At 39.6% G+C, this 120990-nt stretch overlaps 5 protein-coding genes and 3 long non-coding RNA genes across 13 annotated transcripts; 1 reads left to right on the forward strand and 7 right to left on the reverse strand.

Annotated features, from left to right (window-relative positions):
* Positions 1–712: 712 nt before the first annotated feature.
* On the reverse strand, positions 713–18950 carry grb7 (growth factor receptor bound protein 7). 2 transcript variants are annotated; one of them, XM_047377408.1, is made up of 15 exons: positions 18792–18944; positions 17271–17446; positions 15919–16045; positions 10543–10699; positions 10342–10463; positions 9760–9834; positions 7600–7737; positions 7380–7490; positions 6940–7038; positions 6745–6828; positions 6540–6656; positions 5221–5278; positions 5036–5123; positions 1889–1982; positions 713–1806 (listed from the first exon to the last, which is right to left on the reverse strand). In XM_047377408.1, exons 2-15 carry the CDS (start codon positions 17435–17437, stop codon positions 1660–1662), a joined length of 1584 nt encoding a protein of 527 aa, XP_047233364.1. In that variant the 5' UTR covers positions 17438–17446; positions 18792–18944; the 3' UTR covers positions 713–1659. The 2 variants fall into 2 exon arrangements, 1 of the variants encoding a protein (XP_047233364.1); XR_007040015.1 differs by having other exon boundaries at positions 1665–1806; positions 6741–6828; positions 18792–18950.
* A 628-nt stretch (positions 18951–19578) lies between these two features.
* LOC124875515 lies at positions 19579–21244 on the reverse strand. Its single transcript, XR_007040043.1, has 2 exons — positions 21010–21244; positions 19579–20821 (listed from the first exon to the last, which is right to left on the reverse strand). It is a non-coding gene; the product is annotated as an uncharacterized LOC124875515 (long non-coding RNA).
* Positions 21245–22811: 1567 nt separating this feature from the next.
* On the reverse strand, positions 22812–31187 carry arf2b (ADP-ribosylation factor 2b). Of its 2 annotated transcripts, none has more exons than XM_047377547.1 (5): positions 31031–31187; positions 28773–28930; positions 28193–28303; positions 25036–25160; positions 22812–24633 (listed from the first exon to the last, which is right to left on the reverse strand). In XM_047377547.1, the coding sequence occupies exons 2-5, from the start codon at positions 28918–28920 to the stop codon at positions 24472–24474; spliced, it is 546 nt and encodes a 181-aa protein (XP_047233503.1). In that variant the 5' UTR covers positions 28921–28930; positions 31031–31187; the 3' UTR covers positions 22812–24471. The 2 variants fall into 2 exon arrangements, with proteins under 2 accessions (XP_047233503.1, XP_047233504.1); XM_047377548.1 differs by lacking the exon at positions 31031–31187 and adding an exon at positions 30775–30901.
* Positions 31188–37135: 5948 nt separating this feature from the next.
* On the reverse strand, positions 37136–62026 carry LOC124874891 (mitogen-activated protein kinase kinase kinase 14). Of its 3 annotated transcripts, none has more exons than XM_047376504.1 (15): positions 61904–62026; positions 55368–55643; positions 54707–54782; positions 52346–53021; positions 49748–49882; positions 49529–49658; positions 49322–49450; positions 46361–46465; positions 45007–45170; positions 44765–44915; positions 42647–43171; positions 41660–41757; positions 41446–41566; positions 39096–39196; positions 37136–38814 (listed from the first exon to the last, which is right to left on the reverse strand). In XM_047376504.1, exons 2-15 carry the CDS (start codon positions 55627–55629, stop codon positions 38650–38652), a joined length of 2838 nt encoding a protein of 945 aa, XP_047232460.1. In that variant the 5' UTR covers positions 55630–55643; positions 61904–62026; the 3' UTR covers positions 37136–38649. The 3 variants fall into 3 exon arrangements, with proteins under 3 accessions (XP_047232460.1, XP_047232459.1, XP_047232461.1); XM_047376503.1 differs by having other exon boundaries at positions 41642–41757; XM_047376505.1 differs by lacking the exon at positions 39096–39196 and having other exon boundaries at positions 41642–41757.
* Positions 62027–74560: 12534 nt separating this feature from the next.
* LOC124875521 lies at positions 74561–76434 on the reverse strand. The gene is made up of 2 exons (XR_007040046.1): positions 75534–76434; positions 74561–75405 (listed from the first exon to the last, which is right to left on the reverse strand). It is a non-coding gene; the product is annotated as an uncharacterized LOC124875521 (long non-coding RNA).
* Positions 76435–81827: 5393 nt separating this feature from the next.
* Positions 81828–101290, reverse strand: grnb (granulin b). Of its 2 annotated transcripts, none has more exons than XM_047378099.1 (16): positions 101149–101290; positions 100805–100892; positions 98861–99001; positions 98516–98656; positions 96666–96779; positions 96090–96231; positions 95824–95933; positions 89267–89396; positions 89051–89139; positions 88495–88645; positions 87026–87123; positions 86517–86750; positions 85386–85631; positions 83474–83707; positions 83119–83376; positions 81828–82468 (listed from the first exon to the last, which is right to left on the reverse strand). In XM_047378099.1, the coding sequence occupies exons 2-16, from the start codon at positions 100805–100807 to the stop codon at positions 82322–82324; spliced, it is 2238 nt and encodes a 745-aa protein (XP_047234055.1). In that variant the 5' UTR covers positions 100808–100892; positions 101149–101290; the 3' UTR covers positions 81828–82321. The 2 variants fall into 2 exon arrangements, with proteins under 2 accessions (XP_047234055.1, XP_047234054.1); XM_047378098.1 differs by having other exon boundaries at positions 89051–89142.
* Positions 101291–102126: 836 nt separating this feature from the next.
* LOC124875358 lies at positions 102127–110864 on the forward strand. The gene is made up of 3 exons (XR_007040023.1): positions 102127–102251; positions 110478–110624; positions 110733–110864. It is a non-coding gene; the product is annotated as an uncharacterized LOC124875358 (long non-coding RNA).
* Positions 102686–120636, reverse strand: LOC124875357 (protein FAM171A2). The gene is made up of 8 exons (XM_047377477.1): positions 120432–120636; positions 112511–112738; positions 111583–111675; positions 109606–109764; positions 108741–108920; positions 108435–108548; positions 106928–107054; positions 102686–106784 (listed from the first exon to the last, which is right to left on the reverse strand). The coding sequence occupies exons 1-8, from the start codon at positions 120517–120519 to the stop codon at positions 105296–105298; spliced, it is 2478 nt and encodes an 825-aa protein (XP_047233433.1). The 5' UTR covers positions 120520–120636; the 3' UTR covers positions 102686–105295.
* Positions 120637–120990: the final 354 nt, after the last annotated feature.

Raw genomic sequence — 120990 nt, forward strand, 5'->3', positions numbered from 1 at the left:
ATCTTCTATATGTCTGTTGTGGAGAGTGTGATCACTTCTGTCATAATCTGCTGCATCAGAGCCAGGGACTTAAAAAAGCTCAAAAAGCTGATAAATAATGCTGGCTCTGTTCTGGGAACTCCCCTGGAGATTATTGTATGAAGAAGGATTTTTCATAAAATAAAGAACATTATGAAGAACCCTGAGCATCCTCTTCATGAGACTGTTGTACAACAGAGTGTCTTCAGTCAGAGGCTTCTTCAGATCTGCTGTAAGACGGAGCGCTACAGGAGATCCTTCCTGCCCACAGCCATCCGCATCTACAACGGCTCTTTGAAGAAACCTTCATAATATAAGCTACAACATTTAATTTCCCTTTGGGATTAATATTCTTGAATATGAATTTTGAAATGAATGTCGATTAAAGTGTTTTGCTGTTGCTGCTTGTATGAATCTTAACTTTTCACCAAAATATATTCTCTATAAATTGGTGAGCTGCTACTTTGAAGCAAAGTTTGAGCAAATGTGTTTATGAGCAGATTTACGCCATTTTTAAAATAAAAATATTTATTCAGTGAAAAGATCTGAAATTAAAAAAAAAACACGGTTTATAAAACTGTTCACCTATACTCTATGCTCATAAAGACAAACTTCACTTATCCAGAAAAATATTACTTTCTGTACATCAGTGAAACTAAAACAAAAAACACACTGAAAAATGAATCAAATCATAAAAAAGTAAAATGCTTTATTTTACTGGCACATATATTATTTTCCCCAAAAATTACAAAGAATCTTTCAGGAATATTTATTTTATCTTAATTAAAAAGATTTATTCATAACATACTTATTTCTAACACACACTTTAAGACATTTGTGTACAAATGTCAACAATATGTAAAAAGGTTTAATTTTAGGAGTTACAGGCGTATAAAAACGAAGTTCTTCCTAAGTGTCTTTACCTGAAATAATTCATTTATCTTTCTATGCAGTTAGCAGTGAGAAATCCTAAACCTTAACATGCATTAAAGCTTTTGTGGACACTTTAGATCTGAAAATTAAAGATGTTGCAGATCCAATACAACAGAATAAAGCAGTGCAACAGTTCTTAATGTTATTTGAATTAAGTCTGATTCTGTTAAGACCCTAAGGTGCAATTCAGAAATTAATCTTTGGAGGTTACATGCTACATGACTGCTTTTCATTTGCACAACTGAGAAAACTCACTCATACTCAGAGCGCCCTCTGTTGTCCACATTTGCTCATTTCCTCTCCGTTTCTCTGATGGAGATATATTCAAAGCTGTAGGCAGCACCTCGTCATGTAAAGCTGCTCAGCTCTTTATCAGAACAACAGCATGGCACTGAACAAAAGTAAAGTTCATAGTCCATCTTCTCCAAACATTCCCCACAAAGCGCTGAAAGCCTGTCCAACATGGCTAATTAAGCTGTCTCTGTGGGGACTGCCGCTCGTTAATTAGTATAAAAACCAACCAGTGTCTCTGGCTGCACATGTTGTGGAAACATAATTTAAAAATCCAAAGTGAGGAGGAGCAGATAAAATCCTTCATCTCTGGCTCGCACTCAAGCCCACAGCCCTGACAGCTTCATCTCGCAGGGATGTTCTGTTTTCTTGACAGATACTGGTGTGATCGGAAGCGGTTCAGAGAGAAGAAGGAACTCAAAGCGCCACACAGATGCAGGGGCATTTGAGGCACACGGGCAGGGTGCCCTTGTTGATTTGGTAAAACTCTACCAGCTGCAGGAGGTCAATGAAAAGAGTCACGCCGTCATCTATGCTGTAGTACATTTTGCCATTTCTCTGCACCTGCAGATAGGGTGATATATGGAGTCAGAGGTGGGGGTCTTAAGCTTTAAAGATGCTCTGGGAAAGAGTGATGGGAACTCACCGGGACCACAATGCAGTGCTTGACCTTCAGCTCATAACATAATGACAACACGAAGCAGTTCTCATGCAGATGGCTCCTACGTACGAGGAACACCCTGAAGATTCATACACAGGTTAAAAACAAAACCTTTAATTGAAATTATAACTGTGCAAAGTACAAAAACATTCATGTAGTGGTTAAAACATTACAACATTATTTCCTCAAAGCTCAGCTTAGGAGAAAGTATTATCCAAAGTCAAGTTAAGAATATTACTGGGATTTTACGCAACAGACCATCACTAAGTAATGCATTGCGAATAAATATACAAAATGTGAAGAAAACAAAATCTTGACAGTGTGCATTTGTATTAAGCTCTCTTTAAACTGGTCTGTCAGTTTTGTTGGGTTTGCAGCTGCTCAATACTCTTTCCATTTTCAGCAGATAAATATAGCAGTGCTCCGTGAGATATCTAAAACTTTTATAACCTAACCCTGGTTTCAACTTCTCCAAAACCTTATTCCTGACATATCTTGTGTGCTATTTGGTCTTCATGATGCTGTGTATCAACAAGAGGGGACGGAGCAGACTGTATTTCCTAAGGAGACTTAAGTTAGTTCAGTGTTTGCAGATCTTCTATAACTCATCTGCTGTCATCTGTCCAGGTTGGAAGCATCTGAGCCAAGTAAAGAACACTGCCCCTGTCCTATAGATTGCTGTGGATTCTCTACAGGTCCTTCTCAAACAATTAGCCTATTGTGATAAAGTTCATTATTTTCCATAATGTCATGATGAAAATTTAACATTCATATATTTTAGATTCATTGCACACTAACTGAAATATTTCAGGTCTTTTATTGTCTTAATACGGATGATTTTGGCATACAGCTCATGAAAACCCAAAATTCCTATCTCACAAAATTAGCATATCATTAAAAGGGTCTCTAAACGAGCTATGAACCTAATCATCTGAATCAACGAGTTAACTCTAAAGACCTGCATAAGATTCCTGAGGCCTTTAAAACTCCCAGCCTGGTTCATCACTCAAAACCTCAATCATGGGTAAGACTGCCGACCTGACTGCTGTCCAGAAGGCCACTATTGACACCCTCAAGCAAGAGGGTAAGACACAGAAAGAAATTTCTGAACGAATAGGCTGTTCCCAGAGTGCTGTATCAAGGCACCTCAGTGGGAAGTCTGTGGGAAGGAAAAAGTGTGGCAGAAAACGCTGCACAATGAGAAGAGGTGACCGGACCCTGAGGAAGATTGTGGAGAAGGGCCGATTCCAGACCTTGGGGGACCTGCGGAAGCAGTGGACTGAGTCTGGAGTAGAAACATCCAGAGCCACCGTGCACAGGCGTGTGCAGGAAATGGGCTACAGGTGCCGCATTCCCCAGACCTGGGCTACAGAGAAGCAGCACTGGACTGTTGCTCAGTGGTCCAAAGTACTTTTTTCAGATGAAAGCAAATTCTGCATGTCATTCGGAAATCAAGGTGCCAGAGTCTGGAGGAAGACCTGGGAGAAGGAAATGCCAAAATGCCAGAAGTCCAGTGTCAAGTACCCACAGTCAGTGATGGTCTGGGTGCCGTGTCAGCTGCTGGTGTTGGTCCACTGTGTTTTATCAAGGGCAGGGTCAATGCAGCTAGCTATCAGGAGATTTTGGAGCACTTCATGCTTCCATCTGCTGAAAAGCTTTATGGAGATGAAGATTTCATTTTGCAGCACGACCTGGCACCTGCTCACAGTGCCAAAACCACTGGTAAATGGTTTACTGACCATGGTATCACTGTGCTCAATTGGCCTGCCAACTCTCCTGACCTGAACCCCATAGAGAATCTGTGGGATATTGTGAAGAGAACGTTGAGAGACTCAAGACCCAACACTCTGGATGAGCTAAAGGCCGCTATCGAAGCATCCTGGGCCTCCATAAGACCTCAGCAGTGCCACAGGCTAATTGCCTCCATGCCACGCCGCATTGAAGCAGTCATTTCTGCAAAAGGATTCCCGACCAAGTATTGAGTGCATAACTGTACATGATTATTTGAAGGTTGACGTTTTTTGTATTAAAAACACTTTTCTTTTATTGGTCGGATGAAATATGCTAATTTTGTGAGATAGGAATTTTGGGTTTTCATGAGCTGTATGCCAAAATTATCCGTATTAAGACAATAAAAGACCTGAAATATTTCAGTTAGTGTGCAATGAATCTAAAATATATTAATGTTAAATTTTCATCATTACATTATAGAAAATAATTAACTTTATCACAATATGCTAATTTTTTGAGAAGGACCTGTAGAGCTGACTGTGCAAAGAGGGAAGCCTCATCAAATTAAAAAAGAAAAATATTGCCACACCTACACATCCTTTTCACAACACAAAAAACAGCATCTTCTGTCAAAGGCTTTTTAAGATTTGCTGCAACACAGAACACTAGAAGAGAACCTACTTACCCAAAGCTATAACGGCCTATGTAAATTTTTTGTGTATCATACTTTTAATAATAATAAAGTATTATAGAATTGAACTGAATAATTCACCAATGTTCAATAATAAATAACCCAGGCTTTTGCATAACAGCTGTATTGATACTAATATTAAATTACATGTATTTTTGCAAGTAATTGCCCTGGAATTCATTTAGGGCTATCAGTGTAAAGGGGTGCTGAATACAGATGCACTCCACACTTTTCATATTTTTATTTGTAAAAAAAAAAAACGTTTGAAACCATTTATGCTTTTTCTGTTCAGTTCACAGTTAAGCACAACTTTGTGTTGGTCTATGATCTAAAATCCCAAATGACAAAAACAAAAGTGTGAGTCTCTTCAGATTGTTGGATGTCGGGGTATGTTTAGTTATTAAAGGAACATGTTTTTGTATTTTACTAGGAACTATAGTGTTCTGACAGATTATTTATCTCCGTTATCTGTAACCCAAATGAAAAACGAAAAATGCTGTTGAGAAAGTAAATATACAGGGGTTAATACCTTATTTCTTTACATTTTTAATTCAGTAGCCAGCAACCAAATGTCCAAAGAAAAACCTTTAGAAAGCCTATCATAGATTTGAACAGATTAAAAACGTTTTTGTTGAACAAACACAACAAGATTTAAAGCACAATTTCTCACAGAAAACAAAGCAACTGAATTTCCTTCAGTTGGTCCTCACCCATCTGCCAGCCCCTGCTTCTCTATCAGCCTCTCTGCCTCTTTTCTGGACAAACCACCATGAAACCACGGGTGGGTCTTGTGAACGGCTATGAGCAAAGAAAAAGACATCACTAATTTCTTGAGTTCTTTATAAAGTGATATGAAGATTTGAACCGCTCCCCCCTTTGTCTTATGTGAACTTACAGGAAGTCCAGGGCTCTGAGTTCATGTTGGACTGGCAGCACCTGAGGGCCTCTCTCTTCTGTCAGAAAACAAGAAACAGAAAATGTCACTGAAAGTCACATTATTTATTTGCTCTTAATCACTATTTTAAGCTGATACCTTCTGGTTTATTTAGAAAAAAGACCAAAGATGGTTGTACTTTTAAAACATTTGTGAATAACAACATTCTGTTCAACATTCTAGGGTGCTATGGATAAGGACATAATAAAAACAACAGTTCTTTACCAGCTTCTAAAGTTATGAAATCTAACCTTAAATTAACAAAAACAAACAGAAGATTCAGGTTTTGCTGATTAAATGATATAACTGATACTAATCAGTGTAAGCACCTCTATAAAAGCAGACATTTGGTCAATTTGCTGCTCTGGAGCATACAGATGTGTTTAACATGATACCAAGAATGAAATACATCAGCAATAACCTTAGAGAGATAAGTGCTGCCACTCATGAATCGGGGAAGGGTTTTAAGGCTGTTTCCAAACAATATGAAATCTAGATGTGAAATATATCTAATCCTCCCAGGAGTGAATCTCCCAACAAATTTTCTCCAAGGAGAGACTTTGCAGAACTCAAGAGATATCACAGAAAGGCAGGTATTAAAGATGTTCAAGTTCATGACAGGACAAGAAGAAAAAGAGAGAAGAAGTATGGCTTGCTTAGAAATGTTGAAAGAGAAAGCCTCTTCCCCCTAAAAGTAATATGGCAGCAGAACGTTGGTTTGCAAAGTGGCATCTGAACAAATCACAAAATAAAAACAAAAACAAAAATTCAACAGATGAATGCAAATTAAAGATGCTTGGAACCAAGTGAAACAAAAATCAGACAGACTACAGCTATGGACAGTTACAGCTGTCCAATTATGGGGTGTACTTAGATTATTCCACAAACAGCCTTTGGCCAGTTTGGTTTAATAAATGACTGTTTTCCATATATTGAAGTTTTATTAAAATAACTGTGAAACCTAATAAGGTATTATGTCCTGATATGCAACACCGATACATGTACAGAAGGCTGTACTTACTTTTTAAATAACTAATCTGCTAAAAATGAATGGTAAGGGATAAATGCATAAGAAGGGTAAAAGTATTTCAGACAGGCTGCATTGGAAACAGTATCCGACATAGAGACATCCTCAGATGTGGTGGCACTGCTGCAACTGTTACTTTTATAATGCTGTTACGTTATCAATGTAATAACTACGGTGTCTTTCAGGATCAGCTGAGCAAAGACCGAGTTGAGACAGAATGTAAGACCACAGACTGAAAGTTGTTCTTTCTCACCCTCCAGGCCTGCCCTTCCTCCTGCTCTGCACTCTGCGCCTCCGTTGGGTTTTCGATGACACGTCCTCCGGCTTTCCCTGAGAAGTCCATGGCCACCAGGCTGTCCTCCGAATTTGGCTGCAAAAAGCACACGAACAGTTTAACTACACAGCATACAGAAATGGCACATTTAATCACTACGCCGCATCATGCGAGACAAACCGACTTTGCTGTCTGTGGGCTTTGAGCCTTCTGGGCTTCGTAGAGCCAACTTGGACAGCTGGAAGTTAGACTGAAGCTGCTTCTTATACTGAGTACACAAAAGCACAGACAATGTTACTATTTAGTACTGCTGTCTGTATTTTATTACCACAATGAGATGGTAAAATAGTACAGTTAAGGAAAAATGATGAATAACTACCTTGAACAATCTGATAGCGGACATCCAGAGCGTTCGAATCTGTTCAGTCTCAGCGCACAAGATCTTTAAATTCTTAACTAGGCCTTGATTCCTGTTAGGCTGAGCAAATACAAACACATACAGCTGCTCAGAGGTTTGCATCCACTCATCATGGGCATGAATGCCATGTTGATTTTGTGTTTTTATTGATTTAGTAGAACAAGGCTTTGACATCTCAGATTTCATGAGTACAAACATGTAGGCTTTGCATTATGCATGGATGCTCTTTGTATGAAAAGGAAAGCATTTTCAGCAAAAAGGGCTCTTTTCTCACATAGGGAAAAAGGGAAAGTGCTTGAGCACCACTAGGAGTCTATCTGTCCACATGCAAGGTTACAATCAAACGCTTTGTTATAAATTACAAAGATAAACTGAGCAAAACATATCTGAACATTTTCTACCTTGATACAGAAGTTGAAGTCAGTAGGAGCTCCGTACAGTTTGCAGCCATCAACCACTTTGTACACATTTGAAACATCCAGATCAGCAGTGTACTGCAGATGCCGAGGATCCTGATTCCCAAAAACAGAATACGGAACACAAGTTGGGGAGGCACTACGTGAAGATGTACAGTTTTAGCAACTCATCAGTTTTCGGAGAGAACCTGAGAAGTTCTCCAACCTTCTTTGAGACTTTGGTGGATCTGTAGAGACCGGATCGTCGGAGGGTGAAGTACACCTTCTTCCAAAACTTCTTACTGTACCCTTTTAAGTAGAGAAACCCCTGGATCTGAGGACTTGTTTCGGATGTCATCAGCTTCTGTCGAGTAAACACAATTTGGATCTACCTCACAAATTTATTGATAAAGCACAAAAACTGATCACTGTAGTGCTGAATCACATTGGATGGAATCCACAAACATTTGTTTTAATATTCAATATTGAATATAATATTGATTATGATAAGGTACCATGAAATGGTAAACAATTATTGGAATGCACCAGTTTCTAAAGCATATATCATAAAATACTTGGTCTGAATATTGCAAGAAAAATAAATAACGGAAAAAGAGAAAGCACAAGGCAGGCGAGAATGTTCTGTTTGCAATGCTAAGTTCAGCCATCAAAGCCTAAAACGACGGGCCTCCAAGACAAAAATAGTGATAGCAAAGTGTCCAATTGAAATTCAAGTTCACAATGATTTGTATGTTCCATAAGGGAGGACGATGTTGGGAGAAAGTATCTTAAAGTCCTAACAATGTGGCACTCTATGAAGGGCCTTGAAAGCCTAAATGTTTAGCCCAGTTTGGCCACCACAACCGTCCTAACAACAAAAAAGGCCTATAATAAATCAGTGAGCCATGCAGTGATTGTGCAAGTCTCAGTAAAAAAGAAAGAAAACACTTGACATTACACATCAAAAATAACTGTGCACAGTACCGCAAACATACCTGAGGAGGAACTGTTTATGACTCTGTTAGGATAGGTGGAACTAGTTTGTTTCTACCTGGATCACCACTTCTTCCGTGGACTTTCTTTTTTGGCTTTCACAAACTGATTCTGCATATTTTTCCATGTCTTACAACAAACGGACTCCTCTTTACCGACTGCAGCATTAATTAAGCATCCATGAGTTTTGAACCCTTTCATTACCTTTGAGATCCCTTATAGAGGGATGCCGGTACAGGCAAACCAGATCCGCAAGAGCACCTTTAAATTAGGTTATTTTGAATTAAGTAAATGAAGCAATCCACTCCACATTTCAAAATTTGAGAGGTGCATGACCAGGCGCCACGACAGCGCAGGGTGCCCAACCACAGGAGCCAGGACAGCGCAGTTACATTAGCGTTGGTGAGCACACCCTCTCTCCATATTCAATGGTTCAAGTATAAACCTAGCTTAAGGCTTACTTGAGAGGGTTTAACTGCATTACAGTAATTTAACTTGCAAAACGCTATTCCAAAGACGCTGTCTGTTGCGCTACTAAAACTGAAACTTGTTTGGTCCTAAATAGTCCCTTCAAAAAAATGCCAAACGTGCTGGATGGGAGGGAAGTTAAATTACTTGGGAACTTTACTTAAACATTCTCCCCTTCATTTGGCTCAGGCACTGCTTTCCCATGGAAAATGTATCTGCTGTGTCTATGAGGTTCACCAAAAAAAAAAAAAAAAAATCGTTCAAGCCACCTCTCTTTATTTATCAAGAAAACTACCCATTCTGTGCTTACCTTGATAAATCTACACATGTTAGTGTTCAAGACAACATGCCATTATCCACATAATGTTGCCCTGTTTCAATGGGCAAAAATTAAAAGGCTCCTCTGTTTTCACACTGTCTTAAAATGTAATTTTTGCTTGTCAAATCAATGTAAGGGCCAACTTTAATATAAGTTTTATACTTTCACAATCCTTAAGTTTTCAGGTTCTAAAATATCATTATATATCCTATTTAACCTTCAGCTGGTTCTGTGACACAGGTTTGTCAAGACAGCAAAATCCACCTTTTAACAGATCAGGTTCAGATGGTTGGGCTGCAGACGTTTTCTCCTCCAGTTTCAGCTATTTAATATGCATGTTTGGTCTTCAAAACATTTGATTAAAACCTTTTGCTCTTCCAATATTTATGCTGCTTTGTACAACTACACAGGTGTTTCTGCATCATTTCAGCACCTTCACCATACTGCGTTACAACATTCAATTCTGTTTAAGGAGTAAATGCAACATTTTCTTGTTAAAAAAATGCTCCTACCAGAATCCTTTTTGTTGTTTCCTGCCTTACATTTTTCTTATTAAATAAAAATCTACACAATTTTTTTTTGCACATCAAACAGTTCTTATTTTACCTGAATGAACTCTTGAGATGTCATCCTCTTCATGGTGTCTGTGCTGTCTGAGACCATTGCCTCTGGGAAGAAGCACTGCAGGACGAATCATAAGAACTTAGTTTCAATAAGAATCATTGAAACTTTGACAATTTTAGCTAAAAACATTGTGCATTGCTATTAAACATAAGCATGAGATAAACATTTGTATATTATTTCTGCGGCTTCCATAATAATACAAACAAGTTAATTAACCCTGAAGATTCCCTGACATTACAAACAAGGGTTTATAAATCTATTATTTTCCCAAATGTTTGAATGTGATATGATTGTTTAAATTAATATTTTGTTTCCTGATTGCATTCCTTAGGTTGTTTCAGAGCACACAGCCCATTAAGCTTTGTGCCTTCTGGAGACACAAAGGCAGTGTGGGCTCACTTCACAGAGCTATAGGAAACTCAATCCATTTCAATAGTTTTAGATGATGCAGCTGCACAGATGTCAGACTAGAACCAGCGTCTGAAGCTGTTAGTCAGCATGTCGACACAGAATGTAATCTGCCAATCAGGATAACTAAACATTATGAATTCAAGCTTTACATACCGTTTGCTTATTGAAGACCTCATACTTGGCATAGTTTTTGGAGAACATGAATCTTGTCTTGACCTTCGGAGACCAGGTGGCCTGAACCTCCAGCACGATCTCATGGTCCTCCACACATCTTTCTAAATAAGTCAGGATGAAGATGTAAACCAAACCTCTCTTGTTTCCCTTGGTTATTGTGCAATTAGGCCTCAGGTTTACCTAGGCCCAGGGTGGGAAAGTGTTCAAGGAGTGCCCAGTTCTCCTGATCGCTGCAGTGAGCCGACTGGACCAACAGGTGGCACACTTCTCTGGCTGTTGCTTGGCGGGAAACCAATACAGACCTGGAGGAGTTGTCCTCTCCATACACTTTAATCAGCTAAGGAAAAATTCAACGCAACCCCTTTAGTTAAAAAGAGACACTGTGGTACAATAACAAAGCTGTGAAAAAGTATTTACCCCCTTACATACTTCTTCTTTTTTGTCATACTCAAATATTTTAGATCATCGAACAACTTTGACCTAATATCAGACAAAGATAACCTGAAAAACATTGTAAAAAGCAGTTTTCAAATTATTTCATTTATCAAGGAAAAAATGCTGTTCAAACCAACCTGGCCCTATGTGAAAAAGTAAATGCCCCCTACAAGGTTGTGGTAGCCTTGGTTGCAACAGCCATCAAGTGTTTCAGATAACAGCCAATTAATCTTTCATACTCTTTTAGATCACAGTGGAGACGTTTGGCCCACTCTTTGCAGAATTATTTTAATTCAGACACAGTTGAAGGTTTTCCAGCATGAATAGCCTATATAAGGTCAAGGCACAGCACATCAATCAGATTTAAATCCAGATTTTGACTAGGCCACTCCAAAACTGTTTTAGTAGCAATTCAGAGGTGGACTTGGTGGTGTAGTTTAGATAACTGTTGTTGTGGATTTTCTTATCAAAGTGGGAGAGAAGACAACTCATTAACAAGAGAAAGACCGGACTTTGTCTTTATAAGTTTATTCAAAGGCATACAGCGTTTGAAGACCCTGTCACTGAGCTTTATCAGGGAAACAGAGCCCCGAACAAAATTTACACACAGTATTTATACCAGTATGTGGATGTTATCTCAACATAAAAGAGTTTGGAAATATAGCCCCTAGACACCACCCCGGGTCAGAGGTAACAAAGTTATTTATGAGGAGATATAACACTTCAGGGAGTGTTAACCATAAAACTCTCCTGTTAATGAATTTAGAGCCCATCTCCTCTAAGTAACAAAACACAGAGGTCATAGGTGAGAGAGGTAAAAAGAAGGTGAGAGCATTAAAAAGAATTTTCCACAACACTGTCCTGCGGCATAGCTGAAGACAGCTTAAGTTTAAGATCACAAACTCAAGGATGGCAATTTTCACTCAGTATTTTATGGTAGAGATCAGAATTCATGTTTCCAGCCCCGGACATCACACTACCTCCACTCACAGGCAAACAGACGGGGGGATCAAACCATTGTTGGCACAATGGTTTGGTCCTTTGTACCAACCAGCAAACAGACACGGCAGAGCCATCTGACAAGCAGAGGAGCTGTCTATGAAGCACTAATAACCTCCAGTAAGTAGCTGCCTCAAACAAAAAACGCGTCACACATTTTATTTACGTCCACCTCTCAATAGAATGAAACACATAAACACTGCATTTTATTCTCCTAAGTACTTGGGCTGATACTTTTTTATTCTTAAAGAAAGACACTTAATTGTTCCTCCCTCTGTAAGTAAAGGGTCATTTTTAAGGCTATACAGTGAACAATATGACAAATGTCTCATTTTGACTTATTTGTCAAACTTCTTATGTTTGAACATTTTAATATTAAATTTGAAAAACATGGAAAAATTAAAAAAATATTTTTAAACACCATGTTTAAAAAGATTAGTCCTGTAACTCCTTTCAGTTTCCTTTCATTTATGCAAGCATTGCTTCCATCTAACTTCATGGTATGTATGATTAAGCATTTATTTATTTATTTATTTATTTTTCTGCCTTGTTAGGGTGGAGATCTTCATTAGCTAAATGAAGAGAAAATTATTAGCTTGAAATCTTAATGCCTTTATGTATGAAAGAAACAAATAACTAACACTGTGAGATTAAAAAAGAAAAGAAATACACTACATGGTTAATAGCAACTGTGAACTTGACAAAAATATGTGTCTAAAATCCAGCGGTCCAGTTTCTAGGTAATTAAATTGTCTGTGAATGTTTTGCTTTTGTTCTAGTTTAAAAACTGACTCATACTGAGCATAACAATTACCAAACTTCAGCTTAAAAGTCAAATTGTGAAGCTAAGAACCTTTCAAGTCCTATAAAGGTCAAAAGCTTTGTATCCAATAAGCTTTGCGGCTCAGACAGAACCTTTAATTGGCCTCTAATTTTGGGCTGAAGCTGGCTTAGTCCTTATGACAGAAAACATCTCCCTCTCCCTGAGGTTAAAATGTTAGAACTCTCCCTGCATTTGTCTGGACCGAAACGTAGCTGTACACGTACACAAGCGATCAACTGTGCACAGGTCACTGAACCGGCTAGATTATTATCTGAGCAGGTGAAACGTCTGCATCCAACAACATGTTTTTTTGTTGTTTTTATTTTCATTTTGTGGCACTAGAGGCCTTTATTTTCAAATGAACCTATAGGAATGGGGTAAAGAGAAAGGGGGAAGACATGCATCCAGGGTCAAAAGGCTAGGATTCGAACCCGTGAATGGATGCGAGGACTAAGGTCTCCGTACATGGGTCGCGCGCTATACCCCTGCGCCACCACCGCGCCCCTCAACAACAGGTTTTAAAGCAAAAAGACGACAAACCTGCCCAACCAGGTAGCCTATTACCAAAGGAGAACAGACTGGTTGAGCGAGTGCTGGAGTTATTTAGGCAGAAATAATGACTGTGTCTACCTGAGAAAATTATGGAGGTAGAAAACATCTTTTTATGGAAACGTCTCACTGCACTCTGACTCACTTCGCCTCATCAGAACAGCTTTGGCTTCTAACAAAGCACGACAACAACAACAAACATTAGATCACAGATTCAAGAATTACTTCACATTACTACACCCAGGTTAAGATGTTTCTGATATCTTTGGTTCTTTGGTTCAAGAGTGAGTTAATACAAAGAAGGGAACATTTGTAGCCCAATTCCTAGAATAAATTGTGTGTGGTGGCTCTTGAGGCATTGACTCTAGCTGCAATCCACACCTTGTGAATCTCCCCAAGACTCTTAAATGGGCTCTACTTCACTTTACTCTCAAAGCTGTTGTTATCCCTGTTCCTGGTGAACTTTCTTTCTGCAAAACATTTTCCTTCCACTCAACTTTCCAAATAACATGCTTGGACAAAGCAATCTAAACGGCCACATTCAACCGCAATATCCTTTTGGGTCTTTCCCTCCTTCTGGAAGGTTTTAACTGTCAAGGACTACTGTCTTCCCCTATAATTGTGATCCAGAAAACCAGATTGACATCAGGCAAATTACATAGTAAAGTTAATCACCTTTTACTGTGTTTTTCAGAGTTTGTGGCATCCACTGTATTTGGGGGAATGGATACTACATTTTAGCGGCTTTGGGCTGTGAACCAGTTATAGGACTAAATGGCTTGTAGGTAAGAATACGTTCAGTAAACGGCTCAGCTGATGGACGGATTTATGTCTTTTTACAACTTAGGCAGTGGTGGGCAGTTTTCTATTGCTTTTATGCATGTACAGTCAATGGAGAGTTGGTGCCCCTTACTTGCTGCTGAGAATAAGGACAGTACATACAGGTCCTTCTCAAAATATTAGCATATTGTGATAAAGTTCATTATTTTCCATAATGTCATGATGAAAATGTAACATTCATATATTTTAGATTCATTGCACACTAACTGAAATATTTCAGGTCTTTTATTGTCTTAATACGGATGATTGTGGCATACAGCTCATGAAAACCCAAAATTCCTATCTCACAAAATTAGCATATTTCATCCGACCAATAAAAGAAAAGTGTTTTTAATACAAAAAACGTCAACCTTCAAATAATCATGTACAGTTATGCACTCAATACTTGGTCGGGAATCCTTTGGCAGAAATGACTGCTTCAATGCGGCGTGGCATGGAGGCAATCAGCCTGTGGCACTGCTGAGGTCTTATGGAGGCCCAGGATGCTTCGATAGCGGCCTTTAGCTCATCCAGAGTGTTGGGTCTTGAGTCTCTCAACGTTCTCTTCACAATATCCCACAGATTCTCTATGGGGTTCAGGTCAGGAGAGTTGGCAGGCCAATTGAGCACAGTGATACCATGGTCAGTAAACCATTTACCAGTGGTTTTGGCACTGTGAGCAGGTGCCAGGTCGTGCTGAAAAATGAAATCTTCATCTCCATAAAGCTTTTCAGCAGATGGAAGCATGAAGTGCTCCAAAATCTCCTGATAGCTAGCTGCATTGACCCTGCCCTTGATAAAACACAGTGGACCAACACCAGCAGCTGACACGGCACCCCAGACCATCACTGACTGTGGGTACTTGACACTGGACTTCTGGCATTTTGGCATTTCCTTCTCCCCAGTCTTCCTCCAGACTCTGGCACCTTGATTTCCGAATGACATGCAGAATTTGCGTTCATCTGAAAAAAGTACTTTGGACCACTGAGCAACAATCCAGTGCTGCTTCTCTGTAGCCCAGGTCAGGCGCTTCTGCCGCTGTTTCTGGTTCAAAAGTGGCTTGACCTGGGGAATGCGGCACCTGTAGCCCATTTCCTGCACACACCTGTGCACGGTGGCTCTGGATGTTTCTACTCCAGACTCAGTCCACTGCTTCCACAGGTCCAAGGTCTGGAATTGGCCCTTCTCCACAATCTTCCTCAGGGTCCGGTCACCTCTTCTCGTTGTGCAGCGTTTTCTGCCACACTTTTTCCTTCCCACAGACTTCCCACTGAGGTGCCTTGATACAGCACTCTGGGAACAGCCTATTCGTTCAGAAATTTCTTTCTGTGTCTTACCCTCTTGCTTGAGGGTGTCAATAGTGGCCTTCTGGACAGCAGTCAGGTCGGCAGTCTTACCCATGATTGGGGTTTTGAGTGATGAACCAGGCTGGGAGTTTTAAAGGCCTCAGGAATCTTTTGCAGGTGTTTAGAGTTAACTCGTTGATTCAGATGATTAGGTTCATAGCTCGTTTAGAGACCCTTTTAATGATATGCTAATTTTGTGAGATAGGAATTTTGGGTTTTCATGAGCTGTATGCCAAAATCATCCGTATTAAGACAATAAAAGACCTGAAATATTTCAGTCAGTGTGCAATGAATCTAAAATATATGAATGTTAAATTTTCATCATTACATTATGGAAAATAATGAACTTTATCACAATATGCTAATATTTTGAGAAGGACCTGTATGTGTTGTGTGAAACTGCCCTGCATTTTTATCTCAATCCAGAAATGAAGATAATTTTGGTTGGGGAGCAACAAGAGGAGGGGTTCACCCAGGACACCATTCATGCATTAGCGACTGATCTTGCTGGATTTATTCATTATTTTTCTTAAAGTGGTTATTGCACATTTATCACCGACATTGCTGTTCAGCATCAATACTCACACATTTGTCACTTGATTCTGATGGAAGCGAACTGTTGAGCAATGAAGAGTGGGGGAGACTGCACAGCTCTGGAAAAGGATTTGGTATAGGGGAAACAGAGGGAGACAAGAATTCACCTCCTTTGCTCCTAAAAAATGAAAAAGAAATTCATAGTAACATTTTAAAGAGGAGCTTTATGTGCAAAGTAATTTTACATGTGGTGGATTTCTTTTACTTTATTTAATTAGACAAAGAACTGATTTAATAAGTAATATTTGGTAACAAAAAAAAACAGAAAGGGAAATTAAGAAAGTTGCAAAACATAAGTCTCAACTGTGTAAATATATTTGACTTGTCTACTTGAGCCTTCCTTCCCAAAAATACTAAAAATTCCACCCTTTGTGCATGTGAAAGTGATTTTTACCCTATATGAAACATCTATCAGTAAATTACATGAGATATATTGCCACAGGCTTTCTAGAGTCACATGATTTGCTAAAACAAGATGTCCAATCTACATTCTAGACAAGGTCCAAAGCTTTGGACAGGACCAATGTTAAACACATAAGCCACTTAATCTGGCAGTCTGGGCAGGGAGAGGATTATTCAAAGAATCAGCCAAGAGGCCTATGGCAACTCTGGAGGAGTTGTAGAGATCCACTGCTCATCTAGGAAAATATGTAAACAGGACAAGTATTAGTCATGCACCCAAAAAAAAATGTGAGAATAAAAGCGTCAGGAAGAAAGCCTTTGCTGTAGTTTTCCATAAGCCATGTAAGAATATAGGAAACATGTGAAAGAAGGTGCTCTAGGAAACTTCAGCCCTACCTATTACACGCTATCTGTAGAAGACTCTTTTTGTTGTATATTGTTTTTGTTGCAGCCTCATTCTTTCTCCCCTTCTCCTTCATCACCGCTGTCACGGTAGTGACGATTGTCTTGTGCACGGACAGGGAACATGGTCAAAGCTGATTGGATGGAGCTAAATAAAGGACAATCCTAGAAGAGATTTACTTTTTCTGTTGCACTAATTTAAGTCTTCTGTAATGTAATTTTGAACTTCTTCAATATGGTGGGAACTGCATGAAAATAAGCCTATGTGGCTGAATCTGACACATTGACATCATGTTTATTAATGTGCATCACCCCTTCTCAAATAAAGAAAGTTTAAAAAGTTCCAAAGTCCTGCCTCAACTTGTCATCTTTAACAGCATCCTCTACCTTCTCAAGAAATGTGCTCTTCTTAAACAGCAGCTGACTTCCTGTTCAGTCAGCACACAGGACCCCTCCAGGAACCCAGTGACTCAACACCCTATTGTATGTGCTGCCTGTGAAACAGCCAGAGTGAGTGTCGCTGTTGCTGCTGGTCATACCTGTTTGAGGTGATTGAGATGGGCTGGGAGCGGCGGACAGGTGGTGACTCAGGTATCAGAGGAGTCAAGGTTAAAGTGGAGATGCCCAGCGACACCTCTTCCCCAGGTGATGAATTCTTCATTAAGGAGCCCTCAAAAGCTTTTCTCGAGGTATGTGCCACCTCCATCCTGTTGGCCTAAGAGGCAGAGGAGGAGGAAATCAGGCTGTTATGCTGGAGAGAGCAAGTGGAAATGCATATGCAAATAGTTTGTTGGGTCTTTCTTTATTCAAAGGATTTGGTGAGTGTGACAATATATATGTTTGAAAACACTGTAGGAAAATTTTTGCTCAAAATGCTTCTTTTAACTCAAATAACTTATTTTTCTTGATTTTAAAAGACAATAAACAAACAATCCATATGACACCAACATTTTCACAACCTCAACAGCCAGGTAGTTGCTGACTTTTTTGGCAGCTTCAATGAAATGTTGTGCATATATACAGTATACATAAAAGAGATCAATAGAAATATCCATCTTCCATCTCTGTATACATTAATTCATCCATCCATCCATGCCTTCCTAACTAAATTATTTCATCCTTGCATCAGTCAATCATTGCATTAATCCAACCATCCACCCATCTATCCATAAATACATCCACCCTGTCCATCTGTCCGCCCATGCATTCATCCATCCATACATTTCTCTATCCCTCCATCCCTGCAGTCCTCCATGGATCCATCCATTTATTGATTGTTGGAAACAATTGTTAGCGGTTTTAAATAAAAGTTGGTTTGAAACTTTTGCAAACCTTCACGCTTCAAAATGGGCAGAAAAGTGGTTAAAGTTTGTTATTTTTTGATAACTTTCAAAAATAACCTTATTTTCCAGACTTTTGTTTTGGCATATCTTATGTAATGAAAACAAACTGCCCCAGACATTTGTGAGACTGGTTGGCATCTTTCATGCAGTCGTTGCTGCAAATTACGTGAAACCAGAAAAATGAAAAGCGGTAAATCTCAGGCTTTAGAAAACAGAGCTGCAGGAACAACAGCACAGTTGAGTTTGTGTTTCTAGAAAACGCATGTGGCAGCAAGCCAGAAACAAATCTGGACCTATCATTTCCACAAACACGCATGACAACACCCGAAGACGTGTACACAAACTGAAGGTGTAAAAATATAAAATTATCCATAGTGTAAAACTTAGCGTCTCAGCCTTTCCAGTTTGTAAAGAGGAATTGTAAAAAGTAAGCCAGTCTGTCATTTTTTCTTAAACTAAAAACCTTCAGTGTGATGCCTTTTCATAAATCATAAACACTTAAGAACAAGTTTCATGAGTTAGTCATGTAAGGGAACCCCCCTGAAACAACCACCAACTGATATTAAGGAAAACAAGACACCTTAAACCCTGTGAATTATGAGAAATGGCAGATTACTGTAGCTTCCTGATAAGAGTTTCAACTCAAACTGGGCAAAATATGTATCCTATGTCACATTAAAGTGACATTACGGCGCTAACTTGAAGTTCAGACCTCACCTGTGTCCCACGGTGTTCCACCTGAGCTCCTACCTCCACAATGAACGCGGCATCTCTCGGTTGGTTTCTGGCATCTGAGTCTGATTTCTAAATTTAAATACTCAATGCAACGTTTCTTTTTCCAGTGCGAACAAATACCTGATGAAGAGACGTCAGATTGGGCGGGGCCTGTCCCACAGGTGCGGACTTCAAGCCGCGCCCCTTTCGGTCAGTGAGGTCACTCGTAACCACCGTGTTTCTTTTTTGACTGATCTTGTTAGTGTTTTGAAACTGTTTTAATGTTTTTTTTTCCTACAGTATAACCTGGAGAAAATGTGGGCCTTTGACATTTTAGTAAAAAAAAAAAAAAACCCTCACCATAAATAAGATTAAACAAACAATTGTTCTGGTGACAGAGCCAACCTTGGTAAAAATATGCATTACAATTTTTCTTGGTCACTTTGGTAAATTTCTCAAATCATCCTTGATGATTGCAAAACTAATTAACTTAAATTTCTTAAAACAATTTGTACAGATAGCAAAGCACCATGGATTGCTTGGAAAAGCCAGTCTCTTGCTCAAAATCCTTACTTCATCTCTCAGAAGTAAACACCCATCAGTAAACATGCCATTGCCATCAGAATAACAAGTCTTTGCATTATTGTGTACAAAAAAGACACTCAAAGTACTTAGTCATGTTGTATATAACTGTACTCTGGAGGGCTGTTCTGAAACTATGGCTAAAGCTTTGACGACAATTATTGTTATTAGTGTATGTGGGAGGTTGATTGTGAGAGACTGGACAAGATTCACATTTTACGCTTTTATTGTTTGTACTGTAATTTGTTGACAGAACATGTCATTGTGACACAGAAAGGAAAAGACAGCACTGCATGGCACAAAGAAAAAAAAAGTAGAAATGTGAACATGGGACAATCTCCTTACAAGCTGTGCTGTAGGAATTACAGTGCAGTCCTATCTGTTGGGCCACAGATTGTCACCCACTTCATAACGAATACCTTTTCTTGCGATGCAGCATGGGAAAAATCTTTTTGAGTGTCTTATCCAGCCTCTGGAGGCATCTGCTGTTATGTTCACATGCTGCATCCAAAGCACCCAGAAGGGTCAACTGTGTATGTGGCTGGCGATCATATGCTTTCCATCTCCACGCTGAAAAAACTTCCTCAGAGGGGTTAAGGAATGGAGAGTGGGGTGAGAAGAACTCCATCAGCATCCTGTTGGGAGTCACAAACCATTGCTCGATGATATTAGAGCAATGGAAACTGGCATTAGCCCAAACTATCACATACTTTAGCAAGTCAGCTCCAGTCTGACCCCTCTCTTGTTCAGGGATGTGATCCCTGTAGTGGGTGTCTAAAAAGATGACAAGACGCTCTGTATTGTATGGCCCAATATGGGGAACATATAACTACAGCATTCTCAGAGATAGCATCACCCATGGTTATGTCCCCGCCCTGTTAGCCTGGCACATTAACTGTAGCTCTGTGACAGATGATATTTCGACCATGCCTTTTGCGTTTCGTTAGGCTGAAGCCTGCCTCATCAATCTAGATGAAGCTGTGCGGTGGTTCACTTGCTTCCAGTTCCAATATATGTTATATCCAGAAGACACAAAATGAGTTTTATGGTTTACACGCATTGTCATTTTGGATATAACAATGTATACAGCACATGTGGCATCTTCTTTTTACAGCCACAGCAAATGTGTGAAGGTCACATTTTACTGCACTGTTTACTGTGAGGTACAGTTAGTGCATGCTCGTACATGTTTTACCTGTACATACAGGTAGCACAGCTTCTTCACTCTTTCACTATTTATTTCACGTGGAACAGTGTACAGCTGTTTCATATTCATTTGGGGGTTTTTCAGCACCCTGTCAATGATTGAGATGCTGACTGGATGTTTTCAAAGATATAGTCATCCTCTATAATGGCAGTCTTTATCTCCCTTAGTCTTATGGCGCTGTTTTTCTACAATCATGTTGCAAATAGCCTCCTCTTGTTCAGGTTTGAAAACGGGTCTTGCAGTCCTATGTGGAAACAAATATATAGTAATGCAAAACACACATTTAGGTAAGATAAAATGTCACTGTGTTAAGAATGCTGTAATACTGTATGATGCATTACATAAAGCAATGCAGTAATACCGTATTTTAATCCAATGTAATACAGTATGTAATAAAGTATTACAATACATTGCATTTTGTCAATTACATACCTGTTCTGCTGATTAAAAGTCTGAATGATTGACACAGTTGTTCTCCCAGCATTTGGCTGCACCCTTCGACAAGCTTCAGACTTTGAAAGACTGAGAACATGGTCAACAAGTGTTGCTCTTATCTAATCAGGAACATGCATATGTCCTCGGCCTCTTCTGCTTCTTGCTCTGTTTTGCCTCCTTCTCCTCTGCAATGCAGCCTCATTCTCTCTCTCTCCTTCTCGCCTATTGACCCCATCCAATTCCTTGTCCTTCCAATCTCAGACATTGTAACATTGTGTTGTGCTCCAGCTATATATACTTGCCAGTTGATGGTTCATGAGATGCACATTAGAGCTTTTTCAGAAAACTGATTGATCATTGGTTGATCTAATCCTTCACACATTTCCCTTCATTGGAGAAAGTCAAGATTCACCTGAGAGCAATTTTACCAGTTCAGGACAGATTTAGAAAGCAAGTCTAATGGAAATGTATAAAAATATGCTTGACATATTATGACAAGTTGTTAAACCATTTTGCATGTAAAGACTTATGTGATGAATTAATTTGACAGTTTTGCTGTCCCTTCAAAACTTAAAAATATATAAATATATATATCTCCATCCATTGTCTATAACCTGAATCCTTGCAGGATGGATGGATGGATAGACGGAAGGAATAAAGAAAAGACTGTTGCACCTTTTATACACAATACTTTATCCTTTACTTTTTTATTATTATTTTGAAAAGTGGCTACTCATGAAATATTTACCTAGAGGAACCTGACATTCATTGTGAGGCCTGTGAAAGGTAAAAGCCACATTTACACAAGGACACAAGGATCATCAGATAGCAATACATCCACCACATAAGATAAAAAATATTGGACTGACAAGAATGAAATAAAATTTTATCAGTCCCTTTAGTAAAAACAATTCACAGCTCCATTACTTCATTTCTTAAAATTTTCAGTCAATTTGAACAATTGTTGGGCTTTTTTGCCTAAATCTCTGACGAATTCCTTTTCAACAAACTACCTGAATGTTTTCTATTTGCTTTATGTATTGTTGCCAGTTTGTGTTAAACAGCTTCCAGTGGATTTAAAAATGTTAGCTTTTTTGTGCCTTCTATTTCTTTCGTAGTTGCTTTATTATCTGGTAAAGAAAAAATAACAGCTACTCTTTAAGTTAATAATAAAGTTCACGTGTTTTATTTTCCAGTTTGTTGAATTTTAAAACATCAGCAGTGTGATGACTGTTCCAAGACAATTTATAGAAAATATGCAACTTTGTCAATTTTAAACATTTGTGAAAGTAAATTCATGTTTTATTACTATAACATGTGCATTTTATCATTCAGTATTTCTGAAAGTAAGTATTAGATTCAGTGGTTATGAAAAATGTCAGGTTTTGGAGACTGATTTTCCTATAAACATGGTCCTTTGTCATCCTCAAGAGGTTGGATCTGAAAAGAAACTGGGGAGCAGCTTGTTTCTTAACCAGACGTTTGGTAAAAGGAAGATGCAAACAGGTATGTTAACTCAACTACATTTTGTTTCAAAAGAAGTTTTTTTTACAGGGTGTATTTTTAGATGTAAAAATTATATAATAGTCTGAATTTGGATAAAGATTTAATTAGTACTTGTAAAAACCCAAACAATTTAAGCAAATCATTGAAGTTTAATTTTAGCTTTGTGTAACTGTGACCTACCAAATAAAATTTAACTACAGTTCATTTATTTATGTTTTAACAAAAAAAAAAAAAAAGCAAAGATATGGACCACGTTTGGTCTTTGATATTTGATGATTAAAACCAGAGTTTTCTTTGAGTTTGGATCAAATCATGTTTATTAATGTGTTCAGGAAATCCCCACAGAAACAGTTTACAGGGGAACTTACAGATTTACAATCATTCTTGACAGAAGTGCCAGCTTTAACCCCCATGGTTCAACACTGAGGACGCCTGCCGAGTCTCACCACCAAGTAACTGCACACCTATTCCCCTCGACAGGTCTACCACCGAGTCCTTCCAGCTCGCTGCCAACAGAGGAGGAGGAAGAGGAGGAGGACTGGTGTTGTACTCCTCAATCTTAAAGTATGCAGCAATATCATTGAGGAGTATTAACCTGTCAACACCCAGACATTCCAGCCACTTTTCCTTTCTTCTTGTCTAGACCGTTCACAGTTCAAGAGCCTTCATTTTTGGTGCCAATCCTTCATCCCAACTATGAAAACTAAACAGCTGGATGCTTTCAGGTTTCAAAGAAAAACTATCAATCGTTGGCAAAGAAAGGAAAAAGAAAAATCAGCTCAGGCCCTCAGAGGTGCTCTTACTACGTCCATGCTCAGGATTTGTCACACTGCTCAAATGCATTTGGTTCAGCAGTCATTTTACAATATAAATGCTAAAACTAATGACAGAAAAACAAACATGTAACATCTCTTAAAGGAATAATGTGAAGCCCTTGTTCTCAGGCTTAAGTACAACAGAGTGGGAACACCGTCAGAATGATTTATCAGACTCAAAAATCCAATTTATTCCGGGGAATTAAAGGAGGACTACCAAGGAAGCTGAAAAGACGAGAAAATGACAGAATTTAATTTTTATTTTGTTTTGAAGATTGTTGGCTTGCCTTGTGCTTTGGGGAGAAAGTTAGTGTCCACTGGAGAGCCATCAATAAGAATAACCTGCTATATTTCCAATATAATAATAAAACAAAGAGCATGATTTTCAAATGACACTAGAATGATCGAGGATGAACTGTTGTTTTTTTTTTTTTACATTTTCCAACATTGTCTGCTTTTTTGATTTGCTGTGACCTGATACAGGTTAAGATGCAATTTACTGAATCTCTTACTGGTGGGTTTCGAAATCGAGGAGGTTAAAATGACCATTTAATGAGCATTCAATCCACACTGGGTGAGCTTTTCTAATTAACACAGATCAGACTAAAGAGAAGAGGGAGAGAGCTTACACCCTTGCTCTTTCTTTGCCATATGAAAACCATGCCTTCTCTGCAGAGTTAGGGTGGGGAGAAGGGGGCCGTGCAAGACTGAGAGTGGGGGTAGGCCGAGCGGGGAGGAGGCCGACGTCAGTGGATGGAGAAGGATCTTGAAAACCAGACTGCTGATTCCACAGGAGGTGTGTAAAAGGCACGCCAGGGTTACTCCCAATCCCAGCCGACACACACACAGAGACGCCTTCACGCCCACACACACCCGCTGAACACACACTCATTCACTCTTATACACACACCACCCACCCACACACACAGACACAAGCAGCACAGGCTCGAGCCCCTAGAGCACAGACGAAGAGGAGAAAGCAGGAAGGAAGTTCTCGAAAGAAAGAGCCGGGTCTGGGTAATGGAGAGAGATGGAGCAGAGGGGCCGGGGTCCGGTGCTGCAGCAGTGTCGAAACAGAAATTTTTTTTTAAAAATAAACCACAAACAAAAAAAGAAAAAACAAAACAGGAGGAATGGATCATTTCTGGTTTTTCAGCTGGTTGGAGAGCCAGTCCAGGCCCTCGTACAGGCCGTCGCCGCTGGTGGCGCAGGTGGCCTGGATGTACCAGCTGCGCTGACGGAGAGCGTGTAGACCCAGCTTGTCTGTGATCTCTGCAGCGTTCATGGCGTTGGGGAGATCCTGGAGGAGGGGATGCAGATAGCGATAAATACGCCTGTTTGAGACACTTTACTGGTGCCTACTGCTAGAAAACTAAAATATAAACTAAACCATTTTTAATTCTCCTGATGAATGAAAAACTATTTAGCTTCTTTTGAAGAATTGTATGACTACTTTAACAATCTATGACATCTTGGGGTTTTCTGACTCACAATTTATAGAACTAGTTTTCTATTTGAAGATGATCTAATAGTAAATCATTTAATTATTTTCTTTTTCAAGCCATTTTATGGTTTAAATTCTGCTTTGGATTCAGTATCAACTTGTGACCAACTTGAAATGCACTTTTATTTGAAAGAAAAGCACAAACCAGCACATCTGGTTGAGGTTACAGGGATCAGGGAACCAAAAATGTGACTTCACCTGTTTATTTGCAAAAACCAGCAGCACAGCGTCTCTCAGTTCGTCCTCAGCGAGCATTCTGGACAGCTCCTCCCGCGCCTCGTTCACTCTCTCCCTGTCGTTGCTATCCACCACAAAAATAAGCCCTGCAGAGACAAACAATGCTAACATTCAATCTGAGCAGATATTGCCTTTTAGAAAACACTGGCAACACATTTCCTTTGTTTTGCATTTTCTCATTTATGTCCTGAATACAGAGCGGATTCATAGACCGCTACATCGATACTTAACTCAAGTTTCTTATAGCTGCCTGACATTTAACGACCAAAATTACCTCAGGGTTATACAAATGAACATGACATGTAAACATACCTACTGTGCTGCCTAATAAAGCAGCATTTGGGAGACAAGTAACGCAAATAGAAGAATTCACACAAAGTTCAGCTTGAACCCAAACTGCTGCTTAAATATTTTTGTGAACTTCAAGATAGCAAGAAAACTGCTCTCAGATCAGTAAATGGCAAACGAACCAGATTTCTACTCCAGATTTCTGCTTGAAGGAAACAGATTTTTAGTGAATAAAAACAATTTAGTTCAACCTAAATTGTTTTTATTCACTTGCCACATCAGCAACAATAGCTACATCATGGCAGTATGGTATAAAAAAAATAGATTATATATTTAAAAATATTGCCTGATGTGACTCAAAGCAGATCAACAAAGTAAAAGATAATATAAAACTGACATGATTTTAAAAATAAGCATAGGAAAACATAAACTGACCGATACTGTTTAAACTTTGACACTTTCTAGATTTAAAAGAGAAAAACTGTGTTCCTTTCATACTATTTGTTAATTGTTATCAATAACTCTATAAAGCTCATTAGTTCACATTTAACAGATATATTGCATAATGTCAGGTATGAGATCTGAGGCAGTTATTTGACATGCAGCGTTATCAGTGAAAGAGACATTTCATACTCAGGACTTAAAAGCGGAGCATGAGAATATAATTCACCTGCCTGCTAAAACTATTATTGTCCACCTCTTGATCTTTAAGTTGCAACGGTTTCATTAATCATGGCGCCCAAGGGAATACCTGAATAAGAGCTTTGCATCTCTTCAAAAAGTAGACAATTTGATTCTGCTGACATCCCCTTGCTTGTGAAGGAGCCGACATTTGGTCTGTACCCGTACAACCAATGAGCTTATGCTAAAAGCAAAATCCCTTTAAAACAACAGTACTTTAAGCAGTCAGTTGACCACAGCAAGGACTCTAACTCAGCATACAGTACAGACCAAAAGTTTGGACACACCTTCTCATTCAAAGAGTTTTCTTTATTTTCATGACTATGAATATTGTAGCTTCACACTGAAGGCATCAAAACTATGAATTAACACGTGGAATTATATACTGAACAAAAAAGTGTGAAACAACTGAAAATATGTCTTATATTCTAGGTTCTTCAAAGTTGCCACCTTTTGCTTTGATTACTGCTCCACACACTCTTGGCATTCTGTTGATGAACTTCAAGAGGTAGTCACCTGAAATGGTTTTCCAACAGTCTTGAAGGAGTTCCCAGAGATGCTTAGCACTTGTTGACCCTTTCGCCTTCACTCTGCAGTCCAGCTCACCCCAAACCATCTCGATTGGGTTCAGGTCCAGTGACTGTGGAGGCCAGGTCATCTGGTGCAGCACCCCATCAGTCTCCTTCTTGGTCAAATAGCCCTTACACAGCCTGGAGGTGTGTTTGGGGTCATTGTCCTGTTGAAAAATAAATGATGGTCCAACTAAACGCAAACCGGATGGAATAGCATGCCGCTGCAAGATGCTGTGGTAGCCATGCTGGTTCAGTATGCCTTCAATTTTGAATAAATCCCCAACAGTGTCACCAGCAAAGCACCCCCACACCATCACACCTCCTCCTCCATGCTTCACGGTGGGAACCAGGCATGTAGAGTCCATCCGTTCACCTCTTCTGCGCCGCACAAAGACACGGTGGTTGGAACCAAAGATCTCAAACTTGGACTCATCAGACCAAAGCACAGATTTCCACTGGTCTAATGTCCATTCCTTGTGTTCTTTAATCCAAACAAGTCTCTTCTGCTTGTTGCCTGTCCTCAGCAGTGGTTTCCTAGCAGCTATTTTACCATGAAGGCCTGATTCACACAGTCTCCTCTTAACAGTTGTTCTAGAGATGTGTCTGCTGCTAGAACTCTGTGTGGCATTGACCTGTTCTCTAATCTGAGCTGCTGTTAACCTGCGATTTCTGAGGCTGGTGACTCGGATGAACTTATTGTCCGCAGCAGAGGTGACTCTTGGTCCTCCTTTCCTGGGGCGGTCCTCATGTGAGCCAGTTTCTTTATAGCGCTTGATGGTTTTTGCAACTGCACTTGGGGACACTTTCAAAGTTTTCCCAATTGTTCGGACTGACTGACCTTCATTTCTTAAAGTAATGATGGCCACTCGTTTTTCTTTACTTAGTTGTTTTTTTCTTGCCATAATACAAATTCTAACAGTCTATTCAGCAGGACTAACAGCTGTGTACTGTATACACCTCCTGCACAACACAACTGATGGTCCCAACCCCATTTATAAGGCTTGAAATCCCACTTATTAAACCTGACCGGGCACACCTGTGAAGTGAAAACCATTTCAGGTGACTACCTCTTGAAGCTCATCAACAGAATACCAAGAGTGTGCGGAGCAGTAATTAAAGCAAAAGGTGGCTACTTTGAAGAACCTAGAATATAAGACATATTTTCAGTTGTTTCACACTTTTTTGTTCAGTATATAATTCTACATGTGTTAATTCATAGTTTTGATGCCTTCAGTGTGAAGCTACAATATTCATAGTCATCAAAATAAAGACAACTCTTTGAATGAGAAGGTGTGTCCAAACTTTTGGTCTGTACTGTGTATATATGTATTATTATTATTTTTTTTTTAAATCAACACAACAAGACAGCAACTACACTCTATAGTACCATGTTTTTTACTGATGAATTAGATTTCAGGAAGGGAGGAGTCACACAATACATCCTTTGAGAATGGAACAATGGTGCATGAGTCACTGGATCACTTGCTTTAAGATCATCTTCGATACACCAACAAAGCCACCCAAGGGCGGTACTGCACACTGACCACGCCGCAGGCCAAGATGAAATCACCCCTCACCTTGAGTGTTCTGGAAGTAGTGGCGCCACAGCGGCCTGATTTTGTCCTGACCGCCCACATCCCACACTGTGAAGCTGATGTTCTTGTATTCTACCGTTTCAACGTTAAAACCTGTACAGAGGAGAAGAAAAAAGCACTGATGAGTCACTGACTGAAATTTTTTTTTTAAAAGTCATGGTCCTGAAAACTGAGCTTGTAGCACATGAACCCTGAAATCCAACCAGCATGCAGTTTAACTTTTTTGAAACTATTCAGCTAAATACAAGTTCAGCTATGCCTAATTCTGTGCATTATACAAACACTACAGAAGTCAGTAATACTATTTCTGACACAAGGACTAAAATTCTGAGACACTTCTTCATGGTCTCAAACAAGATCTTCGATTACATTCAATTATTAAAGCTGATAAAAAGTTTAAACCACATTTAAGATTTAGGTAAATAGTCTAATTTTGTTAACAATCCATAATCCTTAATGCTAGGGATCACATAAAACATGTTTGTTATCTGTACAGATACACATCGTACCAGCCAGACAAACAGTGATAACAAAACCTGTCATTTGATCAAAGAACCCATACCAATAGTAGGAATGGTGGTGACTATCTCTCCAAGCTTCAGTTTATATAGAATTGTTGTTTTTCCAGCAGCATCGAGGCCGACCATTAAAATTCTCATCTCCTTTTTGCCAAACAGGCCCTTGAATAAGCTTGCAAATACATTTCCCATGGTGGCAAAGCTGTAAAAGAAGAAAGAAAGGCTGTTAGGAGGGCAACATCTTTAGGTTCTCACTTTTTTGTGTGGCATCCATCGAGAGGAAAAAGTGATCTCCAAGAGATGGGAGCAGGGTGTTCTAACCCAAACCCTCCAACAAAATCTGTTTTCAAACATCCTAATATATAAAAGACACCTTTTCTATAAGTTCGATACCTATATTGAGAACCTTCATAAAATAACAAATTAGTTATATAAGAGATTATCAATTATTTGATTATTTATCGTAATAATCCATCAAAACTATTTAACTGCCATGAATAATAAATTAGTACACAATGGTTAAGTACAATGTCCTGTTTAGGAGTACAAAATGAAAGTACATCTGGACAAAAGTGTAACCTGGGGATAGCAAATGAAGATACCAATTGCCCAGGAACTCTAAATTATCTTTTAACCAATTTAACAGTATATTTACCCACAAGTTATACGATTTAACTCCTGAAAACGCACACTGCAATCATCTGTATTGCCAAGTCCAGCACAACGCCAAAAGCTGGCTGAAACACCAGTCACTGAAAGATGTTAACGTTTATACTAATTCTAGGAATCAGGAGAACTCATGAGAATGTAAAGACTTAAAAACTGGTGTTAAAATATACATTATGCTATGTTTTTAGCTAGCTAGATAGATCAAGCAATGTTTTAAGTTAAGTTTTATCAGAATCAGATAGAACCTACTGTCAAACCCACTTAACATTTATTGCAGCAGCATATTAAGTATGTTCTGCAGAGATTAGTAAACTGTAGAACCCCAAACATACATACTGATGAGCAAGTAAATTAGGCTGAAATCTCCATACCAAAAGATTAGATTTACATCCAAAGCACCTTTATTTTAAAGAAGGAAGGGTCTTCTCTATTTAGGAATGTTGCAATGCAGAACCTTTAAATTTAGGCCCGACAAATCACTTGAACATTCTAAAAAAATAATAATAATTAACTCAATATAGCTGAAATTAATATTTCAAGTAACTATCAAAACAAAAATTCACTCATGTCACATGTTTGTGCATGCTTTGTTCCCTTTAAATTTTAATAATTTGAACGTGATGTAAAACCAGTTTTTTACCCAGTTACATTTATTTTGTATACCCTAACATTAATAGAAGTCATTCCATATAAAATTCTGTTTTGACATAAGTATGTTAGCAAAATCTATACATCAAGTGAAGTACTGTACTACAAAAAAGTGGAATTTTATTAAAGAGTCAACATAAGATTTAAAAGGCACTTACACTCAAAGAAAACTAAACTTCTCTGTTTAACTGAGTCGGCTTTTCCCATTTTGTTGACATTATAGCCAATGAACAATTCTAAAATATTTTCCTACTCAATTGTTAAAGTCAGATTAATCTATCAGACGTTTAGACGCGTTTTTAACTAATCAGGTATCATAAATAAATAGTTACAGCGCCTTTTAAACAATAAAGACGGAATCTGGGAGAAACTAAAGTGGACGTCATAGGCCCCTACACAGATCCAGCTTTCGTTCACCCGGATAAGCTTAACAGCTAACAAGCTACTCGATGAGAAAGGCCTCTTCCAACTGGTGAACTTGGCATTAGTGGCACATATAATGCTAAAATGTTTAGTTTTAACTGATTGCCAATAGCTCGATCTCAAACCAAACAAATGTCTTCGTAAAAGAATAAACAGAGTAATTTCATAAGTAAATGGCAGGTAGCCATTAGCCGTTAGCTTATCTAAGGGCGGATGCTTCGGCTAGCTGCTAACTGGATTCGTTAATAATTTAAAACGTAGCGCTGCTTGACGCACAACAACCCATTATGAAGACTTCCAACGCACATAGTTTAACAAACGTAGTTACAACCGAAGCCAAGCTCGGTAATGGGATCCCGCTATTGCTGTTTTTTAGATCGGCCGTGACAGGAACTGCTGTAGCGCGCTAGCTGCCCTTAGCGATCTGCCGCGTCACTGCTTAGAGAACAACGTGACGTCACTACAAACGCCGCTCAAATCAATCAGTTCGAACATAAAGACAAACAACACACACAGAGCAACATTTCAGTATAAAATTAGGTTTCTTTCCGTCAGTTATTACCTTTAGAGACAGCAACCCGATCTTTGCGTTATCTTTCACTGTCACTCCAAAATGGCGTCTTGCGCAACCAGGGAGACACCGGCGTACTTCCCACTTTGAAGCCACGTCCAATCACAGCACAAATAGTGTAACTAATAACCCTCCCTGGTTATCCAACGGCCCCTATCAGGGTGGCTGCACATCCGTCTGCGCACAGTGTACAAAATGTCGAGGAAGTGATGTCTCTATGGAAAGCCAATATACTATACAATACTTACCCTGGATCTAAACGTTTAATCAAACCAGAATATAATTCGTTTAACCCAAAATCACAATTTAATACAATCTAAAACTGGGCGAGGGGAAATAGTGTAAATGTCAAATTCAGTTCACATTTTAAAAATGTATTTAAAGTGCACACTGTCCAGCCTGTTCTTGATTACACTTCTTGTTTAGGTCTGACTGATTTCCTGCTGAAATCAGGCCGAGAACATAATGGATATCAGAAAATTCACTGGGAATAAGTTTTGTTTTAGATTTGTGAAAAGGATTCATATTACACATCTTTAATACATTTCTAAATATCCAAAAGAAAAACATTTAACTGCTAGAAATGACATTATGGATGTCCAGTATTGACATTACAACTGGTTAAAAGCTATTTAAAGCTTCAGTAGTTGGAATTAAAACTAGCTAAAGGTACACAATGTTCAAAGATATTGTCTGATGTAAGTCAGTAAAAATTTCTGAAATGTTCTTACTGACCAGGAAGGGCTGCATCATATAAAATTACCTTTAACATCCAGCCTTGCTTTAAATATTAAATAAAACTCTCTTCAATTCTACTGGCCTGATGGTTATTGGAAATATCTCTTATTTAATGTTTTGAAAGTCAAGAATCTGATTTGTTACTAGGATAAAATTGATTCTTTATGTCAAAAGCAGGAAGCAGAGTTCGAAGTGTGGTTTTATTATATTTTACAACAACTTGCTACACTTGGCCTAACAAGTCATTCCAGTTTTAGGATAGGCACTCCTAAGCTTGATGATCTAATAGGTCACATTGCCAATTTGACACCTTAATTTCCTGTTGCTCGTAGTGTGTTGTTTCTCAAAAATGCTCTGAGCATCTGCAAATGCTTTTGGCATTACAAAACTATGACACAAAGTTCTGCATGCCGTGCTATTAATGCTAGGCTGTCCCTGGAGGAGAATACACCTATAAAGAGAGAGGTCATATTTACCTTAGAGCTACAGAGTTTAGGTTGAAGTCACATAATGACTGCAAATTTGATTCATAAAACAACAAATGAAGGATTGGGTGGCGGACGAAGGTGGAGACCTCAGCGGCCCGATCCCCGGATGCTTAGGATGGCTCTAGGGACGTGGAATGTCACCTCACTGAGGGGGAAGGAGCCTGAGCTTGTGCGGGAGGTAGTTTGCTTTGAAAACTGCTTTGCTTTGTATTGAAAATTCAGTTTGATTACTTTCACTTTCAGGTCTGAAATTCAATTTCAGTTCCAAAATCCAGTTTTTTGTGTCACACATCCGGGTCCTTGAAGCCACAGATTAATCAAACACAGATTTACTGATTCACGGATATCATTCACTATTGCTGTGTCCAAATTAAGGTCTGCATTCTAATTAATATTATTATTATGCTCTGCAAATAAACTGATTTAAACTTTGTCCCTAAAGTTAATATGTTAGTGTTTAAGTTGTTGAAAGCTTTACAAATAAATTAAACAAATGGTATTTGTCATCAATGTATTTTATCTAGTGTTGGATTTTTATATCTATGAACACAAAAAATATTTTCAACATTTTAAATGGCTGAACAATGAACAAGATCATAAAAGAATAACATTTTAAAACAAAACAGCATTATAAGCCATCAGCAATATGTAAAAAGGTTAACTAAAAACCGTGTAGTTATTTACAGTAGAGACAGCGTTATTAACCAGGCTCCATTTGTTTGGCTTCAAAGCTCTGCGCTTCACAACAACACGGTTTCTAGGCAACAGAAGTTACGCTGAGGTAAGGGCGGGGGAAACACAGACCGACGTAACACCGGCGGCACACTATGCTACTCTGGCATGTTTAGCTAATAGCTACAGGTAGCAAAAGTGTTGCGGTTTGACCATCATTTGTTTACATGACGCTTCTTATAGATGGCCATTTGACTTGGTGATTGACGTCCGCCAAGCTCATGTATGCTGCACTGCTGCAGCTCAACATACCGTAAAGGAAGTTTAACCTGTTGTGAAACGTAAATCGATGAATCTGTGTTTGATTAATCTGTGGCTATCCTCAAGAACCCGGATGTGTGACACAAAAATGTGAATTTTGGAGCTGAAATTGAATTACAGACCTGAAAGTGAAAGTAGTCAAACTGAATTTGTAATACAACGAAACGCATTTTAAAAGCAAGTGAATTCAGTTGCAAACCATTAAATTCAGTTTCAGTTTAGTGAAATTCATTTTCAAACCAAGGCATTTATTTCAAACTAAAACACATACAAGTTCAGTCAGAGCAATTCAAATTCAGTTTCTGATGGCACAGGTTTCTTCCCATAAGGGCCGGAGGGGGTCTGGTTTGGGGACCAGTGGATTTCATCTCTTCTTTTTGCAGATGACGTAGTCCTTCTGGCCCCCTCTAGCCAAGACCTACAGCATGCGCTGGGGCGGTTCGCAGCCGAGTGTGAAGCGGCTGGGATGAGGATCAGCTCCACCAAGTCCGAGGCCATGGTACTCGACCAGAAAAGGGTGGCTTGTCCTCTTCAGGTTGGAGGGGAGTTCCTGCCTCAAGTGGAGGAGTTCAAGTATCTCGGGGTCTTGTTCAGGAGTGAGGGAAGAATGAAGCGGGCGATTGACAGATGGATCGGTGCGGCTGCCGCAGTAATGGGGGCGCTGTGCCGGTCCGTTGTGGTGAAGAGAGAGCTGAGCCGAAAAGCGAAGCTCTCGATTTACCGGTCGGTCTACGTTCCTACCCTCACCTATGACCATGAACTTTGGGTCATGACCGAAAGAACGAGATCCCGGATACAAGCGGCTGAAATGAGCTTCCTCTGTAGGGTGGCCGGGCACTCCCTTAGAGATATGGTGAGGAGCTTGGCCATCCAGGAGGGGCTCGGAGTAGAGCCGCTGCTCCTCCACACCGAGAGGAGCCAGTTGGGGTGGCTCTGGCATCTATACCGGATGCCTCCTGGACGCCTTCCTCGGGAGGTGTTCCAGGCACGTCCCATGGGAGGAGGCCCAGGGGACAGCCCAGGATACGCTGGAGGGACTATGTCTCTCGGCTGGCCTGGGAATGCCTTGGGCTCTCCCTGGAAGAGCTGGAGGAGGTGTATGGGGAGGGACATCTGGGTGTCTCTGCTGAGTCTGCTGCCCGCGCGACCCGGTCCCGGATAAGCGGAGTACGAGTATGAGTACAAATGAAGGAAATATTAAATATTAAAAATAGCACATGCTGGAAAGTGTTGTCAGGAATTCCTCTAGAGATGCAAAAGAGCCACATAAAAAGACATCTGTTGTGTTTGAATGTCACTTAAAAAGTACGAAATGAACCCAAGAACACAAACAATGACAGCATGGACTGGAAACAACACCAAGTCAGAAAAGGTGATCACATAAAGATAAGAGAGACAAAGAAAAGGGTTAGACTTACAAAAAATTCCAGAATTATCCTTATGGTAATTATAAATAATAATGACAAAACATGAATAAAACAACAAATCATAAAGTAATTATTTATTTGATACACAAATAATCAGAAGCACATAAGAGGCAATAAGAATATGCAGACTACACTTATTTACGGTTAACAGAAGATGCAAAAAGACAATACCATAAAAGAGAGACTGGTTACTGTTAATTTGATTCTTCAGGCGTGGGTTCTAAAATACTGCACCCTACCCATTTATGTGCATGTAAAGAAACATAAAAAGCCTTGAAATAAACACATCTTTTATTGCAGCAGAATCATTTAAGAAAAATTATTTCCATTCTGAAAGGTTTATTAAAGTAAAAGTCAAAAACTTACAGGTAGGCATGAAACGAATACGGCATGGAGCATGGACAAGAACATTGGCATGAACTTAAACAAAGTCATGAGTAAAGCAGTATTACGAAGCAAGGAGCAAACAGAACAGAGGAACATTTATAGGGAGACTGATTGGCATTGTGGAGGCAGACTGAATGAAACTGAATACAAGCTGACCGTGGCAGGGAGTGGTAACAAGAACATGAATGAGCTGAACAGAGATGCGAGAAAACAATCTAACCAAATGTTGTGCCTATGAATCTGAAAATATTTTTTATTTAACATTAATAATTTAATATTTTACCAAATAATATTTCGGTCTGTTAAGGGTTGTCCTGTGAATACCAGCCTAGTAAGGCGGTGGTAATAAGACAAAATCAAAAGAGTGAGCAAAGCTCTGACATTATTGAACAGAAAAACTCTGCACACACATGAAATGAATTCACACAATTTCTTAAAATACAAGAATTTATTAACAAAAAATAAGTCAACTCAAAGTTAAACATATTTCAATCAACAAACTCTTTACTAAGCTAAAACAATCCAACTAAAGTACTAAGCAGAATTAAATAATAAGGAAGACTACTGGGCTATGTACCATATAAACAAGTTGATTAAGGATGATTGAAAATCAAGACCAAAAGAGTGATGCAACATTACCATGCAATGTTTAGTCTAAGTTAGTCTTGGAACTAACTTAAGCAGTAATCAGCATACCTTTAGACAACCATTCACAATGCAAGATCAGATAAAATATTATTTTAATAAAATAATGTTTTAAAGAATGATCTGCTGAATAAAACCAACCTTCTGGATGACCAATTCTCAAAGGTGTCTCATTAGCTGCCTCTGTTTATTAAAATAATATTTAAAGAAATATTATTAAGGAAATGGTAAAATATTTAAGGGAATATTTTGGAAAAGAGCCAAATCTTTCTGGAGAAATGGGGCTTAATAGTGTTTACTTAGCTTTAGCAGTTAAAGCTAACAAAAGAAGCTGATAGCTTAGCACCAGAATCAAACACACACCTTTAAAATACCGTTAATAAAAAGGGTTAAAATGTATAAGCGCAGACGACGCGTTATGATCAATCTTCTGTGTTAAATTCAAGTTTGTCTTAACTTTAAAAACACACAAACACAGAACACAAAACTGAGCATGTGTGCTGCAGATTGCCTGCTAGCACCAAGATAGCTGAGTTCAACATAAACAAAACTAAACTTCATAAAATGAAAAATGTTCAGATCATAAATCTTTCTCTATTACTCTGCCCAAACCCTAACCTCGTATGAACCATGCTGAGTTGTCCGGGCGACGACAAAGTTTGAAGAAACATCCATTTTGAAGCTGTTGGGGGGGTTCGGCTAGCTGTCGGGCCGACCAAGCTACACATTACCACAGTGATGTGGCTCCTGTTGTCCTCCTTTCAGACTGGGAAATTGCTTCACTCGGCTTCGTAGAGACAGCATCTCTGCAGGGAACTCTCTGGAACACAGTTTGCTTCTGCAGGCCTCAGAGAGAAAGTCAAGCCATGCTTATACCTTAATTTCCCCTTTTTATGAATGAATATCGGATAAACAAACAGTAATTCATTCGTACTTAACTTGTGCATATGATCGCGTGATCGTATGACACTCTCGGATCCAGTTGAAGACTTATGTCTGTTTGCCAGCAAAGAGACATTAGCGCGCTAGGTCTCTCTGTCCAAGTCCCTGCGTGACCCGCGTAGAAGAGAAAGATTCCTTGGAAAGGGGGTGCTTTTATACAGCCAGTGGCATCATGGGAAGTCCGCTGCTACCCCCCTTTCCCCTTCTGAAGTTGTGCTGGAAGTCGGTTAAATGCAATTTATTTTGAAAGTTCCAGAAAAGTTTGCACCGGAGTTTTAATGTTGAAACCATGGCTGTGGGTCCCAACACAAAGGAGGCTCTCACAGATGTAATAGAACATCAGAATGCATCATGAACTAAAACACATGATGAACAGATTACAAGAATTGTGAAGGAACCAAACCTAAGGAATGAACTAAGGCACCACCTGGAAAACATAATCATGATCAGAGGAAAAACCCACAACAACACTCAAACACCTTCAAATCATGAAAGTTTTTATGTTTTCTGTTTTTTTTTTTAAATAAATCCTTTAATATTCAGTTAAAATACTGTTTATCCTAATAACATCATAACCACGTTTAGACTAATTTCTTACCTTTGAAAAGCTTTGGTAAAATTGATTAGTCCTATTAATATAAATTAGTAACCTTAAATGAACCAGCCTTTGAAATACTAACTGAGAAATTGTTTTTTCATGAGGTAAATATCTTATTTAAAGTCAAGTCATGTGTTGTTCAACTAAAATCTGAATCTCATCGTCTTCAGTGGTAACACTGCTCCACTTCATGTCTTAAATCATGATCATTTATCATGGAAAACAAGTGACAAGCCACACGATCACATGTGAAACACTTCCTGACACATAACAGTCTGAAAGCTCTACTTGTTCATTAGAGCTGTAAACATTTACAATGTGCTATAGGTGCAGATGGCTGGGCTAAAATTTAAAACATTGGTCAAGTGGAACTAACAAGAATGCATCTGAAGAAAGCAAATACTAGCAAACACAGCAAAAAGAGTATTATTCAGTGTTAGAGAGACAGTCTCAGAAAGGTAGTTAATGTTCAAATAAATCTAAAATCCTAAAATTTGGGTTTAAACTGCTGAGAGGACTCAGAGAAGTTGAGGACTAGTTGTGTTTTGATTTTCAAACCTAAAGAGAATAAAAAACAAGATAAAAACTTAAGCAGGAAAATAGCCTAAATGAACAACCATAGTGTGCACAAAGTGATTTTATATTGTTAGTTAGTTAATTTATCTATCAATCTTTCAGTTCATCAGTTGATGATCATATATAATCAGTTAGGCTTTTTTTTTTCTTAAATTAGTGGCTAATCTTGTGGCAAATACAAACTTGGAAATTAAAACCAGCTATCCCTAAATAGAAATTGCACAACAGTGTATGACTGACTTACAAAGAGGCTGCAGTGCCTCAGATGACTGATCAGAAGAAAAAAATAATGTGCTCAGAATGCACAATTGATTCAACCCTAAAACATATCAGTTGCAAAACACAAAATCTCACTTGGTTTCATTTAAAGAGCCAGTGGCATCAGCTGCAAATATCACAACTGGGCACTGAGGTCTGAAAACACAAAGCCTGGTCTGATGAATATCTGCTGAGTGTGCTGAAAGGTGTTTAAACAGCGAGAATCCTCTGTGGAGCCACATTGCCTTATGGCAACAATCCAGCCCTGCTGTAGCAGGATGGTGAAAAGAAAGTTCTTTATTCCAACAACATAAATATGTTTTTATGTTTCCCAACCACATTCCTCCTGGAGTTTCTTATCATGCTGGTCTTGTAGCAGTATGCCATCATTAAACAGAATTTTTTGAGAGCTCACCGTATGTCTGTGGCCTCCACATAGTTAAAAGATCAGGTCCCAGCTCACATTAGTGTGACATTCCTTCAAGTTCAAAGGTTTTGAGCTCTTAGGTTGTGTTTTTTTGCTACAAATGGAGCTTAACTGAGCAGTAAATATCCATCTCATTCTCTGAGCTCCAGCTTGCCGTCTTGGACTCTCCAGCTCCAGCGCTGACATCTGTCAGGAGCAGGTACACAGCGGAACCATGATCCAGACTTACTGATCTCCTCCTCAAAGGACACCATCTTTCTGTCCAGAGTCTCCAAAGTGAAGGATTTCCCTGAGATCTGAGAGGCACATTGGAGGATTTGAGATTGAGACGAGTTTCAAATCTTAACAACCTGTAATTATAAACTGTACTCTAAAAGCATCTTAAAGTCACACACAAAATGAACTAACCCCCATTGCAAATAAGGTTTATTGGCCAAAACTAAAATTGTTCAGGTGTTGACAAAATTACTTAAAATTACACCACCCCTGAAAAGAATTGAACACACATGGTGGTGATGACGTTCCATTGTGTGCTTGAATATAACTTCTCAGCATGTGTTCTGCATCAGACTCATACCTGATCACTGATTCCTATGGCAACATGACCCACTTTGACCCTCCGCCATTCTCGGATCCTGAAACACTCTCCCTGAATGCTCTCGATCCAGATGTCAACACCTAAAACATGTCAGAGGTTTTTTTTTGTTCAAGCAATCAGTTAAAAAATGTGCAAAGATGGTGAAGGATTATTTAAACTCCAGGGTTAATTGTGGAGTACCACAGGGTTCAGTAATTGGGCCAATTCTCTTTACTATATATATATATGCTTCCAATAGGTCAAATTATCAGGCTGCATGGGATAAATTTTCACGCTGATACTCAGCTTTACTTATCCATAAATCCTGATGAGCCCAACCAGTTAGATAGACTACAAGCATGTCTTGAAGATATAAAAACTTGGATGACTTTAAATTTTTTGCTTTTAAATTCAGACAAGACAGAAGTTGTCGTCTTTGGACCGGAGTCTTTAAAAAAGAAACTGCTTAGTCAATCACTTAACCTGGATGGCATTAAATTGACCTCCGGTAATAAAGTAAAAAACCTTGGTGTTATTCTTGACCAGGACATGTCATTTAAATCCTATATTAAACAGGTTTCTAGGATTTCCTTCTTTCACCTCTGGAACATTGCCAAAATTAGAAATATCCTATCCAGGAGTCACGCTGAAAAACTAGTCCATGCATTTGTTACTTCAAGGCTGGACTATTGTAATTCTTCACTATCAGGATGTCCACAAAATGGAGTTAAAAGCCTTCAACTGATCCAAAATGCTGCAGCAAGAGTTCTGATGAAAATTAAAAAGAGAGATCATATTTCTCCTATTTTAGCTTCACTTCATTGGCTTCCTGTTAAATCCAGAATAGAATTTAAAATTCTACTTCTCACATATAAAGCCCTTAATGATCTAGCTCCATCATACATCAGAGATCTGATTGTTCCATATGTTCCTAACAGGGCACTTCGTTCTCAGACTGCAGGTTTACTGGTGGTTCCTAGAGTCTCTAGAAGTAGAATGGGAGGCAGAACCTTTAGTTATCAGGCTCCTCTCCTGTGGAACCAGCTCCCAGCTTTAGTCCGTGAGGCAGACACCGTGTCTACTTTTAAGGCTAGGCTTAAAACTTTCCTTTTTGATAAAGCTTATAGTTAGAGTGACTTAGGTTATCAGGGAGGGAGCCTTCTTCCCTCCCTGTTGTTTGGAGTAAGGGGGAGTCAGGTTTAGCCTAAACCGGCTCAGTTATGGTTGAGGTGCAAACACACCCTCCATTTCTGCTACTTGTATGACCCCTTCTCTTTTCCAATGGTTATAATCAGTCTGACAGAGGGAGGTATCCCAATCCTTGTGGTTTTTAGTATAACAATGACCATCAGTGGGACCCTTTGTGGGGTTCCTTGAGACGACATTGTTGTAAATAAGCACCGTTTAACTAAATAATCTGAACTGAAACTATCTGTGTAGTTATGCTGCCATAGGCTTAGGCTGCTGGAAGACATAATGACCACTTTCACCCTCTTCGCTACATTCTCACACTACTCTCCAATTTTGCATTATTTGCTGTTATTTCAGCTTTTAACTTTGTTCTCTCTTTTCTCTTCCTAGAAGCTACACCTGGCCTGGCTCTGTGTCTACCTGTGACACCTTTCTGGAGAGGGGAATCGTCCGAGCTTCTGCTGGCAACAACTTAATGCTCACCCTCTATCGATGATCCACATGGCCCTGTCTTTCAGTGTTTAACCCTTTCTCTCTCCTAGACATGAAAATTGACTGAGCTTCTACTGTAACAAACTCTATGTGCTTTTTTTCAGACTCTAACCTTGAAAACTGGCTCAGAGTTTATCTGTTCTTTCTTTCTAGGTGAAACGACTAAAGGAGCTACATCCATTAACATTTACTTTTCCTTCCCATAGAAAGTACTCCTGGATCAGTGCTTCTGTGTTCTTTTTGTGTCTCTGCTCTGTTCTCTCTAACTACCAGTCGGTCGTGGCAGATGGCCGCTCACACTGAGCCTGGTTCTGCTGGAGGTTTCTTCCTGTTAAAAGGGAGTTTTTCCTCTCCACTGTCGCTACATGCATGCTCAGTATGAGGGATTGCTGCAAAGTCAATGCCAGTCCACTGTCTCTACATGCTCATCCGGGAGGAGGGAATGCTGCAAGTCACTGACTGGATGCAATCTGCTGGGTTTCCTTAGATAGAAAAACTTTTTATCCAATTTGAATAAAAAGCTAACTCCGACTGCACTGTTCATTAGTTAGGATTAATTGGAATGTATGTACCTGACTGTTGTGAAGTGCCTTGAGACAACATGTGTTGTGAATTGGCATTATATAAATAAAACTGAATTGAATTGAATTATTTCCATTGAAGTTACCCTCAAAGCAGCAGGAAGATCGCTGTTCGGCTGAAGGTATCCACACAAGTGGTCCGTCGGAGTGACTGTTGCAGGAAGAAAACACTCCAGAACTGAGGTCATCAGATGAATGTTCTGAGTCCTTAAAGATGTAATAGATATATTTTTTTAAAATACTGCTTTAGTAGATATTTTTTTATTTTCAGCTGCAACTGACTTTGTGTCCAAATTGCACCTCATCTATTTGTGATGTGTCTGAGCAGCTGAAACAAGACGGAGGTTCATCTCGAGGTTCTGGGGATGGAGTCTGGACTGTGGTTCCTACAGGAATTTCTAAAAACAAAATTTTACAGTGAGGGGTGAGTGAAAACCAGGAATGTTTCTTTTGTTTTCCTCATGGAACATAGAGTTAGATATTATGAGTTAATACATACATAAAAAACATGCAAAAATAACAAATTCAATGCCTGTAAATGCAAAAAAAATATTATTAATATGATAATAGAAAACTTGCTTTGAAGTATTATGCAGGCGTTTAAATGTCAAAATAAAAAGTAACAAAAAATACATTAAAGGCTCATAAATACAGTGATATACTAATAAATTAAAAGGTTTAAATTTTAGGTTTTATCCAAATAGGTAATAATTTTTTTCTTTGCATTTATTTCTCTTACTTGTTCTTATATTTTTTACATCTTATAATTAATTTCTTTAAATTGCAAAATATTTTTTTTATTTATGTATTTATTATTTTCACAAGTGTACTTTCCCTGTTTTCTTTATATAGTTGTGTACAGTACATACCTGAAAATATGAAAAACAAAACATCTAAAATTTTTAAGGATAACAGATGTAGAAAGGATAAAAGACATTTTCTGAAAAACACACTTGTAAATAAAAAAACAGGAATAAGAATTTTTTTTTACATATGTTGTAAGTTTATGTAAAAACAAATCTAAAAAAAAATCTTAGAAAAAACTATTACATAATGGCCCACTGTCCAAAATAATCTGTTCAAATAAAAATATTTTTGTGAAAAACTTCACCAGGCTAAGCCTTTCACTTATCTTTTCCAAAATACATAGATTTTTTCTGCGTATCATAATACAGAAAGAAAACTTTTCCACATTCCTGTTACTCTGTGGGCTCCCTCCTTTGGCTAAGATTCTGCTCACAAAGTCAAATGTTTTGCAGCTAGTGATAATTATCAACAGATGCTTACCATCTCTGAGATATTCCAGCTCCGCCTCTGATCCCCATGAAGCTTCATTTGTCAGCAGGCCTCTCCGCAGCAAAGGGAAAAGGCCTTTGAGTGTACGGAGATACTCAGTGGAACCAGAGGAGTCCCCCTCCTCATCCTCCTCCTCCCAGTCTCCCTCATAGTCTTCATCAGTTTTTAGCCACTTCTCCTGGATGCACTCCTCTTCCTCCGCCATGTATATGTCCACCTCTGACTCAGAGCCGGTCTTCCACTCCGCCTTATCTGCGTAATCATCTCGCAGTGACTTTGGATTGGAGTCCCACTCCCCTGATATGGAATCTGTCTCTGAGAGATCACCTTTCCATTCAGCGGTGTCCTCATCCACTGCTACGGTCCTCCAAGGGCTCACCCAGAGCGCAGATGGATCTGAGGAAGTGCTTTGGGATGATGGTGATGATTCTTTCAGGGAAAGGAGTTTGTCTTCACGTTGGCCATGATGCAATTTCTCCCAGGCAGTTTTGACAGAGGGAGGGCTCAGACCTCCAACTGTGTAGAAAATATTTATTTAAATAATGGAGATAATGATCAAGTGACATCTATGAAGTTGGAGTTGGTTTTAGTCAGTTGCTTATCTGATTATAGTGCAAAGAAAGGTCCTAATCATTAAATTTTAATAAGTTAAGCATGGTTTAATATTTCTAACATTACAAAACACTAAGTAATCAGTTTAAATAGGTAATATAAATATGTCAATAATGATTCTTATAAGAATAAAAAGTATGGTAAGTATGGTAATATTATGAGAACTAAATTACCCTTCTTTTGTGGCCCTGTCCAGTATTTTAATCCCTTCTTTCTTCTTCACTAAACAGACATATCAAATATTTTGACTTTTTCTGTTTTATTAAAAGCTCCCAAAACTCAGCATAAGCTTTTTTAGTATTTTTCGTATCAATTAGATATAAAAAAATAGTCAGCTTTGTTACTGTAGGGGCTTTGTTTAAAATGACATCTTTTCTTATATTATTAGTTTCTGTGTAGTAGTTATAAATAGCCAGTATTTTATCTACAGAACAAGCTATAAGCTTCTCCCTCCAAATTAAGCTTACAGCCAATCAGAGTCTAGCTATCCGCTATACAGATTAAAGGTAACAGCTCCTCAGAATAAAGTTATTTGCTACTCAGAATAAAGAAAATTAAGACAACCGCAACTCATAGTCAAGCTAAGAACTATTTACTACTCAGAATCAATTTAACAGCGAGTCAGTAAACTATTCAGTAAACTACCCCAAGTCAAGCTAACAACTAAAAGTCAAGTTAAAAGATGTCCACAATCAAGCTAACTACTCCAGATCAATCTAACAGCTACTCAGAGTCTAGCTTACAACTAGTCCAGCTAACAGATACACTGAGCTAACAACTACTATGCAAAGTCCAGTGAATGTTCTGTTAGACAAATATTGACAATGTAAACAACAGTCTCATGCAATTGTTAGAGAGTATAGAAATATTTGATAGAGACTTTACCCAAATTGCTTATGCTTGGTATTTTAGTTGTTATAAATTTTCTAAATTTCACATTGAATGGACCCTTCTTTGTGTAGATGTTAATCTGACTCACAGTGTAAATTTCTCTCTGATTCTCCAAACTGATTTCATTCTGACAGCTAATGCAGTAGATATGTTCTACTTATAACTACTCCACATGATTACACTTATGTTGTATGAAGAAATTTGGGAGAATGGACAAAGACAGGTTGAAATGAGTTGATTTCAGCCAAATATATTAGAAGAAGAGACACTACAGGGAAAACAAAAAATATAATCATTCTTGTTGAAACTTACAAACACCTGACACAAGTAAGGTAAAGGCAGCTAAAAAAATAAATTGTGCAGTGCTTCACTTAATCATCAAAATTTAAATTAGCAGATCTGTAGATTTAAGAAAATCCCACAAAACTATAATTTTGAAGAAGCAAGTCTAGTCTGTTTTTTAATAATAGGTTCTGTTAATAGTAATCTGTTAATTTTTTGGATGATCTTTTAGCATTGGTTACATTTACCACATAATACCACAGAACATGCTCTTAGGTTTGGTAAAATCTAATTCCTCATGTCAATATGTAATGTAGTGTCAACCTGCTCTGAGGGCTTTGGTAGTTTTCCTCCTAAGGTCCTTGGCCGACGCTCGTCTGTCCGGGTCCTTCTGGAGTCCGGCCCTAAACACATTGGCTGTGAAGTTGTTACAGTTGGACGGCACCTCCCACAAAGGTGGAGGCTCGTTTACAATCTATGACACAGATGCAAGAACTCAGTTTATTGATTTCCAATTACTTTTGTCAAGTTCAACTCGGAAATGACAGTAAAGTAAACTATCTGACCAGGAGACACAGTGGATGGGAATAGTAGCGTATCCATGGCTGATATCCATTCAGCATATGAAGTAGCATACAGCAGCTGCTCCACACATCTGCCTTGGGGCACACTTGATCTCCTCGCACCACCTCGGGGGCCATATGAGTCTCTGTGCCAGGAAAGGCTGCTCCTACAAATAGAAAAAACAATAACTTGAGTTGTGCCCTAGAATTAACATCCATCCAACGGTTTCATGACATATATGTTGCTATAAATTTTCTCCAATTAACTGCCCTGGCACCAAACCAAAATTATGTTGACATTATTTTCTACTGCAAATGAAAATAGCATCCCCTGCACACTGCCTTATAACCAAATAATAAAAATATTTAACCAAACCAATGGGGAAACAAGGTTTAGTTTACCAAAACCGGTGAGGTTTCCTTCACCGATTGTGGTAAATTTAGGTTAGAGAGTCATCCCTGACCCGAAGAGGCAAGTCTACCTTTTTCCAGGGGAAAGTTGAGAAAGCAGTTTTTTTTCCTAATTGAAAACAACAGCATCAAGGGGAAAAAGGGTTCCACGGCAGGAATCAGGGCCAAAGCAGACAAAACTTGGTAAAAAATTAAAACTACCCATAATGCCCTACCTCCCCTGGTAGGGAGGTATGGCATTTTGGATGGATCCTTGGAGCTTTGTTGTGGGAGAATGCTAAGCATTTGTTACTGGTTAAAAGGCCACAGACTCATGTTCTAATTGTCTTCAACTTTATAACCCTCTGTAGTTAATACTTTCTATTAACTTTGAATTACACAAGAGACATTATTTATTCCTGATTGCAATCACAAAATTTATTCAACAATTCAGAGGAGGAGCCACTCAGGGTCAGGGGACATAGTCTGCATAAACAACCTGGTTTTCACAGAACAAAATGCAAACAAAACTAAGAAATGGCCTAAAAAGGTTCCCTGAAACTTCAGTAAAAAAGTGCTGAGGAACCTGTAGTTAAAACACATACTTTGCTTCATCAAATTTATCAGCATATGTTGCAAAAAGTTATAGAAATTTCTAAATTGTATGGGGCCAAGACAGAAACATGAGAGCTATAGTGATAAATGCTTGTGATGTTAAATGTGCAACAAAAATACATGAAATGTAATAACCGTGAAACATTTGTACAGCAGGAATATAGTATCAAAACAACAGTATGTTTTTATGCAGCATTCTGCAAAACATAATATTTAAATAGGTGTATATAAATTCAACATCTACATTGTATTGACTCATTCTTTCAATAATTTATTGTTTATGCATTTTCTAAGTAAATACATAGTGCCCTAAACTGATTCAGTAATGCAAAATGTTTCAACATAAACTCACCTCTGAATGTTTTAGTGCTCTGTCCGCTGTCATCTAACATCTCTGAGAGACCAAAGTCACAGAGAAACGTGTCTTTGCAGTCTGCAGATAGCAGCACGTTGTCAGCTGGTATAAAATCAACACACAGAATTCAGTGTGACAGCCTGTTTGCATTAGGCACTCTTTGTGAAACATAACTCAGACTGTCAGTGATGGTCAGACTGATGTGTACATGGAGGTTTACTGCCTCTGCAGAAACAACATTTCAAGGTAGCCATAATGTCCTAAAATAAAACAAAAACTTTTGGTTGAGCATGTAGCGACAGTGGGCAGTCACTGGCGTTGACTTTGCAGCAATCCCTCATAATGAGCATGCATGTAGCGACAGCGGAGAGGAAAAACTCCCTTTTAACAGGAAGAAACTTCCAGCAGAACCAGGCTCATCTGCCACGACCGACTGGGGGTTGAGAGAACAAAGCAGAGACACAAAGAGAACAAAGAAGCACTGATCCAGGAGTACTTTCTATGGGAAGGAAAAGTAAATGTTAATGGATGAAGCTCCTTTAGTCGTTTCATCTAGAAAGAAAGAACAGATAAACTCTGAGCCAGTTTTCAAGGTTAGAGTCTGAAAAAAAGCACATAGAGTTTGTTACAGTAGAAGCTCAGTCAGTAGCTATGTCTAGGAGAGAGAAAGGGTTAAACACTAAAAGACAGGGCTATGTGGATCATCGGTAGAGGGTGAGCATTAAGTTGTTGCCAGCAGAAGCTCGGACGATTCCCCTCTCCAGAAAGGTGTCACAGGTAGACACAGAGCCAGGCCAGGTGTAGCTTCTAGGAAGAGAAAAGAGAGAACAAAGTTAAAAGCTGAAATAACAGCAAGAGAGTAAGGGTTAAACACTAAAATACAAGGCCAAATGGAAAACCATGACTGTTACATTAATTAATCTCTCTAACCTGCCCTTGGATGTTGTTGTTTGTCTTATAAATGTAAATTACCTTCAGACTATGTCATTTCCAAATTATTTAACATTTCTTCTGGATTTGCTTATATGAAACAAAGGCTAAAGCATACCAAACAAACATGGTTGACATTAGTTTGGATTTATGTCAAATGAAAAAAAGGGGTTTAGGAAAAAACTTGTTTAAACTGTTTATTCAAATTCCCATGAATTTTTCACAATAGACTAGATATTTTTAGATTATAGGACTACCACTGTTGGACCACTTGTTTGCTGAATATTGAACCATTTGCACGTTGCTGGACGCCACCAGGCCTCCTGGCGTTTTCCGCCATTTTGTATCAAGGACAGTCCGTGCCTACAGATCCCGTCGGCCCCCGCGGCTGATAAGACAGGGGCATCGCAGCCCTGAGGCCACCATCAACTATATAACAGAGGATGAGACGACACACCATTTGCCTTCAGCTGGAGACCGTGACACGGTTACCAACATCTGAAGCATCACCTGGAGAAGAGTCCCGAGTGGATCTCATTTATTCTCTCTCGTTGGCCAACGAAGAATTCATAACTGAGGTTTCTGGAATAAGAAAGCCAGAAATTTCACTTTGCCGATCGAAAACGTGAGTTTGACACGTAACTAAAAAAAACACGGAGTTTCAAGGAGACGAATCGCCACCTTGTTTTGTCCCAGTCAGCTGTGATGGTCAGATCATATTTTCCCTTTCGCCAAGGAGGCCAGAGGACGAAGATTGACCGCTTTTCCTGAAGTTAACTGTGGACGGACATTAACTTCCAACTTCCACCCCGTTCTCTCTCAACCCCGCTCAGAAGGGAGACAACGACAAGTAAAACCCATCCTTTAATTTTGTTTCTTTCTTAGAAAGTCTGGGCAGGGTACAGGAGGTTTTAGTGCGATGAGATTCGCTATTTAGTCTAATGTGTTCTGAATGATATGTGCATGTAACCTTGTTATTGAAACTTTTATGTGCCGTGTTGGATGCCTGGAAGCCGCTGCGCTACCCAGCTTTGTGTGTGTTTTGCGGGGTTGTTGAACACCTGAGAGCAAGCGCAGGTGCGCTGTGAGACTGGACTGTCAAAATAACCTCATGGTGAAATTCACCATTTTCTTTATCTTCAACCTTACTGCTTACTAGCTTGCCGCCAAAAGTTTTATAACCCTTTGTCTGCTCACCTCGCAGAGTTGGTGGAGGTTTTATGACTGTGTATAACTGAGTTACAGTTGGAGTTGCGCCCCAACCTCCACTCACCACCACACCCTTTTGTCATATTATCATTTTTGCCATAACTGCTGGTTTGATTCCATTCGCACCCACTGCTGTTTTGCTTTATTTTGTTTAGTTAGATATTTTACCCCTTTTGTGTAGAACTTTGCATGTTTGAGTAGGTGAAGATTATTAAATCGAAAGAGCGAGTGTATCAGGGCTGTGATTTAATAAATATTCACATAGATGAACAGAAGGCGTTCTGTGTTTATTTTGTGCAAGAGTGATTCATCAGTCAAGATAAGGTTGAAGTTCCACACGTTTCGGCAGAAACGGTCAATCAAACAGTGACATCTCTGGTAATAGTTATCAATTCTTACTGAGTATTTAACGGTTGTAATTATCAGAGGCGTTGAGCCACAATTACAACACCAGAAGACATCTCTGGTCTCGATTCATAAATGAGGATTTTGGTTAAGAAATTAATTTTGTCAAATTATGATTTTTAATTATAATTATTGATAAAGATTAATTAATCAATAATCATAATTCCAACACCACCTATTTCCAGTTATGATGACAAATGAATCACATTTTCAATTGAGCACTTATCTACAATACTTGGAGTTACATGAAATGCAGACCTGTTACCTCTGGCTGTGAGGTCTGAAAGCAGATAGTGGACTCCAGTGAATAAAAACATTAAAAAAAAGTAACATTCCTGTCTAAAATATTAGCTTTTAACAACATGATGCAGTAAATTCAGAGATTCTATTTGTGAGACTTGCACAAAAACACACCTTTTACATCCAAGTGAAGCACCTTTCTGTGGTGCAGGTGCTCAAGTGCCATTAGTGTCTGCTGAAGGTAATGCAGGGCCAGATCTTCAGGGAGGCAGGTCATCTCCTTTAAAAGATGAGCCAAGCAAGCTGGGAAGGTTTGGAACAACAGGTTCATTCTTTCTGACAATATTAAAGCATTTTGCGACAGATAACAGTTCTGTTTACCTGGTTTTAGGTCCATGAAGATTATGACATTCAGCCCATCTCTCACTGCTCCAAACAGCTCTACAACCCGGGGGGAGTTCAGGGCGCTCCATGTCTTCACCTCCTCACAGCTAAAGTGACTCAAGGGAATCTGATTGGACCACAATATGACAGGTTTCAGTTTTTTAAAGCAAATTCAAAAAACTTCCCTGGGTTTAACTCATTGATTTTGGCTCTCACCCTTTTGGCAGCACATTTAAATCCAGTACCTTTATCCTGAACACAGAACACATCACCGTACGAGCCGTTCTGGATGTGGTGAAGAACAAAGTACTCCTCTCCCTCTCTGTACTGAAAACTGTTGGGCTGTAGGAGCTGAAAGAAGAAAAATGAGATGGAAATGTCAAGTGGGAAAAACCCAACACAAAATAAAGCCATTCTGTCAAAAAAAGAAAAATATTTTGCTTGATTGCGTGTACCAATGCAGTGCATCTTTTGCAGCTAAGTCTTGGAAAAAGTCAATGAAATCCCATATTGGTCCACACAAAAATAAAATGTAATTTGTGAAAATAAACTGTTGTTGCTCTTGAAGCTATTAAAGAAAGTGTGACACGAGAGGAAGAGATTTAAAAACCTTTAATCAAACTTTGAACAGTGAAACAGATGACACCACAGAAGGAGGCCCTCACTATTATAAATGATTTCATAATAAATACCAACATGTCATTTCTGGATATGACTTGGACGAGGACCATTCAAGCTTAGCAGCGCTAAGTCTGGGATAAAACAAAGACCAGTTTCTACAGAACCAGTTAAGACCTGATCATACAAGTGGTCCAACACTGGTACCACTTTGTTATATTTTGCAGGAATTTTAATTTTAAGTATGTAGTAAAATTATATTTCCTGCCTGGCAGTTCCTAAATATTGTAAGCTCCAAATTCATTTTGTATGTCCGTTCAGCCAAGATAAATTAAACAAGATGGATTTATTGGGTCTAAGCTAGTCAAAGACATAATTAATAACAAACCAGCTGTTTTATGGTTTTTCAAAGCAGATAACTAATGTTAAAAATAACTTTACTGACTCAAAAGGAACCTTTAGATGCACACCTCAATGTCATATGTAAATGGTAATGGGATGTATAAAAACCACAGAGTGTGACTGCCTAATGTTTTAAACAGAAAACATACTGCTTTTTTGACAAAAATACTTTCCTAAGAGAAATATGTCAAATGAATGTGTGCTAACTTTTCAGAAACACAGAAAAGGATGGAGTGAACACACCCACTGTCTACAAAGATCCTGCTTTGGAGTGAGCATGGTTGAGATTCATAAAAGTAAAGAGGGTGGATTTCTACTCACCAATAAAAAGTGTCTCTCTGTTGGAAACCCTTTGTGCTCCAGGATTATGAAACAAGTTTATTACTTGATTTGAGGTAAGGAACAACAACACAAAACAGTCCATGCCAAGAATACGTCAGATAACCTCAGAGTTGGGACCTGGACCATTGAAGCAATTGCGGTTGTTGTTTGTGAGCATAAAGTTTCATGTGTAAGGAAATATGACAGCAAAGTGTTTAAGAACAGCTTATCAACGTTGATAAACAATATAAATGTTAATAGTTATTTAACCCTTTATGGGCATTCTGTCAGTAAAGACTGTCTGCTGATGTACATGGATTATTGAAATAAATAATCAAACCTTCTCTCCAAGCATTCCTTCTACATGTTTACACATAATTGGCTGCAGCAGCAAATATGTTTTCCTCAGTGTCTGAGCAAAATGAATGACAGATTATATTTCAAAATTCTACCTTCCTTTGGTCCACCACATGTGTAGCCTTAGCCTAAAGTGCCATTGTAGGGATAAACAACAACTTTTTGTTTGAAAACTAACTGCAGATGGACTAGTGGTGCTTGAGTGGGGCACCAGGCAGTGTCCTTTGAATAACATTTTTGACAGCTACATAGATTTAGCACAGAGAAGGCTCTCATGAATAAAACCCAGTCTGATTATGTAGAGAAAATTGACACTCTCAACTGCATCCATTCAGTACCGCTTTGTTTTACACCATCACTGCATGATTTACAAATAAGATGTAGGCTGTTCTGGTTGTTGGCAGAAATGGGAGTGATGGCACATGCCCATGCTAAACAAAGAATAAATGCTGGTCAGAACTGGAGCAGAAGTTACATCTCCTGTCTCAATGCTGCCCAAATTTTAATCTTTTAATAAAATGTTTTGCAAAAAGTGGTCATTCAGGGATGTGGTGAATTTCAAGCAGACTGAAGTCACCACAGACAGCTTTTAAACCCAAGCGTAAGGTTTTGGTCTGTAAGAGCCATAGCTGGGTAGTAACAAATTACATTTCTATGAGTAACGTTGTGAAAAAAAAAAAGTTACTTCAAGGAGTACTCTGACTGCATCATACTTTTTGTTTCTACTTAAGTAAAAATATATTGAAATAATGCTACTCTCACTTGTGCAAGGACACTGCCTAAAAGATCTTCACCTCATGTGCTCTAATTCGAGCTGGATAACATGCAATCACTACTTTCTTCATTGGTGGCCTTTGTGTTAAACATCCTTACTCGTTGTCAACTATCTGCTGTGCTCACAGCTGCTATCAGGAGCTACAAGCTCAATCAAAAATTAGAAATTAGAAATTTAACCAATAAAAGGTTAAAATATTGAGCAACAATGCGCTGATTCTTGAGAAGAAATAAACTTAACTTTTTTTCTATATATATTTACTATATGTCCTACTTCTAGTTTGCAGACATCTTAATACCCGACATAATGGAAAATAAACTAGTAATACATTAATGGCTTACATGATGGAATATAAGTCCTTCGTTGGCAGGTTTGGTGGTCGTCCAGTTATCCAGAATCTGTTTGATTGAGTTGTTCAAGAAAGTTGAAATGAATGGTTTTGGTATATGCATCACTCTGCCTTTCACCTGATCAAACTCTGAGTCACTGTCATTAAAAGTAAAAGTCGTTTGAGATGAGTCAGAAATTTCCTGCAAGCTTTGCACAAACTCTGAGAAGTCAGAATCCGAATTGGAATGAAAACCAGAGATGTGCATAAGGTCAGAGATCAGATCAGAAATGTTAGATTCTAATCCAAAGTGATCATCAGCAGCACAGCAAGATGAGTCTGACTCGCTCTCATGAGTGAAGACAGATTCACAGTCAGAGTCTGAGCCCTCTCTGTCAACAGAGCTGGATGAGTCGTCTGTATGTCCAGACGTGCAGGAGTCCAGCCGGCAGCAGGAGTCAGTAAACTGAGAAGGAGGTGGTATGATCTCTGCAGATAAAGTCGTCTTCAGCCAGTCGATCTCCTGCACCCACAAACCCTGGATAACTGGAGGTTCCTCTCCTTCCTCCAGCCTCTTCGGTCTGCTTAGAGTCTTCCTGTGCTGTTTCCTCTTAAGGTGATGATGAAACACTTCATCTAAATCCTCATCTTCAGTGTCTCGTATTAAGGCAGCATCCTCACTAAAAGATCTGGAGACAAGTAGGAACATTTAACACTTATTTAAGGTTCAAAACCTTGTTTGATTTTTGTTCTTAATCCACAGCACATTCTTATCTGCAAATTACACTTTCTCATTCTCTGGCACATTAAATATACAAGACCTAAAAACATCTTCCTTTCATTTGATTTCATTCCAGCTTCATCAATAGTTTTTTTCCCCCATTCTATTTACCTGTCTTTTGTCTGCTTGGTCTACCGTTACAACTCATAAATGATTTATATTTAACAGTTAAAAGTGTGATGTGCAACACTCATCAAAGTGTTACACATTACATGACATTTGACAACTTGAGGCCTGGCTGTCAGTCTTTGCTCTAATTCATGTTAAAGGAGTTCTAACGACTTGAGGTCATCACACTGCCTTTTCACAGTTTTACACACCAAACTTAGTCACTCGTCTTTATGGGCATTGCTTTGTGCACTGGCAATCAGATTTTGGAACTATTAAACTCTCTAAAATGTTTTGTATGCAGGAGCATTTGGAGCCCCTTTCACTGGAATAAAAGGGCCAAGCAGAACTATTAAAAAAAGGTCCCACAGTATATCCCAAACTTTACATTTGAGAGCCTTTCCCCTGACAACTGTCAAATCCAAACTACCCCATTGAACTGAGCCACAAAAAGGCGTGATTCATCAAGATAGAGAACACGTCTCCACTGCTCTATCATCCAGTGGTATTCACCACTGTATCCGAGGCACACTTAGTGATGTAAGGCTTGAATGCACGTACTCAGCCATGAAAACCTGGTCTATAAAAATACCTTTGCACTGTTCTTGAGCTAATCTGTAGGGCACATGTAGTTAAGATGTTGTCTCTTGGTTTGGAGACCTCTGCACACTATTCACTGACCCCACTCTGTCATTTTAGGTGACCTAACTCTTCATTGCTGAGTTGCTGTCATCACCAATCGTGTCCACTTTGTTATACCTGTGGATTATTCAATAGTGAGGAAATGTCACAAAAGGACTTATTGCACAGGCGGCATCTTAACAGCAAAGTACCATGATGGAAGTCACTGAACTCCTAAGAGCGAAGCATTCAGCTACAACCGTTTCTAGTAGCAGTCAACATACCCAAGAGCTGGATTTTATACAATGTACACAACACATTATTTGGAGGGGTGTCTGAATAAGTTTGGCAATGTTGCATAGTTTTTCAGATCAAAGCACAAAAATGATAGGTTGCTGTTTTTCAGCGTGGTAATGAGCCTAACTGCCTTGTTTTAAACCAACTGGAAAGACTATAAGAGAGTAGACCAAAACAAGCATAAGTTGTTTCATTTTGAAGTTGAAGTAAATTACCTGATAGTAAACTTGGTGAAAAAATGCTAAGATGGAAAATAAACATCAAAACATCAGCTTTAAACTGAAATTTATGGGTTAATATCAGAAAAGACAAGCTGTGAGATCCAACTTGGTGTAGAAACAGTGTGTATTATGGTTCTGAACAACCCGACTAAGCCTGTAACAGAAAGGGTCCGAGGGCTGATCTCCTGTTGCAGTACGACTCATCCTGCATAAACAAGCTCATAGAAAATATACTTTTTTAAAAATTTGTAAGTGACATAACTTAGCTCATTGAACTGTGAAACGATCAGCACCTCCTAAATGTGGTGGGGTGTTTTTCCCAGAGTAGGTGACAGGGTGGGCATACCTGTGCTTCTGGAGAAGGTGAAATCGCCGGTAGGGACGCTGAGTGTTGGACGGGCTGAACTCTTGGAAGTCCTCTCCTAAAAACAGAAAATTATGTTCATTATTTTGCATATTTATATAAAATTATGAATCATTTTTTCTTGTTGTGAACTTGAAGGTTGGACTTCACTGTCAGTCTTTGAAACAGCACATTTACAATGGTGATTGTTGGACAACACGATGACAATAGTTCCAGTTTAAACTTTTTGTGGTGACACTTTGAGATTAAAACAACTTAATTCTTTTTTTCCCTTTAGGACACAAGACAGATAACTCTACGATACTTCTATTGAGAAAATTAATCCGTAGAGTAGACCAGGAGGCTGACAGCTTCTTAGACATTTAAATATGTAGTTTTATTTATCTTCTAGAAATAAAACTCAAACCACAAATATGCACCAGTGATAAATACTGCGTGTGGCTTGTAAAGGATCAGAATTCATTCATGATTTAACAAGCTGAACAACTATATTTTTCATATAGGGTGCCTTTCCTTTCTACTGAATTGAAATGTTTCTGATATTAACATCTTTTTGATGATCTGAAGTATTTGTTTGGCAAAAAGAAGAAATCTGTCAGTGGCTAAATAATCTTCACAGTGTATTGTGTTTCTATGTTCTTACTCTCAGCTTGTGCCACTATGGACACACTTGGAATCCCCTCCAGGTCATCTGTTATCACTTGTTTGGCGGTGCCGTGCTGCATCACATGGGTCAGGTGGGATCCAAAGGCCTGAACCAGTGAGTTCGTCTCCTCCTCGCATCCTTGATTGCTCTCATCTTTACTTAGGAAAGAGAGCTCAGAGCCGCCGGCAACAATGACGAACGGTGTGTTGGAGTTAAACATCCGGGGAATGGCCATCTCTCTGTAACTGTCAGACTGCATCTATGTGGTGAGAACTAGAGGAGATTGGGAAAAACATTATTTATCTCTGGAAATGGACATTATTTTACTGGAATGCTGGATTTGGTGTATGCAAGCTTAAATCTGGCCTTCATATTTTCCTTCTTGCACGCATCCTAGGTAAGTTAAACTTGTACAGTATGTGTTTGTGCAGGGATGCACTTTTATTTGAAGAGTTGGAAGAGTCTGCTGTAGGTCCCAAGATAACATTTTAGGGTTATTGGGGACTTCTTTTAACATATTGCATTCGGCTTTCAGGGTGAACTTGCTTGGATTACCAGACCCGGCAGTTGTTTTGAATTTCATCCGCTTGTAGACTATTTTCCTTACTATAGCAAATTTCAAAATCATTTGAAACATCTAGAAATCCTTTACTAGACTCATTAACTGCTAAATTATTCCTTCTGATAGCATCTACAGTACAGTACAGACCAAAGGTTTGGACACACCTTCTCATTCAAAGAGGTGTCTTTATTTTCATGACTACGAATATTGTAGCTTCACACTGAAGGCATCAAAACTATGAATTAACACATGTGGAATTATATACTGAACAAAAAAGTGTGAAACAACTGAAAATATGTCTTATATTCTAGGTTCTTCAAAGTAGCCACCTTTTACTTTGATTACTGCTCCGCACATTCTTGGCATTCTGTTGATGAGCTTCAAGAGGTAGTCACCTGAAATGGTTTTCCAACAGTCTTGAAGGAGTTCTCAGAGATGCTTAGCATTTGTTGGCCCTTTTGCCTTCACTCTGCGGTCCAGCTCACCCCAAACCATCTCGATTGCGTTCAGGTCCGGTGACTGTGGAGGCCAGGTCATCTGGCGCAGCACCCCATCACTCTCCTTCTTGGTCAAATAGCCCTTACACAGCCTGGAGGTGTGTTTGGGGTCATTGTCCTGTTGAAAAATAAATGATGGTCCAACTAAACGCAAACCGGATGGAATAGCATGCCCCTGCAAGATGCTGTGGTAGCCATGCTGGTTCAGTATGTCTTCAATTTTGAATAAATCCCCAACAGTGTCACCAGCAAAGCACCCCCACATCATCACACCTCCTCCTCCATGCTTCACGGTGGGAACCAGGCATGTAGAGTCCATCCGTTCCCCTCTTCTGCGCCGCACAAAGACACGGTGGTTGGAACCAAAGATCTCAAACTTGGACTCATCAGACCAAAGCACAGATTTCCACTGGTCTAATGTCCATTCCTTGTGTTCTTTAGCCCAAACAAGTCTCTTCTGCTTGTTGCCTGTCCTCAGCAGTGGTTTACTAGCAGCTATTTTACCATGAAGACCTGATTCATACAGTCTCCTCTTAACAGTTGTTCTAGAGATGTGTCTGCTGCTAGAACTCTGTGTGTCATTGACCTGTTCTCTAATCTGAGCTGGTGTTAACCTGCGATTTCTGAGGCTGGTGACTCGGATTAACTTATTGTCTGCAGCAGAGGTGACTCTTGGTCTTCCTTTCCTGGGGTGGTCCTCATGTGAGCCAGTTTCTTTGTAGCGCTTGATGGTTTTTGCGACTGCACTTGGAAACACTTTCAAAGTTTTTCCAATTGTTCGGACTGACTGAACTTCATTTCTTAAAGTAATGATGGCCACTCGTTTTTCTTTACTTAGCTGCTTTTTTCTTGCCATAATACAAATTCTAACAGTCTATTCAGCAGGACTATCAACTTTCAATTCAATTCAATTCAGTTTGACTTATATAGTGCCAATTCACAACACATGTCTCAAGGTACTTCACAACAGTCAGGTACATACATTCCAATTAATCCTAACCATTGAACAGTGCAGTCAAAGTTAGTTATTTATTCAAATTGGATAAAAAGTTTTTCTGTCTAAGGAAACCCAGCAGATTGCATCCAGTCAGTGACTTGCGGCATTCACTCCTCCTGGATGAGCATGTAGAGACAGTGGACAGTCACTGGCGTTGACTTTACAGCAATCCCTCATACTGAACATGCATGTAGCAACAGCGGAGAGGAAAAACTCCCTTTTAACAGGAAGAAACCTCCAGCAGAACCAGGCTCAGTGTGAGCGGCCATCTGCCACGACCGACTGGTAGTTAGAGAGAAAAGAGCAGAGACACAAAGAGAACACAGAAGCACTGATCCAGGAGTAATTTCTATGGGAAGGAAAAGTAAATGTTAATGGATGTAGCTCCTTTAGTCGTTTCAACTAGAAAGAAAGAACAGATAAACTCTGAGCCAGTTTTCAAGGTTAGAGTCTGAAAGAGAGCACATAGAGTTTGTTACAGTTAAGCTCAGTCAATCACCATGTCTAGGAGAGAGAAAGGGCTAAACAGTAAAAGACAGGGCCATGTGGATCATCAGTAGAAGGTGAGCATTAAGTTGTTGCCAGCAGAAGCTCGGACGATTCCCCTCTCCAGAAAGGTGTCACAGGTAGACACAGAGCCAGGTCAGGTGTAGCTTCTAGGAAGAGAAAAGAGAGAACAAAGTTAAAAGCTGAAATAACAGCAAATAATGCAAAATTGGAGAGTAGTGTGAGAATGTAGCGAAGAGGGTGAAAGTGGTCATTATGTCTTCCAGCAGCCTAAGCCTATAGCAGCATAACTACAGAGATAGTTTCAGTTCAGATTATTTAGTTAAACGGTGCTTATTTACAACAATGTCATCTCAAGGAACCCCACAAAGGGTCCCACTGATGGTCATTGTTATACTAAAAACCACAAGGATTGGGATACCTCCCTCTGTCAGACTGATTATAACCATTGGAAAAGAGAAGGGGTCATACAGGTAGCAGAAATGGAGGGTGTGTTTGCACCTCAACCATAACTGAGCCGGTTTAGGCTAAACCCGACTCCCCCTTACTCCAAACAACAGGGAGGGAGGAAGGCTCCCTCCCTGATAAACTAAGCCACTCGCACTATAAGTTTTATCAAAAAGGAACGTTTTAAGCCTAGCCTTAAAAGTAGATAGGGCGTCTGCCTCACAGACCAAAACCGGGAGCTGGTTCCACAGGAGAGGAGTCTGATAACTAAAGGATCTGCCTCCCATTCTACGTCTAAAGACTCTAGGAACCACCAGTAAACCTGCAGTCTGAGAATGAAGTGCTCTGTTAGGAACATATAGAACAATCAGATCTCTGATGTATGATGGAGCTAGATCATTAAGGGCTTTATATGTGAGGAGGAGAATTTTAAATTATATTCTAAATTTAACGGGTAGCCAATGACGGGAAGCTAAAATAGGAGAAATATGATCTCTCTTTTTAATTTTCATCAGAACTCTTGCTGCAGCATTTTGAATCAGTTGAAAGCTTTTAACTGCATTTTGTGGACATCCTGATAGTAGAGAATTACAATAGTCCAGCCTTGAAGTAACAAATGCATGGACTAGTTTTTCAGTGTCATACCTGGATAGGATATTTCTAATTTTGGCAATGTTCCGTAGGTGAAAGAAGGAATCCCTAGAAACCTGATTAATATGGGATTTAAATGACATGTCCTGGTCAAAAGTAACACCAAGGTTTTTTACTTTATTACCCGAGGTAATGGCCATGAACTTTGGGTCATGACCGAAAGAACGAGAACCCGGATACAAGCAGCTGAAATGAGCTTCCTCCGTAGGCTGGCCGGGCACTCCCTTAGAGATAGGGTGAGGAGCTCGGCCATCCGGGAGGGGCTCGGAGTAGAGCCGCTGTTCCTCCACATTGAGAGGAGCCAGTTGAGGTGGCTCGGGCATCTATACCGGATGCCTCCTGGACGCCTTCCTCGGGAGGTGTTCCAGACACGTCCCACCGGGAGGAGGCCCAGGGGACAGCCCAGGACACGCTGGAGGGACAATGTCTCTCGGCTGGCCTGGGAACACCTTGGGTTCCACCCGGAGGAGCTGGAAAAGGTGTCTGGGGGAGAGGGACGTCTGGGTGTCTCTGAATCTGCTGCCCCCGCGACCCGGTCCTGGATAAGTGGAAGACGACGAGTACGAGTACGAGCACCGGATGTCAATTTAATGCCATCCAGGTTAAGTGATTGTCCAATGACGACAACTTCTGTCTTGTCTGAATTTAGAAGCAAAAAATGTAAAGTCATCCAAGTTTTATATCTTCAAGACATGCTTGTAGTCTATCTAACTGGTTGGGTTCATCAGGATTTATGGATAAGTAAAGCTGAGTATCATCAGCATAACAGTAAATATTTATCCTATGCTGCCTGATAATTTGACCTATTGGAAGCAAAAAGAATTGGCCAAAGTACTGAACCCTGTGGTACTCCACAATTAACCCTGGAGTTTAAAGATGATTTATCATTTACATGAACAAACTGGAATCTGTCAGACAGATAAGATTTAAACCAGCATAGCGCTGTTCCCCTGATCCCTACAGCATATTTCAGCTTTTCTAAGATAATTTTGTGATCGACTGTATGAAATGCAGCACTGAGATCTAACAGAACCAGTACAGACACAAGTCCATTATTTGAGGCCATAAGAATATCATTAGTGACTTTCAGCATAGTTGTTTCAGTGCTATGATGAGCTCTGAAGCCTGACTGAAACTCTTCAAACAGGTCATTGCTGTGTAAATGCTCACACATTTGATTAGCAACTATTTTCTCAAGAATGTTAGATAAGAATGGAAGATTGGATATAGGTCTGTAATTTTTCAAGTCATCTCGATCAAGCGAAGGTTTCTTAAATAAAGGTTTAATTACAGCTAACTTAAAAGCCTGTGGTACATATCCATTTACTAAAGATAGATTAATCATATCTAAAATGGGGCTGGTAATCAGAGGGAACATTTCCTTAAATAATTTGGTTGGGATTGGGTCTAACATACAAGTTGAAGGTTTAGATTAAGCTAATATTTCTGATAACTCAGGAAGCTTCACAGGATCAAAACAGTCCAAACACAAATCAGGTTCTGCAGTTATTTCCAATGTTGTCTCACTTGCTGAGGATGAAGTAATCATCTTCGGGAGTATGTAAAGATTTTCTTTTTAATAGAATCAATTTTATTTAAGAAGAATCCCATAAAGTCATGACTGCTAAGAGCTAAGGGAATGGATGGCTCAACAGAGCTATGACTCTGTGTATTGTATCCACCTCCAGCACAACACAACTGATGATCCCAGCGCCATTTATAAGGCTTGAAATCCCACTTATTAAACCGGACAGGGCACACCTGTGAAGTGAAAACCATTTCAGGTGACTACCTCTTGAAGCTCATCAACAGAATGGCAAGAGTGTGCATAGCATTAATCAAAGTAAAAGGTGGCTACTTTGAAGAACCTAGAATATAAGACATATTTTCAGTTGTTTCAGACATTTTTGTTCAGTATATAATTCCACATGTGTTAATTCATAGTTTTGATGCCTTCAGTGTGAAGCTACAATATTCATAGTCATGAAAATAAAAACAACTCTTTGAATGAGAAGGTGTGTCCAAACGTTTGGTCAGTACTGTATATGTCCAGATATTCTTTTGTCTTAAAAATCTTTATGTCCAAATATGTTAGAAAACATAAAAGCCGTCGTTGGTGTCCTAAATTTTCACGACTTTAATACTGATACTAAATATATTATGATAGTGAATATAAAAGAGAAATATAAAAGTTGGAATGAAAAAAATAAGAATATGTAAAAATACAGTAAAAGAGAAATAAATGCTAGGATACATCAAAAACAACAAATAACACCTGTAACTTGAGAAAAAATATTGAAATAAAAACAATGTATGTTATGTTTAATAAAAAAACATTTTCTGGTTTTACACTGGGGTAACTGATTAGCCTTTGTATCTCCACCAACATCAGTTCGCCATGGTGGAAACAGATTTGTTTTTGGCCAGCGCTTTAATGTGGCGGTATTTGCCGTGGTGGGGCGTGAATGAACGGACACCGGTTAGATGAGTATAAATAGCTCTCAGAGAGGCAGCTACATGCCTTCTAGCGGGCCGCCCAGCTGTCAGAGTCTCTCTTTCTGAGCACTCACCATGTCGACAGCAAACACAGGCAGATCAAAACACACACACACTCTTCCCTCTCATAACGTTGTGTTGATGTTGAGGTTGCATGAGTGGGTGTCTAAAGTGCTGTAGTTTGCTCAAATCAGGCTGTAAAACAGATTGGAATCAACAGGTGTGTGGTTTTACCTGACAATAAACTCTATAGCTGAGATAATACAGATGAAATAAATCTTCTAGAAAATATTAATAATCAAACCAGCTTCAAAAACACTTCCATCTCTCCTAACTCCATGATTTTCACTGATCTAACCACAGAAAGGTACATTACCTCAGAATAAAAGACAGGTTGTTGCAGATTTCAGGTCAAGTCCAATGATCCAACAAGACTTCTCAGTCTGAGTTCGTCCTGTGTCAAGTAGGAGCTTCCCAAGTGTAACCTACCGGCTTTCTGCCCACACAGGTCCTTCTGATTGGCCCTTCATGTGTTTGACTTTAAGCCGTAATGAGCCCCCACTGACCACATCCCACAGCAACTTCCAAATGCTCCGTAATAAATCTGTGGATGCCCTCAGTGGCACTTGGAGCTTGCTTGATGTCTTGCTTCTGTCAGAAGAGGAAAGAGCTCAGATCATTCACTTAAACATAAATCTGGACATATTCTCACATGAGTTTACACTATATCAATAAAACAATAAATGGATCATGCAGTGGATCATGCAGTTTACAACTGAAAGTGGGCTATTCAACTTTTATTCATAATATTGCAGCACAATCTTTGAAAAGCATTCAGTTTTCTTCCTTAGTGGACCCTATTCCAGATTAAGATAGCATGATAAAAATCTCCTGGTTTCTATGATTCACAATCACATAAAAATTTTCACTTGAAAAGTTAAATATGGATATAATAACATTAAAGAAAAGTTTATGAAAACCACAAAAGTTTTAATTGCAAAAACAATGAAACCAATTGTTGGCTATTTCAGTGTAAAAAATATATAACCAAGAATTTTTTTTTCTATGGCCTGGAGCACATTCCAAAAATAAGCTTGGAATAACATTAGAAAGTACTTCATTATTTCCAGCTAAACAACAAGGTTTGTAAAAGTTGCTTCTGGCTGACCCCTGCTGTTTTGGCAAATAAATATTTTTTGTTGTAGTTTCTTAATGGCTTTTTACACTACTTTACCATCTAGAATAGAGGTCACGGATTAGCGTACCAGGGTCCAAATTCGGACCCACGTGCTGTCCAATCCGGACCCAACCTGATTTTAAACATTCATATATTACTGCATGTTACAACAGTGTCTAACTTCACTTGCGCCGCATCTTGTGTTAATATGGATAGCCCTGCAGAGCGTGAGGCCACGGGCTGCACGTAATGCAACAGAGCTGCTACAGTCAGGGCTGCTGCTGCTACTCTAACCGCAAAGCATTTTCTCGTTTACAATGTAGATATAAACATTTTCTTCCTGCCCGCTGCCGTGTCTGACTTTTGAACAGGCAGCTATGTAGGTCAGTGACATTCTGGTCCACACCACAAGCCAGCTGATGGCAGTAATGCAACACATCATTGTATGCCAACCGCCAGAAAACGACAAAGAAGAAGCTATGCAGGTCCTTCAACGCGGGTTGCTAAGTTACTGGCTTTGGAGCTCACGCTTGCTTATAGTACAATGACGTGGTGCACAGATAAGTGAGAAAAACAAGATGACTTCATCAAAAATATGTAAAGTGGACTATGAAAATCACAGAAGCATATGGTTTCTTAGCATACAGGTTTGCAGCGGATTATGGGAGAACACAAAAAGCCTTTCACTGACTGGGAAATGATCACAGAGTGCATACAAGCTGTGGCAGACACACGTTTTGATGGAAAATGACAACATCTTAAGGAAAAGGTTAAGCAAATTGCCATGCCTGCCACAAGCACAACGATGAGAGCAGAATCATACCAAGTTGCACTGACCCAGCTCGACTGTGCCATTCAAAGTGCGTTTAGTATTGGTACTAGATCCTAAATACACTGTACCTAAAATATTAGCTAACATTTTTTGCAATCCAAGCAGTTATCTGTGATAAATCTTGGACACAGTCATATTGAGATAACAATACATCTGCTTAACTTCACCTTTCTATGGCCAAACAGCATGTTGTGACAAAACAAACTGTGGACAAAATTACCCAGAGTCACCAGAGTAGCGCTCTGACAGCAAACTTACTGAAAAGTGAGTAAAATTTTGAATATATAATATCTTTCAAGATATAGATTACAGAGTGAAGCGCAAAAAAAACCTAAACATCAGTAAACAGAGACAGGAAAGCAAAATCAAAGTTTAAGACAAATATTGTAGTGCTATTAAGCCCTTACAAGTAAAACACTCAGCTGCTTCTATTTGTTGGGCTTACCCATGGATAGAGAATAACTGCTAAACTACACAAGGAGGGGAGATTGGTGAAAACTGTGAATCCCTGAATGCACAGCATTAGCCTATGTTTGGGACAGCTCTCAGGAGAGAGCACTCACAGCTGGCATCCCCATGACATTATAGTACAAACCTCTGGTACACAGTGTCATTCTACTTCTTTACATCAATCCTTCAATAGAGCAGCATCGGGAGGACATCGCGTGTGGATGTCTGACTTCGCTGGCCAAATTAGACAAATTCTTTGAAGAAACTTGGATCCAAAAGTTAAGTACAGTCTACTCTTTGTGTACCTGGAAACTGTACTACGGCCAAAATTAAGACTAGCTGTCTTAACCCTATCTTTCTGAGCTTCTGCACAAAAAGATTCTAAGCCAGAGATTCCCAATGAAATCGCACATCTGACGCATGCAGTCTGAATAGACGCTCAACCCAAAACTGCACCCTGCCCGGGTGTGCCGGTCTGAACAGATGCGTGGCCCAGGCGGCTAGGCCGAGAGCAACCACCACTTTTCCTCTGTTTATTGCATGCCACGCAACCTATTGCCCTTTGGATCTCCCAGGGATCCCGGATACAAGCGGCTGAATTGAGCTTCCGCAGGGTGGCCGGGCACTCCCTTAGAGATAGCCACTGCTCCTCCACAACGAGAGGAGTCAGTTGAGGTGGCTTGGGCATTTGTATCGGATGCCTCCCAGGGGATGGCCTAAGACACACTGGAGGGACTATGTCTTTCAGCTGGCTTGGGAATGCCTTGGGCTCCCCCCGAAGGAACTGGAGGAGGTGTCTGGGGAGAGGGAAGTCTGGATGTTTCTACTGAGTCTGCTGCCCCTGGATGAAGCGGAAGACGACGAGTACAGGTTAATAGTCAAACCAAGCACTGTTGTCCAACAGCGGTTCTCTTATTTGTTAGTCTGACTGAAAACTTCTGCATTCTTACTTTATTAATAATTTTGTTAATAATTTTCAATTATAAATGGTTTATAATAGCCAAACCAAACCTATTGTTGCACAGCACTTTCATAGCTTCTATGTTTTACACAGCCACTGAATCCCAATATAAAATACTTTGGAGACACTCCTGATGGGAGAACTGGAAATGCTGATGCCCACACTCATCAGAGCAACAGAAATAAAGCAGAACTTACATCTTCTACCTGAATAATGCCAGGATTTAAGCTTTTTTCAAAGCTGCATTGTTTGTAACAAACGGTCATTCCACTCTGCAGTGAATTTCAGATAGAGTGGGCTAAAGTGTTGATCAATTAGGTCTCCAAATAGCCGCCTGTCTGGAACAATTTATCCTGACTTTCTTATGCTCACAGGGCAAGTAGATATAAATCTTTGCCATTTTGAGCTCAAATTTGAGCTAGAGATATTCACTCTCTTGACTGTAAAAGAAATGTCAATCATTCAGTCATTTTCTACCACTTATTCCATAGTGGAAAATGTCTCTTCTGAAAAAAGGAAAAAAAAACATACTGAAACCAAAGACAATCTACTTGGTTTAGATTTATGCCATTTAGGTTTTGTTGGATTCACAGCTGCCAAAACAACCCTAAAAAACTCATAAAGGTTTATTGTCCAAGAAACTCCCTTTCTAAAGTGTAACAATACATAAAAGGAAGTCAGAAGTAATGAATTATAATAATTACTGCTATTATAATTTATTACTTCTGACTTTCTTAATATGGTCTAATTTTAATGTTTGAAAAATATTCTATTAAAACTAAAAATATCAACCCTGTTTTTCTTGTCCTTGTATGTTTAACTGAAAGATTTTCAGTAAAACTAGAATTTTAGAAGAGAATAAAGTTCTGCTTTTATTTAAAAATGGATGAATGGTAACACCTATAAAATCTCTTTATCCCGTAACTTTCCCTAAACTAAATCTACCTCATGCATCCTGCTTAGCAACACACTTGTTGCCGGGAACAGAGTGGACAGAATTCCAGCTGGAATTAGCAGAATTCCAGAGGAGGGTGGGATTGTAGATGGACGTTCCCTCTCCCTGGCAACATCTGAATGGGTTTGGAAGTGGACCAATAGAGGAGCGGCTGTGTAGACAATCTGCTTACATGTCATTGGGTTTTTATTCAGTTCAGTTCCTTTACTGTTGGGGCATCAATACAGCTAAAATTAGAGCTGAAAAGGCTCCTGGTGGCTGTTTCAGCTTCCACAGTTGTTATTTCAGTGGTGGAAACAACAAAATACATCCACAGGAAGTTCTGTCAAAGTAAAAACAAAACCAAACCGGATCTATAACTCTGTTGAAAGGTACAAGTTCATCTAAAAAGAAACTTGATTTGACCAAAAAGTTCTTTCCTCAAATGTTCTCAACCTGGCTAGATTGTATACAATTTTCAAAATATTCCAATAACTATTCCTTCAAGTAAATCCCTAATTTGCCAGAAATAAATTAATAGGCAATCCCAAACACAAATTAGATCAAGGTTTGATGTTTTCAAAACAATCAGTAGTGTCAAAGTTTAAAACATCTGACCCAAACTGCCACCTTCAGAAAAAGGAAATTGGTTAGGCTCTACACTATAGGGACCATCATGTCTCAGTTCTGCTATGAATCAGAACATGCTAAAATGACAGTGTGATTATCCGCAGCAAAACCAGTTTTTGCCAGATCATTCATGAAAAAAATTACCAGAAGTACAATTATGACATTCAAAGTGTAGTTTTCAAATCAAAAAATACAGGACCAACTGTCAACCACGGTAGTGGCAGCATCATGTTGTGGGACTAAATTCTGGTATTTCAAATTTTTAAACTTCTCTTGAAATCAATGGCTAGACAGTTGAAACTTGGATACATATTAAGCCTAATATTAAGCTTTTGGAATTGCTTTCCTGAAATAAAAAAATAAAAAATAAACCCCCAGACACCATCCACCTCTCACCTATCTCCCTTAAGCCCAGACTCCCCTCTCCTGGATTTTACTAACAACATGAAAAACTTTATCAGGATCAGAACACAACTATCTCCGAGCCCCAATTCTCACATTTTCTCTACAAAATATCCATCATTGTCTAGCTTATCAGAATCAGAATCAGAATCAGAAAAGCTTTATTGCCAAGTACGTTTTTGGACATACAAGGAATTTGTTTTGGCGTAGTCGGTGCAATACAGTACAAATTAAACAGTATAAACATATTTACAATATACTATAAATTAATGTGCACAGTTTTAAGTGAGTGAGAGTACATATAGAGCATTATTGGATGTCAGAGCAATACAACAGTGCAGGTGATCATTGTGCAATTATGGCAGTGCAAGTAAAGCAAGAGTCCAAGCTGAGCGTTAATGTAACGCATAGAGTTACAAGTTACAGGTGTCCTCTCAGCAAAAAAGGGGGGTTTTGGGGGAAAGGGACAGTGTCAGGGTGGTTTCCGGGCTTTGTTAACAAGGCTGGTGGCAGATGGGAAAAAACAGTTCTTGTGGCGTGAGGTTTTGGTCCGGATGGACCGCAGCCTCCTGCCAGAAGGGAGAGTCTCAAAGAGTCTGTGACCGGGGTGGGAGGGATCAGCCAGAATCTTCCCTGCCCGTTTCAGGGTCCTGGAGGTGAACAGTTCCTGGAGCAACAGTAGACTGCAGCCAATCACCTTCTCAGCAGACCGAATGACACGCTGCAGCCTGCCCTTATCCTTGGCTGTAGCAGCGGCGTACCAGATAGTGATGGAGGAGGTGAGGATGGACTCAATGATGGCTGTGTAGAAGTGCACCATCATAGTCTTTGGCAGGTTGAATTTCTTCAGCTGCCGCAGGAAGAACATCCTCTGCTGGGCTTTCTTGATGAGGGAGCTGATGTTTGGCTCCCACTTGAGATCCTGGGAGATGATGGTTCCCAGGAAGCGGAAAGATTCCACAGTGTCAATTGTGGAGTCACAGAGGGTGATGGGGGCAGGTGGGGCTGGGTTCTGCCTGAAGTCCTCAACCATCTCTACTGTCTTTAGAGCGTTGAGCTCAAGGTTGTTCTGGCTGCACCAGTACAACAGATGGTCCACCTCCCATCTGTACACGGACTCGTCACCATCAGAGATGAGTCCGATCAGAGTGGTGTCGTCCGCAAACTTCAGAAGCTTGACAGACTGGTGACTGGAGGTGCAGCTGTTGGTGTACAGGGAGAAGAGCAGAGGAGAGAGAACACAGCCTTGGGGGGAACCGGTGCTGATGGTCAGGGAGTCAGAGACGTGCTTCCCCAGCCTCACGCGCTGCTTCCTGTCAGACAGGAAGTCAGTGATCCACCTGCAGGTGGAGTCGGGCACACTCAGCTGGGAGAGCTTCTCCTGTAGCAGAGCTGGGACGATGGTGTTGAAGGCAGAGCTGAAATCCACAAACAGGATCCTGGCATAGGTTCCTGTGGAGTCCAGGTGCCGGAGGATGAAGTGAAGGGCTAAGTTGACCGCATCGTCTACAGACCTGTTGGCTCTGTAGGCAAACTGCAGGGGGTCCAGGAGGTGGTCGGTGATGTCTTTTAGGTGTGAGAGCACAAGGCGCTCAAAGGACTTCATCACCACAGAGGTCAGGGCGACGGGTCTGAAGTCATTAAGCCCTGTGGTCCTTGGCTTCTTGGGAACAGGGACAATGATGGAGGACTTGAAGCAGGCTGGCACATGACATGTCTCCAGTGAGGTGTTAAAAATGTCTGTGAAGACTGGAGACAGCTGATCAACGCAGTGCTTCAGGCTGGCTGGTGAGACAGAATCCGGACCAGCAGCTTTCCGGGGGTTCTGTCTCCTGAAGAGTTTGTTGACGTCCCTCTCCTGGATGGAAAGAGCCGTCCTCGGCGTGGGTAGGGGGCTGGTGGGGGGGGACTTCAGGGTGGGGGTTGGAGGTGCCAAGGCCCCTCTTGAGGTTGGGGAGGTGGGGGTGGTGGATTGAGGCTGCAGGTGTTTGGGGGTGTTGTGGGGGATGGTTGCAGGACTGTCTCTTTGTCTATGACAAGCCTGTTTGTGGTCAGGATGTTCCAGAAACATATTTGTGATATGTAAAGGGCCCATGTGATAAAACTAGCAGTGATTATCTCCAGGAAAAGCTTGGTCCCCGGATGAGAGAATGCTGTTATATCTCTAATGCTAATACGGAACAGAAAAAAAGAAAGCTAATAAGATAGGAAATAATAGAGATAAATTTTACTTAAAATCTATTCCTTATCATGCTCAACTTGCCATAGAAATATTATCATCCACTAAGTCACTGAAACTAGCTCTATTAAACATTACATATTTAACAGCAAAATTATTTTTAATCAATGACTTCATTACTGAGCATAATCTTGATTGTTTGTTTTAACAGAAACATGGTTATATGAAAATAGTTTGACATCTACACTGATACACTGATTTCCACTACTAAGTGAGACCAGGGAGCATATAGGAAAGGTGGAGGGGTGGCCTCTTTATTTTACTAAAGAGGAAAAAGTTGTTCACACAGTTGTTCTTGAAGTGGCGAACCTTCTCCAATTCTTGCTTGTGAGCAACTGAACCATTCTAGGATGTTCCTTTTATACCCAATCATGACACTCACCTGTTTACAATTTACCTGTTCTCCTGTGGAATGTTCCAAACAGGTGTTTGTTTTTTTTTTAGCATTGCTCAACTTTCCCAGCCTTTTGTTGCCGTGGTCCCAGATTTGCTGCAATCAAATTCTAAATGAGTGAATTTTTGCAAAAAAAAAATTGTTTATTCATTTCAACATTCAATATCTTGTATTTGCAAATCATTGTATTCTGTTTTTATTTACGTTTTCCATAATGTCTCTACTGCAGTGGAATTGGGGTTGTGCATTGTAAAAGTGCTTAATCTTTTTCACATCTTGCCATCTTAAAATAACAAACTTGAAAGTATTTAAAAGGGATATTATATGACAGACCGAAATGAAAAAGTCCAAAACTGGCTTTTGGTTTTCTTTTTTTTCCAAATAAAAATCTAAAAGGTTTAGCTGCTATTCTAATTCAGTCTCCGTTAGTTAATCCTTTGAAAAAAAAATTAAATAGAAATGTTTACCTATTCCGCTTTGCAAAATAATTCAAACTCAGTTAGATTGGATGGAGAGCATCTGGGAACTTGAATTTTCAAATTTCTTGACTGGCTTTAGGTCTGGACTTTTACTAGGCCATTCTAAAACATGAATATGATTTGATGTAAATCATTCCTTTATACTTTTACTTTCCTCATTTGTACCTGGTTCAGGAGACAACGTGGCTTCAGCTGGAGGTACGGATGCTTCAGCAGCTATGCAACAGAGCTCCTCTCTCTGGGGTTTCCTACCAAGCACCTGAGATAAAAGCAGAGAATAAAATGACCATTAAGACTGCCTGTATACTGGCAGCGTGATGCATGCTTTGAGAGTAGACATTGTTATGGTTTATTTAATCTAGATGCATCCCATGAGTATCCCAGGTTTATCTCAAGAGGCATGTTAACTACAGTCCTGGCATGTTACATATTTTCTTCATGACAAACACACAATTGGAAAGATTGGACAGCAGTCCTTTGAACAAGATGACAGAGAAAGTGCACCAACGTTTTCTCCATTTTTCCTTCACAGGAAAAAATTACACACAGTGTTGGAACTAAAGGAGTCCTAGTTATGACTCTTCTTAAGGCAACCGTGTTTTAAAACCACATGGAACTGCTACACATCTACATATAGCTACAATTTATGGGAATTCAAATAATAAATGGTACAAATAAAGTATTACAGGTGTAAAGTTCCACACAAGACATTATTTTAGCAGCAGTAGCTATGGTTACACAATTTGTGTCAAGAAAAAACTCCACTTCCAGTTTTATGTAAACCCTCTGATAATGTGGTATTTTTCCTCAAGGTTATGAGAGTTTGAGAATGTGATAGCGACCTATGCTGAGAAATGCTAATTGTAAGTGGGGGGGATAGAACAGGCTTTGATGTGCCTGTATCCAGCCTTAAGTAGGCTGATGTGGCTGTTTCCAGAGCACAATGTAGCAGGTGTTTGCTTGTGGACAAAAACCTTAAAATCCACAACAGCCATGCAATGAGCATTTTTGTTGTTATCTATTTTGTAGATAAGTGAAGGTTTTGCGGGCCTGTTTGAGAAGTGTACGTGTAAATGTGCTTAAGATGATAGTGGAAAACAAAGAAATGAAAGAAAACAAAATGGCCGCAAAGTAAAAACAAAAATGGAGAGTTGCTGGAGTCGATCCAGGGAACACAGCCTTTCCAGCCAGCAGCTCAAGCCAGTACACCAGCAGTTACAGCTGTAATTTGATGGGGAAAAATGTACATTTCAAAAAAGGAAAACATGCTTTACTGTTTCAAATTTACATTTTCTTGTTTCCTACCCATTTATCATATTTAAGGAGTCACTGAGAGCAGTATGTTCAGTTCTTAAACAAGGGATTACTGAGCCTTCGTGTCCTGTTCACTCTCCCCCCTATTAGCAGCCCTTCTTTGAATGTTATCTAGATGTCTTCCAGTATCACTGACATCCCAGGGTTCTTGTCATCGTGTGTGTTCAATAGGGGTTAACAAGTGACATGATTTCTGACTTACTTAATGGAATCTGAATGGCCTACTCATCCCCTTCTCTTCTATCAGCTGTAAAGCAAATGAATTGCTAGCAGTTCAACAGAAAGAATGGATAAACAATCACTGTATTTTAAATGATATACTGTTCTTCTGTAGATGGAACATGCAGCTCCGCTATGTGGACCCTTAGAACCATCCAGTCAACACTAATACTGAATATGGATAGTTTTTACCAAAGTAACTGTGAACAAGGCAATACCATGCTCTATGTATCTACTAGTGCTTTTAGTTTTTTCTGGATTTTAAAGCCTACATGCAAGTAGTGGAAAAACCCAGGCAGCGATGGAAAAACGTGGAGCTTGAGGGCTATATTGTGAATGATCTACTCCTAGGCTGCCAGCAGTCATTTAACATGGTGGCTACAAGATGTATTGCCACATGCCACTGGAGACTGGCCAAATCTGTCAGCATCATTTCACATCTTCTTAGGTGCACGTCACCCATTTCCACCTGTCTTGCCGATACTGGACTGTTCTGAATGTTCCACCGCATGTTTTCAGGACCTAAGATTGTAAGGCATCTAGGGTTTTGCAAAATGAAGAGTCAGCAGCTGACATATAAGCAACATATCCTTAATCCAGCATGGACCTCAGGAGTGCCAAATCTATTTTGGAGAGAGAACCTGCTTGCACACCACTTCTGTCCTGCCAGCCAGCCAAGTACATGCATCATTTTTTTTACATTGATCAGAAAGTGTTTCAAAGTGTATGGTCAAGTGATCACCACTGTTGTTATCAAAGAACAGGTCGGGCAGGATAATTGGAAGCGTGAAGATCGCCCAGTGAAAAGAAGGAGCATTTACTCGGCCAGGTAAATCGGGACTTCTGTCGCTGTCAACCTTTATTCCGATAGACTCATCAGTGACACCAAAATTAATAGTTGGTGTAAGATCGAGAGCAATTAAATGTCTTTTATTGAAAAATGACAACCTCAAGTAACATTTCAGGATCAGAATCAGAAAAAACTTAGTGTTTCACACGTACAAGGAATTTGCTTTGGTGGTAAGGTGCTATATAGACCAACATACAGTTGACATAAATACATCTGGAAATATCAAGTTAAAAAACAAGTTGTATGGGAATGTGATGAGAATACAAAAACAATATAAAATTTAATAAAATAGTATTTACATGTGCTGAGATATTTGTATTATTTGCAAAGGAGAAGTGTCAGTGGGAGACCGGGGCCTTGTTAATAAGGCTAGCTGCAGAAAGAAAGAAAGAAGGTGTTTTTGTGGCGACAGGTTTTGGTCCTGATGGACCGCAACCTCTTGCCAGAGGGGAGAGTTTGATACAGTTTATGTCCAGCTTGCCGGAGACGGGCACGCTCAGCGAGGAGAGCTTGTCTTGCAGCAAGGCTGGGTTGATGGTGTTGAAAGCAGAGCTGAAGTCCACAAAAAATAACGCCTGGTAGGTTCCTGGGGAGACCAGGTGCTGCAGGGTGTAATGAAGGGCCATGTTTATTGCATCATCCACAGACCTGTTGGCTCTGTAGGTAAACAGCAGGGGATCCAGAAATGGGTCCGTGATGGATTTAGGATGGGTCAACATAAGGTGCTCTAAGGACTTCATTACCACAGAGGGCAAGGTGATGGGTCTGAAGTCATTTAGTCCTTTGGTCCTTGGTTTTTTGGGGACAGGGATGATGGTGGATGCTTTGAAGTGGGCTGGCACATGGCATGTCTCCAGTGAGGTGTTAAAAGTGTATGGGGAGACATAGTCCGGCTCAGTGTATTGATTTCCTTCTTTGACATGGAGAGGGTAGGGGGTGTGGTGGACTGCAGCTGAGGTCGAGCATGTGAGCAGAGACAAGATGTGATTGGTCTTTGTACACTCTGTGACATCCAGCCTTTTATTCTGCTGCTGCGCAGCTCTGTCCAAATTCTGTAAAAACAATAATATCAATAATAAATAATGATAAGAAGAAAACAGTAAAGTTAGCATTAAATAGGGGTGGGTAGGGGGTAGAAGATGCTACACAAAATAAGTCTCACATCAGTTGCTCAGAGGATTCTGCTGCTCATGGACTGAGAGGTTGCCAGGTCTGTTAGGATCCTCTTACAGTTGCGTGTTGGCACCAAACATCGACAATGACTTAGATGAAAAAAACATGGCTTCAGCCAGAGGTACGGATGCTTCAGCAGCTACGCAACAGAGCTCCTCTCTCTGCTCCAAGCACCTGAGATAAAAGCAGAGAATAAAATGACCATTAAGACTGGCTGTATACTGGCAGCGTGATGCATGCTTTGAGAGCAGACATTGTTATGGTTTATTTAATCTAGATGCATCCCATGAGTATCCCAGTTGTATCTCAAGAGGCATGTCAAATACAGTCCTGGCATGTGACATATTATTTTCTTCATGACAAACACACAATTGGAAAGATTGGACAGCAGTAATGTGTAAGATAAAGGAGAATTGCAGTATTATAAGCTTCTTATTTAACTGTTGAGACTTTTTTTTAAATTAAGTTTTTTGTAGTTTGATTTTTTTGTAAATAAAGTTTTGTTAAAAGTATAAAAAAGTCTTCTTCCTCTTCTTCTTCTGTCCATCGGAGGCTGGCAGAGCAGCTTAAGGGTGCAATATTGCCATCTACTGAGCTTGGACTGCAGAACAGAAGTTTAGGCAGCCAAAAAAAGTCCTTTAAAAATTTTTTATTCTGAGCAAAAAAGGAAAACATACTTTACTGTTTCAAATTGATTGATTACATTTTATTGTTTCGTACCTATTTATCATATTTAAGGAGTCACTGAGAGCAGTATGTTCAGTTCTTAAACAAGGGTATTACTGAGCCTTTGTGTCCTGTTCACTCTCCCCCCGATTAGCAGCCCTTTATTAGCAGCAATTCATGCCCCTCTGCCTGGACTGGCCACTTTTCTCTTCTACCTCAGCAAAAAGAGTTCCCCGTACGTGCCACCAATTATGTAGGAGAAAGAAGTTAACCTAAAATATTCTTTAAATAAAAATGACGAAAAGACAAATGGTTTCCTCTCAAAGCCTACACAGAGATCTTTTATTCAGAATACATCTTCATAATACAAAATCCCAATGAATCCAGAATCCTGACACAAGTCAGGGTGTATATAAACACAATTCATATCATTGTTGTGTATGATAAACTCTTGACCAATCCGATATGCCATTTCCATTTACGCACACGTTTTGGCAAACAACACTAGACTCTTAGCAGTCCTTACAGGAATCACAAGACTAGAATCACATCTGCAAGATTTCAAAACTGATCTACGTGACAGTTGTATCACAACAGCCTCTTTGTTCCTGTCAACCACTCATTCCACAGCTGGTCTGCACCACAGTTTTCTATATTTGTGCAGATAACGTTCAAATGGGGCTCTTTCCAAGAATCTAAGAATGGTTCTCTCGGGTCAAGAGTCTCCTTATCTGAACAACTTCCTGGACGGGCCCTACTGGCCTGCTCAGGAACTGTTTTCTTATGTCCAGAACAGAATTCACTTTCACATATGGTTAAAAACAACAGTAACCCTTTTAATTTACCAAATCTAACAAAGTTTTAATCTACCACAAACCCAACCTTCATTTACTTAAAACTTAATTCCAATAAGCCCGAGTTTTTGTTTTTTTAAGGTGGCCTTCAGTAATGAAAACTTTCAATACTCCTGCCTGAACTCTTTTGTGTAAATCTTAAATATTGTGTCTGTTTTAAAGATGTGTCAAAACTCACAGCATCCACCCAGGATGCAGGCCTCCCTCACAGGCAGACCCAAAGCATTTAAGGACGCCAAGTGGCTTCCTGGCACCAATCTCTGGTCTCCTTCTTAATATGAAGCTAGACGCTGCTGGTGTCATCCTGCACAGGAAACATGTTCTGTTAAGGGCTGCAGCAGGAGATACATCACCATTTGTTCAATGCACAGCCACTTAAATGCTGGGCTTTTTTTCAAAGTAACTGATTTGTTTATCAAGACTGCAACTGACCCAACAGTGAACAACAGGCAAAGTCCAGATCGATGTCGTTCAGATGAACAATGAAGGCTGCAGCCACAGCCTTATAAAGGGTGACCCTGGAGTCGATTTTGTTCCTTTCCTTGCAGCGGCATGAAGTGACTAGCATTGTGACAGTTCTTATCACCACAAGTAGGAAATAAAAACAGAAGGAAGAAACATAAAAAGCAAACAGCTGTGATAACAACCAGAGAAGGTATTAGACAAAGGTTACCAGGAGGAGAGGAGTAATGCTGTCTGCAGCACTGGAAAGACCCCATGGATGACAATGCAGGGACTATTTTTCGGAAACACAAGACAGAACAGAGGCAGGACAATGGCTCCTTGCAAAATGAGACTGAAACTTGCCATTAAAGAAGTCCACCAACCAATCATTGGTACATAAAATACAATGCATAGCAATAATATTCAGAAATATTCCCACATTTTGTACCACTATAGCCATAAACATTATATTTGATTAGGAGTTTATGTGATAGACCTATAACATGCACATGAATGAAAACAGAACATGAACATGCTTTAAACCATCTTGTAACTCTGGCTGTATGTTTAGCATTGTTGTCCTGCTGGAAGGTGTACCTCTGTCCCAGTCTCAAGTATTTTGCAACTGTTTGTTTTCCCAGGATACCATTTAGCAACAACCATCTTTGTACCAAATCTGGCCCTGTACCTACTGATAAAAACACTCGACTCTGCATGATTGTCCAATCATGTTTCACAGGGAAGATGGTGTGATGGGGAGTTTTGCACCACAAAGAGTTTTGGTTGTAAGCCAATTCAATTCAGTTTATTTATATAGCGCCAATTCACAACACATCGTCTCAAGGTACTTCACAAAGTCAGGCACATACATTCCAATTAATCCTAACCATTGAACAGTGCAGTCAGATTCAGTTATTTATTCAAATTGGATAAAAAGTTTTTCTATCTAAGGAAACCAAGCAGATTGCATCCAGTCAGTGACTTACAGCATTCACTCCTCCTGGATGACCATGTAGAGACAGTGGACAGTCACTGGCATTGACTTTGCAGCAATCCCTCATACTGAGCATGCATGTAGCGACAGCGGAGAGGAAAAACTCCCTTTTAACAGGAAGAAACCTCCAGCAGAACCAGGCTCAGTGTGAGCGGCCATCTGCCACGACCGACTGGGGGTTTGAGAGAACAGAGCAGAGACACAAAAAGAACAAAGAAGCACTGATCCAGGAGTACATTCTATGGGAAGCAAAAGTAAATGTTAATGGATGTAGCTCCTTTAGTCGTTTCACCTAGAAAGAAAGAACAGATAAACTTTGAGTCAGTTTTAAAGGTTAGAGTCTGAAAGAGAGCACATATAATTAGTTACAGTAAAAGCTCAGTCAGTAGCTATGTCTAGGAGAGAGAAAGGGTTAAACACTGAAAGACAGGGCCATGTGGATCATCTGTAGAGGGTGAGCATTAAGTTGTTGCCAGCAGAAGCTCGGATGATGCCCCTCTCCAGACAGTGCAGGGACTGCCAAAAACTTCCATTGTGCTCTCACCTGACCCAAGGACCTTCTTTCTTTGTTTTCTACGTGGTTTGTAACAAAATACAAACACTTGCTTTTCCTTTGTTTCAACTATGGCGTTCTATTTGCTAGTCTTCCAAAATGGTCAGATTTGCATAGTGTATGACAAATACTCGTCATTCCTGTTGGTGGATTATCCCACCTGAGCTGTGAATCTCTGCAGCTCTTCCAGGGTTACCATGGATCCATTGACTGCATAGCTAATAAATAGTCTCTCTGCCCAGCTCATCAGTTTAAGAGTATGGCTAAACTGGATGATTGGTTGGGGTGCAGCAGTGGCACAGGGGTAAAAGACAAACCTTGTGTTCAGAGGCCTTAGCCCTCGATGCAGGCTGTCACAAGTTCAAGTCCCAGCTCTTATCATCTCTTCTCCTCCTCTCCACCCTTCTCTTCTCAACTCACTGCCAGAAAATAAGAAAATAAAGGCCACTAGTACTGCAAAAAAACAGTTTGAAAACTGGATGAATGGTAGGTCACTGAATAAACAATGCTCCATTAGATGTTCAAAATTTACAAGTTTAAAGGCTATTTGCCAGTTGTGAGCGTTGACATAATATGCAGTCATAATCAGGATTCTCAATCCCAGAAACCTAAAGCAGGAAAGGGAAATTCAGATATTACTATGAGAAAATGGATGTTGAACAATTTTAACTGACTCTCTGATCACAGAGTTCAACAGAGATCACAGACGGTATTGATGGTGCAAAGCAGCTGCACCAGGAGTCTTCAGCTTTTCCCTAATGTGATGAGCACCAGTCCCAAAACAAAACGAACGTCCAGTCCAAACAAATGAAGGTGATGCCAAGAATGAGAACTTTTAAAGATGCTACCAAACCTCAGCCTCAATCTAAAACCACTTCATTACTCAAAAGTGTACGACCTTGCAAAAATTTTACTTATTCACATTTTGTTACTTTGCAACCTTGTGTTTTACTGAGATTTGATATTTTACAATAAATAGTCCATTATTATAAAGAGAAGGGAAAATAAATGTTTTCTGTGATGTGAATATCCACACCTCCTTCAGTTACCAAGAGCCCAGAGGTTGTGCTACACTTTTTTTTGTCTCTAATTTTGACAGAAAAGATCCTTATCATAATCTAATTTTACCCATCAATTTATTTTTTTTTAAATGCTAAAAATCAATCAATAGCATTCATTTTAATTTTCAGTCCGAACAAGCTCAACAGAGAATCCACATCAACTAGATGAATAAATTTAACTTTTTCTCCACAGTTACATCTAACACCAACTGCGGTCCCAGTATCTACATATGAAATTAAATGATTACAATTCAAATATGAACAGATCACCTGCTGTGGCCTCACAGTCTCACAACTCTTGTCTATCCTCCTTTGTGGCGCTTGCTCGCTCTGTAGTTGCAGAGGGCTGATTACTTGTTTGGTCTTCATCTTCCATTGCATCACTCATTTTTTCAACTCTTTTATCAACACCATCAGTGTTATTTTGCTTTTTGACAGATGGCTGTCAGATTTTTCTGTCACTGTTTAAGAAAACTGGTCAAAAACAGAAAATATTCAGTTAATTTGGTGTATTGTTGCTGGTAAATTACAGTTATAATTTCCAGTTGAAGTCAACCTTAACAGATTGGCTCAGTCAGTTTAAATGAAAACACTTTGGTCAAAGGAATGAAATTGCAGGATATTATATAACACATAAATGAATAATTTTGAAATGTGGTAATTGTGAAGGATGAAGTTCTTTAATGTTTTACATTTCTTACATGTAAATTCTCTAATTTACCATTATTGTGTATTTATATTAATGCTTTCATTCATTACTACTAGTACGGCATCCTCTTCATCCAATATTTAAAAATATTTACTTTTGGCCAATAGGTGTGTGTGAAAAGAAGGCAGCCTGTAACCCTGACTCCGTTACATCTTTTCTGTCTGGAGGAATGGGCCAAAATTACAGTAAACTGTTATAAATTTGAGAAAAGAAACCCAAAACATTTGAACAATTCAAGCAGTTTACAAAGTTCTAACAAATACTAAAGGTAACTTCTAAATTGGAAGAAAGTAAAATAGGATCCTCTAAAAATTCCCTCCCTTATTATGCTATTGAGCAAATAGATTTATTTTTTTTATTTTGGTGAAGCCAAGTAAACAAAACAGGAAAGGTTTTGTCAGATTTAATGCAACAAAGCAAGAAAAAAAGGCTTCGTGTCATTTTATAGTGCATGTAAATGTTTAAACTGTATAAGATGTCCTTCGAGATCATGTTTTCTTGTATATTTTTATAAAAAACAAAAATCCTTATAAAAATGTTTTGAGCAAAATAACCCCTAATATTTTTGAATGTATGCCCACAAGAGTGGCAACTATTATTAAAAAAAAATAAAAAAAAGATAATATAATTATCTCAGAATCAAGCATTTTAAGGCACTACTTGGGAAAAAGGTTTATAAACTAGGCTCTCATTACAGATTGTGTCAAAAGAAAAGATTTTCTGATAAACAAACCAAAAACCTACACGGTTTTAAAATAAGGCACACCTTATTCTTTTATTTATCAAGTTTTCAACAGAAAAAAACTAAAAAAACAATTCAAACAATTATGGGCTGCCTGAAACAAATTTAAATACACACAACATGTACATTAACTCTAATTTCTCATAGCCAGAAATCCCCACTTCACTGTGAACAATTAGAAATTTGAAGGAAAATGAATGATTCAAATTTCTGCATGCAGTCATTAATTTGGCATACAGGTCCTTCTCAAAATATTAGCATATTGTGATAAAGTTCATTATTTTCCATAATGTCATGATGAAAATTTAACATTCATATATTTTAGATTCATTGCACACTAACTGAAATATTTCAGGTCTTTTATTGTCTTAATACGGATGATTTTGGCATACAGCTCATGAAAACCCAAAATTCCTATCTCACAAAATTAGCATATTTCATCCGACCAATAAAAGAAAAGTGTTTTTAATACAAAAAACGTCAACCTTTAAATAATCATGTACAGTTATGCACTCAATACTTGGTCGGGAATCCTTTTGCAGAAATGACTGCTTCAATGCGGCGTGGCATGGAGGCAATCAGCCTGTGGCACTGCTGAGGTCTTATGGAGGCCCAGGATGCTTCGATAGCGGCCTTTAGCTCATCCAGAGTGTTGGGTCTTGAGTCTCTCAACGTTCTCTTCACAATATCCCACAGATTCTCTATGGGGTTCAGGTCAGGAGAGTTGGCAGGCCAATTGAGCACAGTGATACCATGATCAGTAAACCATTTACCAGTGGTTTTGGCACTGTGAGCAGGTGCCAGGTCGTGCTGAAAAATGAAATCTTCATCTCCATAAAGCTTTTCAGCAGATGGAAGCATGAAGTGCTCCAAAATCTCCTGATAGCTAGCTGCATTGACCCTGCCCTTGATAAAACACAGTGGACCAACACCAGCAGCTGACACGGCACCCCAGACCATCACTGACTGTGGGTACTTGACACTGGACTTCTGGACTTCTGGCATTTCCTTCTCCCCAGTCTTCCTCCAGACTCCGAATGACATGCAGAATTTGCTTTCATCCGAAAAAAGTACTTTGGACCACTGAGCAACAGTCCAGTGCTGCTTCTCTGTAGCCCAGGTCAGGCGCTTCTGCCGCTGTTTCTGGTTCAAAAGTGGCTTGACCTGGGAAATGCGGCACCTGTAGCCCATTTCCTGCACACGCCTGTGCACGGTGGCTCTGGATGTTTCTACTCCAGACTCAGTCCACTGCTTCCGCAGGTCCCCCAAGGTCTGGAATCGGCCTTTCTCCACAATCTTCCTCAGGGTCCGGTCACCTCTTCTCGTTGTGCAGCGTTTTCTGCCACACCTTTTCCTTCCCACAGACTTCCCACTGAGGTGCCTTGATACAGCACTCTGGGAACAGCCTATTTGTTCAGAAATTTCTTTCTGTGTCTTACCCTCTTGCTTGAGGGTGTCAATAGTGGCCTTCTGGACAGCAGTCAGGTCGGCAGTCTTACCCATGATTGGGGTTTTGAGTGATGAACCAGGCTGGGAGTTTTAAAGGCCTCAGGAATCTTTTGCAGGTGTTTAGAGTTAACTCATTGATTCAGATGATTAGGTTCATAGCTCGTTTAGAGACCCTTTTAATGATATGCTAATTTTGTGAGATAGGAATTTTGGGTTTTCATGAGCTGTATGCCACAATCATCCGTATTAAGACAATAAAAGACTTGAAATATTTCAGTTAGTGTGCAATGAATCTAAAATATATGAATGTTAAATTTTCATCATTACATTATGGAAAATAATTAACTTTATCACAATATGCTAATATTTTGAGAAGGACCTGTATTGATGATTTAATGGATTTTCTGCCATCTCCTGCTTAGTTAGAGCAACTTTGAGTTAACCAATCCGATGGTCATTTTGGGGTTTGCTATGGAAAATGTAAAAAACCAGAAGAGAAAGAAAAAACACCCAACATGAACACAGTGTTAAAACTAGACATTAAGAGCCAACAGGCTGGACACAGAAGAAAGCTGATGGCAGCTGTGTGGATTGTGATTCAAACAGGTTGGGGTGTTTTTGAACATTAATTTCTGAGTGTCTAAACAGAACTTTTGGGTCATAAACATTGACTAAAAGGTAAATTTAGCCATGCTTTTTAAAATTAAGTACATGCTTTCAACTGTAGTTTTTCAGATCCAAACAAAGATTTCTTATCAGAAAAATATTTAGACATTTTTTCTGATCTGTCCAAGTTTTCTGTTTATTCTTTATTTGTAATACATTGTATTCTCATTCTAGCCTCTTGAATGTGTATAAAAGAAAAAAATAAACACTTAAAACTTAACTAATTGCGGTGATTTAATTTTGTCTGCCTAGTGTGGTTGATGCAGACAGATAAGATATTTGTGTTAAATGCTAGCCAATTGTGAAATGTGAGTTTGCTGCATTCCCGCTTAATGTTGCAGATAACTAATTCTACATCTGGAGTGAATTACAGAAATGGTGCAGAAAATCAAATGTGTGGATCGATAGAGGCTTGCTACACTGTACCTCGATAACAAGGTCGGCACACACAGCAAAACTTCTTCCTTATCGCTACAGCCGGTAACACAAAAAACTCCACTTCAGAAGCGTCAAATAGGACGCCAAGATGAATCCCACCCCGTCCTCAGCAACACAAGTGATGGATTGATGAAAAGGATGCATATCACTGTGATTCTGCCAGATTAGAGTCCATGACGGGTAACCTCTCCATGTCTGCTCCCTAACAAATAATCCCTGGTCAGCCTGCTCTGCCGAGTGCAACCTCCAGCCTTCAGGTCACATGAGTAACCAATGGGACAGCAGTGCTTTGTGTCTGCACAGCATTTAGCCTGGAAAACAAAAAGACATTTTAGGAAAAGTTGCTTTTTATCAAAAGGAGTTACTGAGATAAAAGTGGATTGATTCGTCGTTTTTGGCCAAATGGTGAACATGATAACAAGCAATCACTGATATTTGAGGCATTGGTTATATAGATTACCAGGATGCTTCAGGGGTTAAAGTTAATACTCGCGTTGACCAAACCTGTCATTTTTTTCCCCCTTGTTTTAAACCAGGCTCAGTAGAAATAAAATCTAAAGTATATCTGACAGATTCCAGTTTGTTTATGTTGAATGACAAATCTACTAGTTAGTTATGGTGTACAAGACTTCATGCATGGCCCCATTTACTTTACTGTATACATGCTTCCACTCATTACAATTGTCAGACAACATAAGATAAATGAAAGGAAATTCTGCTATATTTATTCATTATTAGTCAATGTGACAAGAAATGAAGGCTGAAAATACAAATCACTTCCTCTCTCTATTAGACTTGGAAAATATGTTCATTAAATGTTATAGTTTTCCTAACAATGAAGGAACCACACCTTCATTGGATTGTTTGGCTCATTTATGCCACTCACTTTGAGTTTGGGTTCTCTCCATTTCTTTCCATTCGAAATGTGTTAGTGTAAGACAATGAGACACAATGAACATACCATGGCCGAGGGACAGCAGCTCCACTCCGTAGCCGAAATCTTACAGCAGGTAAACTTTTTGGGGCAGTGAAAGAGCCCTGTGCTGTCACATGGTACATCTGTATCCTCCTCTGCCTCCCTCAACTCGGACTGTTCCACTTTACTCAGAAGGGGGACAGCAAGTTGCAGATCGTAGCCCTTCTTCTCACATGTTGCTGTTTGCATGTTGCACGTGTAGCCTTGAGGACAGCAGTGCTCATGGTCGGTGCAGCAAACCGCCTGTAGAGAATGAGAAATATCTTACTGGTTAGACCTCAAGTCAGCTAAACAGTTTTCATTTTTATCAGAGTTGATGTAAAGCCAGAGGAGCTCAAACCTTCACCAATGGGCAGCAGCCCCACTCTCCACTTGACAGCTTGCAGCAGGTCATTCCTGAAGCGCAGCTGCTTTTGTCGTCACATTTAACATCGGTCAATGTACTTGGCTCGGTCAAAGCGCCCAGTTTGGTGAACCAGGGAATACGGTGAGGGCCCCTGGAGCAGGAGGACCGGTGGGGATCACAAGTGTGTCCGCTGGGGCAGCAGTGGTTTCCATCTTTACAACACACTGCCTGAAAAACAACAACTTTTACTGGTCCTTCTCAAAATATTAGCATATTGTGATAAAGTTAATTATTTTCCATAATGTCATGATGAAAATTTAACATTCATATATTTTAGATTCATTGCACACTAACTGAAATATTTCAGGTCTTTTATTGTCTTAATACGGATGATTTTGGCATACAGCTCATGAAAACCCAAAATTCCTATCTCACAAAATTAGCATATCATTAAAAGGGTCTCTAAACGAGCTATGAACCTAATCATCTGAATCAACGAGTTAACTCTAAACACCTGCAAAAGATTCCTGAGGCCTTTAAAACTCCCAGCCTGGTTCATCACTCAAAACCCCAATCATGGGTAAGACTGCCGACCTGACTGCTGTCCAGAAGGCCACTATTGACACCCTCAAGCAAGAGGGTAAGACACAGAAAGAAATTTCTGAATGAATAGGCTGTTCCCAGAGTGCTGTATCAAGGCACCTCAGTGGGAAGTCTGTGGGAAGGAAAAAGTGTGGCAGAAAACGCTGCACAACGAGAAGAGGTGACCTGACCCTGAGGAAGATTGTGGAGAAGGGCCGATTCCAGACCTTGGGGGACCTGCGGAAGCAGTGGACTGAGTCTGGAGTAGAAACATCCAGAGCCACCGTGCACAGGTGTGTGCAGGAAATGGGCTACAGGTGCCGCATTCCCCAGGTCAAGCCACTTTTGAACCAGAAACAGCGGCAGAAGCGCCTGACCTGGGCTACAGAGAAGCAGCACTGGACTGTTGCTCAGTGGTCCAAAGTACTTTTTTCGGATGAAAGCAAATTCTGCATGTCATTCGGAAATCAAGGTGCCAGAGTCTGGAGGAAGACTGGGGAGAAGGAAATGCCAAAATGCCAGAAGTCCAGTGTCAAGTACCCACAGTCAGTGATGGTCTGGGGTGCCGTGTCAGCTGCTGGTGTTGGTCCACTGTGTTTTATCAAGGGCAGGGTCAATGCAGCTAGCTATCAGGAGATTTTGGAGCACTTCATGCTTCCATCTGCTGAAAAGCTTTATGGAGATGAAGATTTCATTTTTCAGCATGACCTGGCACCTGCTCACAGTGCCAAAACCACTGGTAAATGGTTTACTGACCATGGTATCACTGTGCTCAATTGGCCTGCCAACTCTCCTGACCTGAACCCCATAGAGAATCTGTGGGATATTGTGAAGAGAACGTTGAGAGACTCAAGACCCAACACTCTGGATGAGCTAAAGGCTGCTATCGAAGCATCCTGGGCCTCCATAAGACCTCAGCAGTGCCACAGGCTGATTGCCTCCATGCCACGCCGCATTGAAGCAGTCATTTCTGCCAAAGGATTCCCGACCAAGTATTGAGTGCATAACTGTACATGATTATTTGAAGGTTGACGTTTTTTGTATTAAAAACACTTTTCTTTTATTGGTTGGATGAAATATGCTAATTTTGTGAGATAGGAATTTTGGGTTTTCATGAGCTGTATGCCAAAATCATCCGTATTAAGACAATAAAAGACCTGAAATATTTCAGTTAGTGTGCAATGAATCTAAAATATATGAATGTTACATTTTCATCATGACATTATGGAAAATAATGAACTTTATCACAATAGGCTAATATTTTGAGAAGGACCTGTATATGCCATCCTGATCATACGGTTTATATAAACCAACAGTTTCCTACCTCCGGCAGAGGGCAGCAGCCCCATTTGTGGGTCCTCCCCATGAAACAGCAGGTCGTGTCTTTAGGGCAGCTAGTCTGAGTGTCACACATGACTTTCTCCTGCTGAGCTCGACTGGTCAGAGCAGGAACTTTGGTCAGCAATGGCAGTGGCAGTAAAACACCCGAAGAGTCATCACATGTTTCAGCCTCCAAGTTGCAAACCATGCCGTGAGGACAGCAGTGGATGTGATCGTCACAACAAACAGCCTACAAGATACACAAATTACTCAGTTTTTTTATTTTTATTTCAGTCACTTTGCTTGTTTGATGCAGCTTAAACCCTGGGCTGATAAAAAAAATAAAAAACATAACCTGAGCTTGATTTAATCTTCTATTCTTTTATCCCAATGTTTACTTTCAACCCATTAAGTATGAAAAGTGTTTCATGGTCCAGTCCTGATTTCTTTAAAATTTTGTTTCAAGCAGCCAGGCTTTCTTCTAATCATTTAAAGCAGTTCTTTAAGCTTTCTGAAGGTCTATTAATTTCCTTCTCCATAGTTTGAATATTTCAGATATTGGCCTGAAAATTGAGTAAAAGACATAAAAATCATGTAAATATAAATCATATGTCATTCCAGAGTTTTAATACTTTTCCAGATCTCCCAGTTTTTCACCCACTTTAAATGCAAATGAAAAGGTTGACAATGAATTGATGGCAAATGTTTCTACGGTGGTGAAGATGGAAGTAACCTTCAAAAACAGAATGGGTGGATAGATGAAAACACAGATGGATAGACAGACGGACAACTGAGAAGGTAGATAGATAAATACATGAACTGATAGATGGATGGACAGAATGACACTCATTAGTGGCAGACAGATGGATGGATTTATTAGCTAAATATATGAAATGCACAAAAAAAAAAAAACAGCTTGATGGACAAAATTGAGAGAAAGAGCAGGCGAAGTCCAAAGAAAAACTAGAAAGAACTTAAGAAAGCCTGGGGACCTGCTCATCAAGATCACTAAGATTATTACAAGAAGGTCTCACTGTTTTGAAAGGAAGCATAAAGGAATCAGGTGTAGTTTAAAGGTTTTGCACCGTCCTGTAAATTGCGGAGGAGAAAACCAGTCTGCGGTCTGGATATCTACCTCCAGCAGAGGACAGCAGGCCCACTCCCCGCTTGCGGTCTTGCAGCAGGTAGCTTCTCCGGGACACGACGTGGACTCATCACACTTGCTGTTTTCTGCCGGCAGATGAAAGGCGGGTGTGATGGGAAGCAGCGGCATCAGTGCTGGGCCTGAGGGATGGTCGCACATGGAGGCTGCCAGGTTACAGACCGTGCCATTCGGACAGCAGTGCAGGTGGTCCTTACAGCACACGGCCTGCAGAGAGGAGAGATAAAGCAAAAGCTGATTGGTCTGCATTACAAGGCCATTATAGAAGAAAAAGGGAGTGAAGCATGTGATTTTATGCAGGAAAGCTAGATCTCCATACAAACGTTCTACAGCTAAATTAAAAGTTTGTATTTTAACATGACTCAATTGAAGAGATTATGTTCATTTAAATTCACAGCAAAAAGACACCACAAGCTAATTTGGTGAGTAAAGCAGTGGCTGGAACAGAGAAACCATCTGACAAACAGACAGCCTGACAGTACCTGAGGTAAAGGACAACAAGCCCACTCTCCTTTTAGCGATTTACAGCAGGTGTTTCCAACGTCGCAGGCCACAGAGGCATTACAGGGAACAGCGTGGACTAAAAGACAAACAGAACCTTTATATTTTAGCATATATGAAAATACTTCCGCAATATATTTTCCATTGCAGCAAAGATAGGCATCTTAGGAATTATTAAGTCTTCTTGCAACCATTAGACTTATTAAGCATGCGCCAGAAAGTGCCATGGTCATGTTGCAGCGTCCAGTTCTGCTTTAACTTTAAACGTTTCAAGAAATGGACCCACATGTTCCTCAAGTAGCCTTTTGAAACATGGTAGAATTTATGGTAGATTCTCTGATGGTGAGCTGGCCAGTTTCTGTTGCAGCAAAGCAAGCCCATACCATGCCACTTCCACCTCCATGCTTCACAGTTGGTATGAGGTTGCTGTCCTGGAGTGCTGCATTTAGTTTACACTAATGATCACATTTAAAACTTATCTGTCTGAAGAACATTATTCCAGACGTCCGGGTCTTTGCCTTCATTCTCTCTGGCAAACCTTAGTCTGACATTCATGTTTTTAGAGCGCACACCTCCTATGAAATGTGAACTTGTGAACCCACTCTCTGATCCTGTCATTACGTTTTAGAGTTTTTGGAGAATTTCATTTAGCATCTTGCATTCTGCTTTTAGGGTGAACTTGCTTGGACGGCCAGACCCCGGCAAATTGGCAGATGTAGAATCTAAAGGACCTTTATTATTAGTACGGTAATCCTGTTATCATTATGTTCACCTGATGTTATACACCTGTGTGTGATTTTAGTCATTTTAAAACTTGTTTCATAGGGGTAGGTTATTGTATTATCAGGCAACACATCTTACCTCTTCTACATAGAATACACAGATTTTATCATTCATGTTTCTGTCCCCATCCCAAAGCAATGCTGATAGAGATGCACATAAAACTGATCCAAAACTGAAATTCACGCATTTTTGGCCTGCATGTGCATCAACGAAACAAAGATGTTTGTTGCGCTTCGATTTGAGTGTTGGAAAAAAAAAATCAGATAAAGGTTTGGGGCATACTTCTCAACGCATAATCTCATAGATAATCTTACAATTCCTTCATTTGTGGCTGGATTTTAAACTACCAACAAACCTCCAGCACATTTTTGTCTGTTATGTTCAATGTTTGTTGAATTTAATTGTTAAAGAGCAAATCAAGTTCACTCAAATGAGTTTGTACATGTTGTGAAGCCTAGTTGATTTTTACAAACAAACTTTACAATTTCAAAAGTAAGCCAATATTTCATGAAATTATTTGGCTAATAGCCAAACAAAATTACTTAAATTCAGTAAGAAAATAAATAATTAACTTTTAAATAGATATTTATTATTGATGTTCTAAGTTGGACACACGAGCTTACAGGATCAATCCCTGACATACAAGTTCAGTCTCCTCTTTGCTGACCTGTGCTCTGCGTTGGTGCCTGTTCTGCCGCGGTACGGAGTATCCTAATGGATACAGGAGCGTTTTCCTGGACTGATACACAGGCGCTGTGTGGGATGTCGCACTTTGTGCCTGAAGGGCAGCAGTGGATGTGATCTGAACAGCAGACAGCCTGCAAGACAACAGGGTGCAACTTTAACACTCACCCTTTCAGCTACAATTATATTTATTATAGTTATTTAAACAGAGCAATGGAAACATTTTTCTTTCATTTTGATATTTATTCTGTTTCCTAAGGGTTCTATAAAATATCCATGCATGTGATGGATGAATGCATTGTATGCATATAGCAAGCGACTCTTTAATACTCCTGCAGTATGTAGTGGGCCATTAACTAAGCAATAGCAAAGATAACTCAAATGTACTTTCTGGTCGTTTTAGCGAGGATTATACCAAATCATACCCAACTGTATTTCAAATCATTATCAATGGCTAACTTGTTGCAACCTATTAAAAGGCAGTTTTATTGCAACATAAATAAGCATCATGTTCCTTCAGGTTAGTGTGCGATGCTTACGTTTGGCATAGGACAGCAGCCGAACGATCCGTTGGTCATCTGGCAACACGTCGTCAGATCAGGACAGAACGATTTCTTATCTGGACACTCTACTACAAAGGATCAACGTTAAAAATCTTTACTTGAAGAATTTCCTTCACTCTCTTTAAAACTCAAGTCTACTGGCACAGCATAAATAAATCTCAATCCATCTTTTTCACAGTAATGACAGATTACCGTTTCTGGACACAGCAGGAATCTTCTTTGTCAGCGGCAGGTCGGCCTCTCCAGACTTACAGACTCCATGCTCCAGGTCACATGTTGTGTTGCTTGGACAACAGTGGAGATGATCGTTGCAACATGTGGCCTTCATTTGATGAAGCATTAACAAAAACAAAACAGATTGCATTACAACAAAAGCACAGTGAGAAGAATAAAAGACATTCATTCAGTTTTACAGCCTACAGTGGAGAAAGGTTGAGGTCTGAAGTTTCTCCTCCTCATCTAAAACCAACTGCACAACAAAGTGCAAATGTAAAAAATACCACTTTTTAATTAAGATATTATATTTGTACCATCATTTCACCGTGCAAACCATCTCTGTTCAAAGCCATCTGGTTGTAGCCTTATCTGATTCTGTGTCTGGTGGCAGAAAACTTTTTAATTAACAAGGAACATAATTATAGTGTGCTGGATTTTTCCTGTCTGTGGATGTTGCTGCTGCTGCTCTGTGACCCACTGTGAAAAGGCTCATTGTCAGGATTCCTTCTCCAGGATGGTCTTAAAATATCATTTCAATAATCGCCCCTTTGACAGAACATTTAAAGCCAGAACTCAGATGCATTTTCGCCATTTCCATGTGTTTTTTTAATAGGAATGAGGCAGCAAGGGAGGTTGAAGTTGACCGAAGAAAAGAACACAAGGAATAAAAGGAAAAAGAAAAGTAATAGGACACAAGTAAAAAATAAAATTAAAATAAAAAACACTCAAGAAATGTAGGAACCAAGAAAGAAAAGGAGGAAGCACTGAAGGAGGGACATAAGAGAGGCAGGGGTAAAGGACAAAAGGAACAAGAGAAGGAAGGATACAGAAAAGGAAGGAAAAACGTAAGGATACATTGGAAGTAGAAGACAAACGAAGGCCAGGTAAACACGGAAGGAAGAAAGGACACAAGGATGTACAAAAGGAAAAAAGGTACGACAAGAAAAAAAGAAAACATAAGGAAAGAAGGAAGAAGTGACACAAGGTAAGGACAGAAGGAGGGAAAAAGGAACAAGAAATGATGAGAAAAAAAGACACAAGAAGGGAAGAATAGAAGAAATAATATAGGCATAAGAACAAAAGTAAAACATGCACAAGGAAAGCAGGAGGCAAGAAAGAAGAGGATAAAATGAAGGGAGGACAGAAATAATAACACCAGGAAGGAGGGAAGAAAAGACACATGGCACAAAATAAGGAAGAAGAATACAAGGAAGGAATTTAAGAATAAAAGAAGGACGAAACAGAAAAAAAGACAGGACACATGGAAAGAAAGAAAGAAGGGAAGCAAAAAGAAACGAAGGAAGGAATATAAAAAGCAGCAAAGAACGGTAGGGCATGGAGGTGGGACACAGAAAGAAGGAAGGAAACAAGGAGGTCATGAAGGTAAGAAAAAACAGGAAGGACTGAACCATAAAGAAGGGCAGTGAGACACGGATAGAAATGCATACTTGTGTAGAAGGAAGAAAGAAAGAAGGTAGGTCAAGGAGTAAAAGATGTAAGGGCACAAGGAAGAAAGAAAAGAAGGAATACAATAGGAGAGGGAGGAAGAACACAAGAATGTTAAGTTGCTGCCAACAGCTTAATGTTCTCCTTCTACAAATGATTCACTTGGGCCTGTCTTTCAGTGTCTAACCCCGTTTCTCTCCTAGACGTAGCAATTGGCTGAGCTTTTGCTGCGACCAAGGGCGTAATTTGATTTTCTTTTATTTTCATTTGTCCGCAAAATAGCATCATCTGGTAATGTAACCCCCCCTCCTCCTCCCAAAAACATGGTATCACCCAACCCGCTTTCTCCACCAAGCGTCCTCTGTTTGCTGTACTTTAGATTCAGTTGTTGGTGAGAGTGGTTGTACTATCAAAAAAGCGGATAGACAACAATTTTTTGCTGTTGGTTTACAACACCTTGTCTAAAGAGCGAGAATCTGGACTGGAATCGGGACTGCTCCATCCTGGGGCGGCTCCGGTTGGCGGGTTGCTTTGGGCCATGTGGACCACTCTTTTGTACATAGCCCCCTCTCCGGAGGTGGATGGGGGTTGTTGGGGACTGGGTTCGGGGCGTGGGGGGGTCGCCCGGGTCTGGGCGGTACTGGCGCTGTCTGCCTGCCTCTGCCCCAGGAGGGAAGGGGACCACCTCCTGGGTCCAGTTGCCCCTAGAGGGTACCAGCGCCTGAACCTGGGAGTATAGAGTATGCATGGGGACTGTGAGTGAGTGTATGACGTCCATTGTTGTTTATCCTTATGTTGGGTGTGAGTGATTTTATGTGTATGCATGAGGGTAGGAGTGGGTGATTGTGACTGTGTGTGCCTGTTTTTTTTTTTTTTTTTTTGCAACAGGTTGGGTCTTGGACTGCTCCCTCTCCTGGATCAGCTTCCTCCTCGCCACACCGCCTGCCGGTGGTTGGAGTCTCTGCCCGCTGGTGTACTTGTGGTTCTCGGTGTCCAGGGCCGGGTGCTTTGGTGTGTGCTGGCTCACTCCCGGTGGCTGCTTGCCGGGGCCTGGCTCCCTGGGCTCTGTCGGGCCTCTGCTTGGGGGGTGGTGTGTCCCGGGGTCCTGGGCCTCTGGGTCCATGGCTGGATCTGCTCGGGCGTGGACAGCTGCCGGCGGGGCCTGTGGGCTCGTCACTGCGGCTCCCTGGGGCTTCTGCACTGTCACTGCTGGGTGGATCCCCTGGGACTCTCCACTGCTCTTCTCTGGGGGGGTTGCAGTAGTCCCGGCGGTGGTTCTCCTGGGGTTCCTGTGCTTTGGGGGGCCTTTAGATGTCTGTGGCTCAGATCTTCTCAGTGTCCGTCCAGGGACCATGGGGCAGGCCTATAGGTCCTCACACTCACTATTGCATATTTTTGTGGAGAAACCTTGTATACAGGAGCGTGTCCACACCCATACTCACAGGTGTTAAGCTTCAGGTGTTGACAGATACACAGATGTTCTATATTGGGCTGCACCTCTCACCAAGTACATTTTACATTCAGAATTACCGTGTACTATTTTGTAACAAAAAACAGCTGCAGGTGTATAAGCACGCAGGGTGTAATCTTGTATTCTTTTCATCCTTCTTTCTCTCCTCCACTCTTTCCTCCTTTTCTCCCCTTTTTCCCCACATCTCCCTCTTTTTTGAGCTTCTTTTTTCCTTTTCATTTCAGTCTCCGTGTCCGTAACAATTGAAATATTCCCAAAAAAGTTTATAATAAAGTTTCGTTTAGAAATATCAAGCAGAGCTTTAAAGCATTAGCTGTGATGCTCTGCTTGTGAAAGTGAATCTGTTGGGCAATTTCTTGGCACTCAGACAACAATTCTGAGCGATACTCTGCTGGACTGGACATGGTAAAAAAAAAAAAAGAGCGAGAATCTAAATGAGGTAAATATATATGTATTGTTAGGTTAGTTTTTTCTATGCCGCTCGCACATGCCTGTACTAGCAGACACATTAAATGGTGGTGCATGAAGACTAGCTTCAAAATACAGTGGTACCCAGGTACTTTGTTAGACCTCTCAACTGGACCTCTGGGGCTGAAGCTCCAAGAACCCTCCAGAACAGAGTAAATGTCTGTTCAAAATATGTAATAGGGCCCCAAATGACAGACTTCACATTTCTTTAAAAAAAAATCTAATTTGTTTCTGTAGTGTTCCATATAATCACTGCTCACTCCACCTAACCAGACAATGAGTCTAAAGGAAAAGAAGACAAAAAGGGGTTATTCACGCACACGTGGTACCGCAACTGCACAACTACGAGCAACCAGAGTGGGAGCCTGGTGGGTATGTGCACCCAGAAACAGGTGGAAGGAGAGCGGCTTAACCCAGACTGAAGTTAGCGTTAAACCTGCGAGCTGGCTCAGGATGGGCCAATTCTAAGCTAGCGCTGATCACTGATTCACCCAGCAAGACATGAGGTGGAGGTTCACTAATCAGCATCATCAGGGTTCATGAGGAGCGACTTTGACCAAAGCTACAGTTAACGTTAAATGGCCTGGCTGTAATAGAAAACAGTAGGAACCGTCTATGTGAGTTTCTAGCTGGATCTGCATCATGATGTGAAAAATATCTGGTCCTTTACCTTAGTCATGATCAAAGCATTTAATCCTAAAGTTCCTAAACACATTAAAAAGGTCCTTTAGATCAACACATTGCATCTCATGGCTGCAGCCAGTCCTATAGTCCAGTTCTACATGTAGACAGAAACAGATGTTGCTCAATAAACCTGTAAAATATCTCCTGGTGCCAGTAAGACACAGTAGAAAGAAAACAAGGAAGCCTCCCTCTTCTCTGTCATATATTCTGATCCTAAACATACAGCTTTGGGTTGTTTAAAGGTGTAGGTAATCATGGGTAGACCATTAATTAGTTAACCATTTGATTTTTCTGAATAATACATGTAATATATAAACTAAACTCAAGGACAAACAAGGACACCATTTTCCTCGATGTAATACATTTATGTATACATTTATTAATAACTGTAATATTAATACTGATAACAGGACAAAAGATGAGAGTCCAAGAGAGGTCCAGGATGAGGCTCCATGTTCTATTTTAAACACCTTTCTCTCTACAGAAAGTGTTTAATAATAAAGAGTGAACTAATGGCTCAGTGGAGAACAACAGACTATGTGGAATGAAGGGCTGGAAAGATGGCAGTAAAACAGGTTCATGAAATAAGGAACATATTTTAGAGAAATGTTGGGATAGCTCACAACATAATCATAATAAAAAAAATGTGTTTTACCATTCCATTAAAATCTAAGAAAATCCATTTTATACCAGTTTTTGTTTTAGAAATGTAAGAAATTATGAAAATGGAGCCTAAGGGGTGGGAAATTTTAAAAATTTTAAATAAGTAATGTTCATAGATGAGAAAAAAAGCACATTTATTTGAGCCACAGTAAACACAGTTTCTCTGAGTTTAAGAACAACTTTTGCCAGACTGAGCAGAAAGTTTTTTCTAAATATCACAAAATGTGTCATTATCTGCTTCAGCCAAATGTTGTTTTTTTTCATCAGTTGTAAACTGTTCCTCTTCATCCTTCACTTACACAAACTGGGCCGCTGTCTGATGAAATTCAACTATTTAGTGCCCGGGCTAAAGACCCCAATGGTTCAGACCCTAAAAACGCCCCTGGTGGTGCCTCTACTTTATAAGTTAATTTGTTCCATGATGGAGCTCTAAACTGGGATTATTCATATGTGGAATCCATGCTCCTCATTGAAATGAACTGAAATACAATTAATCCATTCCATACCCACGAAAAGACAATGCATCTTTCATGAATATGAAGGTGCTCTAAAAATGTTAAATATTTGTTTCTGTGTGAGAAAAAAGATCAAGTAAAAGTAAGCCTTTTATTAATTGCTGAACTGATGTGGAACAGAAAAACTGCAGAGTAAATACAAAGAAAACAGGAAAGTTCAGTAAATCACAGTGAAAGCATTACAATGAATTTCTAAAACAGGAAGATGAAATTAGCCAGAGTCCTTTCACAAAAGTAAATGATTCAATAAATAAACAACTAGGCTGAGGTTTCTTCCTGTTAAAAGGAAGTTTTCCTCTCTGCTGTCGCTACATGTATGCTCAGTATGAGGGATTGCTGCAAAGTCAATGCAAGCGACTGTCTACTATCTCTATATGCTCATCCAGGAGGAGGGAATGCTGCAAGTCACTCGATGCAATCTACTCTTTCCTTAGATAGAAATCCTTTTATCCAATTTGAATAATAAACTTAATTTAACTGCATTTTTATAACTAGGATTTATTTGAATGCATCTACATATGATTTGATTGAATTGACTTTGGAAAGTGCCTCGAAACGACATGTGTTGTGAATTGGTGCTATAAAAATAAACAATTGAATTAATTCGAAGGAAGAAACTTTTGGATTTTTTTTTTTTTTTTTAAGACAGAATAAATTTGGAAATACAAATAATTAAAAAACTAGTTGCATTTGTTTTTTAATTTCAAACCAGACAAACACAGTGGTGGAGACAGAGGTAAAATACAGGATAAACACCTCCTGAATTTAGTAGACGTTTGTAACTAAACGGCCCTTTTGAAATTAATATTATTGCATTTAATAGGCCGATCTCAATTGGTTAATTAGCTAGAATATGGGCTCCATTAGCTAGCCTGCATGCTGCTGCTGCTTAATAGACATAATCCTCTAGAACTTTATCATGAAAACTATACTTTCAAACAATCATCTCTTTAACAGTAATAAACAACCATCTTATGTTTCAACACCATGACGGCAGTCTTTCTTAGAGTGTCTAATCAACAACTAAAAGATATTCTAAATGCTTTAGCAGCTCTAATTTAAAAAGTAGTATATATTTGAACGTGTAAAATTTATTTGAAAAAACATTGGCTAAACAAATTGGGGCTGTACAGTACATAATCATTCGTTAAGGTACAACAAACTTTAAACAAAACATTTCAAAGTCCAAAATTAATATAACATTTTTGCCCATGATGGGTAAACGCAAGCTTACAGCATGATTTAAATGGTGCAGGGCCTAACTGACAAACCGTTTTAACACGTACCTCTGGGTGAGGGCAGCAGCCGTATTCTCCGCTGGTCAGCAGGCAGCATGTGAAAGCATCAGGACAGCTGCTTTTCCCACCAGAACAAATCACTGCGACTGCATCAGAAACTACAAAAAGCGTCAAGGTCAGAGAATCAAACATGTTTATTTCAGTGAAGTCCCCCACCCTCACCTCATTAAATTACTAAGACATATTTCTATTATGAATTCACTACCCTGGTTTAAAACTCATGTTTAATTTAATTTACATGTGAAAACACCAACCTGGCTTATTTTGTGATGTTTTGGCTGGTAGTTTTTCCAGCATTGGCAAGGACTCCAGCGACGAAGAAACACACTGTAAATGGACGAGATCGCACTTTGATCCCTCGGGGCAACAGTGGCGTTTATCCTCACAACAAACCGCCTGCAGAGAGAAGAAAATAATTCCTGATAATCACAAACAACGCATTAGTTGAGGACATCCTGAACAACAGAAAGTATAAATATACAAAACAATTAAACCGACATTCTGTGTTTTCTACATCAAAATTTGATAGATGCTTTTTATGTCCTAACTCAGTATACAACGCTGTGTTTGCAATATATCACTGACCCCAGTAAAACATTCAAGCATCAAAATAACAATGGGCCTTATTGACAAAAATCAAGTCAAACCACCCTTTCAATACTTCTAGCTCAAGACTGCAATAAAACAGCAACTTGCCTCAACGCAGCAGATATACAAGAATAAAAAGCTGCTCATCAGATCATTGAACATTATTATACAACTGAAAGATGGAGGTTAGTGTTTGAATAGAGAGTTTACCTGAAAGTGAGTTTAAGCACAAATCTCTTTACCTTAGGCAACGGACAACAGGCCCAGGAGGAATTGTAAAGTTGGCAGCAAGTGGTGTCATCTGGACACTCGGACTCGTGGTCTGGACACATAACCGCCTTCGGTTGGCCGACAAGCTGAAACCATCACACAAACCGCAGAAACATGAGAACAAACGTTACTTATTACACATTACAGAAACTCGACCAGCATTGAGCAGAATAATGCATGCTCCATCTTCTGTTGGTGAAATAATAACATTCAATTAATAATATTACAGCAGCAGACTATTAAGGACTTTTTGTTACCATACTGCACAAAGACAGTATCTATCAAGAGTATACACAAACATTAAAAGACTTTGCAAAACAATTTCAAAACTCTCACCTTTAATGTGACATTTATTCTGTACAACTGAAAAACTCCAATTTGTGAGACCAATAAAAATCCAATGCTGCCACCCCAGACTTTCACTGTGAATATGATTCTTTTAGTTATATGCAGTTTTGTTTTTGTGCTAAACCTACCTTTTGGACTTACGGTCCTATTGTTCAGGTATGGTTTAATCAGACAGTTACACATTCTCCCACAATGTATTAGTTATTTTTAGCCAGCCCTGGATGACTTTCCAGTGTGGGAAAATAAATCTGTCTAAACACCCCACACATTTGTCCATATATTTGGAGAGTATGTGAGATTCTCCTATGAACCGTCACATGTAGATCAGCAAAACTAGTTAAAAATCTCTATAACCCCTTCACCGTGGTTGCCGGCCTCTTGGTAGTCTCTCCGACCAACTTACATCTCATTTTCATAATCAGTTTTAGAGAAACATCCAGGTTTTTTGATGTCACTCTTATATTTTCTACTGTTATTGAAGACTGCCTTGACTTTGTTATGATGCATATATAATGCTGAAAATTCTTTTTGCACAATTATCCTGACTGTTACCTTTTTATAATGATATATAGCCTCATGTGCCAGTAGACACGGACCTCGCTGAAAAAGCTGTCACAACCAGCTGCAAAACAAGCTGAAATATCTGTTTGTTTTTTAAAGCTCCCAGAGTTGTGAGGATAGCAGCACTCACTCTCCTGGGGGGAGGCAGACATAACTCTCCTACTCCGTATCCAACTACAAAAAATAGCCCAAAGGCTTCGGGCCCCGCCCATTCACAAGCAGCAAAAGCCGATATCACCGGATGAGTAGTTTTGACCCGGCTTGGCTGTCAGAGGGGAAATACACCCCTTGGCCATCCAAGGACACCCCTAGGGAAACATTGTAGCTGGACTAAAACTTAAGCACTTTACAGTCACGTTAATAGTGTTGGCTCAGTTATTTCAGATGTGAACACAGTCCTTTTGTTTAAAAACAAAACAAAAACACACCTTGAGATAATGAAACATAAGGACCAAACAGCCAGTGTAGGTCAACAATGTTATCGTCAACGATATTTAGTAATCGAATAATAGTTAACTAGACTAAACAGACTAAAATATGCAATTTGCTAAAAGAACAACCCACTCAGCAATAATTAGGCTAAATTTGTAAAAAAAAAATATAAAACTTGCATTTAAGATGAAAAACCTTCTTTTTCTGTAAATATGCTATATCCAAAACTCTTCAAGTGGCAAGTTTTACCTTATTTAAATTCTGTAAAAAAAAAAAAAATCTCCTTTTAAGCACCTTTTGCTATCTGATTATTAATCGATTAATAAAAATAAAACAAATTGTTGGCAGATTAATCATTTAGCAAAATAATCAGTAGTTGCAGGCCTAAACCACATTAAGGTCAAAGGCAACAATTGGTGCCTATAAGAACGATCCAGAGGATCAGAAACGACATGAGGACATTACTACAACGTTCGGTTACCTGAGAGGTGGACGATCTCTGCTTCGTTGGAAGTCGCCTCATCCATGGAAGTGAAACGGTTTTATTAACACATTTCTGATGGATCAGATCGCACACCGTCCCCTCGTAGCAGCAGTGGAGGTGGTCTGAACAGCACTCTGCCTGGGTGTGGATTCAAGAAAGGGTTAAATGTTTAATAAAATGCAGCTCAAACAGATGTAAAGCAGCAGAAAATCATGTGTGGAGGCAATTTGTGCAGGGGGAGGACTACTTTGTTTTGGCATGTGCAAAAGGCAAATAGCAAACTTTATCAACATAGACAAAAGATTCAACTTGTAAATTGACTTTAACAAGTGAGTGGCTCACATGTGGCAGCGGACAACAGCCATAACCTCCGTGGGTGTTCTTGCAGCAGGTGTTTCTATCCTCACACATGCCTCCATCAGGACAGATCAGTGCAGTGCTCAGGCCGAGCACAGCCAAAAACAAGACTCCCATCTGGAGAGTCTGAACACAATAAGCAGAAAACATGGTGCTCAGCAATGTGTGATGAAGTGTGCTCTGGAAATAAGCCCAACACTGTTATCTCAGATACAGAGTAAAGAACCAAGTATGAGCAGCAGCTTTCCAAACATTCCAGCTGATAAAGTGGATTTCAACACTAAAACCCAGATTTACCATAAAGTCATGCCCTTTAAATAATTTCCCTTCGGGGATCAATAAAGTATCTTTGAATTGAATTGAATTAAATGCACAACATAACTATAATTTTATTACACGTTAAGGGACAACATAAAAAAAAAAAAAAGGTCTATTCCAAACAATATTCTGCTGCTTCTTTTGGCTTTTCCCTTTCAGGGGTGGCCACAGCAAGTACTCTGTCTCCATCTAACCCCATCTTCTGCATCAACACTTCTCACACCCACTATCAGAGCCAGAAAAAGAGTATGAAGTATAAAATATATATAATAAACAACCTGATTCTGAATTTATCAATAACCGAAAGATGTTCAGCTCTCACATTATTATTACCAGACTAGCCATTACAGAAAACAAATCTGGTCTAGAAAAACAGTTTAACCATAAGGTCGAGTATCAGCTTTAAAATGTAAAAAAAAAGTGAGTTCTTAATTAAAATAATCCATACTGATTTATGGATTCAAATTTCATTTAAGCTCTAAGTATCAGAAACTTTACATGTTAAAGTAGGAGGGCCGTTTCTTTTGATGCCATCGTCAAACAGGAACGCCTGTTCAGTATTGTTTTAAAACTATTTTTGATCCCAATATATTTCCATGTGAAAAAGTTAGTTTTGTGAATGGTCTGCCTGGTCTTTTACCAAACCATTTACAGTCAGCTTCCTCAGAGTATGAAAGCTTCTATATTTTGCATGCAGATATACATTTCTGTATTCTTGTATATAACTTCTTATGGCAAACAGGTATTAGTTTTCCTATTTTTGTGGAAACTGATAGTTATTTTGTGTTGCCATTTTATTATTTATTAAATGGGTCTATCACTTTGCAGTGTGGGAAATAAACATGTGTTTTGCACTTATTACTTGATGTATTACATTAAGTGGGTTTGAACAATTAGCATATATTAAATAATGATCATATATTTGCCATGATCAAGTTTTTAATAGGGTTCCCTTTATTAAAATAAGCAGGATTAACAGTATTATTCTTAGTAAAAATGTTTACATAAATTTATGTTTTTAATTTTGCTTCAACTTAAAAACAATAAGACACCGGTGCTTGAAGTTAAAGGTTATCTTTGCACAATTACATGAAGTTAAATAACAGTGGAAAAACCATGGGACACATCACATAACGAAATGTTACAGAAGCTGGAAAACAGGTTTTTCTTCAGATGACACCATGTAGGCAAGGTCCAGGAGCATTAGATAGTTCGGGACCTTTTCTCTGAAGCTATCCATGTGATTGGTAAATACAAAGTAGCTGGAGGCTGGTTGGTGAATGAAAAAGGTCCACACTCATGATTACTTCTTGTATTGCAATACTCCTTTGTTATATTTTTTGTTAAATAATAATATTGCTGAAGTCTTTTTTTATTTGAGGTGTTTTTCTTGATTCTTCATAAGGCAATAAACCAACACACTGACAGCAGCTACTCGGATGTGAATTGCACTACTGAGGGACAAACAATGGACTATTCACATGTTTTCTATGCTATCTGCATTTGCTTGTGGCTGCTCCAAAAAAAAAAAACATTTAGGTTCAGGAGCTGCATTAGGGACACAGAGAGCAATAAAATGAAGACACGCTGCAGGTTCTGTTTCTACTTTACCATTATGAGCAGATGTCTTCAGAGAGGCAAAAACAGTTCAGCTGTTATTGACAAGGCTCTGTGTGCTGGTGCATATTCCTCTTACAACCTGAAAAACAACAATCAATTAAAGGATTAATTGACTTTATCCTGGGTGGTAAAACTCTTGGTAATGAGCTGAACAGCTTTAAAAAGATCTCTCCAAATAATGAACCTGAAATGAGTTATCCACCGTTAGCTTCTGCAATCCAAATAAACTAATCAATCTAGTTTAGCGGTATAGGTGGCTAGCATTAGGTGGCTAGCTGCCGTTAATTACTTTCATTGTTTTCCTGCGATAAAAAAATAAAACATGGCGACATTACCTCGTATGTGTGTTGAGACAGACGCAAAAGGTAGGATAAAGAAAAGTCCTCTTATCACCAAATCGTCTCAAACACAAGACAAAAGCAAACAAACTACATAAATATTTCAAGGCATTTATCACGTGACACGCTCACACGTGACCTTCCATGTTAAGGAGTCTTTAAAGGAACAGTACCATATTTTTATATCTATCGCTGCCTTCCAGGAAGGTTCCACTAATATAAAAAAAAGTATTTCCGTAAGTTCTTTTCTATAAAAATTATATATTATATATATTAACCTAAAAACGTACTGATTTGAACGTTTTAGCTTTTAACGTTAAAACTGAAGATACAGTTTTATAATGCAATATAATACAAGACCAGTTCATTTGTCTCTGTGGAAACGCGCTTGGCAATCGAAAATACTTTATGGAAAATAGAAAGGACATTTAAAGAAAAAAATATGTTAAGACCATAAATGAAGTAAAATAACTTCCTCTAGTTTAACCAGATCTGACGGACCTGGAAACAATCTTGTAGTGGTATTGATTGGCTACCAATTTTAAAGTTAATTACAATAGGCCTTCGCAGCGCTTTGCTGCTCGGTCCTAATTATAGGCTCGAAAGCAGTCCTTTTCCCTTAAAGGAATAATAAGATTTTTAAATATTGTTTTTTTTCTCAAAAAACAAACAAACATATTTGTTGTTCTTGAGCCACTTTCGGACTAATTTTGCACTATGATTAGGGTCACTATCCATTTGAAAGACCCACGTGTGCCCAGGCTTCCTGCTGGTTTGTTATGTTACTTTAATATTTTTATATAATGTTCTTTCCTTATGATCCTGCCATTTCAGTACGTCATAGTTAGGATGGTGTTCTAAGATTTGCAAGCTTCGGTTTTTCTTTCAAATGATCATTACGGCCAAACACTTCAAGTTTAGTTTCAAGACCACATGACATGTCTCCAAGGGTTACGGTGTTTATCCCCTAAGCACATTTGTAAACTGTAACCTGCATTTTTGTTGCTTTTTCTTGTAATGGCTTCTTCCTCACTGAGTGGTCTTTTAGCCTATGTTGGTACAGCACATGCTTTACCTGTTTAAGCCAACATCTTCACAAGGTATTTTGCTTCTGTTCTAAGATTGAAATGCACTTTTGGACCAAAACGACGTTCATTGCTGAGACACAGCACCTGTCTCTTTACAGAACAGTATGCTGGTTGAACCTTCCAATGCTGCTAATGCTTGCATATAATTGTCTGAACAAATCCACATGGCATCTTGATGTTTCTGGAAATTGTATCCAAAAATGAGTCATATTTATGGAGGACAATAATTATCTTCCTGATTTCTTGGCTGATTTTGTGTTTCTGTTCTAATGTTTAGACATGACCTGAAAAATAATCCTAGGATTTCCTTTGACTATTCAAATCCTTTTTATTTATTCTAAAACATGTATTTGTTGTAAAAAGAAATATATAACATTTTCAAAACAGTTAAGCAAGTTCTTAATTTATAAGGATACGTTTTTAAAATAACATCTAGAACACATAGAGACTGTGAGAACAAATTTATTTGTATCTTATATCTAATGTACAGAAAGGATACATTTTACAGTTAACAAACAACTGACCAGGTTTATGAAGCAAATGATTTAGTGCACAGGATGACAGCCTACAGTTCTGACCTCACCCTCATATGCACAGGTAAAATTCAACCAAGCGAACTGCACTGTTAAAATGTCTACACAGGGGATTCAGTTGCGTGAATCACTAGTAGTCTTTCTGAGATACAATTTCACTTGGCTAAAAAAAACAACCTATGTATAAAAGAAAACTTGGCAAATAAAACCACAACTTCACACTTTATAAAAAAAATCCAAAACTCGTCCAAATACAAAAAAAAAAATTTACATTTACCAAAGTGAATGACATAAGTCAGCTAGAATCATTTTATTGTGCTTATCCCTTAGAATTACATCGCATTTCCTCTTTGTACTGTAGTTGAGTGACTGGCTTATGAACAGCAAGCGGATGGTGAAAACACTCCAGCATGACTTTCCCAACATTTTTATTTATTCAGTCGATTACTCTGCAACAGACAACAAAAACATTATTTTTCTTAAGTTCACAGTTGCTGATGAATCATAGGCAGTGATGCTCGTAACAGTGGGAGCATGTTGGTCAGTATGTTGTTCTTGTAAACATTTATGACCGGAAGTAAGTTTTGTTACAGCAAGACTAAAGAGACAGTTTTTAAGTGGGGTTGTGCAGAGTAGGTGGATGCAGTCACTATCTTACCTGTGGTAGAAAGCACTAAAACCCACCTCAATTTGGGGAATCAGGAAAAAAAACCGAAATCAAGCTAACAGCTATTTCATGTCAAGTCAACGGTTACTCGGAATATGGCCTGAGAAGCTTTGACGTCTGAGTAGCTGTTGGCTTTAACTTGAAGAAGCTGTAATCCTGACTTTAACTAGCTATTAACTTAACTCTGAATAGTTGTTAGCATTAGTTTTGGTTAGCTTGACTCCTATTAGCACTTAGCTTAACTCTGATTACTTGTTAGCATTTGTTACAGTTAGCTCGACTCTAAGTACTTTATGGCCTGACACTAAATAACTGTTAGCTTGACTTTTCTAAGAGAATTTCTCAGATTTTTCAAGCGATCTTTGCTCTGGCATGTCCACGGCAAGATAGTACATCTCCAAAGTTTTCCACACAATGCCACCAAAAAAAGCAAACAACTATCTCTTTAGGGAGAAAAGTCAGTGTATCTTCAAACAACTAAGTCTATTTGGCAACAGAATTCAGTGCAACTGTGATTCATGTTTTGTGCCAAATATCCTCATTATCATGTTCAAAAAGGTTTCAATAAAAACAACCTATTCTACAAGTTACATGCATGTTTTATACACATAAAATCTCATAGAATTCATAACATTTACAAGTTTGGTGAAAAACAGGATAATTACAGGAAGTTAGATATCCAAGGATAGAACAACCACAGGAAAAGCTGTCAGATTTGGCAGGCATGCTCCCCAGTGTCACACGTTGTTACCTCAATGCAGTGTGCTTATTAGAGCATGTCGAGCTCGACAGCGTGGTTTACGTGACAATTAACTGCATTTTAAAGACCATGCCAATCACTTGATTCTATGTCAGAGAAGGCACTTGCAGGAGAGAAGTGGTACAGGCCCTGTCTACACACCACTGTGTGGATCTCAGCAGTGAATCTTCAAGTAAATTAGTGGTTTTGCTGAGTTGCAGACGTTTTGCGGCGATTAGGAAGTGGCTACACAGGAGCCTAAAGTACAGTAGGGTGGGGGGCTTTTAGTGCCTTTTCTTAACTTCATACATTCATATGCATGCAATCTTCTTATAACAAATGGTAGCTCAAATGTCTCAGGGTCTATTTACACAAAAAGTTTCTGCTGGCCGAAAGACATCTCAACAGGAGACAGGCAGACATTTTGGCAAAATTGTATAGTACATCACTGTGATAAGTCAGTGGCCGACTTAAAGATTTTGCTTACAATTTCAAATCAGTACGGCTTAAATAAGAAACCACAATACATTAACACAGTAACGGAGGAAGAAGAAATGATTTCTTCTTAAAAAGAGTAAAGTAAATGAACTACATTATCTGTTCACAGGTGCTTCAGAAAAACACGACACATTTCAAACTTGTTCAAACTTTGCGAAGCGGTTTCCATCATACAATCCTTTCATAATCACTATTTAGAACAAGAGTGAGAGTTTGTGTGAATTTAGAAACAATATAAGGGATTTAATTCAGCTACATACAAACAAATCCCATAAAACAAGCAATATGTGTGGTTACATTTGGTAAGTATCAATTAACTATTAGCTAATCAATGTTCAAGTGCTTTATTATTGTATTTTGCTCAACAAAATGGCTATTTCCCCAGTCAGAATAAGGGATGGCTCAGATGATGGTTCAGTGATGTTATAGGATGCACAATAAACTGGACAGAATCAGCAAAAACCAGCGGGTCAACTGAGATGATCATCAGAAAGGTCAAACGACTACCAGAAAGTGGACCAGTGAAGCAGTGGTTGTGCTTTTTTGGATCTTTCTGAAGGGAACATTCACTCCCACTCAATGCTCATTAAAGATCCAGTGTTCACTAAGTTTGAAAAGCTCACTTCCTGGGGTGGAACACCATGAGAGGTCTGTCTTCAATCTTCTGCCAGGGGCTCTTCTTATTCTCATCTTTGTCATCGGGATCATCCTCAGGGCTTGTCATGGAGTCGCGACGATTCTCGCTGTTGCTGCTGCGACTGCTGTTCCCTCGGCTGCGACCTCTTCTGGGGATGGTGGATCCACGTGAAGACGACCCTTCGTCTAGAAGGGGAGTGAGGGAATTCTCTTCAGGTGACACTGGGCGTCCCTCACTACTGCTGGGCTCGCTGTGGTCAGGGTAAGCAAGTTTGGAGTAATTCTTCCCACCACCACCGCTGCTGCTGACACCATGGCCCTTGCGTCCTCCTGTTGCCCAGCGCTCATCCTTTCCCTTACGGTTCCCAGCCGATTTTCTCTCTTGGGATTCAAGAGGCGGCTCAAGGTTCACATCTCGTTGAGCGCTACTGGAGCCACCTCCAAATCCGCCGCCGCTGAGGTCATTGCTAACATCGATGTAGGAGTGGCGAACGTGAGCGTTAGCGCGTCCATCCAGGGAGATAAACCATGCTCGTGGGTGCTGTTTAACACCCAATTCCAGTAGCTTCTTCTCTGTTAGAGCCTGCAGTTCTCCATTCATCTGAGCCATGGTAGAGTCGTTGAAGAGCACAGGGATGGTCACAGCTCCACCAGAAGAGTCCGAGGCCCAGCTTGGTTCCTCACAGTCGTCGCCCTGAGATCCGCCTTGCTGCTGCTGCTGGCCTTGTTTCTGGGAGTGGTGGTGGTGATGTTGCTGGCCTCCTCCCATCTGTGTCCCATCTTTATCTTGATCCTTCCCATCCTTCCCATCCTTACCAGAGAACTCAGACGGTAGGCGCATGTAGTGTGCTGGGATAACCAGGGTTGGCACCATGCTCCTGTACATGTTCTCCTTCATCTGGTCGATGGAGCTGCAGAAGATGATTTGACCTGGCTGGGTATTAAGAGAGGTGGGTCTGGCAAGGCCGTCTGCTGCTGTAGCTGAATATTCTGGAGGTTTGTCAGATTGACTTGGTACGTAGCCCTGGAAGCGAGGTGGAGATGGGGGATCAGACGAGTATCCACGATTGTCATTGGCATTATGATGTCTGTGATACTCAGACTCCTTGCTCTCCTTGGGGCTGTAAGTTCGGTTGTAGTCTTCATGTAGTAAAGGGTTGTCCAGGTTGTTGGTCTCGGTGGCACGTGTAACCTTCATGGGAAAGCTCTCTCCCCGCTGGGAACCCAAGGTGTTTTTCCCTTTTGCATGTCGTAGCATGTGAGCTGGAACATGCTTAGTCAGCTCTTCTCTTGAACTCTGGTAGTCTCGAGATGGAGACAAATCAGATTTGTCATTTGAGGGGCCTGATTCCACATGGCCTCCACAGATCAGATTCAGACGTGAAGTTGATGTTCCCTGGTCTCTCTTAGCACCGTTTAGATTGGATGTGTGGGGTTTGCCTTGATGTCGTCGTGGTTTTAAGCATTTCCGTCTGTAAATTAAACACCAGAAATAAGCACTTGAGGAAAAACATAAGTACAGCAACATACACGTTAAACTACCTGCTTTACATTTGTAACTGTTTTCTGCAAATATGAACTTTAAATGGTAAATGTTTACATATGTTTGCCATACCTGCAGTAGTAGAGCAGCACACAAAGAAGGATGAGTACTAGCAGAGCCAATGAACCCAGGATGGACAGGAGGAAGAGGGTGTGGTAGGTGGTGATATCCCTCAAACCTGGATGAGAAAGACCAAAACCTGCAAAACATTTTTTTAATATTTAATCTTATCTAATTTAACAGAGAATCCATTCCATTCATTAGACTGAACTCAATTTATCAGATCTGCCTCGTTAGAACAGAGAAAAACCAATGATGCTGTACAAATAAACCATCTGGGAAACAATTGTTTCAAATTGTTTCATCAAGATCATGAAATGCCTTATATTGTTTTCACAACCCAAAGAGTACTGTGGAAAAGGTTGGAACCACCCTTTTTTAAAGGTGGTCTTCATTAACAGTTCTCCAAGTTTAACAAGAGACTTTCAAACTTGGTATCTGGCTATCATGACAAAGTAGTCTGTGCTTAAAAAGTTATCACAAAAAGCCACTGTGTTTGTTTTTTTCAAAGGGTTTATTGATTTTATTTGTACATTTTAGCGCCCTTAGGCTGGTGCCATATGATTTACTATCTCGTCATATATGCTTGCATATTGAAAATCACTTCATATATGAGTGTAAACTAAGGACTTTTGTGGGACACTGAGTTATTTTATATCTTCAGGTATGTATGTCACTTTGGATGTCCTGCCCTTTTGAATAGTGTGTGTATATTAGGATCAAAGGCATAAAACTCAAGCGTTCTGTTGCCTCATGGCAGGGTATGTTTCTTTTCTGTGACGTCATGGTTTTGTTTTATTATTTTCTCCCCAACTGACCATCTAGGAAATACATTTCAATAGTCTATGAGTGCCCCTAAGTGGTCAGATAATTATTAGCTAAATTAATCAGAAAGTAGGTCATGTTGAGTGCTGAACTGACTCAATCTTTAACTGTGTCGACAGTGTTAAAAATTATAGTACAGTTTGAGGTTAAATAATCTTATTTTCCCGTTGCAGTGATATTTGAGTCGCATTTCCATCAGTTCTGTAGCAACAGTGCACATTGTGCATTACAATTGGTGTGTAAGAGCTTCAGTGTTCTGGTGGAAGTTTTCAACATGTCCAAAAAATCTGTGGCAGCCTGGCTTATCTGATGATCAAATTGTTCATTCTGCAGTGTCAAATTTTCAGTAAGGTGAAGCAGGACTGTTATTTTCCTACGGTACTGTGTATGGTACCTGCCTCACTGAAATGAAAGACAGATACAAGGTAGTGTCATGGGGGTGAAGAAAAATTCATACAAAGAGTGCAGTCAGTAATATAAACATAGATCATTTGAACTGAGGAAAAGTCTGCTAAATCAATGAAAGCTAAGCATTTCTGTCTTGGACCTGCAGCACAATACCGATAGTTTCCAAGAGACAGATTCAAGATATCAGACTTTCGTCAACAAATGCCTTAAACATTTTAGATCTAACACTCCAGGATATGGTGGTAATCAGGGGGAAACACCCCCCCGACTAAATAGAAGTGAATACCTGAAGATGAAGGAAAGGCAGCTACCCAGTATCCCATCTGAGGAACCACAGCATTCCAAACAAATTGCGTCCCTTCCTTTCTTATATAGCCGGTCCCATTCCGAACCCACAATCCTAAAAAATTAACACAATATCATCAATATTACTTCAGATTGTTTCAAAATCAAATCTTTCATTGAAAACTTAGCAGATAAATCTGTAGACTTTGCAGTTTCACCAGTCTAAATAGGACTTTAAATTTCAGGAGAGTCACACTGTCAGCTCTGTTCTTCTACAGCATCTATATGGTTTATGTGTCTTCTTTACCCGTCTTTGGCTGATACAGCCAAGTAGGGACACTTGTGGCCATCCTGTTCTGGGTGTCAGACGGCAGCGGCACAGAGATGTGGATCGGATCAGACACCTGGATTGTACTCCCATCTTTATCAAACAGCTGAATGCTGACCACTGCCAGCGCTGTCAAGTCTGTCCATCCCGTTTCTGCACCTGAAGAGAAAATTTCAGTAACATCAGCATTGTCCCTACTCTGTGTTGGATGAGTTTATAAAAAAAAAAAAAAAAAGGACCACCGTGACAGGTGTTTCCTTAAAATCTAAAGCATATACTTTACATACAAATAACTCTGTCAACTAAGACAGGATCTTGTTTGGAATTATGTGCATGAAATAGATAAAGCTTTCCTCGTAATCGTAGTGATTTTCTAAATTTAAAGACTGTGACAAGACAATATTGTCCCTATTTAGCAATCATACAACATTCATGGGTTCCTCGGCTGTTAAAATCTAATTAAAAAATAAACATAATCAGGCTTATGAGACGTGGGAGAAACAAATAAATAATTATCCATACTGGAACTACCACACATTTGCAACACACACACACACATTGTAATCTATGATAAAAAAGGGCTCAATTTTGAATGAAAGGGAAAATGTTGTTGTAAAGTCATAAACAATTAAATATGACTGGTGAATGTTTTTGAGTTTAAAGTCTCAAGCTGAAACACACAATTCAATTTAAAACATGTTTCCTTTGATGCATGTTAGAAAGAGGTGAATATGTGCCAGAAACATTTGACACTGTACATGTTGTTTTTCTGAAATATCACTGCCTGCTCATCACATTTAAGACACCAGGAAAACCCTTAAACGCAAAATATATAGAGACTAACCTGAGCTGTTGGTCTCCTGACCCAAAAGAAATGGGAACCCACCGATCTCATACTGACTTCTAGCCGTGGTCAGAGCCGCAGACAGCGCTGTGTAGTTGGAGCTGGGAGGCAGCTGAATGGACTTCCTCTGCAGCTGAACCAGCGGTTGGTTACGAGCTCCTAAGGGAAATTTAACAAGCTTCAAAATCATGAAAGGAATTTTCATCTTTAAGGGTGTTATAGTTAAATCTTAAACAGAAACATATGAGGTGAGTTTAAATCTTCAATTACTTACAAATACAGACCATCACTACAATGTCTTGCAAAGAAAACTTTAAAAAAAATGTTTCATATTACAAAGACAAACTTCAAATGTATTTTATTGGACAGACCAACACAAAGTTACAATTGTGAAGTGGACGAAAATTGTCTTTTCAAGATGTATTTTTAAATTATTTGTAATGTAAGGTTCATTTAAAGTCAATACTTTCTCTACAATTGCAGCCATAGGTCTTTCGGCAATTCCCCCAGAGTTTCCAAGGAGCTTATGGCTCTTCTCTGATTAATGCTCCTTTTACCCCACCTGCCTGTTTAGGTGGACGGCGTGTTATGGTAAGTTACAGTTGTGACATACTCTTTCCGTTATCGGATCTTGGATTGAACTGTGCTCCGTGAGATGTTTAAGCATTGGGATGTTGTTTTATATGCTAAAACGTGCTTTAAACTTTCTCCCTGACTTGTCTGGTGTGTTCCTTGATCCTAATTGCGTTATTTGTTCAACAATGTTCTCCTACAAACCTTTGAGCCCTTCACAGAACTGCTGGAGCTATACTGAAACTAAATTACACACAGGTTTTCATAATCCTGGTGTGTCTGTGTTAATGTGTGTTCAGATGAAAGCTTTCTTCAGAGGATCTCTCCTGTGGGTGAGTGTGCAGCCAGCAGCTTATTGCACCTGCTGACATTTATCTCTATCTGGGATGCTAATGATTTAAGGAGCTGCTGGATGACCAGTCTTTGCCTGATGCTCAGCCTTGCAGGTAGAGTCCAAGCCAACTCTGTTTTTGTGTGCAAAGCTTTTTCTGAGCTCTGTTTTAGTTCACCTTTCCGTCCTTCAAGTTGACTCCTTGTGTCCTCTGTGCCTCCAGGTTGAAAACGCCTGTGCAACTCCTGCAAACCTCTCTGAGCTTAAAGGTTCATGAACTCCTTCCACGTTCGATCCTCGCAGCTGTAGCATCCTCAGCAGCCAGCTGCCTGCCTGCTCTCCAAATGCTGTAAGCCAAACGCTATTCAAACCTCTGAGGTCCATCTACTCTCTCCATTCTGCATTTCTGGCTGAAAACTCAAACTCCTCTGTTTCTGGATTCCCTCCATGATCAGCTCTTAAGTCGCTTAGCCTCTGCAATCCAGAATTCGATCTTACTTTTTCCACTTCATGTTCTAACTACCACTCTCTTCCTCTAGATGGAGCAGAAGCCGAGTAACCTGATTAGACTGAACACATATATGAAACTAAATTATTTTAATTCTCAACACTTCTGAATCCCCCAGCCAGAGCTGTGCTTGTTATAAAATTTAATTATTTTTAATTACTGAGATTCAGTCTGATTCTGCATGTGGATCAAAAAGCTTCCTATAGTCATGACAAAGGTAGGCTCTGTGATTACAGTGACTTAAAGACAATGGGTTGAACTCAATTGTACCTGGGGTATTGGTGAACAGGGGTCTGAGAAAGTGCATGCCACACTTTTCAGATTTTTATATGCAATTTAAAAACCATGTCTCCTTTTCCCTTCACTTCCCAATTACATGCCACTTTGTGTTGATCTGTCACATAATATCCAAATAAAATACATTGAAGTGTGTGTCTGTGACAAGACAAAATATGAAAAAGCTTGAGGACATTATTTCAAGTATCCATACAATCAAAGTTAACTCCCCAATGACAAACATTAAAAAACAAAATAATCCTACAGTAAAATTTCCATCTTTTCTCACCTGGTGATCCGGACAACACCTGCAGGATGTCATCGTACAGGATGAGAGTTCCTGGCCTCTCAACGAGGAGGTATAGGCTGACTGAGGCGTACACTGAGACAGGGAGACATTCAAAGGGGACACATACTTTCACATACTGAAGACAAAACTATGGACAATATTTAAGTCTTAACTTGAATACACTCATTCTGAACCAAACAAGGAGAAGCAACAAAGAACTTTTGAGTGCCTGTACTGCCTTAAAACAGTGAGTCTTAAAACTCTGCTATTTACCCTCTTGTTTAAATTACATTTAGATTATTTTAAGGGAACATAATGCACTTCAAGGTAGTTTTACAGGGTCTGTAAAGACCGAAGTAGTAAATGCATGATTCTTAAGAATTTTCTTATAATAGAATCAGGTTGTTGATTACAATACTTTTTGCTGAAAATCTATGCATTTATTCCATATTTGATGATCATATGAAACTGTGTGATATTATACATTATAAAACTATACTAGGAAAACTGAAGAGTAGCAGTGACTACTTTCAAGTGATGTCAGAGAGTGATGCTGACCAATTTTGTAAAATTCAACAAGAGTCCCATTTACTCATAGGAAAGACAAGAATAGCTCGGTAATCAGCAACACTGTCACATACAAAATTATGTGTTTTCTGGATTTTCAGTTTATGCATAAAGTGTGAAATATACAATCTGAATAATTCCCACAAAGCAGCTGTGACTGTGATAAACTATTTATAGCCCTGGATTGCACATTTCCTCCCTCCCTGCAATTAGTATCTGATATTTAGGTTTTCATTCAACTGCATTTGTGTAAAACACGTATTTTAAATAACACCGCACTTATGTAATATTTCCAACTAATATTAAGCCGTAAAATGTTTTAAAATAAAGCTACAAGATAGTGAAAGTACTGTGGACCTACGTGGGATGCGACTGGAGTGCCAGGGCACCGAGTTGGTGATGTAATCCTGTTTGGAGGCTGTAATGATGACCCATGTGCCTGCTCTGTACAGGAAGCTGACTCTCACCACACCATCGGTGCCTGCGTGGCTGGATGCCAAGAGCGTCTGATTCCCTTGAACTTCTACCTGAGCGCCTGCTATCGGTGAGAGGTCGCTGTTGTCAAAAACCTGGACTTTTATTTGCACCTCTGCAAGAAGAGAAAGAGAAAACATTTAAGTCAAAGAACCGGAGGAACTTAATAGTCTAACTGAAGTTAATATACAAATAAAATTTGTTTTAACAACACTAAATGTCTTGAAACTAATACATGAAATAAATAAGCCAAGTCCACTAGTGGGTATAAGCGTTGATTAATTTCCTGTAGTCTGATTAATATGTATTTTAAACTGTGCCTGACTCGGCTTACTGAGGTACTGCAGTTGTATCACAAGGATTATGAAGCATAATGTTCTCATCATGTTCTGACTTCTGAGACCAAATATAATATGCTAATATAATACTATTAGACTGCACCTACAGATGTGGAAATCCAAACTCAAGACGTGATGGGCATCATCTATTTTTTGCAGTTGAAACACATTTAATGTTATAGAGAATAACCTAATAAGTCAGCTGAAAACTTGCAGTTTGTTTAGCTAACCGCAACATTTAAAGTATCTTAAAATATAATATACTGATCAGTCTGTTAGTATTTGTAGATCTACTATGACTGCTATGACTACGAGTTTACAGGAACAACTAAAAACTTTACAGAACTGCAGGTTGATCTTTGCAGGTAAAGTTACTGAGACAGCAGATGGCTAACAGTAACACTAAAAGTAATATTTAAAGCTTCTTTTTCCAATTGGACACATACTACCAGTGAATTATCACAACAAGAAATAAAGTTGTGACAAAAGAAGAATAAATTACATTTCTGTACTTCAGAGCCTTTAGTAATGACTTTTTGATTAGGTTATTGAGTTAGCTGAGGGCTAATTATTACCCTATATTAATGTCACTAGCTTCTGTTTATAATGTAACTATACCAAAAATAGATTATGATGAAAATAACAAATTTTAACACAAAAACCAATGAGAATTATATGTCTCTATGTTTATAACTTTTTTTTTTTTTTTTTCGATAAAGGTACTGAATTAGCTGACAGCTAATTTAGCCAACCTCAACCCTAAAAACAGTTTAGTAATCTTTAAGCAGTCCATGTTTTTACTGTTCATATTTTGTCACTGCATTTTTGTAATAATGAGGACAAATTTGAACACATGGAACAACAGGAGCCGCTTTTTAAAATTTGACAGCGGAAATATTTATATGAAAAAAATGATACTTCAAGCTGGTTCAAAATTCATGTTTTTCTGATCAGATTTTAGAATAGCAAATCCTGCTGCCATCACTTCCAGTAGAGATGGATTACTTTCCCGAAGGGAATGTGATCACGGGCACACCCTCTACAAATCTCCTAGTCATGTGTTCAACCCTGAAACATTTGGTTTCTCATCCCGCCTCTTGGAAGGCATGGATATGGGTCATGCTGTTTCTATGGATACCCTCCCAAAGTCTCCCAAAGCTGCCTTGTTGTGCTTCCTCGTTCGGCTGAGTTCCTGTGTAGCTACAATCTGTGGTGGTCTAAAACCCTTCATAACCAAGAAGAATCAGATCATAAGTAGCATGTACAGGTGTTGGACAATGAAACTGAAACACCTGTCATTTTAGTGTGGGAGGTTTCATGGCTAAATTGGACCAGTCTGGTAGCCAGTCTTCATTAATTGCACATTGCACCAGTAAGAGCAGAGTGTGAAGGTTCAATTAGCAGGGTAAGAGCACAGTTTTGCTCAAAATATTGAAATGCACACAACATTATGGGTGACATACCAGAGTTCAAAAGAGGACAAATTGTTGGTGCACGTCTTGCTGGCGCATCTGTGACCAAGACAGCAAGTCTTTGTGATGTATCAAGAGCCACGATATCCAGGGTAATGTCAGCATACCACCAAGAAGGAAGAACCACATCCAACAGGATTAACTGTGGACGCAATAGGAAGATGTCTGAAAGGGATGTTCGGGTGCTAACCCGGATTGTATCCAAAAAACATAAAACCACGGCTGCCCAAATCACGGCAGAATTAAATGTGCACCTCAACTCTCCTTTTTCCACCAGAACTGTCCGTCGGGAGCTCCACAGGGCCAATATACACCGCCAGGCTGCTATAGCCAAACCTTCGGTCACTCATGCCAATGCCAAACGTCGGTTTCAATGGTGCAAGGAGCGCAAATCTTGGGCTGTGGACAATGTGAAACACCTATTGTTCTCTGATGAGTCCACCTTTACTGTTTTCCCCACATCCGGGAGAGTTACGGTGTGGAGAAGCCCCAAAGAAGCGTACCACCCAAACTGTTGCATGCCCAGAGTGAAGCATGGGGGTGGATCAGTGATGGTTTGGGCTGCCATATCATGGCATTCCCTTGGCCCAATGCTTGTGCTAGATGGGCGCGTCACTGCCAAGGACTACCGAACCATTCTTGAGGACCATGTGCATCCAATGGTTCAAACATTGTATCCTGAAGGCGGTGCCGTGTATCAGGATGACAATGCACCAATACACACAGCAAGACTGGTGAAAGATTGGTTTGATGAACATGAAAGTGAAGTTGAACATCTCCCATGGCCTGCACAGTCACCAGATGTAAATATTATTGAGCCACTTTGGGTGTTTTGGAGGAGCGAGTCAGGAAATGTTTTCCTCCACCAGTATCACATATTGACCTGGCCACTATCCTGCAAGAAGAATGGCTTAAAATCCCTCTGACCACTGTGCGGGACTTGTATATGTCATTCCCAAGACAAATTGACGCTGTATTGGCCGCAAAAGGAGGCCCTACACCATACTAATAAATTATTGTGGTCTAAAACCAGGTGTTTCAGTTTCATTGTCCAACCCCTGTATATGAGTGTCGGTAGGTTTGTGTCTGTGATCATTGAGCATGGCTAAATGGGGTCACCCATTTCCATAACTGGAACTATAAAGGCCCCCTTGTGCATGTGTTTGGAGAGGATTTCCTCAGTCTGGGCTCCACACTTGAAAAACTGGCTTGAAGCAGCTCCATTGATAGAAACACTGAGTCACAGTGTCTCAGAGCGGAAATATTCACTATCCAAAGCCTTTCAACAGTTACATAGAACAATACAAACCGCTGCACCCACCGAACTGGGATAAGATGCCCTTTTCACATAATGTTAGTACTGCAGTAAACAAAGTTAAGTTTGCTTTAGATGTAAAGCAAACATACTGTTTATTTTGCCCTTAGAATACTTTAGACAACACAGTCTTTAAAAAGCTTTCATCTGTCAGGGAAAAGTAAATTCACCTGCTCATATGGACAATTGGGACTGTATGAACAGCTCCACCCCTGCATGTTCATCTGCTCAAATACTCCATGTTGTACTTGTGTTCTTTTCTATACTGGGGCGATGTTTCATTGACATTATCATCCCCTGCTTGGCGTGAATATAATTTGCACCAATGTATGGAAAAACTTTAAAAAAGACACAATACCGGGGTTAAATTAGTGCTCCTATAACAAATAATTGATAAAAAAAAAAACAAATATGATGCAGTAACTATTAAAATGGAAATGCTTTAGTTAGAACACCTAACAGACCTGCAGCAGTCACACAAATTGATATTAAATGACAAAATACTACTAATGAATGTTACTTTACATGTAAAACTGCACCGCTTTTGACTTGCACTTTTTCCAGATGTTATGCATTGTTATAGAGGACAAATTAAATATAACACCACTTGAACTCTCCACTAAAAACAAATTTCCAGTTCCTGAGCTTGTGTAAGCACTGCTACAAAGCAGCCTGCTACAGGAATCGAGAAGAGTAGCCCTCCGGTGACAATTGTTTTTATTAAATATTACAATAAAACTTACACTATTTTTCCACAGCCTTTTATAATCTGATGTAATTTTGTAATTTAGAAATTGTAAGCTTTAAGGGTAATTTAGGGCTTAAAACTACATAATGTGTTTATTTTCAAGCTACTGTCAGACATTTTCCTTTCCTGTCATGTACACTAGAGTATCTTTTTTAATGTTAGATGAGTTTAAACATGAAAAAATGAAAATAAATGTTATGTAGCATCAAGTCTTGTCCTGTCTTTGAAGTGTATGTCACATTTGATGCACTCCCGATTTCATTAGTGGGAGAAAGCGTGTTATATTCAATGTGTGGTGGACCAGGACGAGTGCATTACTTTTGCCATGATGTCACCATCTAGTTTTGCTTTTTACATATTTTAAGATCAACTGATGCCTGGATATAAAACTATAAATTAATGAGTGCCTCCAAGTGGTCCAATAATTATTACATGTGTTAATCAGAAAGTAGCAGTATCATGCCATCAGTTTCACTTTCCGTTTCAAGCATCTGGCATCCTGAGGTGAATAAATCTTCATAAGCATGCATGAGATTAAGTCATATTTTTATTGCAACAGTGTCAAACACAGTGGAAAGCAATGCTCGAGTGTTATTTACTGAAGGCAGAGTATCATACTATGCCACTCAAATGCAAGGCAGATATGTAACAATGTAATGGGTGTATTAAAAAAAAGAGCGCAAATTTTGTCCATAGATTAATGTTGTATGTGCTTTAGACTATTAATAGTCTAAAGCAACTAAGGAACAAACTGTTACCAACCATATGAACTGCATCACAACATATTTTTGTGTTTTTCATGACTCAAAATATTTCCAAAACATCCGAATTGGTCTTTGTTGGAAGCTACGGAAAAATGTGGGATCCTTCTTTCAGCCGGCTAACAGGCAGTGATCAGCCACATGAGGGGGAGGGGCAACACTGCCTTGTATAATGTTCCAAACAGCCAGGAAAAACTCCATTCACTGCAGTCCTTTCTCTGGCATCTAATTTTAAAGACTTTAAACCATACGGACAGTATGATGGACAATGTTTTCAGTTTTGAAACTATGTTTTCAAACCACAATCTCTTAAAACCTTGGTTTACCTCAAGACCAGGCACAAGCTTATGCATAGTCCTGCTTGGATGCAATATTTGGAAGAATATTAAATTTTAAGGGTCATACTTTCATGCTCTGCATAACAACAATGTTTTTGGCCAGTCAGATGGACTCTTAACTGCCTTTTATGCCCACATTTGACATATATCCTTAGTGGCTAACATACTAACACTCACTGAGAAAGGTGGCACCACAGTATAATCATAGTTAAATGAAAGTTTGGAGTCAAAATGTGTGTTAATTGCAATTGATGTTGTAATTGCAATTTTTAGCAATAGTATCGGAATTACATATTTTATTGATATCGTACAACTCTACAGTACACACAGTAGTGTGAGTTTTATACACAGGTTTACTTCAGCAAAACATCTAAGTGAAACTATTATCAGCAAAATTTTTATACTATTTATCATATGATCTAAAATTAAACAATATATTTTATGATGCAATTGCATTTCATGGTTATAATTATACAGGTCCTTCTCAAAATATTAGCATATTGTGATAAAGTTCATTATTTTCCATGTCATGATGAAAATTTAACATTCATATATTTTAGATTCATTGCACACTAACTGAAATATTTCAGGTCTTTTATTGTCTTAATACGGATGATTGTGGTATACAGCTCATAAAAACCCAAAATTCCTATCTCACAAAATTAGCATATTTCATCCGACCAATAAAAGAAAAGTGTTTTTAATACAAAAAACATCAACCTTCAAATAATCATGTACAGTTATGCACTCAATACTTGGTCGAGAATCCTTTGGCAGAAATGACTGCTTCAATGCGGCGTGGCATGGAGGCAATCAGCCTGTGGCACTGCTGAGGTCTTATGGAGGCCCAGGATGCTTCGATAGCGGCCTTTAGCTCATCCAGAGTGTTGGGTCTTGAGTCTCTCAACGTTCTATTCACAATATCCCACAGATTCTCTATGGGGTTCAGGTCAGGAGAGTTGGCAGGCCAATTGAGCACAGTGATACCATGGTCAGTAAACCATTTACCAGTGGTTTTGGCACTGTGAGCAGGTGCCAGGTCGTGCTGAAAAATGAAATCTTCATCTCCATAAAGCTTTTCAGCAGATGGAAGCATGAAGTGCTCCAAAATCTCCTGATAGCTAGCTGCGTTGACCCTGCCCTTGATAAAACACAGTGGACCAACACCAGCAGCTGACACGGCACCCCAGACCATCACTGACAGTGGGTACTTGACACTGGACTTCTGGCATTTTGGCATTTCCTTCTCCCCAGTCTTCCTGCAGACTCTGGCACCTTGATTTCCGAATGACATGCAGAATTTGCTTTCATCCGAAAAAAGTACTTTGGACCACTGAGCAACAGTCCAGTGCTGCTTCTCTGTAGACCAGGTCAGGCGCTTCTGCCGCTGTTTCTGGTTCAAAAGTGGCTTGACCTGGGGAATGCTGCACCTGTAGCCCATTTCCTGCACACGCCTGTGCACGGTGGCTCTGGATGTTTCTACTCCAGACTCAGTCCACTGCTTCCGCAGGTCCCCCAAGGTCTGGAATCGGCCCTTCTCCACAATCTTCCTCAGGGTACGATCACCTCTTCTCGATGTGCAGCGTTTTCTGCCACACTTTTTCCTTCTCACAGACTTCCCACTGAGGTGCCTTGATACAGCACTCTGGGAACAGCCTATTCGTTCAGCAATTTCTTTCTGTGTCTTACCCTCTTGCTTGAGGGTGTCAATAGTGGCCTTCTGGACAGCAGTCAGGTCGGCAGTCTTACCCATGATTGGGGTTTTGAGTGATGAACCAGGCTGGGAGTTTTAAAGGCCTCAGGAATCTTTTGCAGGTGTTTAGAGTTAACTCGTTGATTCAGATGATTAGGTTCATAGCTCGTTTAGAGACCCTTTTAATGATATGCTAATTTTGTGAGATAGGAATTTTGGGTTTTCATGAGCTGTATGCCAAAATTATCCGTATTAAGACAATAAAAGACCTGAAATATTTCAGTTAGTGTGCAATGAATCTAAAATATATGAATGTTAAATTTTCATCATGACATTATGGAAAATAATGAACTTTATCACAATATGCTAATATTTTGAGAAGGACCTGTAATTACATGTTTAAATATTTGCCCATTAATAAATAAATAAGTTGTAATGACTTATGCTTTAATTTAAAAACGGAAATAAATGTAAACAACACAGTGGCTAAATATAAAAGAGTGTATGTGTGGTAGTTACATTTCTCCAGACTGTGATCATCAATGCATCTTAAAAACAGCTCCAGGCATGTATAATGCACAGTAATTACATAATGTCCTTCAAAATGTTCAGCAGCATAACAACACTAGAGATTATCAATCTTTTCATGCATTATTTTAATTACATAGCCAGATAGGAGTGTTCTCTACAGTAACGCTGACTTTATTCTTTTCTGAGACAGAAAGGTGGTTGGTTTGATGACTTAAACATTTCCAGCTTCTCAGCCCCCTCCGGATCTCCCTGTCATCAGTGTGCACAGCAACAATGAGCAGCATCAGGGCCTGCGTGTGAAGGAGCTGCACTCCCAGGCCAATGCTCACAGCAAACCATCCAAACCTCTCATTTCCACACTGTTTCAGACCAATCAGCACAGCTAACTCCAGCACGGCCTGTCTGTCATTTCGCCCTATCTTCATTAGAGAACATTTAAGGACACACACAGCAACGTCTGTAAACGTCGCCCTGAAAATCTAATGCCTATAAAGCAGCATGATGTCTGCGCAGCGCTGCAGACATCGGCAGGGTTTTTGTCGACAAAAAGCAATAAAACAAGCAACCACTCCCATCTCATTGTGCTGCATCCCCCCTCTCCGCCGAGCTTACCAAATGCTCCCTGATCCGGCAGAGATTTGGCCAGCGCCTCCCAAACCGACAGGAACAAGAGCAAACAGGAGATGCGATGGGACGGCATTTTTGCAGCTACATCTCTCTTTCCCAGATCGGCGGCCGTGCTTCCATATTTCTCCCTCTTCAGTCGACTCCCGGATGTCTGCCTTTGACTGCTGATGATGCCGCCTATGTGGGCTTCGCCTTGTTTTTATTGTCTGAGGTGGCAGCAAAGAGAGAAATGTTTCCCTCTGCTGATCTGTAGTGGAATAGCTGCACAGATCCAAGACTGCACTGAAAATGTTTCACAGGTTCATCTCAATAAATTAGAATATTATCATGAGAGTTTATTTCAGTAATTCAAGGCAAAAAAGTGAAACTAATATTACATTCACTACACACACAGTGGTATATTCCCAGCATTCATAACTGCTAAGTTGAATGATAATAGCAAAAACACTAGATTAGGGCAAGTAAAAAGGATCTTTAATTGGCCTCATTATGATTTTAACAATCATGAGGAAGATTGCTGACGTGACAGTTGTGTAGCTCACAA

Source organism: Girardinichthys multiradiatus, chromosome 10 (genome assembly GCF_021462225.1).
Source record: "Girardinichthys multiradiatus isolate DD_20200921_A chromosome 10, DD_fGirMul_XY1, whole genome shotgun sequence".
NCBI lineage: Eukaryota > Metazoa > Chordata > Actinopteri > Cyprinodontiformes > Goodeidae > Girardinichthys > Girardinichthys multiradiatus.

Coding starts and splice junctions, on each gene's coding strand:
- grb7 (XM_047377408.1), bottom strand. CDS start 17,437: ATGGAGGTGGCACATACCTCGAGAAAAGCTTTTGAGGGCTCCTTAATG. Junction 16,046..17,270: donor ATCTCAATCACCTCAAACAG/GTATGACCAGCA, acceptor TTCATTTTTTAG/GAGCAAAGGAGGTGAATTCT. Junction 7,738..9,759: donor CATCTCAAGAGTTCATTCAG/GTAAAATAAGAA, acceptor TTTACTCGACAG/AAGCTGATGACATCCGAAAC.
- arf2b (XM_047377547.1), bottom strand. CDS start 28,920: ATGGGAAATGTATTTGCAAGCTTATTCAAGGGCCTGTTTGGCAAAAAG. Junction 25,161..28,192: donor CTACTTCCAGAACACTCAAG/GTGAGGGGTGAT, acceptor TTGTCTCTGCAG/GGCTTATTTTTGTGGTGGAT. Junction 24,634..25,035: donor TGGTTTTTGCAAATAAACAG/GTGAAGTCACAT, acceptor CCCCTCCTCCAG/GATCTCCCCAACGCCATGAA.
- LOC124874891 (XM_047376503.1), bottom strand. CDS start 55,629: ATGCAGTCTGACAGTTACAGAGAGATGGCCATTCCCCGGATGTTTAAC. Junction 45,171..46,360: donor GAGCACTAAAACATTCAGAG/GTGAGTTTATGT, acceptor TTCTATTTGTAG/GAGCAGCCTTTCCTGGCACA. Junction 44,916..45,006: donor CCCATCCACTGTGTCTCCTG/GTCAGATAGTTT, acceptor TCTGTGTCATAG/ATTGTAAACGAGCCTCCACC.
- grnb (XM_047378098.1), bottom strand. Junction 96,232..96,665: donor CCTGTTGTCCGTTGCCTAAG/GTAAAGAGATTT, acceptor TTCTCTCTGCAG/GCGGTTTGTTGTGAGGATAA. Junction 88,646..89,050: donor GCTGCTGTCCTATGCCAAAC/GTAAGCATCGCA, acceptor GTTGTCTTGCAG/GCTGTCTGCTGTTCAGATCA.
- LOC124875357 (XM_047377477.1), bottom strand. CDS start 120,519: ATGCCGTCCCATCGCATCTCCTGTTTGCTCTTGTTCCTGTCGGTTTGG. Junction 112,739..120,431: donor GCCGGATCAGGGAGCATTTG/GTAAGCTCGGCG, acceptor CTCTTCTTGCAG/AGGTGCAAATAAAAGTCCAG. Junction 107,055..108,434: donor TGCCTTTCCTTCATCTTCAG/GTATTCACTTCT, acceptor AATGTTTTGCAG/GTTTTGGTCTTTCTCATCCA.